Here is a 144,179-nt window from a genome sequence, read left to right on the forward strand (position 1 = left end):
AGGCAGAAGTGCTCACCACTGAGCCACCGTGCTGCAGTGGAGAATTTGAATAAACTGGCTTTAAATGCCCATCTTCTACTATGCATACTGGTAATACATATACCATACAAATAATACACTATATACTAGGAATAAATTACAAATGAGTGAAATTACCGAGATCATCAACATTATTTACAGCTCCTGACAACAATGATCTGGAGAAATAGTTTGCAATTGTTTCCTAGTTATTATTGAGTCATGTGTATTGTGTATGTCACACTATAAACTTTTTTTGTAACAAACTTTGCATAGTAAGAACCATACAGAGGATATTAAGTCACCAGATGAAAATAGAAGACAAACAGTTTCACCATCAGAATTGGGAGGAGTTCTTTACTGTAAAAGTGATTAAGGTGTGGAATACTTTACCACATGAGGAAGTGATTGTAAATTCACAAAGAGAGTTTAAATATGGATGTGAGGCCTTTCTTACAAGAAAGTATCTGTTGCTATAAGTACTAGAGAGTGTTATGGGGGTGAGTGATCCAGGGAATGGACACCATTGCTCTTTTTAGGGTCATTAACAAGTTGTTGTTTTTTTACCCTGTGAGGTTAAATTGGAAACTGTCTCATTGGCTTCCTCCGGATCAACACAACTGGAATTTATGACAGGTGGAACTTGATAGACATGTGTCTTATCTCAACATTATTAACGATGTATGTACAGGATGCTAAGCCCACGTACCTGAATGAATGTGGCCCGAGGGAGGCGATTACTAAGGAAAATTCTTCTTATGGATATGACAAATATAGTAATGATAATCATCACACTGAGCAAGAAAAACACCTTGAGGATGCAGGCTTTGAGAACATGAAATAAGTGCAGCTACAATGTATCAACCACTCAGCTTCTAGAATTTTGACCACTGGGGGCAGTGGTGCATTTGCAGTCTATAGATAACATGATTTTTCTCACTATGTACGGCAAATACCATTCAAATTAAGTTCATATATACTTTATAGTCTGTCTGCCCCGCTGTCACACCCTTCTGCTCCTCTGTCTGCCCCGCTGTCACACTCTTCTGCCCCTCTGTCACTCTTCTGCCCCGCTGTCACACTCCCTCCTCGGCTGCGAGCCAGCCATAGAAAAAAACAAAGAGCACATAAACTTACCAATCCGCGCGGCGCCGGGACCCAGCAGACTCCTCTCTCCCGCAGCTGTCACTGAATATCGACGTCAGTGACAGCTGCGAGATAGAGGAGTCTGCTGGGTCCCGGCGCCGCGCGGATTGGTAAGTTTATGTGCTCTTTGGTTTTTTCTATGGCTGGCTCACGGCACCCCTGGGAGCCGCGGCACACACTTTGGGAACCGCCGACCTAACCTAACATAGCTCTGAACTGGTGGTGCCCCAATCACGCAGCTGAATCAAATTTAGGAGACGGTAGTGACACTTGATGTACGTTCTTGGGTGCCCAGAGGCCTACTTCACAACTATTGAACCTCTCTCCTTGAAGTTCTTGATGATCCGATAAATGGTTGGTTTAGGTGCAATCTAACTAGCAGCAATATCCTTGCCTGTGAAGCCCTTTTTGTGCAAAGCAATGATGACTGCACATGTTTCCTTGCAGGTAACCATGGTTAACAGAGGAAGACTAATGATTTCAAGCACCACTCTCCTTTTAAAGCTTCCAATCTGTTATTCTAACTCAATCAGCATGACAGAGTGATCTCCAGCCTTGTCCTCGTCAACACTCTCACCTGTGTTAACGAGAGAATCGCTGAACTGATGTCAGCTGGACCTTTTGTGGCAAGGCTGAAATGCAGTGGAAATGTTGTTTTGGGGATAAAGTACATTTTCATGGCAAAGAGGGACTTTGAAATTAATTGCAATTCATCTGATGACTCTTCATAACATTCTGGAGTATATGCAATTTGCCATCATAAAAACTGAGGCAGCAGACTTTGTGAAAAATAATATTTGTGCGATTCTCAAAACTTTTGGCCATGACTGTAATCTCTGGTTATCCTGTGATATTGCTCCCAACTGCCGAAAGCGATTAGCATTTAATTTACTGTATTGTCAGTTAAGGTTTGGAAATCATTTATTTCCCCAACATTCATTGCACATCAAATCCTGGACGCTCTTTACTTCTACATACCTGATAAACCTTAGGAGAGAGGGCTGAACAGTAAAACAAATAATAAAATAATAATAAGCCACTACTGCCATCTGGTGGATTCTCTGTTGCAGGTACAGAGACAACCTCTGCTCTGATGAACAATTTTATTTCACCCGTTTTCATTGAAAAGTGCGTGGAGGTTTGTTGTTTGAATCAAAACAAAACAAAAAACAAACAAAAAACCTTAAACAACTCACCTACACTTTCACATCAATTAATTTATCCAGCCCAGATAATTGCAATATGGGAGTAAGTAGAAAATTGGAAGCAGACCATTTTGTACCGTCAAGCCAGCGACCGTATTCGTTTAAAATAATTTGACCTTATTTAGCAAACTATTCTAACACTTTGCAACCAGGAGCTGGAATCCATGGAAAATGTCAGCTTATCGTTACCTGAAAGCCGTTACTACCTGTGGGTAAATGTATCAAGCTGAGAGTTTTCCAGCAGGTTTGAAAAGTGGAGATGTTGCCTATAGCAACCAATCAGATTCTAGCTATTTTGTAGAATGTACTAAATAAATGATAGCTAGAATCTGATTGGTTTTTCAAATCCGCCGGAAACCTCTCAGCTTGATACATTTACCCCCTGGTCTGAGTACAGGTGGGGGAGCAGCTTGTTAAATACTATATTGCACCAGATTATCCATACACAAGTGTGTGTCCTTATTGTAATACAATACTTTACTATCTCTAGAATTTATCTCCTTTATATAATATATACATTATCAATGGCTGCTGTATCTGTGTGGCGGTGAATGCTCAACTCCACACGGGTTGTTGCAGCTGTGCCGATTAGAAACTGGAACCGGTTGCTCCAATTTCACAGTGACTGTTACGTTAATAACAATTTACCTATGTGAATGGATTTCGCAGACTAGCGCCAGTCTTTTATCGTTTTATAATATCCAGACAATTACACCAAAAAATCATGGCAGTAATTACTCTACTCTTGCATATGACCGTCAGCTATCACCCTTCTTATTTGTCTAGTATACCAAAGGAAATTCCAAATGTCATTTAAAAATATTTTCCGTCCCAGATCTACCTCTGACCTGCGCCTTGTCTCGTCTCTGGTAAGCCCCTCTCACTCCCGCCTACAAGACTTCTCCTGTGCTGCTCCCCACTTATGGATTTCCCTACCACGACCAATCAGACACTCCCAGAGCCTTAAAGTCTTCAGACGCTTTCTGAAAACTCATCTCTTACTCTACTAATAAATTGAATATGTGTAAACAGATATAGAGTTGGGAGGGGGGGGGTTTCCTAGATCAACTCTAAGTCGCAGTATGTGTGTGCTACATGCAAATTGCATTTGCACCCCTTGCATCGCATTATGGTCTGTTCAGTTATAAATGTACAGCATTTAGCCGGATTTGCTGATAAATGTAAATGAGACCCACCCACCATTATAGATTTATAATAATTTTGTGGTAATGGGAGTAAATAATAATTTGTAGTAATTCTACCTATGTCAAACGTCCTTAACAGGAAGCTATTTCATAGAATCGTTCTGAGCCTAAAATACATGACACTAGTGTGTAGTACGTCACATGGTTGCTTTTCTAACGCACTTTACGTATATTAAAATATGGGGGCGTTACCTGACCCCAAAAACTGGGACGTGCTGAATGGGGGAACACTAGGCCTTAAATATTCTAGATGGCCCCTCCCTGAACCCCTTTAATACCAAACAAGGCAGAATATTTACACATTATACATATATATCTATCTCTCACAATATAATATAAAAGAAAAGCTTCACAGTTATATTTTGTTCCATGACCGGTTCTGGAAGGATCATGTTGTCAAGTGTTTTTTTCTTTTAATGAGAACTTCAATAAGCGTTTAACACTGGCAAGAAGCAATCTGTCTTCTCCTCCCTCGGCCGCCCGAGAGGCAAAATCAATACAATGCGATAATCACATTCCAACAGAAGAAAAAATAAAAATAAAAAAATTGTTTGTATAATTTAATAGGTCTAGCGACCATTATTAATGTTCATAGCTTAGTCAGTGACCAGATAATGGGTTAGTAACTGTACATCTGTTCCTGTGAGTCTGTTTCCACGGTTTGCCCAGCGTGTGCTGGAGAAGACGGAGGTTCCTGCTCAGTCTGTTCCGAGGGAGGGTCTTCCTCTGTAGGAGGCGGAGTTTCACCGACCGGTACCGCTCTCCACGTCAGGGGTCCTTCGGTGGCGATCTGCCCTCCCAGGGGTGCTATGGAATTCACAAATGTGGTGAGGTTGATGAAGTGCGCCACGGGGTGAGACCCGGTGGCCTCCTGCGCGGAGGTTATGGCCAGCTCCGCTGGCCGGTTGTGAAGTACGGCACTGCCGCTAACCGCATCGAAGGTCACAGTCAGAATGGAGCTATCGAGCTGGAGCTGGCGGTCGGGAGCAGTCAAGTGACCCACGGCCACCGGCTGCAAGCTGGCGAATTGAGCTCCCGCTGTGGTAGTGATAGGCGTAACAGTTATATTGGTCAGTCCCACAGTACATGATGGGGCAGGTACATTACCGTCACTAATCGTCACCACAACCTGCGAGGAGGGAAAACACAAGGAAAGATTCACAAATTAGTAGGAGAAAAGACAAAAGAGTAGATCAAGTATTGGTAACCAGCATACCCCCCCCCACCCTGTACTACAGCCCTATTCTACAATTTTACACTGTTGCACAAGTGTATGTAGACATTTTATTCAGCTTATTTTTATATGTACATTGTTGATTAACTTATCAAGATTGAATTCTTGTAATCTGACATAAGGCCTTGTCCACACTGCTCAATTTTTTATCCCATGCAAGGTTTGTTCTTCCCACAATGCTGCACTATATTACATTTTACCTCTAGTGTCTAGGCTTCCCCAGAACTGAACTCCAGTGTATCAAGGACCTATTCCAATCATCCTCCCTTATTGCCAATGTCCAATCAAAATGTTACAGTCCAGCTCTCTAGTGTATCAAGGACATAGTCCTATGATCCTCCCTTATTTCCGCCTCTTAACCAAAGTATATTGCATGTAAGTGAAGCAATCTAAACACAGGATGATTGGTGGCTGTTTCGTATGTTCATGGTTTAGGTTATAGGTTTTCCCTCAAACACCCTGACTATGAATGAATGTAGTTCACTCTTCTACCACCTTTGCTGTTTTTACCATACAAAAGATCCATAAACTCATTGTTACTGTTACATTCTTGAGGATAAAGTTTATTGATTCAACAGGAACCATTGACATCACCCAGCCTATTACTTCACATCGGGACTCAGTGATGTCACTGGTTACTAATGAATGGCTAAGCTAGTTGTTCTCCCATAGACACAGGGTAAGGCTGTTCTGGGGGTGCTGACCTGCTGCAGGGTCTCCACCGCAGAGCCGTCTTCTCCAGTGCCGCTTGTGAATTCCACCTCTTTGCTGCTATAATGTGCAAACTCTGAATCCTCGTGGACCACTTCCTCCACCTCCCCGTCCTTGTCCTGCTCCACGCCGTCCAGTCGCAGCGGTTTACTGTGCTGTACCTCGTCGTCCTCCTCCGCATCCAACACCGGCTACAAGAGTGCACAATCATCCCAAATACATTACAGTCAGCAAGTGGAAGACTTAGAACACTGCATCTGCCTTTGAGACATACGGTTGTTGGATACAACCGTATCTGACAAACTTAAAATCACTAAAATATCAGAACTATCATTACTCTAAACAGATATGCCAAGGAGCTTATCCAAAGGAAGATACTTCAGTATAAGCAGGATTTTATACATTCTCTATCTATTGAAGGTTACCGCAGGGATTGTGATAATGAAGCTACACATTGAGCCATATCACAGCCGACATCGGGCTACTGCCCAGATAGTGACGCGTGGATGGCCATATTGGGCCAATAATCAGGCATGTTAGTAGAAGATAACCTCTATAGGTCGGAGTGCGCAGCCGTCTTCTGACCGCCCAGGCGCCAGAAATGCCAGAAAATATTCACCTGCTTTACCCATGTGCTTATTGACCAGATCTCCTCGCATTTGGTCAGATTTCAATGCGATCTGTAACAAGAAGCCTTTCTGAAGCACCATTGTTGTCTTTCTGAATTCATCTATTTTGATTCCATGACGTGAATAAAAATAAAAAATGTGAAAAACACCAAAGGGTGTGAATAATTCTCACTGTAGTAAAACACCCTAATAACTGTAAGGACTAATGGAAGTGAGGGAGTCTGAGATCTGTCCTGCACATCACACATCCAAGAAGTAACCATAACTACACAATAGGCAAAACAGAATATGTATGTTCTGGATGATGTCAGATATTGGCTAATATGGGCTTTAGCCAAGCACTGTTGGGCAGCTCGGAATTAATCAGGGTGCCTGCGATCTTCGAATCCAGGTTAATTGCAGCAGGAGGTAATTAATTGGTAGGATCATCGCTGCCACTTAACATTACCAACAGGCGTCATATTTCAATGGTTGCAAGAAAAAGGACCAACCGCCCCCCATAGTTGGACCACTCGTGTCACTTCTGATTAACAGCAAAATCCATCTGTGAACCTGTCACCTACACCTAGTGGTGGATGGGCTTATTCAATGTTTGACTATTACCCATGTGCCAATATGACTTTACTAAGCTCTAGTGGTGTTACCATGTCTTACAGAGCAGACTATGGCACAGTCCACCCAATGCCCGCCTCCACTGTTTGTAGGCGACAGATTCACTCTATGGCAACAAAACATTATGACTTTACTGGCAGCTATTGACGGAAACGGTAGATGGTATGTAATATACCGGTGGGCACAAGGCCCAGTGGTTGGTTACCTGGATGATTCCTATTGATGTTACGTCAATGACCGTCTGTTCTTGTAGATCACTCAAATCTTCTATCATCACAGAAAGAACCTAATGTAGATTGGTTTATCTTGTTTAATCTTTTACTTGGAAGCTTTAATGTTAAGTGCAGAGTAACAGTGCATTCATGTTCTATGTGCCACCTAAACCAGAGGCAACCACTGAATAGACCATCCATCATCTGTTGTATGTGAAAAGTAAGGTTCCTATCTCCAACTAAACTCAAGAACACAGGGTTTGAAGACCAGAATCTTCTCATGAAATCCATGGAAAGATTTATACTGTTGGGAATATGACTTCATGAGGAAAGAGCTACCTCTCTACAATTTGAGTTGCCTAAGAAATTCAGTACATGGTTGGGGCCTGTAGAACCACTTTAGCTCTTCTGGGGAAAGAGATTAGAACTCGTTAGAGTGGACATTTCCTGTGTCTTAGGTGCAAAGTAGGATAATTGTGGCTCACAGAAACTGGGACAATAGCATAAGTGACCACATAAGTTGACAGACATAACATCTATCTTATGGGAGGATCTATAAATGGTTTGCAAGTGGCATATAATGTACTGGAGACAACGTGTTCTTGGATAGTTGGTTGAGAAAGCAGGAGCTGATTGGATAGAATTCCCATCACCGTTAACCAACAGGACATGCACAAGAAGTTGGACAATCCTCCACCACTAGAAAGCACTTTCAGCTTTCTAAACTAACCTCAGGGTGCTTTCGCCTCAAGTGTCGGCTCATGGAGGCTCGTGTGGAGACCTTTGTTCCACAGAGGTGGCAGCTCTGTGCCTCCACCTTGTCGTGCGTGAGCTGGACGTGTTTCTGGAGCATGTATTCCGTGACGTACTTCTTATCGCACACCGAGCAGGTCCATTGCTTCCCCACTTCATTTGGAGCCAAAAACAAAAACAGAGAAAAGCGACAGAGCAAATTCAAAACACACACATCACATAAACGGACAGGTACTCAGCATAAAGGAATAGCTCTGTGCCCACCTCCTACGCAGGACACCCGTAAAAGAACAGAGGAGAAGAGGGGATACAGTGGGGTTTTAAGGAGGCGGAGGAGATTGTTTTTGTCATAGCCCACTACATTATGAAGACAAACAAGTGTGTTTAGTACCACAAGCTTTTTGCACCAGTTTGACCATCTGTGCTGTCGGAGGACCCTGCTCCTTCCACCATATAAAGCTCATCCGCAGAAGACACCACTGCGCAATGCAAAAGCCGTAAATGGAGATGTATGACGTAGCCGCAGCTCTTTTACACTGCGCCTATGGCGCCAAAATTGCCAGGGCATCTAAAACACTAAATTAACTACATGATCTCTCTGGGGCACCCCTACCTTAGGTAATGGGGTGGAGGTGATTTAATTATTTAAAATAATTTGAACATGCCCTGAACGCTTCCTACCCTGTGCCTCATCTGCCTGCTCCACACAAGGTAAGCTGCGGTAATGGGGGGAGGCCTGGGGCACCCAGTAACCTTCCAAAAGTTAGAAACACTAAGGAATCACAGAAAAGCTGCAACTTACCAAAACTACACTACACATAAATGGACACCTGCTCAGAGTCCCTAACTCACTTACAGGACAAGAAAAACCAATGGCTACATCCTGTAGTAGGGTGTTTAGAGCTAGTAGGAGCCAGGTTCAGGCTTTAAGGCTGTGGATTGTGCTGCCACCCGGTGGTGAAGGAACAGATGTCCCACTTGTCTGCCAGTGCCTAGCATAAGTAAATGTTACGGGCTACACACAAATACTCACTGAGAGCAGATAATAAGATATATTTACCAGTGTGAACCAGTTTATGGGTCTCCATTGTGTTCTTTTCGCTGAAAGTTTTCCCACACAGCTCGCACATGAAGTCCTTGATACCTGTATGAAAATGGGAATGTCCCAGAGAGAAAACTTAGTAAAAATTGGGAGGTGAGGCTATGTAGTCTGATGTTATAGCGATACAACAGGGCGCTGCAAGGTGAGCTCTGCAGAGGGTGCTGTTGGGGCATGTGGAAACAAGAAGCAAACTTATAGACCAGACGTTCAACCATGTGTAGATGCAGCAGAGGAATTATTGATGGCTACTCAGAAACGGGTGGCCAGTGTACATAGGTTTTCATTGATCCGATACGCGTCCATAATTCCTCTGCTGAGCTCAGATAGTGCCGCTGAAACAGATAGCACTCATATGGGACTCGTAGTCTTGGTAAATGGATCTCGTATAAGTCAGGTGACCAACTGCATTATACTAGCTGTGCCGTCCTAACAGGATAAAATGTCTCTATCCATCACAGCCGCTGATGTCAGGAGAATTCAAGCTTCTAACGACCAATGTTGGGAATGGTGGGGTCTCAAAGGATAATTCTCACAGTTCTGGTAACTTAAGAGGAAGAAAAACATAACTATCAGAGACGCAGGAGGAGGAGCCTGGTGACGTGGGAGGGTTTAGAACCTTGTGATTTGATAGGATTCTCTAGTTCTTGCAGTAAATCTGAAAGTTCCGCAGCACATACAGCTGTGGTCACTGGGATGTTGCCACTAACAGCCTTCTATGCATGCTAACCACTGCCAATAACAAGGGACGGCCCACATATCCTTCTCTCACCTGTGTGCCTCTTGTAGTGCTTCAGCATATTGACCTTCTGGGCGAACTTCCGGTGACACTCTACACACTCATACTCTTTGATGCCTTTGTGCAGCTTCATATGATGGCGCAGGGCGTGTTTCGTCTTCATTCCTGAAGGAGAGAAGGGTTCATACCGTTCACACAGAGGTCCTATTTACAGATTTGTCATTTAAAAAGGACCTCACTAAATCAGCAAGAAAAAGCACCACAGCATTGGTGAATGTGTGCTGCAATCTGGTCACACTGTCCAATCGTGAAACCAGATCTGTCAGTGATTTAGCACTGACATGAAGGAGTTGCACAGATCCCATCATTCAGTCTCTGAAATACAATTTGGCCGTCACCTATATCAATTGTCCTTCCTTGATTAAGTCTGATCTGACTGTGATTGGCCCCATCCTACTTGGGTGAAAATTCAGTTTCATAGTCTGTTAATATGTTTGAAATTAACCAAACTCATCAACTAAATCTGGATAGGATTGGTCACTTTCAACACAAACACATACAAGACCCTTTGACTGTTTAAAAGTGACAGGTCTGCATAAATATTGTGTGTGTTGTCTCGGACCATAACCAATCACCCAAATCTTTCCAGAGCAGGTTACAATGGTGCAATGTTTTTATCAGAATGATCTGATTGGACTGTATGTGGGGCCAGACTTGTCGTGATTTTGTGAAGCAATGTTGTTCAGTTACTTCCTGGACAAACGTCCATCTACCAGCAATACAGCACAAGAATGATTAGAATCGGTTCCACTGTTGGCCAGGAACATGTCTGGATCATCCAGAGATCATTCAGTGCAGTTGGCCGATTAATCATCACTGCTTAGCTATTGATCAGCTAATCACCAATTTTTTTATTTACATTGCATTATAAAAATCTAAATCAGATGTTTATTGTTCTTGGTTATAGTTGCCGAGAGCCCAAACATGCCGATGGTCATTTAGGCTGTTTCCGACTAATTTGACTCCAAATTGTTACGTGTGACTACCCACAACTAAAACTGATCAAGTTCAACATCCGATGGAATTCTCCAGCAGTTTCTGTTAATATCTGATGGATACCAACCACCCAATGACTGCCAACTGTCCTGTCCTCCGCCAACCACCCAATGACTGCCAACTGTCCTGTCCTCCGCCAACCACCCAATGACTGCCAACTGGGCTGTCCTCAGACAACCACCCAATGACTGCCAACTGGGCTGTGCTCCGCCAACCACCCAATGACTGCCAACTGTCCTGTCCTCCGCCAACCACCCAATGACTGCCAACTGTCCTGTCCTCCGCCAACCACCCAATGACTGCCAACTGTCCTGTCCTCCGCCAACCACCCAATGACTGCCAACTGTCCTGTCCTCCGCCAACCACCCAATGACTGCCAACTGTCCTGTCCTCCGCCAACCACCCAATGACTGCCAACTGGGCTGTCCTCAGACAACCACCCAATGACTGCCAACTGTCCTGTCCTCCGCCAACCACCCAATGACTGCCAACTGTCCTGTCCTCCGCCAACCACCCAATGACTGCCAACTGTCCTGTCCTCCGCCAACCACCCAATGACTGCCAACTGTCCTGTCCTCCGCCAACCACCCAATGACTGCCAACTGTCCTGTCCTCGGCCAACCACCCAATGACTGCCAACTGTCCTGTCCTCCGCCAACCACCCAATGACTGCCAACTGGGCTGTCCTCAGACAACCACCCAATGACTGCCAACTGTCCTGTCCTCCGCCAACCACCCAATGACTGCCAACTGTCCTGTCCTCCGCCAACCACCCAATGACTGCCAAATGAGTTGTCCTCAGCCAACCACCCAAATTTCGGAGCATAAGGGCAGCCCATGGTCAAGTTCTATTTGTCAGATTGCTGTAACAGATTGACAGTCTGATACGATTGCCACACATGGGTCGATTACGCAGCTCGGCTCGAGCACCAAGCAACAGAATCGCTTTCCAGTCTGGCCATACGTCGTATTCTGTGCTCGGGGTGACTAGTCAGATTCCACATAGCGGCAGGTAGAGAGCATCCTCTGACTACATTTACAAAAATGTCCGTTAATTACATGATTGATTGCAAGTTGGATCTTTACAGGCATTCATAATGCAAACCAGACGATCTGGCTAGTTATATACACCCACACCAGTCTGAAATGTGGCCGATCAAAATAGCCCAAAAGTCATTGGGGGACTTTTATGGAGTGACTTTTTTTTTTGAGAATTCCAAACTCCCAATTTTTGCAATCTCAAATAACTCTGCTTTTCTTAGCTTCACGTTATATACATATTTACCCATATTGTGTGTGGAGAAAAGTGATCGATCTGATTTTTCAGTCTGGTCTTTTGCTTCCTTTAGATGAAGAATAAAAACTAGGCTAGTTTTTGAAACATAAGCCCCCAACCCGCCGATTGTCTCGTCACTCAAACATCTTGTAGAACATCCCTAACCGGACACATCCCTACATTCTGATGTATTGGTTAATTCTACCAGTACTGTAATACAGATATAATACCCCTCATACAGAATAAGATGCAGTCTGAGTTAGCCTATCACGACTCAGGGCCCTGCCCCCTGTGGACTGCGCCTAGCCCAGTATGGAATGTCCGTACACAATACCTTTCCCGCACTCTGCACATAAATATTCTCGGATGTTGTCGTGAACTCTCATATGTTCTTTTAGCATGTCCTTCCGGGCAAATGATTTGCCGCACTGTTCACAACCGTGGCTCTTCACTCCTGGAGCAAGACAGAAGGGAGAAATAATTATCAGTACTTTATAAGAAACGTACCACACCCTAAACCCCCTACCGAGAGTTCACAGCCATCTTGGGGAGGGGGGGGGGGGGGGTTATTGTCTTTATTGCTAGCATCTGTATTTATTCACAGGTACATAATAAAGGCTGCCTGAGGCGGTGTATCACACATGTAAACAGTCTTCTTAGAGACCACCACAAATCACACCACTGCCAGGACAGACTAAAATGGTTCAGAAATTCATGATTAGATTCTAATACCAGATTCAGGAACAGGGAAATAAAACTATATTTCCCATTAGCTTCAGAGAACAGAACATTAGATATTTAGAAATTAACAAATTAGGGACATTGGCATATGGCTATGAAAGTTGTAGCATAGGTTGAACAATGAGAACCATATTTTGAAGCTTGCTCAAGGCTTCCTGCTGTCAGTTCACTGCACAGTGTCACATGATTTACATGTCACAGTCACATGATCATTTGAATAAATTCTGAAATAGTTAATGGACTAATGCGAGGTGGTACGGTGGGATTCCCTACAGGCTGCAGAGGATTTTGTAGGTTACCTGAGTGTATGAGTTTATGTCTCTCCAGGTTTCCTATGCTGTTGAAAATCCTGCCACAAACTTCACACGGGTGAATGTACCTGCAGAGAAATGTCCATGTTTTTTGTTATTCGCCAAAAGTCAAGTTTTGGAGAGAAAAGCAAAAAAAAAAAAAAAAAGAGGAAGAGAGAGGAAGAGAGAGGAAGAGAGAGGAAGAGAGAGGAAGAGAGAGGAAGAGAGAGGAAGAGAGAGGAAGAGAGAGGAAGAGAGAGGAAGAGAGAGGAAGAGAGAGGAAGAGGTAGGAAGAGGTAGGAAGAGAGAGGAAGAGAGAGGAAGAGGTAGGAAGAGGTAGGAAGAGAGAGGAAGAGAGAGGAAGAGAGAGGAAGAGAGAGGAAGAGAGAGGAAGAGAGAGGAAAAGAGAGGAAAAGAGAGGAAAAGAGAGGAGGGAGAGGAGGGAGAGATTGTACTTGAGATGGAGCAGGGAAGGAGGCAGATTGTAGTGTACATAGATAAGAGGAGGTAAAGGACTTTAGAAGAAAGTAGCGCACACTGGAGAAAGCAGGTGTCCGGATAGAGGTAGTGATGCAGAGAGAACAGTGCACCTGGGTGAGAGAAAGAGTAGTGCACATTGGAGAGAAGCAGAAAGGCAGAGATAACAGGACAGAGAGTAGGGTACATGGGAAAGAGCAGGAAATATAACATGACACAGTGAGACAGGGTAACACACACACAAACTTACTTCTGCACCTCTGGATCGGGCAGATTCTCGCGGTGGATTACCATGTGCGCATGGTAGGTTGCCTTGAGCGCGAAGCGGCGGTGACAGATGCTGCAATCGTAGCCATTCTCAGCGTGAACGTCCATAATGTGCTTCAGGTACTCCTTCCCCCGGGCAAACGAGATCTGGGACAGAGGGCATCACAAAGATCAGAACTGGGCCTGGAGTTTATCAGAGTGACTGACATTTAAAGTTAAAGTATTGAGAGTAATGAACACATGGATGTATGATTTACAATACAAAATAAAATAAATACATATATTATATGTACCATAAAAAACATAATTTCTTTTCAGCATAAAAGGGGACGCAGAGCAAGGAACAGCACCATTTTAAAAGTAAAGTATGTAGAAATAAAATGGGCTCAAAATGAGGGAACTGGATATCATATAATTAGGTTCAAGTCCCATGAAGGAACCAGATCTCTGATGGCAATGAGAACATGACCTGCACCCTGAAGAAACACCTGGAGTTCCAGGTTGGTGTGATGTTCCAGACACTTTCTAGGTCAACAGACTCTATCTTTAAAAGGAGGTCATCAAGAAAGGGGATAATCATTATCCCAGGAAACTGCAAGAGAGCCGCTATGATCTTGGTGAAGACATAAGGGGTAGAAGATAATCATACCAACCATATTGGGCCACACAGAAACCTGTGACTGAAGAGTATGGCTTGAAACTATTCAAGTACTCCTGAGACTCTGGGCAAATGGGAAATGTATAAATTCCAAATATCAGACCCAGTCCCAAGTTTTGATTTTTCAACCTCAATGATATCATCCAAAATATCATCCAGAATTGTTCTGTTAGTAGATAGGCATCCAAAGCCTTCAGGTCAAGAGGACCTGCCCAATCTGAAATCGCTTCCTCTGCTCTGTGAAAATGGAGAAACCAGGCTCCCAAATCCTCGTACAGGCGACAGGATTGCCTCTACACGTATTAGCCCTAATCTATAGAGATTTTTCTTTTACATTATTTTTTGTCTACCAATGGTAGCTGAGGGAGATTATAGAGTCCTCTATGATGCTGAAGGAAAAAATAGTCCTTGTATACTTAAGTAATCCCCACCTAAAAACCATACTGATCTAAAACACTTGGAGCCTGATTCATTAAGGAAAGTTAAGCAAAAGTTAGTAAGGCAAAGCCATGTTGCATTGGAGGGGGAGGTAAATTTAAAATGTGATGGCAGATTTATAGTTGGGGTAGGACATGTCCTAGATCATCTTTGAATTTAAGTGTACAAATAAAGCTATCAAGTATTTGCGTCCTACATGAAAAAACAGGCCGTATTTTCCTTACGTGCAAAATAAATCAAACTAAATTGCGCCCCTTGCATTGCAACATGGTTTTGTCCAGAACACTTGAGCAAGAAAACTTACTCAACTTTTTGCCTAACTCTCCCTAATGAATCAGGCCCTTGGTCGCTAAGGATTATTTTAGCTACAGGAATATTCAAACTGGTTTATTTTCTGTGTGCGCTTGGAGTTTAAACCCCAGTACTACTGTATAGGACATGGCTGACTACCCCGTATACTAATACACCAGTATTTAAAGTGGTTACCCTTGGCTTGAGAAAACACTGAAGAGAGTCCGATATTAGATACACAATCAGAAAGTGCATCATCTACAGTGAAGGGATTAAGCACAGATATATAGGTGCTGTGACAGGATGGACTGCCTATGCCACCCTGTCTGTTGTTGCTGGGAATCGGCTGGGCTCACTTTGCCACAGTTCCCTTTCATTATCCAAAATGCGCCCTCTCACCGCAGTAGGAGGAGCTTACAAATGCTGCCACCACTGGACTCCTTACTGACATCCAGTTTCTTCTGGGTAACTGACGCTGCTAGTGTACCCAGTTACTGGTGTACCTGGGCTGTTACCCCTGACCTCTTCATATGGATCAGGGTTGCTGTGGATAGTTCCCCACTGGCCTATCACACTGGCGAGAGCTGCTGGGTAGCGGGCAGAGCGGTGGTACCGGAAAACTGAGTCCAAACCTCAGAACACCCCGGAACGTATTAGAGTTGGATCTAATCTGTAGGTCACAGGAGAGAGAAGTTTTCCAAGCAGGTTTTTGAAGCAAGTGATGTTTAATTGCTCACCCTAGTTGAAGGTACCAGTGAGCAAGTCAGATAAAACAACAATTTTCAAAACAAAACAGTGCTTTTTTTATACAGATTTAGACACAGCCTCACAAGGTAAGCCACCCCCTGAGGTCTGAGCTATTTTTAGTATCAGGATGCAATTTGTTTACCCAAAAATGGATTTACATGCAATGCAAAGCTAACAATATTTACACTTATCTGTGATATCCTAAAACTTGCTGTGATTTCCTGCATCTTGTTTTAGATACAGAGGAAATCTAACGGCAAGTGATATGTATAAACTCCTGTACATAATAGGTCTCTAAACTGCAAGTTCTGATGTCATCACTTCAATATTTTTCAGGAAACATGTGCAGTATGTTATACAGAATATTAGACGCCACCTCAGATTTCCGTGACCTGTATATTAGCACTCACCCTACAGCCTCATGTTTTTATATGGTCACGCAAGTACTCAGTGACTTCCAACATCAATCTAATTTACAGTGGGGGTTATATTGTTATAAACTATGTATTGCGAGCATGTCGTCGCAGGCCAACTCCTACCTGGCACCTCTTACAGCTGTACTTGTGGGGCTCAGAGTCCGCGCTCCCATCCGAGTTGTCGTCGTTGTCCTCAGAAGAGATGCCGATCTTCCCTATGAACTCTTCCCGCTGCTGGTCGTTCATCAAGGCAATGTCCTAAACATACACCACCATTATAAGGACTGCTCAGTGCCTGCAGCGAGTACAGGGGATAGCCCTCCAAAGAGAACGGATACCTTGAAATGGATGTGGATGTGATCTCGGAGAACGTCCACCCTAAAGAATTTGCGGCCACAGATTTCGCAGGTGTACTTCTTGTCTCCGTGTGTGAGGAGGTGCTTGTTCATATTGCTCCGGCAGGAGAACATCTGTAGGAGCAGGACACAATTAACACAAACCACAGGAATGACCTTACTTCTATGCACTCTACGGTGTGACACCAGGTCACAGTATGGATGGACTTTCTGAATTGGCATTGACAATCTATTTAAACCAAAAATCCTAGGCGCAAAAAAAACCAAAACAGGAAATAGTGAAATAGTATAGTATCACACTATATCAACAGGTCCTTTTCACTCTTACATTTATCCCTGAGGAAGCCCATAGACCCGCTGGGCGAAATGCATTGGTATTTTGGACCATATTTACATTACGCGCGCGTTTGTCAGGCTGGAGTGAATACATCTCAACTTTACACTATAGCTGGGTCCCGAGAAGCTTCAAACGCGTGCGCAAGAACTAGACTCTATTAAGACTCCGATGGCACGGACACAAGCCGCCCCGCGCATTCAAGAAGGGGAGTTAAGAAAAAGTCTAGGACACCATCCTGCTCTGCATGTTAAGTCCCGTTTCTATTAATGACTTTCAATTGGATTTGAATGCCTTTCCCTTCCTTCGCTTCAAGGATTGATTATATGGATTGTGGCTGAATGGTACAGCCATTTGAATGACTATATCGTTCTCTACTCCTATTGGCTAAGGACTGTTCTTTAGAATTTTAGGGTGTTTTTTCTGATAATTCAAACCCAGACTGTTTATGATGCGATTGTTCTGGCCAGAACTTTATTCTTGATTTATTAACTTGTACTATGTCACTATTTCCTGTTTTTTTCTGCACCTAGGATTTTTGGTTTAGATTGAATTTTTTTTGTTGGATTTGAGGTTCCCTATTTTTCTGTGGCAGCATAACTTTGTCAATGTAAAGAGAGATCTAACCTGCGCTTCCCCTTAATGTAAAAGAACAATCTATTGCCTATAGGCATCTCATACACAAAGAACAAGTTCTCTTGCCTCAGCCTCACCCCTCCCCATTAGATTGTAAGCTCTGACGAGCAGGGTCCTCTCTCTGCTCCTGTCTTCTTGTCTGTTCCAACATAGTCTATTATACAGGATTAAGTTTAATTTCTTACATGTATGCTTCAGGAATGTCCTGTATTTTGCCTTTGCTTGTTTTGTATTGTCTATTGTTACTCTACATCTTTGTACTATGCTCTACTTCCCCACTGTATAGGGCTGCTGGATTTCATGCCACTATATAAAAACAAATGATAATTCCACTCAGAGGTGCATTTAACACTACAATCTGTTTGATAGAAGCCTCACTTCACTATTCCGATGCTCCGTTTGGTTACATTTTGGTCTAACCATCTCCTGCTTCAAACCCGTCTACACTTGGACTTGTAGGGGTTGGGGGAGCCGAAATACTCTCTGCTGCTCTCGACAGTCTACTGAACTTGTTCTATCTCTGGACACTTCCTCTCCTGCATATCCACGTGTCCAGAAAAATGAATACATTAGGGAGGTATGACCATTGTCAAATGCACCAAAATCTAAAGAGATGTCATATGGGGGAAGGGTCTATTTTGTGACCCAGAGCCTATATGGGTGAGCGTACATGGGAAACCATATGGCAATAATAGAAAGTGATACAAGGTTACTCAGAATCTTACATGAGACTTGGGTTTGCTCAACTACAGTAGACAAGGGAGAGCCAGAATGTGACCTGTGACTAATGGGGGAAGGAACCAGCATTAATATAATGAAAGGACTCACTTTCCCACAGACAGGACAGGCGGAGGGCTCCTTCTTGTACTTGATGGAGTTATCTGTTGCCTGCTGGATGGACTCCCGTTTTACTCTTCTCACTCCTGTAGGTGGCGCCATCAGCGACCCAGAAACAAAACGAGCATATGACAAACATTCCATTTATTTTATTTTTACAAACTCAAAGAGTTCAGCGCAACGACACGCGTTTCTCCTCCAGGCATTTAAAAACAATTCTCTCAGTAGACTTCTAAGGGTCTAATTGTCAGGTTTGTACGGTAATATTCCATCTCAAAGAAATCATTTTTCTTTTAATTGGTTACTAAAAAAAATACTCAAACCAGAGATACAGCAGCACAGTCTAGAATGGTCTCTGGTTCCCACCCTCTGTAGGCTACACGGTTTTCCACCACATGCAATTGCCGTCATTGGCTTAAAATTAGTTTCCGAGCAAACGCAGAGCTATTTCATACGGAAATGGACTTACGGTCGGACATGAATCAGGCCCATAATGTAGAATATGACGACTCTGAAAGTGTTTCCAGAGCTCACACTGATAGGTTGCTATTTGTCTCCTCCCACAGCCCTCCTGTCAATCTTATTCATGTGCGATAATCCCCTCATGCTACAATAACTCGTGAGTGCAGCCTAGTGGCATGATATAAGTCACAATGTTATTGGAGAGCATGTCTAGGTCTGGGGCTAGTAAATGTTGTGGTGATATTATACTCATGCATGCACATTATCTTCCATGTACCTCTTTATAGCTCTACACAAGAGAGAAGAGGAACGTTACCTTCCAGATGTCTCCGGTGGTGTTCCAGCATGACGTCCCTCCTGTAGAACAGCTTATTACAGATCTCACAGGCAAATTTCTTCTCTCCGTGTTTCTTCTTGTGCTTGGAGAGGTTGCTGTTGGTGGAGAAGAACCTGTAGCACATTTCACACTGGAAGGACTTGTCATCTGTCATAGGAACAGGGAACAAGGTCATGGAACAGAACACTGAAGGACAGATCACAACAGCCTGGCGTTACTGTAGACCAGCGGTCTTCTGCTCTACCCAGCCCCCTGTATGGGTCAAAGAAACCAAACTGCCACTTTACAACCAAACCTTTAGCGAACTTCTTCCCTGCCAACACCAGCATCTTGCTTGGTAAACCAACGTGCTTCAATAGAGATCTAGGTGCACTAGCACAAACAGAGGTGCATTGTGGGTCCAAAGCCGCTTTTGCATGGCATAGGAGACATTTGCAAATGGCCTCCAAGAGAGGTAGCGCGCTTTTTTTTTTTTAATAGTCTGAAGCGAATAGATAACAAGCACTGTGAATAAACTCCCAGCGCCCCGCTATTAATGAGACATCATCCAGCGATACACACATTGCTTGGTGGAGTCCAAAGGGTCACATGACATCTCACATGATGCAGCTCCCACCTGTTCTGCAGTTGTGAAACTCCAGGAATCCCTCCACCCTGAAGGTCTTTTCACACGTAGCACAGCGGTATCTGTAATCTGCTTCAACCTGGAGATTATAAAGAGGCAGGTTATTAAAATAGTTATTATTTTGTAAGAACAGTTCGGTGTAAGACATCACCCTGGCAGCGAAGGGGTGACATGAATATTACATGTACAATAGATGAACGGACCCAGCTCACCTCGTTCCTGCTGTGCTTGTAGGAGACGTGCTGCTTCAGGCTCTCTTTACGGCTGAAGAGTTTAGAACATTCCTCACATTTAAAGAGCTTGTCACCTAGGAGAGAAAAGCCACAGCGCCCTCTACAGTTCATCACTGGATCGACACTAATGTATATATTATGTGACCATATCTGATGGTTAGCGCCCCCTACAGGTCATCATCAGATCAATAGTAATGTTTATTTTATGCGACCAGATCTGATGGTTAGGGGGCAAAAATAAAATAAAAAAATAAAAGAGCAACTGCCCATCACCATGATTAAATAATTATTTTGTTAATATATCATGTTGTATAGATCACCTGAAAGCTCACTCGCCTGGAGGATTCGATCCATCCAGTCCTCTTTAACAGAGTTCTGCAGAGTTATACAATACCCTGTGTGCTACAGTATTGCTGCAGCGACAATGAGCCAAACGCAAATTGATGGGAGAATTACATGGGCAAAGGGCTGGTTATATTAAGGATGGGGGTTGACAGAAGTGGACAACTCCTTTAAATAAAGTATTTAATGACTTCTATAAGCTGATCTGCTGTGAAAATGGCAGTCAACAAAGACATTAATTATTTCGTACAGGGGGCATGGAGAGGAGGAGCGGGCAGACAAGCCTTTACTTGCAGTACTGTCTTGCTCCCAGAACAGCTCCCTCTATTCCCCCCATGGTAGGCAGTGTCCCCCAAATGGCATGAACGAGAAATATTCCAACCATTTAAAAATTAGTAACAAATCCCAGTGCCCTACATGCTGAAATATTGATTAATCTAAATGTAATCATCTAATCTCATAGTCTCCCTTTACAAGATAACAGCAGATCTTCCTCTCTGCTCTACTACAGTTTCCTCTGGATGACAGGGGAAACAGTCTGCTGTAACCCAACTACAATCTAATGCATATTCATAACTGCCAGTCACAGGTAATATCGCTAGGACTGTCAATCACAATGACAGGGCAGGAATTATCTCACACTGCCTGGCTCATTGTAGACCATTGCTCCTGTTATAGAAACAACACATCCAGGCTACAGAGAGGGAACATGCTGGGAGACAGGTAAGCAATTAGATCGGGATATATTAGGCAAAGGGGGTGTGGGCATCTCATTTTGAACTAACATTTACTACTACCAGCTCCCCCCTTTTCCTTCTCCCAATAACAAACAGGAGTCTATGCAGCCCTGTTGAAAAGGAATGGATGGGCTTAGTCTATGAGCTGTGTAAGCCGGTGTCCTGGCTTCAGGTAAGTGGAAGGGAGGTCTCCGGGCAGGGGGGGGGGGGCAATAGCTGCAATATTAAAAAAACCTTGAGACATGTACTATCGGGGGAAGCTGGGAACACACATGGCACGGAGATAATCTTAACTAAGTTTAGTTCCATTTCTAGACGAAAGAGAATGATTTAGCCAGTGGTCCTATCGTCCTACCGTGGGAACGGACGTGGCGGCTCAGGTTGCTGCTGTTTCGGAAAACCTTGGTACAAATGTTGCACTGAAAGACGCGCTTGTGGTCACCAAGCTGGCGCACAAATTTCCTTCTCATACTGTGCCGGGCACCGGAAAGGAGCATGCCCCTCTTCATGGAGCTGTTCCCCTGGTGAAAAGAGAACCTGCAGGGGACAAGCACACCAGTCATATAGGGAATTATGGATCATAAGAGGTTTATATTATCAAGATATTAGAAGTCATCTCAGAGAGACCCATGATCTGTGTGAAGATGGGCTATGTGCCATTATATGGTCATAGAACTTCTCAATGACGCTATGAATTCTAGTACACAACATAGGTGTTCATACATTACAGCTGGGTCCTCCCAATCTACAGAAGTGGGATATTAGTTAATCGTATAGAAGCAACACAATATGTTCTTAAGTTTTCATGCTCAAGCCAAGTTTCAACTGCTCCACATATTAACAAACTAGTATTTAAGCCAAAGCAACAGTTTTAAAATATTTTTGTTTGCATATAACTGATCCAAAGTATAGAGCACAGCTGATCTACATCGTATCCAATGTCAATGAAATGATAAACTTTGCCAGATGACACAGAGGATTTAGTGAAAAACACACAAGGAAGATAAAGATTAAGCAATGTATTTAGTAAAAGTTGCAGTAGTGCGTTAGTATTAACTAACCAATTACAGTAAGCCCAACTAATTAAATTAAAGTTGTCTTAAGGTGAAAACCCCCTTTAAACCCTCTGTAAGAAACATTAGCTGCCTCTGTTGGGATAAGGGGTCACTTACTTAGAGATAGGCGTCAGATTAGTGTTGGCAGCAGGAAGTTTTCCCAACATCAACTCCATGAACTTGTCGTCGGAGTCGTGAGGCAGCGGAACGTCATCGGGAGGGATTTCGGTGATAATTTCAGCCACGCGATCCGAGGAGAAGACTGGACTGTAGAGGATTGGATGGTGGGCTGGAAGGGGGGAGAAAAGGACAAGTTCAGAGCAGCTGAGAGCAAGTTATAAATCATGGCTAATTTGCTTAGTTTGGAGACAGGACTCTTGTCAAAGACTACTGATGGGAAGTTTTCATTTGCATAAATGAAAAGTCCACAGGGGCGGAGCCCTGACAACCCTGGCGTTGTCAACCCAAGTAGAAGAGAGGATCTCCTGGTTGAGCCTTTAAGACACCTCATTTGCTATCTCACTTAAACCCAACCAAAACTATTGTTTTATATTTCTAGGTGAAATTAGACTTTGAAACAATAAATTTTAAATTTACATTACACTGAAGAAAGAGGACAATGTTTCCTCACCTGGTGGGCTGTCATCTTCCACTATCACCAAGGGGATATTCGGCTTTATGGTTTTTGACTTGCGCCCCCTCTTCTGCTTCTTCTTCAGCACCAGATTACCAGCGGTGGCGCTGCAGACCACGGGCTGCTCAGTGACCCCACCCACGGCGTCGCCCTCCACGTATGGCGGCTCACAGGCTTCAGTGGGGGAAATCCCTTTGGCTTGTTCCAGGTGACTTAACAAATGTTCTGGGGTTGTGCGACAACAGCGCAGTTACATAAACACCAAATAGCTAATTATAGACAAATGTTTTATTTACGTCAATTTAGCTAAAATATAGAATATATAATAAAGAAGTGACGTGAATCGATTTCTAAACTTCTGATAATAATAGCTGTATAAACGCTGAATTCTGATGTCACCATTTCAGTCTCTATTCAGAAAATTTGAGTATTATAATGGAACACCTCACTGTAAATTATGGATTTCAAAAGACACCTTGGAGAGATCTGTGACCATATAGAGGAATGATGCCACAGGCTGCTGAGTGACTTATAATATCCTTATAAAGAGGGGTACAATAACCAATATGTATGTGTATATCCAGGCACTGTGTACTAGTAATGACTGATATGTTACAGCAATGTGTTATCAATGTAGAAAAGTTCATATTGTCCTGAGAACTATTAAACATTCCTATTCATTGTCTCAGACTGGAAGAGAGCAACAGGCGTATACCACATGACATTACTCCACCAATCACAAACCACAGATTGACACCACTGTGCTAGAACGAGCTATAGTATTCCTGGTGCGTACCTGTCAGCAGATTGGGTTCTATGAAGGTCGTGTTACACACTTTACACACCCACTCGCAGGTTTCCACGTGGATGATGTCACTGTTGTCCTGGCAGGTTACTGGGGAAAATAAATACAAAGGTCAGTCACTACTGGAGAAAGCCTTGTGATAAAGGGAGACAGACAGGAGTACCCGGAGAGGACGCTTTCCACATTCAAAATGATAAAAAGGAACCATAATAACCAAATTATTGCCAACTCAATGCAAGCAGGTGAGCTGCACATTGTGTACTTTTGCAGAAAACATAGTCCCTATACTTAAGTTTAACTAACTCCACGATCACAACAATATGCATCTAAAGATGATCTGACCTTGGGTTAAATATATTTTATGGACATGTGTTTTATTTACACATGAGAAACGCATTTCGCTATGGTGTAAAGCTTTTGCATAGATTGTGAAATGCGTCTTATACTGCAGACTCTACTTGCACAGCATAGCCAATAAAATAGAATTATTATTTAATGGGGCGGAGGGTAATCCATCGGTAGGACCGCATTATATCACCTTTTGTTGGTTAGATACTCTGCCTATTAGAATGTATCTAGTGGCTCCTCTCTCCTTACTTATTTAGAAAACAAAATATTACTGTGTGGCGAGTGGAGTGTATGAGTCCTGGCTACCACATATATCAACGGAGTCTCAAACACTCAGCAACAATAGCTATCCAGAAAACATGACATGCTCAGTTGCTAAATCAGCGAAGGTGGATGTGATGAAACTATAAATATCCCCCATAACATGCCACCATTGTCTATAATGACATAATGGAGAGGTTTCAGGACTTTATAGATAATTACCTGAAGTGTATGCTGCCGGGGGACGGACAATTTTAATTTTTTTTGAGGTCATAGAGGCAAGTTGGCTGGATTTTGAAGACGTTGGGCTGACTTCTTTTTCAGGTTCCGCTGTCAAATATCCCACCTCTGCGGAGAAGGCAAAACAAAAACAAAACAATTTAGATGTATGATCTTGGTTATTGTATTGAGCGGCCACCATTTCTCATTTTTCAAGCACCAGTTTGAGACGAGCCTCACATCACTACTCTGTGCTGCTGGGAGACCCTGCTCCTTCCACTATATAACTCTCAGTCTGTGGCTTCCTGCTGCCTCCATTCCCCTCCTCACATCATGTCACAGTCCCTGCCCTTGCTTACATAATCACACATGTGGACGGGTTATTAGCTTCCAGCATATTCATCTCATGCTACTGCAAATATTCTGATCTTATTGGCTAGTCTGTGGACATTCTGATGTTCTGATTGGCTACAGGTTCTTCTATCCCAGCCCACTTAAAATCTGCATTCAAAGTTCATCTGCTGGTCGCCCGAGATGTCCTCAATCAAGTGCTATTCTACTAGAACCCCAAGAAGAGGAACCTCAAATGTCAGTACAATGTTTCACTGGAATCCCAAAGAGAGACAGTTCCTAACAGAACATATTACATAAGTGACAATCGGAAACAGATTCTGCGGCCAACCAGGATCCCAACACACATGATATGCCCCCCTGATTTATACAACGAAATAAACGTCAGCTCACAAACCTGTATTTTTAAAATCGTTTCAATGGAAGAAACGGACACTAGCTAATCAAATGCAGCACTGGCCCGCCTGTATGTTTACTATATTATAAAATAGAATATATTAATTTTGTATTACAGCACTTAAAGAGAATGAAAAATAATTAGCTGACTCTTGTGCTACTTGTCCCCTTAATGAACACCAGTTATTTTATATATGAATGATCTATATGCCCCCAAACATGACCCAACACGTGAAACACCTGGTCAACCGGAACTTAGAAGATTCTACAGTAGGCGTTTTTAGCCATGGGCTAATTTGCATAATTAAACTTGAATAAAATAAATATACGTAACCTATAGCCAACAGGATTAAAGGAAACATATGACTAATTAAAGGATGAATGGCTGAACAGATGTTCGATTTCCAGGCAGAAGACAGCTACCATTATGAGATGGCATAGGAGGCTTCAACAGAGGCTTCTCCATCTTCCTTGCATAGAAAGCCGCGTACCACACTCGCAGCTCTGTGCCCGCCGCTATGTCCCGGGAGGTAGTGAAATAGATCTCGCTGCCATGCTGGAATGCCGTCAGGTTCTGATGGGTGAAGTCCATGGCCGGTCTCACCAGCATCATCCAGTTACACTCATCTTCGCTGAATGTATCGAACAGTATGACCAGCCCATCCTTCTGGAACACCTGGAAGGAGAGGGGACATAGGATGACAGCCAAGAAAGCATTTCAACACCAACATGACAATTTGGCCACTAGAGGTACTATGGTCGAACAGGTGCCGGCTGGCAAATTTTAGTCTATGGGGCAAGAATCGTCTCAGCAGCGCATTTGGAACATTTGAAAGGAAAAAAATGCAGGTAGTCCAGTGAACCAGCCCAGGGTAGCCCCCCTATGGGAGCTGTCCAGATGCCCCCCTGCCCAGCCAGCCCCTGTGGCCGATTCTACTCCGTAAAAGCGGCATGGAATGCCCAACACATGCCATATACAGAGAGTGGGTCCATTATGTAGACTAAACCATGCTTTTGGAGGCTGCCGACCACGTGTAGTTAGGCTGTGGCAAAACGAAAAGGCAACGGATGGAGAGAACAGATGACGGGTGTCCTTCAGCTAGATTTCATGTTGGCCGCTAAGGTTGGGTTTAACATAGCGCCTAAAACAGCCATTTGTGGAAGGAAGGTCAACCCCACCAAGGTTGGGCAGATTAATTGGCTGTTCCGCTGTAAGAGTCGACGTTTGCAGACACCACAATATCAGGTACCGGTTAGATACACTCTGCCAGAGACTATATAAAATTCACTGGCACGGACGAAGACAAAGTTATATTGATTTGAATCAACACAGCGCAAAATGTGAAGAAGCGAAAACCCTGGAGTCTTGAAGTGGCTAAAGACAGGTTAGGGATAATATTTACAAATAACGTATTCTATATTATAACCAATGAAGAACATCTACAGTGTCTGCTTAAATCTGGCGAAAATAATGGAAATACATTTTCTTTTATTATATTTATAGCAGCTTTTGTGCGTTTTCTCCCAATGCTTGCGCTGGAGTTTAGTTTGTGACGTGAAAGGTCGGCGTGGCTAAACTAGAGGTATAAGGATAATGAAACATCAACTCTGCATAAAGTTATGGTATGAATACACCGAGATAAACACCGCCCCCTCCTACTGCAAAAAGGGTCCTGATGCCGAATTATTGACCTCTCCCCGGGCACTTCCTACGCAGTGTTCAAAAACCTCCCGCTTTGCATCTGTATATAAAGACAAGCGGTGCAATCATAGTTATAGCATATAGGCTATAGCTCCTGTTGGGATGCTTTAATAAACATTAAGTAATAAATCATGTAAATACGTTAAAGAAAATGACATTTAATGGAAGGCTGCACTGTACCACTCGTTTTTCGCTGCGCAGCAATTTTAATATAGGTCATGTGAAATAGTAGAGACGAGGTTATGGACATTATTTCAAGTCAACAAAGAAGCAACTGCACAAAAACAATCGTGTTTAATTCATATCCTATATGACAATATGAACAATTGCAAACATTTAAAAATCACCAGCTTCCTTGTGCAGGACCACAGAGCACAGTAACATTGTGTATATCCTGCCCAGTTCTAATGTAGGTAATAGAGAAGGGAGGGGTATGGGAGAGCCCAGACTTCTTCCATATCAATCTCACTCCATACACGTTGGCTGAAAGTCCCCAGCACACTAATAAGTAGGTTAAAACAACCAAACCGATGGTCTATTTCTCCAGAGGAAATGCTTGCTTCAATAATTTGCAAATCAGTGATATATTGTAATATAGGTGTGGGAACGGTTATTCGGCAACTGGTCACAAAGAAAATGCCGAACGCCGGAAAGATAAAAAAATAAATAAATTGCGGCCACTACTACTTACCGTGGGCCTGACAATCCATCTGATTTGTAAAGCCCCCCTCCCCCAATGTCTGCTGGGGTCCGGGGGAGAATGTTCTCGCTCCTGCTGGCAGTGATTGGTGGATGGACAACATGCTGCCTGTATAACAGAAGCCGGCCTTGGCGTGAGTAAGTAGAACACCCTCAGGGGTACTCTCCTAGCTCTGGCGGAGGAAGGCTATCATCATAACGCCAGCATGTTGTCCGGACTTCTATAAAGCCCCAAGTGTTCCAGATAATACATCCAACAGCTGGATTTAATAAGCTTCTTACAATTATACATTTGTGACATCAGTAGTAAGAAATACAAACACCCTTCATATTCTAGTAGCGATAGCAGAACAAGCTTTACCTTGAGTGGAAAAACAGGTTCTTTGTCTAGTTTGGCAACTCTCTTACATTCAAATGGGCCAAATTGAGTGCGCTTGACAAGCGGCGTTACAGCAAATACCCCTTCTGTGCCATCCCCGATGTGCTTGATCTCCAGGTTGGCGGGGAGAGAGGATCTGGAAAGGGAACAAGCCATCAGCAACCAGCTACATCGGACAAATACAAATAAACTAGAATAGATTCCCTAATAACATACATGTGGCGCTATTACGTACTAGCCGCTCCCTCCCACAGTAAGGTGCACATTGTAACAACGTTGCAGTGGGACATGAGTGTAACACTGGAAAAATGGTGTCTAACTTAATGTTTCATATCTGAATTGCCATTTGGGTTTTAACGGTCATTTAAACGGAACGTTAGACCTCAATAAATATTTGATACTGCAAATGTTTTGTTTGAACAAGTCTGTTTGATCAGAAAGTAATTTCATCTCCTTCCCACTTCTCACTATCAGAATTGGCACACAGCGCAGCAGCTACGTTATCCAAACAGCACACAACTCACATTAAATGAACATACTGAGGGACATTTAGAAAACAATGAAAAAATTGGGCAGAAGCGGAGCAACTTTTTTCTTTGATCGGTGATAGAATTATTGCAACATTTGCATGTTGTTGTTTTATTAGTGTGCGATGCTTGAGATGGTTCTATAAAGAGTCTAACAATAAGCATTCTGTTGTCATGGAAACGGCTTTCACCAGACAGCGAGTAAAGAAAAGATACAGCTCAGTCTGGAAAAGGAGGATCATCCTGAGAGGAAGAGGAAGGCAAATTACTGGGTGTGAGCCTAGCATGTGATGACTTCTCTGGTTCATCAGATGTGATCATTGGACTTAATGTTTGGACCATCAGATCTGCGGACAATACGGCCAAATTGCCCAGATTCCATCATTTGACTAGATCACTAAATAAATGCAGCATTTCCCCATCTCCTAGTCAGGAAGATGGACTCCCCAAATGCATTGTAAAAAAAAGCAGTGTAATACAGACTGTAGGGTAGTAAGGACTCGAGCTCTCAAACTACAGACTAAGATGAGAGACAAGGGGGAACAATAAAAAAAAACAAGTATCCCCAAAAATTCTATATTATACATATATTTCCTATGATATCCTAAACAAAATAAACACATCTGCAATCGCCAAAACAACTATCTACATACAGCGGAGGCAGAAATTTTGGGGGAGGCAAGCAAAGTGCCTCATTGAGGTGAAAGGACAGACTGCATTCTTAACATATTGGTTCAGCTTTCACCTCTGTGTTACAGTGCTAATACGGTAAATGATCCTCTTCCATTAACAGACCCATAATCTAAGTAATCAATATGCAACTATGCCGAGGGGGCCCTTAAAAGGCACAGCGGTACGTTATTAGCCTCACCCGTGATATCTCACCCCCCCTTCCACACTCACCTGGCTCTGCTCAGCACAAAGGAGTCCTGAACAGTCACCACGGGACCCAGTTCAGGACATTCCGAATCATGATACTGAGCGCAGTCCTCACACCCTGCAAAACAAACACAAATTATTACTATTACTATTATTACTAAATGCAACAGAACATAACATTGATAGAATTATATAGACAAGAGAAACTTCTGTGAGATTAAAATGCATTTATAACATTACGGACATAATTGTGACCGACGTATATTTATCGTTGCTTTTCAAATTATTGCCAGACTTCTCGTAGGTCGAGATTTGTAAATTGCAAGAGGAGATGCCTCAAAGGGAAGAAGCTGACGGCTCACCCTTAAAGTTGAATGGGCGGTCTTGGGTATAATGTGCATTTGGTACCAGGTTGTGTAAATGTAAATTATCTAACAGATGACCCCCAAGAATGATCAGTGGAAGTTTGGGGAGGGGGACTTAGCAGAAGTGGTGGGCACAGATCACTTAACCACTAGTCTCATTATTACACTTTTCCAAAATGAGTTATCTAAATGGCGAATAAAGAAATAAATTTTTACACACAGGTTTACTCTGCAACAAGTCCAGCTGCCTGTGTTGAAAGAAATAGGAATAGTTAAAATCAGTACAGGAAGAAGTGGAGTGTAAATAACCAAGTCAAAGTCATCAGATAGGTAATCAAACAGACATAATCCGAGGCAATGGGCCAGTAACACAGAACCCAGGTTCAGCTTCTATTTCTCAAAGGACGTCCTTTAGATGACAAGTTTCCAGCTGGTTTTATAAAGAGTCTAACAACAAGCATTCCGTTGTCATGGTAACGGCTTTCACCAGCCAGAGATAAGGTTAATGGAATAAATGAACCAATCTTGAAGCATGGGCATTTTTTTAAGGCTCCCAAGACCTCTGCTTTGGACTGTAACCCACCAAATTGTACCAAATACTGTAACTTACTGGTTCAGGTGCAGGATTTGAGGGCCCAGGAAATGGATTCTCTCAGAAGGTTATCAATAGAGCAACAAAAACATAATAAAAACAAAATAAAATAAATCACTGGGTTTTATTTGCATTGAGATCTCAAGAAGGGCCCAATAAACCTCTGACCCGATTAGGAAGAGGGAGCTTTAATTTCATGTTCACTGTAGACAGTCAAACCTTACCCCCTACATGGTGATCACAGCTCTGCTGTGTCTGGCAGAGTTCTATCTGAGCTTCTTGGAGTAACGTATGAAGTAGATATTGATTTTTTTGTAAGGCTCTAAGTTTGTGACAGCTGGAATAGTAGTGGTAATGGGAAAACCAGGAATGATATCCATAATTTGTGGAGTGGAACCATGTTGAGCATTATTATAAGCAATCTGTAGATACGAGGTCCATATAGTCATCCTGTAGATAAGCAATAAAGCACTGGAGATATTGTTTCAAAGTTTGGCTGGTGATTAATTTGCCTGTTAGATTAAAGGCTGAAGATGAATATAAGGAGAAAAAAAAAAAACAACCAGAAACCATATTTTCCTTTTTCTTCTGGAATTTGGCAGTTTAACAATGAAATCCATGGCGATGGACCCACAAGGTTGTGAATCTATAAGCGGTAGATGATGCAGACCCATCTGAGGCGCACAATGGGGGGAATTCAATTCCCCCCTAACACAACACCATGCTAAGTCTATTACCGTTAATACGGTAATTATTATTATTATTATTATTATTAATATTTATTTATAAGGCGCCACAAGGCGTCCGCAGCGCCGTACAGAGACAAACAAAATCACAATACAAATGGAGACAGCACAGTACAGTAAACACAGCAACTCAGTACGCTCAATGCACAGCTAGAGAGGGCGGGGAAGGGGGAGGGAGGATCCGCAAACGACGGGGCCCAAGAAGGAGGGCGCGGAAGACAGGGAGACCCCCAGGGGGGAGGAGGGAGCGAGAGTGGACGTGGGGTGGAGGACCCTCGAGGAGGAGGGCTAAGTAGCTGGAGAGCAGAGTTAGAAGTGGTGGAAACAGGAGGAGAGATGGCCCTGCTCAGAGGAGCGTACAATCTAAGGGGAGGGGTAATAATATTAATAATTGTAGCACAGATTTCTGCTCGCAGCTCGCTGAGCAAAAAGTCAGCATTGAAATTACCATACTAACGGTATTTATGGTATTTATGGGCACTATTAACGTAATATCGGTAATAGTGCACAGACGTTACTTTTGACAGCAACGGGGCCAATTGAATCCCCCTAATCACATAGTTGAGGACATCTGGGTAGAATTTAGTCCACCGAAAGGAAGACAGAAGTCCCTTCTAGATATTACAGAGGCATGTTCAGATTCATGAACCAAGCGAATTACCACTCACAGATTCAAAAAAGATCAAATGAAAAGTCAATGTTCATAGGTCCAGTAATTTAAGGTTAGGTGCTGGTTTTTTGGGGGTTTTTTTTTTTTTATGAATTTCCTAAAAAGTTGTTTTCTGGAGGAATCAGTGTCTGGAGAAGAGTTTACAAATATCTTCAAGAGGGCATCAGGACCGTAGCTGATATGCAATAAGGAATAGTCCACCTTCCATGTCTAGCTGCCAATCTCCTGGCTGATCTGGTGAACTCCAAGTTTCCATGATCTGTTAGAACTGTTGGGCCAGGTACACATTACTGTGTTTTCAGCCGATCATTGGGCCATTCAGATGATATCACAGTAGTGTGTACTCTGGAACGACGAACAATTATAGTTCCAAAGCACATGAAATCGTAGATCGAGATTTTCAAACGGAACTGAAAATCTCGTTCAGCAATGGAAAGAAGTCGTTCCAATTCTGCAGTGTAGGCACTCACGATCAGGAGCTCCATAGAGTTTACAGAGTCACCATCTTTTCAGCCGATGGTTACGACAGATGAAGAGCAAAGATCTGAAGGTAAATCTTGTAAAACGTGTATAGTGTGTACACAAGCATATGCATGCTGATCGGGACTTTTTTTTATTATTATTATCAGTCGTTGGTAGACTCGTACTAGATAACACATTGGGAGAAAATTTCTGTAGTGTGTACCCAGCCTTACTGGACGATGAGCTCCTTCGATATGATACCTTCATTTAGAGATGGCAAATTTTACAGCCAATAATTCTGTTTCGTATGTCATTTTCTTTCCAATGACATCAGGCAGGAATAGTAGGCACAAGGATGTATCATTGTTTAAGGGACATGGGAAATAAGGAAATCACCCTTTAGCAGATTCAAATGCATCCACAACAAATAGCAATCCTTGATTAGGATGGATGACAATTGGAGCCAAGGTAGAGACAGTTTTCAGGTGCAAAATTGCAGCTTTCAGACCATTTAAACATCTTTCTGACTGAGCGGGGGCGATAGAGGCATTAATTCTAGGGACACTTGAAAAGAAAAATTCTGTAGAGCTTTGGGACCCTACAAATATAAGGGTTTCTTTCTCAATTTTCTAGGATGGTTAGACATGTGGGAGGCATTATATACCCAAGAAATGTATATTTTCTGACAATGTTCAAGAACATCAGGATTGCGATCAAGGTAGGTCACCACAAACTGGACCCAAAAATTCCAAAGGACATGGTTAATAAAATGATGAAACGAGGAAGGGGTATTACAGAGGCCAAGAGGCATCACCAGGCTGCTTTCCAGACCTGTTATGGGCACAGTCGTCCACTGAACTCCTGATGGAAAAATACATGAAGTTATAGGACCCCATAATAAAACCTTTTTGTAAAGATCTTTGCAATAACTGAAGGATCAGCGGGAGAGGATATTGTTTTTGTCAGTTTTACATTTTCAGCAGTTAATCCAGGGATATAATGTCCAGTCTTTTTTCTCCACAAAAAAATAAGGCTGCTCCAGCCAGAATGGTTGAAGGTGGAATAAACGCCTTCAAGTACTCCTCGAGAAATTAACTCCAGTCCAGAGAGAGAATGAATATGACAAAACGATATAGCAGCTCCTGACAGAAGTTGAATGGGACACACATTAGATTCAAGCGTAGACAGTAGATCAGCATTCTTCCAATAGCTTGCACCTCAAAATTCATGAGCCCAAGAAGGCAGTTTATCAATTTCCGCAAATATAAAACCCTTTAAACCTACAAGAGCATCAAGGGAATGTCTTACAATGGTTATGGTGGCAATATTCAAAAGAAAAGGTCAAAACCCTTGTACTTCAATCAATGAAGGAATGAAGCCAAGAAAATCCAAGAATATCTGGAAACTTTGGGGAAGATTTTGGATGAAAAAAGATGGTTTTACAGTGACTGAGCTCAACTGAAAACACCAGTGGTTCCGACTCATGGGTAACAAGTTCAGAGATTAATCATCCACGGTATCCATCATCATAGGCGATGGTTTGTACCAGGCTAGGATGTGGTTGTCTCTGGCAAAATTAATGTTCATAAAATTGTCTCCAGCACTAGAAATACTAATTATTATTGCTGTGGTCCTTAAATATTACTGGCAGCAACAGATGGAAAGGAATAATGGCCAGTTTATTATCTTCTTGAGATGTAGAGAGAGGATGTTGTGAGAATTAATTACATCGATATACAGATCCCTGAAAGTGTGTATTCTTCTGTCATTTTCTATAAATGTTGTCCTCTTAGGACAATTACTTACATAGTGCCAATACATACAGAGCCTATCTCTCAGATGTCCTTAGATTATATCTACCACCACTGGTGCAGGGAAACCCAAGTAGAATAAGTTTTACAGAACTTTAAAACATTGTAAAACATTGATTTGACCTGTATAGTTGTGGACCGGCCAGTAGGATCCTGGACCCGATTTTGGAGAACGTGTATAACCTGGATCCGAGGCTGCAGGTTTTGAGTCAAAGTCATTAATTGTTGGGTCCAAGCAGAATCTGCTCACATGGACTCAAAAGGTTGAGCCCCAATTATTCTGCCACTGATCTGGTATCAGAGAAAGACTCCAAGGGGTAAATGTATCAAGCTGAGAGTTTTCCGGCGGGTTTGAAAAACAGATTCTAGCTATCATTTATTTAGTACATTCTACAAAATGATAGCTAGAATCTGATTGGTTGCTATAAGCAACATCTCCACTTTTCAAACTAGCCAGAAAACTCTCAGCTTGATACATTTACCTCCAAATGCCACAGTGGAAGGAATCAGGAACAAACCAAGGTCGGTGCTGGCAGAAGTGGAGTGGAGTTAAAGTCAATACAAATCAAGCAAACACGTAGCTAAGGACAAGGCCACTATGGTACAATTATCAAGCAACACAGAAGCAGAGTTTGAGTTCCTAACATTGCCCATTAATACAAGTTTATTATAAGCAATCATTATTAAGGGGACTTGCAGCAAAATTAATCTGGGTTCATATGAAAACATATTCTCAAAGTAAGGGGATAAATAGAGTTACCATTTCAACTCGCATTTTTTTTTTAAAAAAAAAAATAACAATTTTGTATCCAAATTTAATATGTTGGTATTCTAATCAAAATATGATCACTGTTTGTTCTGATTGTATACAGAGCCTAGAAGACTCGAGACGTAAAGAGGCAAGACAACTCATAACCAGATAGCCGATTAGGTGATACTTTCTCCTCCCCCCACGTCCCTAGTTGTTTGAATGCGCCCTGCTGCACAAGTTCTACAAAAATTAAATCTGGAGACCGCCAGACTGTGTATATAGTTTGTGAAAGCTTCCTCCGGTTTCCTCCCACACTCCAAAAACGTGTGTGCGTGTGTGTGCGTGTGTGTCAGCGCTGCGGAATTGGTGGTGCTATATAAAATAAATGGTGACGATGATGATGGGATTTACCCAAGAACCCCTTTTAAGAATATAGAACATTTGTAAAAGTTGACTGTGGAAGTCATAACATTCTTATGACACAACATGAAGTGCTAATGGGGTTTGCCATCTCGTGCACTGTGACTTTACAAGTACACCTTTAATAATTCAGGTCAGGCAGAAGTAAAATAGCGACATTTACTTATTAAACTTACATATAAATACAGACTCATCCATTCCTTCTTGAGTCATTGTGCACACCTAGAATGAAATAAAAACAATATATTTGAGAATACATATATAAAAGGTAATATTGTTAAACAATATAATAAATAAAAAGTCAGCATCCCGACATCCTCATTCCTAAATACCTCAGTCAGCTTGGAAAAGGCAATTTATGGTCTTACGGTGGGACGTTATGCAAAAATATAATTTAGCATGAAAAACTCAAGTAGATGTTCTGTTCCCAGTAGAGACCAAAATGATGCAATATTAATAAATCATCATCATCATATTGCCCTAATCTACAGATCCATCAACTCAAAATAAAAGCTTGGACTCGTTTTTCACAAGGGCGCCTCATGAAAGCAGTGTAAAATGTACAATTAGGGCTCGTTCATCCCAATGCTTCACCAAACATATGTGTAAGGAAACACAGCGGCTTTTGGAGTAGGAATCCATTTTATTGTAGGAATGGAGAAACGCATATTAACAGGCGGACACTGCAACATTTATTTTTAGACACGCTGCAGCTGTTCTGCACTTCGATCCATAGGTGTGAGCGAGCTCTGTTAACAACAAATGTACTTTAATGTAAGGCTGTTAACTAGCACACACAACCGGATCACAATCACCTTGTGTGAATGAGTCCTAAAGGATATTTTAGTTCAGATTTGCGCCGTTGAGCAATGTTAGCAAGAGACACTCAATGAGTGGTGACCGTATTGGGAAACACGGCTAGTTTAGTACTGTATGCTACCATTACATCTGGCATTCCGGACTGCCAGAATAGTAGGCATCATCCCAGACTGTGATTGAGGTGGAGCTTAATGACGCAATTTTGCTTCATTAAGCCCCACCCCTGCTATGAAATGCCATGATTTTCTGGCGTTTCCGGGGTGAGGTTTTAAATGAACTAATCCATCTTGGAAGACTTCTCGCCAACTCAAACTCAATCTTTCAAAAACTGAATTAATAATATTCCCACCCAAAAACAGAAGCTTCCTGCCTGATATTTCTATTTCTGTTGATAACATAAATCCCACCCCGCAAGCTCGCTGCCTAGGTGTAATCCTTGACTCACAACTATCATTTATTCCCCACATCGACTCTATATCTAAGGCATGTTACATACATCTAAAGAACATTTCCAGAATAAGTACATATCTGACACAAGACACCACAAAAACCTTAATTCATGCACTCATCATCTCCTGCATCTACTATTGCAATTCCCTCCTTACTGGTCTTCCCAAAGTCAGACTTGAACCCCTACAATCTATTATGCACGCAGCGCCTAGATTGATTTTCCTTACTAAACGTTCTTCCTCTGCTGAGCCACTCTGTCAGTCTCTACATTGGTTGCCTGTATTTCAACGAATCCAACATAATCCAATATAAAAAAAAACAGCTCTTCAGGCAAGCTTATAAAATTCCTCAACCACACTCTTAATCTCCCTAGGTTACCCTATTACCACCCTCTATACAGCTAACACAAGACAACAACTCTCTGGCCAACACTGCTGTGTGATTGATCACACAGCCCACTCAATACTTTTACCTTTGCATCCTAGCTGGTCCATTGTGCAATATGATGTAGCACGTGCCCTTGTGTTTCACACTCCCATTGTCCTATAGATATGTATGTATTACCCAGTATTGTTTTATTAATGTTTGCTGCCAATTTTAAAGCGCTACAGAATTTGCTGGAGCTATATAAATATATGTTGATGATGATGATGTTGATGATTTTGTAGCAAGAAACAGTATACAGCTTGTCAACTCGCTGGGAACCAGAGTGACATCACTGAGTTACGGGCTAATATTCACGAGGCCAGATCCGCGTTTATGAGGTACTGGTTCTAGTGAATTAATAGGCTTAGTTTTCAATTATCAGTGACTGGTACATTTTAACTTATACATACCGACAAACTTTTTCAAAAAGAAAATTAGGACTAAATAAGCCCCTCCTACTTTCTGCACAAACCACACCCAGGTCCACCAAAACCACACCCACATTGCAAGGAGGACATTGAATTGGATACCACACAAACCAGTGTCCCTGCTGTAGCGGGTGGTTCATTCTCACAAGACTACACGTTTTAATTCAGAAAACAGATCACGCAGCATTTTTGTTGCCGTTAACTTCACAATTTACATTGGAACGATCTTATTGCCACAGATCAATGATACCTGGGACATACAGTCCACACGTTAAGTGAACACGCGCACTCACAGGCTGCAAATGTGCTACAATGACAAGTATGAACATTGCCTGATTAGTACGGGCATAAAGCAGGATAAAGCAAGAAAACAGAAATAAAGAGACGTAAGCAGAGATTGCCAGCTTTGTGTGGAAGATACAATACAAGACCATTTACACAGAACGCAGAATAGTAATGTGAATTTGCAGCTACAAAGATTGCCTGGATTTGGGTAATTAGAGGCAGAAACATTTCTAATAAAAACACATTTTTCATTCAATCCAAATCCAGACCACAGAAGCTGTTTTCTCCATACAGAGGAAGGAAGAATTGGTGCTATGGGCCAAATAGGTTTCACATGAACCATCTGACACAATGCAGACATTCCTTCAAAGTATATATTATATGTTGTCAAATTGTCAGTTGTGCACTTTTATTATACCATAACCCTTGGGCAGAACTAAACTGCTCATTTCCATATCAGATCCCCAAAATCAGGGCACACCCTTCGAATGTAAACACCAGAAAGCCAAATAATTATTTATTAAACCTACCCCAATTATTATGTATTTTCATACATATCACTAGGACTCTGCTGCGAGTGACATGCCACTAGCCATTAACAAGAGGGTAGTGTAGCCCATTCATTGGCACAGAATGTGTTGAAATGCACCACTAATCATAATAGGTATTAATTTACTTTTCAAAGCACAATTTTTTTTTCCCCCTGTACATATAGGGGGATACTTTGGTAACTGAGGACAACGTTTGGAGACTGAAGCAATATTATTATTATTATTTGTAAAGCAGGACGGTGATGCCCAGGGCTGGGTGACGGGGGTACAGCATTGGAATGCAGAGTAACAGCTGAATTAGGGTGGTCAGAGGCAGGTCAGAGTGGGCGACAGAGCGTCTATTTGGAGATGAGGGTTGAGATGCAGGAAGTGGTGGTGTTGTTGAGGGATTTGTAGGAGGCCGTGGAGGGTTTTGCAAAGCAGAGTGGCAGGAGAGGAACAGGAGTCTTCTCACTTAGGATGAAGTGGGAACAGACATTTGAGGGGAATGCTACTTAGAAGACGTTTGCAATAGATGCATCTGGAGCAGTGCAGGATGATGAGCAACGATTGGCTGGTTACAGTGAAAATCTTATTATTACACAGAATTACAACAGAGAAACATTACACAAGGTCGGAACTTCTCATATTTTTAAACCAGCGCTCCAAATAATGCAATTAAATCACCAGCATTGCTCTGGAACCAGTGGGTGATGGAGGAACCATAGACTACCAGAGGATGATGGTCAACCAGCCTGATCCAGCCTGATCTACTGTAATCAATAGTGCGTTCAGCAGTGTAAAATACATGTATCAGCTTCATGTCACAGGGATAGAGATGTAACAACGGGTATGGATCTAGCCCGCTAATAACTGGCACAATTAGACAGATACTGTATGTTTACCATACAAGCCTAGATTTATGACTGAATTGCAGCCATTGTGGTAGATTTACATGAGAATGGGACATGTATTAAGTCAGTCCACTTATGCATCAGACATGTATACTTTACACAGGACCCAAGTGTGGGAGGACAAACACGCACATCAGACACTACAATGACGCTATGACTATGTAGACGTATGATTCATACATCATTCTACCACCAGAAACTGCAAGAGCACCACAATAATATAAATAAGTCACCCATACTGTTACAATCATTTATTACTTTAAGATCCACATTTATAATATGGATTTCTAAACCCCAAATCCCTGCAAACACAATCTCAGTTCATCCAATGACAGGACCCTGCATGTAAAACACATGGACATAACATGTGCAGGCTACATGTGTGCATGACATATGAAGTATTACACCAACCCTATCTATCTGGTATCATCCAAATAACTCCCAACTAATTATCATTATTTTAGAACATGCACAGTCACCTAACGTCTTTTACATTTACTTCCATATTAACCTGTTGAAATAGGTTAAATTTATTCTAAAATAGGTCGGTTAGGTAGGATCCAATTAAGAAAAAAATATCTTATTTGCTGGAAAGCAAAGAATTGAAGCATGAAGCTGCTCTTTCTGCTGTATTTTCCTATACCTTATTAAGTGTGTAGTAGGTGGCCACTAAAATATATATAATATAAATATATATATATATATATATATATATATATATATATATATATATATATATACACACACACACACATATATATATATATATATATATATATATATATATTATATATATATATACACATATTACACACACACACGTTTTCAATGCTATGCCCTCATTAATCATATGTGCATACACACTTACATGGTCTTTAATGCCATCATACATACATATGTCTGTATTTAATGTTATTCCCCACAGTAATGACACATGGCAGACACACACATGTGCTATGGGGGTCAGTACATGTATGACACACATAGGACATGCATGCAGGGGCCCATCCCCGGGGGCCACACGCTGGTGACTGGCCGGGGACGCGGCTCCGGGATCGGCAGGCACAGCCGGGTTTTAACTGCGATCCCCGAGCTGAGGGGAGGCCGCCCCCGGCTGCAACAAAGAACAATCGGCCTGGCAGCTGGAGCGGGGGGAGCCGGACCCCGGCCAGCCCTCAGCCGCCTGTCCCCGGCCCACAGCCCGCTACACCCAGCCGGGCCGCCCGCTCTCTCCTCCCTCCAGCCCGCCCGGTACCTACTGCGGGGGGGAGACCCGCGGGGAACCGAATCCGGACTCCGGGTTCCGATCCGCTCCGGAAATCACGCAGGACCGGAAGCGGCGCTCAGCGCACGCAAGGCCTGCCGGGAAATGTAGTTTATGTAGCCTCAGAGCACCTGAAGCTAGGGAGAGCTTTAATTATCATTATCATTATCATTATCATTATATCATTATCATTATCATTATTGTATGTCCTGCTCAGCTGGCCAGGGATCTGTGACTAGCCAAAGTACAATATAATGTGACATAGTGATCTGTGGCCATCCTATAATACACTATAATGTGACATAGGGATCCTATAATACACTATAATGTGACATAGGGATCCTATAATACACTATAATGTGACATAGTGATCTGTAACCTCCCTATAATACACTATAATGTGACATAGGGATCCTATAATACACTATAATGTGACATAGTGATCTGTAACCTCCCTATAATACACTATAATGTGACATAGTGATCTGTAACCTCCCTATAATACACTATAATGTGACATAGGGATCCTATAATACATTATAATGTGACATAGTGATCTGTGACCTCCCTATAATACACTATAATGTGACATAGGGATCCTATAATACACTATAATGTGACATAGGGATCCTATAATACACTATAATGTGACATAGGGATCCTATAATACACTATAATGTGACATAGGGATCCTATAATACACTATAATGTGACATAGTGATCTGTGACCTCCCTATAATACACTATAATGTGACATAGTGATCTGTAACCTCCCTATAATACACTATAATGTGACATAGGGATCCTATAATACACTATAATGTGACATAGGGATCTGTGACCTCCCTATAATACACTATAATGTGATATAGGGATCCTATAATACACTATAATGTGACATAGTGATCCTATAATACACTATAATGTGACATAGTGATCCTATAATACACTATAATGTGACATAGGGATCCTATAATACACTATAATGTGACATAGGGATCCTATAATACACTATAATGTGACATAGGGATCCTATAATACACTATAATGTGAGATAATGAGATGTTCTCTTGTGTATGGTCACTGACTGCTTCATGTTGTTATAATCTGAACGCCACCAATGGTTTATTTCTACTAAATTCACTTTATGGTAATGTGACACTTTCCCCTTGCAGACCCAAATACCTTCATCACAATGGTATGATTATTATTATTATTTCAATTGTGAATAAATTCCCACAATAAATAATATACCCCCCAACACTAATGTGGTTGCCCAATGTGCACCATACATTGTGCGCAGAGAGTTGTATCTCTTTGGGGCTATGTATCAGGCCTCACACCATACATTGTGCGCAGAGAGTTGTATCTCTTTGGGGCTATGTATCAGGCCTCACACCATACATTGTGCGCAGAGAGTTGTATCTCTTTGGGGCTATGTATCAGGCCTCACACCATACATTGTGCGCAGAGAGTTTTATCTCTTTGGGGCTATGTATCAGGCCTCACACCATACATTGTGCGCAGAGAGTTGTATCTCTTTGGGGCTATGTATCAGGCCTCACACCATACATTGTGCGCAGAGAGTTGTATCTCTTTGGGGCTATGTATCAGGCCTCACACCATACATTGTGCGCAGAGAGTTTTATCTCTTTGGGGCTATGTATCAGGCCTCACACCATACATTGTGCGCAGAGAGTTGTATCTCTTTGGGGCTATGTATCAGGCCTCACACCATACATTGTGCGCAGAGAGTTGTATCTCTTTGGGGCTATGTATCAGGCCTCACACCATACATTGTGCGCAGAGAGTTGTATCTCTTTGGGGCTATGTATCAGGCCTCACACCATACATTGTGCGCAGAGAGTTGTATCTCTTTGGGGCTATGTATCATCCCTCACACCATACATTGTGCGCAGAGAGTTGTATCTCTTTGGGGCTATGTATCAGGCCTCACACCATACATTGTGCGCAGAGAGTTGTATCTCTTTGGGGCTATGTATCAGGCCTCACACCATACATTGTGCGCAGAGAGTTGTATCTCTTTGGGGCTATGTATCAGGCCTCACACCATACATTGTGCGCAGAGAGTTGTATCTCTTTGGGGCTATGTATCAGGCCTCACACCATACATTGTGCGCAGAGAGTTTTATCTCTTTGGGGCTATGTATCAGGCCTCACACCATACATTGTGCGCAGAGAGTTTTATCTCTTTGGGGCTATGTATCAGGCCTCACACCATACATTGTGTGCAGAGAGTTGTATCTCTTTGGGGCTATGTATCAGGCCTCACACCATACATTGTGCGCAGAGAGTTGTATCTCTTTGGGGCTATGTATCAGGCCTCACACCATACATTGTGCGCAGAGAGTTTTATCTCTTTGGGGCTATGTATCAGGCCTCACACCATACATTGTGCGCAGAGAGTTGTATCTCTTTGGGGCTATGTATCAGGCCTCACACCATACATTGTGGGCAGAGAGTTGTATCTCTTTGGGGCTATGTATCAGGCCTCACACCATACATTGTGCACAGAGAGTTTTATCTCTTTGGGGCTATGTATCAGGCCTCACACCATACATTATGCGCAGAGAGTTTTATCTCTTTGGGGCTATGTATCAGGCCTCACACCATACATTGTGCGCAGAGAGTTTTATCTCTTTGGGGCTATGTATCAGGCCTCACACCATACGGAAATGGCTTTTTCTGCATGGTTTAGACATGTTTAAGATTATCAACAATTTAACTAAAGCCTTACACAAGAAATATGAGAGATGTCTCCTGCATTAGGCAAAATGCAGCACAATACTGCAGTCCCTGTAATTGTCAACGGGGACTACGGTCCGGGCAAATTTATCAAGCTCTGACAAGCTAAGCTTATTGGAATTTGCTCAAGCTCAGTAAAGACTCTGGGTCAGAACCAGGAGTTTTCAATAGAACAGAGTTATCTCTGGGTCAATCTCTTATCGGATGAACTGTCCCGACAACTTTAATAGTAAATTGCTCTGTTAAGTCATCTGTCAGCACTACGATGACAGTTGATATTTAACAGGGCAAAATTGCGAATCATGTTAAATAGGCCCCTAAATCTTATTAATTTGTTTTATACAGCATTCAGGAAAATAAAGGTATAAAATTATAGTTAAAAATAATTGCAGTTCAATAGCACCAGTGGCTATCCCAATCCAAATTCTCTCAATACTGCCAGCGAGAGCTCTGTGGTATATTTGATTGCATCTGGCCCGTTCACTCTCATTGGTTCTGCATTAATGAGTAAGCGATGAGATTCTCCAGTTTATAGGGTTCATTGGACCATGTAAGACTTCACCAAGGGCTCTTCAGATGACTGTTTAGTCATCTCAATATTATATCAGTCATGAAGTCAAAAAGCTGCTAATTCGACCAATGGCAGCAAGAATAGAAGTGCCGAACGAAACATGACATGAGCAGATTCGAGCAATGATTATAATGATTTGGAGTATTATATAGAGTATTATAAAATTGTCAACAGGGTTAATGTTCAAGAATGAGAAAACTAAAAGACTGTATTTTCTATTTGCACGTAGCACTGCCCACAGTGGCCCTAAACCAGTAACTATATTTTTGTATTTTTTGAATAGGGTAAATTCTACTGTTTTTTGAACTTTACTAACTAAGAGAATTATCGAGAAGTTGCTCTCATTAAACACTGACATTTTTCCCTCATAAGTTTGTCCTACATCTCCAGTTACTGACTAGAATTAATAAATAAACTGTACTGTTTGCTGCAACACTTGCTACATATCAGGCATGATGTCTGCAATCCTTGTTTACGTTTGTTTTAATACCTTAAAAAGTGCACCTGTGGATCCATATCTGTCTCTATAAGGCCTGCTCAACTCAAGGTGCTGTATATTCATTTATGTGAACTCCTGCCTCAATTCGGCAAGTATGTTTCTTTCAGCACATCTGAAGCACTTGTATGAGTTCTAATAAGATCCTATAATGCCCCTCTGTTCAGTTTAATAGAATTCTAAAAACAGAAAAACCTCAAACACTTCTGAGCAATGGTTTTGTAGACCACCCTAGATACATGCAAACAGGTATGGAAATTAAGGACCTCCATTTATTCCGTGCTCCAGGACATGGCTTGAGGTAAAAAATAAGGCCAATGGGTTTCTAAAAAGTTAACTAAAGAATCTGCTTAGTTATATCCAAATATACTGCAGAAAGCTCCATCTATGGGCGAGATGTCTCCGGTGTCGAAAGCTGGTAATGGGATGGTGCTGTAACTATCATCAACCAATCGCCACGTTCATCTCCTTTCAAATTTCTACTGCAAAACCTGCTACATTTACTAGAGGTAGCTGGGTAACTCCTTTAAACTACTTTGGTTAACGTATTCTACTAACAGCCTATTTCTAAATGGCCGCATATCATCATCATCACCATTTATTTATATAGCGCCACCAATTCCGTAGCGCTGTACAGAGAATTCACTCACATCAGTCCCTGCCCCATTGGAGCTTACAGTCTAAATTCCCTAACAGACAGACAGACAGACACACACAGACAGACAGACAGACAGACAGAGACTAGGGTCAATTTTGATAGCAGCCAATTAACCTACCAGTATGTTTTTGGATTGTGGGAGCAAACTGGAGCACCCGGAGGAAACCCACGCAAACACGGGGAGAACATACAAACTCTTCACAGATAAGGCCATGGTCGGGAATTGAACTCATGACCCCAGTGCTGTAAGGCAGAAGTGCTAACCACTTACCCACCGTGTATGCCCCCTGTTTAATATCATCCCTTATCGCAATGATAAGGGATGGTATTTTGTGGCCATTTATTAAAAAACCATGCTGGGTCAGCACACCCAAAGATGCCCATTCTGCAATGCTCTCCCATTAGGGCAGAATGACTAACACCATTGGGGTCGGGCTCCCAAAAGCTGGAGCTTGTTAAATTGGACCAGACCGTAGTCTCCATTGAAAATTATGGGGACTGCGGCTTTATGTGGAACTTAGCCTAATGCAGAAGATATCTACGATATCACCTGCTTTAGGGTTTTGTCAGGGGGAGATTCAATTCGGCACAAGGTGTCTCCGGACCGTCCATGATGGAGACACACTGCACCAATGCTACGGCAGGAATCTCCGCTCACTTTTCTTGCACCTGATGGAGGTGGGCAGAAAATGAGCGGAGATTCATACTGTAACGACTGGCACTATGCTCAGTCCGCACACCACATCGCCAGCAATTGAATCTTCCCTTTAGATAGAGGTGTTCCTTAAAAATGCCTAAACCATGCAGAAAAAGATCCAACCATAATCACTGGGTGGCGGCCTCCTGCACCGCAGCCCTGGAGATCCCACCTCCCTTCCCCCAGCTTCACACAAGGACCACCCACAATGGTGGTGGTGTACACTTCACTCGCAACTTTAAAGTGGGTGTCCTCATTAATGTCCGGAGGCGCCAGACAAAACAGTGCTTGCTGTGACCATATTCATTCCTATTGGTTCCCTAATGCTATTCCCCACCCACTGCTAAGAATGCTATCCATACTACATTGCTGCAATCGAGGATGTTGCTCCCACCCTTGACTTCTCATTCTTCCAGTTTAATCAACTCTGTTTTCTTTTTGTTTACAACAACTGGTCCTGAGAGATGAGGGAGAGAGCCGTCACCGAATCCTGTGGAAGACAATCAGGGACTGTGTGCTCGTCCGGCTGAAGTCCTCCTAGGAGTTTGTGCATCATTAGGTTACAAGCTTTGGACCCATCTGGCTGGATTTGTGCGTTTTGTAACCTAGTGGCGGCTGTACTGGGCGCCGCCGGATTGGTACGTTTTGGGGGTTTTTTTCTCCCTGGCGGTGGCACCTTTGGGAGCCTCGGCGCACACTTTGGGAACCGCTGAACTACAATGTAACACTGCCCCTGGTGGCCAAGTCATCAAATAACATTTTTTGCTTGGATTTGATATCCATATCCTTTCAACAATGTCATTCCCAGACCTAGGAATAGTTCCTGTTATTTGTTTTAAAGACACCACTATAATGTTGCTATAACTAAAGGGCACATTTGTTAAAATCTCCAGCAGTTATTTTACATCCATACATATTGAGCATGACTAAGAAAGTAGAGACCAGAACAAGTTCATAAAACTTTTATTAAGTTTTATTAAAGTCATTTGTTCATTGAAAACAAAAGGAAATACATTTGATTTCTAAAGCACGATACAAATGTCAAGTCTTCCTAACATCAATAAGTTATTTGATGCTTTTACAGTCCTTATATTTTATGGTCAGTTCAAAAAGAAAGAATATAAAACTATGCTTCAAGTGTAAAGTATTGGTGAATGTGTCAATTTACAATAATAATAATAATAATAATAATAAACAAAACACCAACAACAAGGGAATGTAAATTTTGGGATGGATGCAAAGCAAAAGTATGGAACATGAGGCTCTCCATCTGCAGTGGAACTACAAGTCCCAGCATCCTCTTTGAGCATGGTCACAGCAGCTGAACCACAGTTTCCCTGCCTCACCGTAGACTAATTGTTTTAACTGAATTTTTTTGAAAGAAAGATAAGTTCGAAAAAAATAAATCAATATAATATTGCATATAACGTGTCATTAGGTTTCTCACTGAAAGAATGAACATATGCCATAGAATAGAGATTTACAGTACATGTGACATTGTTGTGATGCAGTATACCAGTTACATACATTGTAAATGCATGGAGTGTGGACTGGTGGATGTATAGGCGACGGATTGATCATTAGGACACCCGTTATGCAGAAGGTTCAAAAACCATGAAAGTGAAAATAGCAAATAATTGCTGCAGTCTCTCAGAGTCTCTAAATAAAATGAAGTTAAGGCTCCCTGCAGGGCACAAACATATTTGTCCACATTTTAATACAAAGTCACTATTTATTTGCACATTTTACAAGATTGGAAAAAAAAAAAAAAAAGTTAAAAAAAAACCTCAAAAAAATAAAATAAAAGTGTCACGTGGAAAAGTTTGGGCACCCCTCCAGAAGGTTCATTAACTTTTTTTTTTTTAAAGGCCTTAAAATATACTCACTAGGTTTAAATAAAGCCAGCAGCAGACAATTCCAGCTTTGAATAAATACTTTGACCCTTGTAACCTCTCAGGATATTGGACTTGGTCTCAATTTAGGCTCCTCTATGCAGGAAAGAAAAAAAAAAAAAAAGATGCAAACATTTTCAGTTTGGAATTTCCACTCACAGAAACACCAATAAGTGTTAAGAGGAACTCAAGTCATAGGGGTCTATTTACTAAACTGCGGGTTTGAAAAAGTGGAGTTGTTGCTTATAGCATCCAATCAGATTCTAGTTATTTATATAGCACATTCTACAAAATGATAACTAGAATCTGATTGGTTGCTATAGGCAACACCTCCACTTTTCCAAACCCACAGTTTAGTAAATATACCCCATAGTCTGGAAAATAAATCTGATAAAACGAATTGTAAACTGGACAGATATGCAAAGCAGGACCCGCATATCACCATCAAGGACCTGCAGAAAGTTTTAGCCAATATCGGAGTTGAGATACACAGTATGTTGTTGCTTGCACAAAAATAACCTGCAAGAAAGATTTGTTAGAACTAAGCATTTGCTAAGACCTTATAAAAAAAAAAAAAAGTCGAAGTCTACAATATGTGCAATAATGCGGTGGGGACTGATGAAGCAAAAAAAATTACATTTAGGACACTACAAGACCTGAACAATTCTTAGCTGGGTGCAAGAAATGTTCAGATGCGGCGAGTTCTGAAAAATGAGCTGTTACTAAGTACTGACCAACAGGGTGACCAAACATTTGCACAAGCCCCATTCAGTGTTTTTTTTTATTTTTTGTTTAGTTAATAAATAATAATTGTGCATTCAACTGTGCAGAAATATGACAGGTTTAAGTTCTGTAGCGTGAACAAGTTGTGTTTGAGATTTTATATATATATATATATATATATATATATATATATATATATATATATATATATATATATATATATTATACTTCTACCTGGCCACTCTGTCAGATAATATATTTTATTGCATCAACAATCTCAACCAGCTATGAATACGTTGTAGATTTGCTACACAACAACATCCAAACACTTTTAAATAAGCATATAGAAAGCACATTGGTCAACGCGACCAATTCAATTGACCAGAAGAGTACATTTAGCAATGAAAAGTCTTAGGGGGAAAATCAGTTCCAGGTGAAGTCCGTCAGATTCTCGTGTGATGAAACTCGAGAGAGAAAAGGGATTAAAAAAATAAATAAATCAGCAATGTTTTAGGTACCTTAATACTTGGAAATAGGCGCAGCGGGAGCACGTGCTGAATTGAATCGCCTTGTGTGCAGAGTTCATTCAATGCAATACAGATCAGTAAACTCCACATAACTAAACAGTTCACACTAGTCTAAATGGCCAGCATTGCATAGTGGTTACTATACATACACTGTATCTGCACAAACAATTATAGCCATATGTGAACCTACACACCAGCTGAAAAAGAACATAACAGCATCCAGTGTTGTAACTGGCTAAAAGACAAAGCGCCAGGACATTTAAACAGGGGGTGGCAGTCTAACTCTAGTTACAGCACAGGTGTGCTTACAGCCTACACACAGCGGGTCTATCAGGGGTCTTCTACTGGGGCCTGCAAGTGTGGTCACTAGATTAGTCCACACACAGGCAGACACTGGTCATCTGTGATCATTTTCGCATGCCCAATTACCACTGTATTACAATCAGACTTTGTGGCCATTTTTGGATGACACATATTGTAATATCACAGCATGCTGGTCGGTATTAGTCCATACTTGCCAACTCTCCCGGAATGTCTGGGAGACTCCCGAAATTCGGGTCAATCTCCCGGGACAGCTGGCAAATCTCCCGCATCCCGCTGCAGCCACCGCTAAATGACACGATTCAGCCAGAATCGCGGCATTTTGGCCCAGCCCCCCGTGACAAAACGTAATTTTCGTCGCGGGGGACGGGGCTAAAATGACGCGATTTGTCTTGCCCTGCCCCCTCCCGCCCTCCAGTCACGCCCATTTCCCAGAATCAGAATACAGAAAGTAGGTAAGTATGTATTAGTCTGAGGAGCACAGGGTAACACCAGGGATAGTAACTAGAAATGTAATGGTTTAATGTAATTTATATTTTAGGTAAGGAGCTGCACATTATGGAAAAAAAGTTCGGAAAACATTAAGTCCCAAACATTGTGGATAATAGATCTCACAACCATACTTTCAGCAAAGTAAAGAAAAAAAACAACTATTATTACAGATACATACTCTGCATAGACAACCACTGCAAATTAACTGTCGTTTGGGTATTCCGCTGTGATACACATTATATATTTGATGAATTTCAGAAATATGCAAATGTTTGCATTAAAGAATACAAATTGACACAGAAAAAATTACCTAGGACCTTACAAATTGCGAAAGTTGGATTCCTCTCACTGTACTTTTTCCAGTTTTCAAAATCTTCACCATGGACGTAAGAAATACAGGTGTAGATCTGATGCACGTTTTCCTGTGATGTAGATCCATAAGTGTTACATATTTGGTGAAGTTAGCTACAAATTGTAATAACAATGTGCCAATGGAGACAGTCACCCTGAAAATGCACCTCGCTAGGATTTAGTGACATAATTGAGGCCGTCATTTTTACCGGGTAATGCAGCATGTGTAGAGGAGTATCTCCCATTAGCTTGTATAGCCCCTGGGGCAAGTGTACGATTTTGGTAAGGAGGTTCCTAAACTGAAAGGTGTAGCAGAGTGTGCAAATTCTACCCTATTTTTCAAAAGCTACATCACATTTCTTGCTATATGTATACCATAGATATACAGTCATGGCCAAAAGTTTTGAGAATAACACAAATATTATTTTTCACAAAGTCTGCAGGGAATGTCACTCATCTGAGCACTCTTCATTGCAATTAATTTCAACGTCCCTTTTGCCATGACAATGAACTTTATCCCAAAAACAACATTTCCACTGCATTTCATCCCTGCCACAAAAGGACCAGCTAACATCAGGTCAGTGATTCTCTCGTTAACACAGGCGAGAGTGATGATGAGGACAAGGCTGGAGATCACTCTGCCATGCTGAGTGAGTTAGAATTACAGACTAGAAGCTTTAAAAGCAGGGTGGTGCTTGAAATAATTGTTCTTCCTCTGTTAACCATGGATGCCTGCAAGGAAACACCTGCAGTCATCATTGCTTTTCACAAAAAGGGTTTCACAGGCAAGGATATTGCAGCTAGTAAGATTGCACCTAAATCAACCATTTATCAGATCATCAAGAATTTCAAGGAGAGCGGTTCAAGAGTTGTGAAGAAGGCTTCTGGACGCCCAAGATTGTCCAGCAAGCGCCAGGTCCGTCTCCTAACGTTGATTCAGATGTGGGACCGGGGCACCAGCAGTGCAGAGCTTGCTCAGGAATGGCAGCAGGCAGGTGTGAGTGCATCTGCACGTACAGTGAGGTGAAGACTTTTGGAGGATGGTCTGGTGTCAAGAAGGCCAGCAAAGAAGCCATTTCTCGCCAGGAAAAATATCAGGTATGATATTCTGCAAAAGTTGCAGGGATTGGACTGCTGAGGACTGAGGTAAAGTCATTTTCTCTGATGAATCCCCTTTCAGATTGTTTGGGGCATCTGGAAAAACGCTTGTCCGGAGAAGGAAAGGTGAGCGCTACCATCAGTCCTGTATCATGCCAACAGTAGAGCATCCTGAGATCATTCATGTGTGGGGTTACTTCTCAGTCAAGGGAGTGGGCTCACTCACAATTTTGCCTAAGAACACAGCCATGAATAAAGAATGGTGCCATAACATCCCCCAAGAGCAACTTCTCCCGACCATCCAAGAACAGTTTGGTGACGAACAATGTCTTTTCCAGCATGATGGAGCACCTTGACATTAGGCAAAAGCGATAACCAAGTGGCTCGGGGATCAAAACATCAAAATTTTGGGTCCATGGCCAGGAAACTCCCCAGACCTTAATCCCATTGAGAACTTGTGGTCAATCCTCAACAGGCAGGTGGACAAACAAAAATCCACAAATTCTGACAAACACCAAGCATTGATTAGGCAAGAATGGGCGGCCATCAGTCAGTATGAGGCCCAGAAGCTGATTGACAGCATGCCAGGGCGAATTGCAGAGGTCTTCAAACAGAAGGGTCAACACTGCAAATGTTGACTCTCTGCATAAACTTAATGTAATTGTCAATAAAAGCCTTTGACACTTATGAAATGCTTGTCATTTTACTTCAGTATACCATAGCAACATCTGACAAAAAGGTCTAATAACACTGAAGCAGCAGTTTGTGAAAACAGATACTTGAATCATTCTCAAAACTTTTGGCCATGACTGTATTTAGCACACAAGTACTATATCCTGTATATGAATTCTGCCTTACCATAGTCTATAAACTACACTGTAAAAAGATATATATGGTTTGAACGTAAGTGCTTAGCATCACCAAGTGGTCATAAGAGGTACTGCACTTCCATTGAGGTCAGTGTGAGAAGAGATCAATAAACTACTAAAATAACACAGCTCCTGATAAGTATGTACTGTCCCATTATTAAAGGAAATAGATTAACTCCACTCTGAAAATAAAGGAATGAATACTGAGTTGGCTGCAATTGCTCCCCAAATCGCTGGCGCAATTTCATTAATTACAAAAACTGCAATTGTGACCAAATGCAAAACCGATACTATGCTAAGATGTGTGCTTATGTGCAGGTGCATAGGAGTCTTTGTCCCGGTCTGCATATGTTCACAATTGTGTGCACACGCTGTACTCGGTCTATGTTACAATGTCTCCGCCCCTAGCCAGGCGCAAGTGGCAGAATCAAGCAAACCGGCATGGGTGCCTATGCTTGCGCTCACTTTTCTAGGCACGCTCACTGCTTTTTCATACAAGTTACGTTATGTTAACTGGCGTAGAACTCACTCTGCATCAGACCCAGAGAGCCTATGTCCAATATAGAAGCTTAGCGAGAATACACACTGAAGGGCGGCCATCTCCACACACAGATTTATGAATGCAACAAATGTTCAGAGAATGCAGCCAATCAAATCACTAGGAGCCGGTGACATCACTGAGGAACTTTAGATTAACATAGTAACATACTTAGTAACATAGTTGATGAGGTTGAAAAAAGACACCAGTCCATCAAGTTCAACCTATTTTGGATCTCCTGCGATCCTGTATTTATATTTGAAATTGATCCAGATTAAGCAACCGCCAGTTTCAATTGTGAAAATCCTCCCAGACCCAATATTGTAGCCCTATGTTTACCCTATATCCACTACTACCCTTCATATTAATTAACGGTCGTATCCCTGGATACACTTTTCCGCTAAAAATTTGTCTAATCCTTTCTTAAACATATCTATTGTATCTGCCATCACAACCTTCCCTGGCAATGAATTCCATATCTTGACTGCCCTTACTGTAAAGAACCCCTTCCTTTGCTGGTTGTGACATTTCCTCTGTTCTAGCCTTTGGTGGTGACCGCGTGTCCTGTGTAGTCCTTGGGGTAAAAAGTTCCCACGAAAGTTCTCTGTATTGACCCTTAATGTATTTGTACATAGTAATCATATCTCCCCTTAGACGCCTCTTTTCTAAAAGTAAACATGCCTAAACTGGCTAACCTTTCCTCATAACTTAATGACTCCATACCCTTTATCAATTTTGTCACCCTTCTCTGAACCCTTCCAAGTTCCAAATTATCTTTTTTATAGAGTGGTGCCCAGAACTGTACTGCATATTCAAGATGAGATCTTACCAACCATTTATACAGTGGCAAAATTACACTGTCTTCCCTTGCATCTATGCCCCTTTTTATGCATGCCAATACTTTATTGGCCCTTGCAGCTGCTGCTTGACATTGAGCACTATTGCTAAGTCTACTATCTACGAGCACTCCCAAATCCTTTTCCATTATAGTATCTCCTAAATTAATTCCATTTAATATATAGATTGCGTTCTTGTTTTTGATCCCTAAATGCATAACCTTACATTTATCTATGTTAAACCTCATATTCCATTTGGCCGCCCAATGCTCCAGTTTATTCAAGTCCCTCTGTAGAGAAACCAGCATGTATTTGTTCATAGTAATCATATCTCCTCTAATACCACTTTCATACTGCCGCCCCGGCAATATCCCGGGTAGTATAGATAACAAGATTCCCGGGTCGGGCGGGTTCATACTGCATCTGCCCGACCCGGGTTTTAGAAAAAAAAAAGTGTTAAAAAAGATTTTAATTAAAAAAAATACATAACAAATGTTTACTTAACTTATTTTCAGCCAGCGGTGTCTCCGGTGCGTTGCCGGCTGTCAGGGGGACCTCTGGGTACTAAAATGACGTCATTTCTAATGGACTAGAAAATGACGTCATTTTAGTACCCAGAGGTCCCCCTGACAGCCGGCAACGCACCAGAGACACCGCTGGCTGAAAATAAGTTAAGTAAACATTTGTTATGTATTTTTTATTAATTAAAATCTTTTTTTTACTTCACAATTTTTTTTTTTTTACAGTATGAATGGCGAGACCCGGGAATTACACGGGTTGCACCATTCATACTGCAGGCGAGCGGGGTCCAACACGGGAATTACCCCTCGCAAAATCCCGGGTCTAAGTCCCGGGATTTTAGACCCGGGATTTTGTGGTTGGACTATTCATACTGCACCAAGACCCGGGTCGTTTCAGCTCGACCCAGGAAACACCTGGGATTTTGGTGCAGTATGAATGGGGTATTAGACTCCTCTTTTCTAAAGTAAACATCATTAAGTCGGCACACAATTTGCTGCTGCCGATACTAAAATACTGGTTTATATTGTTACCAGTAATCTGTACTCAGGAAAATAATGTGTTTGAAATATTAAGCATTTTAGATTAATCTTAGACAACATAATGAATCTTAAATTTAGAATATAATAATTTTCATTAATTGACTGCCAATGAAACGCAGCAAAATACCACAACAGCAACCAATTATATCCCAATCAACTTTAAATGGCCGACGTTAGGTCGCCACTTAATTTCCTGTCAGCTAAGTCAACTCTGGTAGCACGGTGTGGAATATGGTCTTCTGAAACCTGTTTTATAGAGAGACTTCTGAGGAGATGTGTGTTATCTCTTCCATCTGGCTAAATGAAACTTAAAGCTCAGTTTCATTAAGTAAAACAAAAAAAAACTTCTTGTGTGTGGTAAGCCTATGCAAAGAGAAGCAAATGAAGGTTTTACATTCATTGACACAAAATTAAACAACACAGGAGAAGGCCCCCGCACCGATAAATAGGATTTTATTTAATTTTTTGGAACAATAAAAGGGCTTCTCTTTGCATGTGCTAAACTATATTTGGACCTTATAATGGGTAACACCAGAAATGTCCACGTTTTGGAACACAAAAACACCTTTACCAATTACAGAGTGTTGACCACAGGAGAAGCAGCCATTTTGAACCAATATTCAGCCCATTAAATCACTACTAGTGAATTCATGTACTGCATTTTCATGAAAATGGCTGCCTCCACAGTGAACAGACCTCAGGTGTATTTCAAATGGTACTTTTAGTCACTGGCAAAACGCCTATTAAAAAAAATAAAAATAAAAATAAATCACAGAACAGATTGCTAACCATGCTATGTGAGATTACACAAGAACAAGGACAAGAGAGAGATTAGTTTATCATCGGTCATGTAACGGTAAAAAGTTGAAGCTTTTTAATACAGAACATGTACAATTTTCTCATTTTAATCATTTTGGATTGAATTTTAAAGTTATAAATTTCTGTTACACACAAAAAAAAAGTATTCCTTTCACCAGCTGTTCAAGTGTTAACTTAAAAAAAAACAAACACAAAAGAACAGAATATTCCTATATTATATTTATACGGCATTAAATAGTATTTTATAAAGTACATCATTTGCATAATTAATCATTTAATATGGCTATTAACACTACCTCAGCAATAAATTTATACAGCAGGATAGTTTAACCCCTCGGTCTACTACAGAGGTCCACCGAATTCAATTTTCTCAAAAAAAAAACCACAGAGCGGGTGGCAACCAATGGGGGTTAATCAGTGTTTCGTTTCCAGAAGTCGATACCCGCTTTTCTGAGCATATATTACCCACTCCACTCAACAGTTCACTCACGCTTCACTCAGGTATATTACAAATGCAGCAGGCCGTCCTACAAAAAGTGTATTCACAATTAAAAAAAATAAATCAAAAAAACTAAAAAATATACGGATGTAATGATTTGTTATAAAGCAGCGTTTCTGTCTCCGCTTTACACAAACCTTTCTTTAGGTGTTCCATCACCTACACAGTGGTGGAGGAAGCCATTTTGTAGGCACAGGTCATGTTCTCGCGCACATTGCTTCACAGCACAAAATGGTCGCCTCCACGTTGTGTAGGCAACGCACAAGATGACAAGTCTTTTTGCATGGAGTGTGTGCAGACTGTCGTCACCAGTTCATGATGTAAAGCAGCCATTTTAAAGTGCAGGCAGTATAGTGGGTGGACTCTAGCCCAAATGGCAGGCGGCCAGTGTGATACTGATGGAAGCCTTTTTTTGTTTGTTGTTTAAAACCTTAATGAATTGGCTAAAACTACATGTCATACTAGACCACTACCTCACTGGTTATCCAGGGTTATTTTACATTTCTAAAACAGAAAAATCAGATGTCTCTACATGCCAGGTCTGCAACATAGATAAAAATAAAATTATGCACCTATTTTGAACGTTTAGTTATTACATGTCAAAAGAACAGCTACATGTTTTTTTTCCCCTCAATCTGACTGAAAGGTAGCAAAAAGATAGCGTTAAATCAATACGTAGTATGTTAAAGGGACAGTGAGCCTTCAGGTGACTTTAATTAATTGGCTTGTCTGTGCCCTCCTGTAATTTTGACTAGATGCAATGCATTATTTTATCAGGCAGAGTAATATTTGTTACCCTGGGGAGATAGCACAAAGCTGCTTTATATACAAGGCAGAGAGCACAGCGGTCCAATTGCATCGATCCATTTATTAAGTCCCGGTTAATTCAGGCAGAAAAACAGAGCAGCAGGGCTCCCGTTACCTGGGTGTCTTATAACGCTGTACTTTTCCCAAGCTGGACAGTAAACGCTGTTTCCCTGACACAGGGAAGTGCTGACTGCAGCGTTCTACAGCTGATGCGTTTCCCAGTTGACAGGAAACAGTGTTACCCACTCACTGCTCGCTGTCACCCTAGGACCGCAGGAGAGGCACAGCATTTTACCATCATGTGATCCAAGGTCTCCCAAACACAATGCGTGATGTTGGCGTGTCTGTTAGCCTGGCATTGCCAATCAGCTTACAGCGCAATTTGCATTTTTTCTGTCAGAATAAAACACTAAAAATGTTCTTCAGGGCAACATTGAATTATTTTTTTTTGAATAAGTTCCCCATGCCTACTCATGTCCCCAATGGTTAGCACTACGATAACCAAATGCTGTAAAGTACATTATGACGGGGGCTATACAAAAGCCTCCTTTAAAATCTTCACCAAGAATATTAAACCACCTGGTGGCTGCCATTTTGGTTAAATATCTTGATTTTATAAGTTAATTTATCCATTTACATAAAATGGTTTTAGGAGATAACCAAGTAAAAAAAGAGGGATATTCCCTAATATTGCCTTTAGGTGAAGATTTGCACTAAACTAGAGCAACCAATCAGCGGTTAGCTTTCATCTGCCTAATGCAAGTTATACAGTGGAAGCAAACGTCTCATTGGTTGCTATGGTTAAGGGCAAACTTGCACAAAAAAAAAAATGTTTATAAATATCCCTCTTAGGGGGGAATTCAATTGGCCACGTTACTCATGAAAGTAACGCAGCCCGAACTCTATTACCGTTCGTACGGTAATTTTAACGCGGATTTCTGCATGCGGCTCAGAGCTGCGAACAAAAATCAGCGTTGAAGTTACCGTAGTAAATGTAATAATGCGCCGCCCACATTACTTTCACGAGTAACGCGCCCAATTGAATCCCCCCCTCAGAGTCCATCGATGACCGTGACCGCTGCGCCCAGGACAGCCATGGATCCGTAAAGGCCGAGAACACCGACAGCAGCCACTGGCTGCAGGAAGACAGCACTGAAGGGGTTACTACAACAAATTTGTATATTTTATTTCGGGGGAACGTCTTCTATTCTTGTCCATAAATACTTTTTTTTCTAAGCAGATATAAAGCGCTCTTTTTCAGAAATGCTAACAGAAAAAAAAAAAAAAAAAAAAGATAGATACTCGTGTGTTCAGTAAGGCTAAATATGAAAGCAGTTTCATATTTTGAATCAGGTTATATATTTTTTTTTTACATGTGTTCTATGAGATAAACTCTTAGAGTTATCCCTGCTTATATATATATATATATATATATATATATATATATATATATATATATATATATATATATATATATATATATATATATATATATATACCAATATACACATATATGGTACATGTCACAAGTTGTTTTTCACATTTTAAACCTATATGGCCCAGAGTAATTTTGTGCATGTGTATCGCTTGTTGCGTTGACGAGACCCGATACTGCGCCAATCTATAGATAAAGCTCTCCCCTCTGCCCAGTATTTACATTATTAGTGTTCAGGATAGACTGCTGCTTCACAACGTAGGAGCTCCCCCGCTGAGGGGTATTATGGGTAAAAGCTTTCCCTCTCTGAGTAAACACCAGATCACAACCAATGCATATATTGCTATAAACCTGTGCCAAATTACCATACGTGTCCTGTTGTTAACATGTACCTGTCACCGACACAGATCCGTGGCAGCCATTTTGTGGACTGAACAAATATTCCTGAGAATACGGCCTACTCATTCACTATGAACCATTTGACACCATAGTGGATGGATAAATGCTGGATTCAGTCCACAAAATGGCAGCCTCCACTTTTGTGCCTCAGCAATGCCACAGCTTCCCACAAAATGGCTGCTTCCATTGTGGGTGCAAGGGACAGGCACAATTCCACAAGCTCCTAAAATCTCACAGTGTTGAGCTAGAAGAGGAAAACAGATTTTTAAAAGTTCACTCGGTCCATGAGGGGTGATAATATAGGCCGCCACGTTGGCCTCCTGCCGTGTTCCATACAGGGGGGTTTCCTCATGCACAAGTGCCCGGTCCTGTTCCGCCTCTTGCCCTGGCTGGTCATTCATTTTCCGCCTCAGGAGGTTTGCTCTGCAGTTTGTTTTTGTTTTTAGATTTTGAGAGACGCTTCTTGTTCAGGAGTCGGGACAGCGTGGCCCCCTTCTTGCGAGGCAGCGCCGACTCCGGCTCTTGCAGGTAAACCAGATCATTGTGAGACTGGCTCATGCTAGGGTCCTTGTGTTGGTGCCTCCGGCGGAAAAATAGCTTCGCTCCTCTGCGTAAAAGTCCACCTGCGGAGGAGGAGGAGTGGAGGTTAATCTCAGAGGAATAATGGTACTTTGTATTTCACAGCCCATCATTATTGCTTACTTGTAAGGTGCCACAAACCTCTGCAGCATCGGACAGTCCCAATCAATTCAATAGGAACTAGCGGCATCACTGGAGCCCGAAACGGATACACTGCGCTCATATTAATATTGGCTTAGCTCAGAAAAGCGCGTCAGTGATGTCACTCAATCCTAGTGAATATATTGTCTGCCTTCACAGAATGGCTCCATAGACTACATATCTATGTCCGGTAAGTACTCTTTACAGAATCTTTAAAGCACTATATATGAAAAATGCAAGTTGCTATATATAAAAGAGAGGTAGATACATACACACACATATGGACATAAGCAGTAAAGGTGGAATCACACTCCCCACTGTTATAATAGAAAATAAGTTAATTTAATTGTTAAACTGATTGTTCAGTTACAGACAGCCTACCGTTATCAAGCATATCCAAGAGCCTATATATCTTTTTTAAACGCAATGTAGAGGAGTTTGCAAACATTTTAAAGCAAACCTGCGCCCATTCTGTGGGATGAATGAATATTTGTGAGAATGTGGCCTCCCTAGGAACTAGAGATGCTTAGACCAGCTGTGTGTCATTTCTTGAACCAGTTCATCCAATTAGTACAAAAAATAAATAAATAATTTTTTGAAAAATCAATCATTTTTGTTGTTGTTGCAAAATCAAGTCGAACAGCCCTGCAGGAGAGCTGGTTTGCACGTGATCAAGCTGAAATTGTTACATGTTGATGGTTTTTAACTGTGCACTTCAAGTTTTGAACACAATCGTGTTTAAAGCTTGAATTAAAAAAAAAAAAAAAAAAAAGTTAATATATTGTTATTATTTAAAAAAAAATAAAAATAATTAAAACCCCTAATTTGAATGCAAGCTTCAAATGGCGAATCTCTAACGTGCACTGGAAACGCAAGCTGAAACTCTCAAACTACAACTTTGAAACGGTGTTAATTAGCGAATGTAATGTAATGACAGGTCTGCAGGCACCGTGCCTTATGGAGGTCAATGGTTCCTAGTGAATCTGTAGGCTACATTTTCGCGAACACCAATTCAGTTCTAAAAAAAATAAATGTCTGCCTCCCCCGTTTATGGTAATTGCACTTTCATAACAAAATTCAGGGAAATACCCCTTCTATAATACCACGTACACAAAAATTGTATACGTTTCTAAGAGATTTGTATATACTCAGGTCTGATGACTGATGAAACGCTGCTACAATCGGAAATATAGGTTAAGAAACGTACACTTTCATATAAATATAAGTGACATAAATAATATAAGATCAACACCTAACACAAAACAAAATTAAAACCACTGCAACAAACATAGATGACAAATAAGCACTACTACAATGTAAACACTAACTAGCTAGGACAACGATATTAAGAACAGCGCCAACATTTAAAATGAAGTGTAACCAGTATGAACAAATCAGATGTTAGCTTTCATTATTACAGCTTGCAATAGATGAATGAAAGTACCCGATTGGCTGTTCTGGGTTATGGCGCGTACAGATGTGTTCTAACCTACAGCGGTGTCAAAAAAGTACAAACACCTTAAGTTAAGGCAGCGATGGACAACCTGATACACATCGGGGGCCTCATGGGCGGCTCTCAGACCTTCAAAAGGGCCACACATCACCCTTCATCTCAGTAATAAGGTAAAACAATAGATTTAATCAGAGAAACAGACACCTGTCTGTAACATATCAGCAGGTATTTTAAATAAGTGTTATAAGCTCCAACAGATAAATCTGACAGTCACGTAGGGAGGAGCTGAGGCTCGCCCGTTGCCCATCACTGCATTAAGTTATCACAAGCCAGTACTCTGTCGGGCATGCAATACTGAGTTCAAACAGCAGGTGGCGATTATGTAAAACTGCGTTGAACACGATGTGTATCTTCTGTATGGAAACAGTCATGAGCTCTGTAAAGCTTATGATGTAATCTGTATATACTGTACATACAGTACACAAAGTACATACCATGCAATAATAAAGGGGCGCTTTATAGTGGTCCGCTACGGGGAGCAGCGCACGTCTGACCGGTCGCTACGGGGAGCAGCGCACGCCTGACTGGTCGCTATAGGTCACACAGAGGCGTGGCCAACCTGTGGCTCTCCAGGTGTTGTGAAACCACAAGCCCCAGCATGCTTTGCCAGTAGATAACCAGCCAACAGCTGGCAGGGCATGCTGGGACTTGTAGTTTCACAACATCCCGGACAGCCACGGGCTGACCAGGCCTAGGTTACAATTTGGTTTTTTTTATGTGAACAAATAAGGCTATAGCTATTCCATAATAAGTAATGGAAATCCATCCACTTACTGTGTAATCAATTAATTCGAGTTGGTGACAAGATCCTCTTAAGGTTACAGGACAAATGGCAAGAAAGATGATGAGAGAGAAAGGAACATTTAAATGAAGGATGAGAGATGACTGGACAGACAACATTGACATTCTCTCTGAATATAAAAGCACGTCGGGCACATAGACACAGACAGGAGTACAGAGCATGCAGTTTTCACTTCTATTTTTTGCCCCAACACTTTCCACAGCAACCTGCAGTCAAAGCAGAAAAAAAAGAACATGACTGTATGCAAGCGGCTGGTTAGACTGAACACTCATCATCATACAGAGCGGTCGTTCTATTCCACAGACACTGACAATATGAGGTAACTGAACGTATAAGACAGTTATACATCTACATTGTTTGTGTAGTAGGTGAATTATGACAAGGGAGGTACTCCCAAAGATGAGCGCCCTTTCCTTTTGGTTCTAGATGAGATCCTAGTCTGGCAATCAGCATTGTGGTGTGTTCTGGTATTCTTTTCACGGTGGTTTCAGGCTGCCACGGCCTCCGTGAATAGGATACCGGAAAGTTGGACTTTTATTGGACTTTGAGAACCATGAATAGGTACCGTAGCGGCATCTGTCAGCCATGATGGGGTCACAGTGGCAAAGTAGAGGCAGAAGACAGGAACTTGGGAGGCAAGGGAATGCTTATTATCTTTATTTATACCAATCTGTCCCCTTACACTTTAAATTGATTTTACATCTCTGTACTTTCTCCAATAGTTAGGCCAACCTCTTGCTGTGTATCCCTTTCATGCGGTGGTAATCGTTATCGTTATCACGATTACCACTTTTAATTTAGAGCAGCAACGTCGGGTTAAGCGTTTAAACACTTAACTTGCGGGGTCCTGACATTGCCGCTTTAAATTAAAAGTGATACAGGTCGCAATGACGTGAAAATCTACTGACGGACACCTGACTAGTCGGAATAACTTCGAGTCACCATTCTGCTGCGATCGGAGATCTACAGCGTTGGTTTGGAGTTAAGTCTGCTTATATTACAATCATTTTTTACCACATTCGGAATGTAAGTGTAGTATTTCTTGGTGTCAGATTTAGCCACACCGTTAAATGGTATCCAACCCCTTTCATGAGAGTCCCCCTATAAGAAGGCTTCTGCAATTATCAGATTACATTTGACCACTGCCAGTGCCGACTCTGGGAGCGGGCACTGAGAACTGCGTGGGGGATTTCAAACATTCACTTAGTATATAACCAGTGAATTGTATCCTTATCTTATAATAGCCAAGGCTGATCTATTCAGGATTCTAGGAACCGCTTTAACAAACAGCCCCTTCAATAGGTTGGGTCCAACAACGATGACTGTCTCCACTCCCGCATGTCAACACATGAAACGCGTGGCTACAATGTATTACGAGTCTAGAGGAGAGGGAACCCCCACCACAGGGATAATGGGAAGGAAGTGTGCTTAGCTAGCAAGGGTTGTACAAAGGTGCACAATCCTCAAACTGAAATACGATTTTTATTTCTCTAAATAAGTTTATTGTTGACAATAATGCCGCAGGGTTGTGATTCCATATGCAGACCAGTGACCTGCTAGAGAATGATGTTCAGTCTAGTACAGTCTGCAGACCAAGCCATGCTAACCGCACAGCCCTGTGTCACATGCTCCGGTTAGTAGGTTAGAGGTATTATCCTGATTAGTTCACACAGAGCACATTCCAACGTCAAAACACCGTTACTGACTACCTTAGGGAGCTTGTTCAGACAACAGCCACAGATTTTAAATACCTACGTTTAGAAATAAACAAAGTGCGTCATTTTGGTAGAAAAAAACTGAAACTATAAAAGTCTGTCATATATGTGTAAATAGCTCCTAAAATATCTTTCTACCTAAGAGAAACAAATGTATTGCTTGATAAAAGTATAGAAATGTTAGTGCTTATCACCAGGTAAGAAGTAATGAAAATTAAATGGGATTATATTACAAAACACTATTAAAAACTGCTGTAAAGAACAAGAGATACTGATTAATATATTCTAACATTGTATATAAGAATGCAAATTCAATAGGATTTATAATATAATCTCATTTTATTTTTATTTACTACTTCCCACCTGACAATAAGTGGACTTGTATACTTTTAACTGAAAGATGTTTTTCTTTTAATTCCAAAATGCAAAAGCGGGACACAAATAAGCCCCTCCTGCAATCTGCCAGAACCACGCCCACATTATTGTGAAGCCACACCCCTTTCTGGGATCAGCGAATCAGCACATTCCCTCCAATATTGGGGCTGCTGGGAGGTTTGTCCCAGGTAAGCTGTGCGTGTCGGACAGTAGGTCTACATAGAACAGGTGACTGTTTGTTTATACTTTATTTATTTATTTTCTTACATACTATTCATTGCTCAATCTGTTGATTCCATAAGGAAAAAATTTAATTCTTAGTACTGAAAAGTTAAACCAAACTATTGATAAAGCAAAAAGTATCGTTCGGGCTCCCAGTGCTTAGATGAATAAAATCCACACATTTCCTAAGCATAGCGGGAAAAAGCAGCACAGGATTGAGGCCACAAATTGTCCCTCCGCACTTTGCATAGGTGAAGAGAACACTCTAAAAGGACCTTGAACCAAAGAGGTTAAATAAAAAACCTCTGTAAGAGTTTAGAATAATTATTATAGTATTTATATTACAGACAGACTCCAGCTTCCCGGGACTCCGGGCTGCCAGTTATCAGCTCATTAGTCACATGATAATTAGATGCGGTTTTGTGCTAGCGAGCGGTATCAGATTATCACTACACAGCACATTAGCTTCAGCTCGTTATAAATAATTACTGTTCAACACAGTAGGTGCAGCGACAAGCACAGACCTTTTGATTTCCTCACGCTCCCGGTTTCCGAGATGCTCAGGTTACTAACGGAGACAGCTTCGGAATCTGGGTCCTCCACGCCGTTACCCGTCCACTCCCCCGGCTGGCTGCCTTGTTCCCAGGCCTCCTGGAGCTCGTCGTCGGAGCTCCCGGCTCCCACCCGGAGACGTTTCTCGTCCGTCGTCTGAGTAGCGACATCGTCATCGGTGAAACGAGAGTCATTCCTAGTCGACATGTCCATAGAGGCAGCGTAATCCAACATGGTCGTGGCTTCGTCATCCTGAGTGAGCACAGTCTGCGGAAAAACAGTTTATTGTACATTATAATTTACTGTCACTCTGCAATACCTGTGGCTCCATTACACATTAATGGGTTTTAAATATGGTGCATTCTAATTTCTGCAATTCAGTTGCTCTCGAGAAAGCCCTAGATATACCTATCAGTAAGTGCAATTATACCATAAGCTCCAATTATCCATTCAGTTACACGCTATAGTCCTGCGCGCTGTCTGCCTATAGCCGCTATTGGATAAGGGATAATACCAATTGGCTTTTGTTGGTGGAATAAGGATAAGTGGCAGACCGCCGAGTGAGAGATGTAACTGTACAAAAATAGCTGCTACTCTAATAATAGAGACAGTAATACAGGGTTTTATAAAATCTTACACTATAACTATATGCTTCTAAAGGTCACGTTTATACGCCAAAAGTAAATCATACAATCGGATGCAACCACCTTGCAATAGTTCTGCTCATAAATCCACCCTCCGTCTTCTGTGCTGTGGTCTATTGCTGTAACATATAAGTCTCCTGCTAGCAGTCATTGTTAGTGCAACAGTACATGTGAGTTTCCAAAATAAAAAAAGGTATTGGGTATCGTTATAATGGACTAATTGTAGAACGTACGCGTTGAAACCTGCCTGAAACTCAGTTTGCGTGGTAGTTACTCAAAGGCATGAAAGGAGTCAATGGTTGCTCTGTGCAAGTTTAAGAATAGTATTTATAATTATTATTGTCATTGATTTGTAAGGCGACACAGTGCTGCTTAGTGGCAGACAATGGAGAAAAGAGGACATAAGTAAAACAGGGATATAGTAAGTAGGCAAAATATGAAAGACTTGGGGAAAAAAATGGGTAGGAAGGGCCCTGGTCATGAGAACTGACAATCTAGTGTGGCTCAGAGAAGAGAATGGGACAGAAGCAACAGGGTACACAGTGTGAGTAGTACTGGCGGGAGGATAGGGGCTAATAAAGAGGTGGAGAGCATTTAAAGATTTGAAGGCTGTAGGAAAAGTCTGGTTGAACGTGGGAGGGAATCCTATAACTGAGCCGCAGCACGGGAGAAGTCTTGTAGGCGGGAGTGAGAGTTGGTTACCAGAGACAAAGTGAACATTGTATGATTCTCATCCTCAAAGAGGACGTAATTGAGAGTATTTCGAGGTGAGGCTTGAGATGTATGAAAGGGTGGTGTTTTTGAGGGCTTTGTGGGTAAGGGTAAGTCAGTTGAACTGGATTCAGGAGGACATGGGGAAACAGTCATCATCATCATCTATTTATATAGCGCCACTGATTCCGCAGCGCTGTACAGAGAACTCACTCGCATCAGTCCCTGCCCCATTGGGGCTTACAGTCTAAATTCCCTAACACACAGACACACACACACACACACACACAGACAGACAGACTAGGGTCAATTTGTTAGCAGCCAATTAATCTACCAGTATATTTTTGGAGTGTGAGAGGAAACCGGAGCACCCGGAGGAAACCCACGCACACACGGGGAGAACATACAAACTCCTCACAGATAAGGCCATGGTCGGGAATTGAACTCATGACCCCAGTGTTGTAAGGCAGAAGTGCTAACCACGTAGCCACTGTGCTGCTGGAGAGTTTCGGAGCGGTCGGTCAGAGAGGATGATCAGACTTGCCGTGGTATATCCCATAGATTGTAAGCTTGTGAGCAGGGGCTTCTCACCTCTTTGTCTATATTACCCAGTATTGTCTATTACTATGTTTGCCCCTATTTGTAAAGCGCTACAGAATTTGCTGGCGCTATATAAATAAATGCTGATGATGATGATGGACTAAAGCAGAACATATGGGTGACGGCAGGGCAGACAGGAGGAGGTTGCAGTGGTTAAGGCAGTAGAACAACGAGAGGATAGATTAGAGTTTTGGTTGCATGTTGGGTGAGTTTATCTATTCTAGTAATATTGTGAAGTTGGAGGCGACATGACTGCGAGAGAGACTGGATGTGAGGAGTACAGCGGAGGACAGACAAAGGGTGATACAAAGGTAGTGGGCTTGGGAGAATGAGAACATTATGGTGAGGGAGATTTGAGGGAAGATAGTGACTCTGGGAAGAATAAAGATGATCAGCAATATTTTGGGGATGTTGAGCTTATATTAGGAACATCCATGTGAAGATATGGCAGGGAGACAGTTGGTCACAAGGTAGTGGAGAATTGAAGAGGTGTGGGGGGTGGGGGGAGGGGGGAGAATTTGGGTCTCATCCACAAAGGTACTGAAGACCAACTGAGTGGATGTAGGAAAGTATTTTAGGGAAGGCGACATGCCTATCGTCTACACAGCTCTTGCACTGAAAATCAAAACACGGTCAGGTCTGTTGGCTGTGAGAAGACTTAGGGCTAGATTTACTAAGCTGCGGGTTTGAAAAAGTGGGGATGTTGCCTATAGCAACCAATCAGATTCTAGCTATCATTTTGTAGAAGGTACTAAATAAATGAAAGCTAGAATCTGATTGGTTGCTATAGGCAACATCTCCACTTTTTCAAACCCGCAGCTTAGTAAATCTAGCCCTTAATCTGCATCAGACTCTGCACCAGGGATGGTGATATTGAGCAGATGACCCAATACTGCAGCCTGTGTCCCCGTAGTGTGATACCGGACAGTGATCACAAATCTGACCCATCTACAATACAGAACTTGGACACTCGCCTTTGAAATTCCTGATATGATGATCGTGCTCTTCCGGGGAGATTTTAGCGACTGCTTAGAAGACTCTCTGAGTTGTCTTATGGCGACTTCTGCGACCGGGTCGGAGCCGTTCAGCATCAAGAGCTCTGATCCCAAAACAAGAAATATTCAGAGAACATAAGAAAACATATTCCACCATACATCAAGCAAACAAACAAGAATACCAAACCCTGAGTGGTTTACCCGTGTCCGAAGAGGAGAGTGCCTTACTGACCACTGCGCTTTGGGAAGGGATGGCCTGTACCGAGAAGTCCCTCTCAATCACCTTTATTTTAGGGGGGGTATTCGATGGCGAGTCTGTAGGGTGAAGGATGTAACAACAGGGTAACTGGCTCATTATAACTTCATATTAATATCAACCGGGCATTTGATTCACAATTACAGAACGACGCTCATCTCCGCAAAACTGGTTTTAATGAATTATATGTAAATAAATACAATAAGTGGAAAGCAAAAATAAAATGACTTGGGGTTTACCTACTTATTGCATGTAGTGTAGATCTGAGTTGCTTTGTTAATACTATAAATCAATTGGAATGCAAACATCTACACTATGCTCAGCGCTCCAACAGTTGTGGAACTACAGGTCCCAGCAAGCTAGAACTTTATTTTTAGCCACAACAGCTGGCACGCTATAAGTGATCTATCTACCTTTGAACTAGACTAAAAGGTTCCAAGTACTGCGATCAACAGGTCATAAAGACGAGGGAAGAGAGTCAATATTTGCTCAATCTTCTATACTGCACAGACAGTGTTTCTATACCGGCTATCTATCCAGGAAGAGAAACACTATCTAAATTACGGGCGTGTACAGTACTAAGAATGTGTATAGCACAGCAGTAAAGCTAACAATCACTTTCCATATCATAAGCTGAGCATAGAGATAATAAGAAGCCATTATCAGCTATATACAAGTGACCTTTAAGTGGCGAAGTGTAGATAAAAGTGAGGATAAACCTCTCTCTATAAAGAGTATAACTTGGATGCAGACATCCATAGGCAAACCAAAGGGGGGGGGGGGGGGGGGGATTCTAGTGCCTGGAAACCCTCACCCCCAAGTCTGGGGCACTATATAATTGAGGTGGCTGGACTCTGCCCCCGCTTCACACGACTCTGCTTGAAAAGCTGTGTGTACCTAACAGTAGTGCATGCAGCATTGCCCATGTATATTATGGGGATAGGAAGAGTTGGAGAGCAGCCAAGCACTGTCTAATATTATAGCCACGCCCCCATGCATGCCTGTCACGCCCACTGGCGGCGTGGTGTGGAAATCCCCCTCTACAAATCCTGCGATTGCCCTGAACTCATAAACCCCACTTAATAGAAGAACAAGACCATCTCCAACATCTGTAATGGTCCTATGTCACTTTCTTCTCTGTTACTTCTCTGCCTAGTTCATGGAGACGAGGCATCAACAACCAATCAGCAGTGAGAAGAGAGTGGTGAGGAATCATTACAGGTATTTGAGACTGCAGCAGAGCAAGTGAAAGGTACATTCACAATAAGTAACCATTTCGTTTTCTATTTTATTCCATCATATTCCACCCCAAAACTACACTTTGACCGAGCAATTTTGAAGGGGAAGTTCATGTGGGAGGGGCATTGACAACCAATCTGCCTGTTTTAAACCAGCAGATGGCAAGAGGATGACCAGAATAAAAAGTAGCTTTACAGATATATTCAGCGGATAGTGCATGGAAAGAAACTAAAAATGTTTTTTTAAATTTTGACCAATTGAACTCCACCCCAAGTCTAGTCTTACTTTTGCGCCGGAGTTATCCTTTAAATGTGACATTAAACATTACTAGACCCACCATCTAGAAGACACAAGTGTAGACTATTGTGCAAGAATATCAACATTTCATACATTTATTCTCAACACTTTCCAATTGCCTGGGAGAAGGCGCTCATGGCAGGACAAGCGCTGGCTCTGGCCAGCGGGAACGCTCCCGATGCGATCATCATTGTTTAACCTACCGGCTGTCTTCTCGATACAGCTGGCAGTGGGGCTCTTCCCTTCCGCTCGCGGCTTTGACGTCACTGAGGTAACGGTGGTGACGACTGTCCCACAAGGCATGACCGTACGGTCCTTCTCTACTTTCTTGGCGGGGACTGGGACCGGAACCACCCAGGATTTCACTTCATTCGGTTCCACGAATAAGAACTTGGGTAAATACACAATAAATGTCACTCGCACTGTTACAATAATAGTAAACTCAATTTCTGCCCGAACGACATTTCACAGTCAGGCGCCACAATGGTTTCTCCGAGAAACAGCGGGGCTTCCTTACATGAAATCACAGTGGTTTCATTGGCTAAAACCAGAGGTGATGTCATCCGATGAAAGCCCCAAAATGCTACTGGATAAATGCATGAGATTTTCCTTTCAATTGGCTCGCAGGAGAGAAATGTACCTGCAGTACTGGAGACTGCAGGGCTTCCATTCTTCCTGGGAAGTCTGCAGAGATTACCGAGCACCAATGAAAACCAGGAAAAAATGCAGATATCAAAGTGAAACGGAATGATTAAGTTTATGAAACACAACAATGTGCGTTTAAATGTTTTAATATAGTGTTGTATTTAATGGTTGTTCATTATAGTACCAAAAGCGACCTTTATTTTTAAAAAATAAATTAAAGACTGGCTTTTACAATCAGGGAAGGAACGGGTAAGGAAACTACAAAATTCAATTAAATTCAGTGGCATTTAGGATATAGATAGTCAGAGTTGTGTATTGACGGCACAGTATTACTCCATTGTTCTGTACATTAGAGGTAACCCGCTAGTTTCATATTATGCACTAGCCTTATTCTGCATGTTTGGAGAATGCACAGTACCACTTCTCCTGTACTGTATGGTTGTTGCGTTTCACTATATCTGGTATAATTCAGTAGTCAAGGAAGCTGCACAGTATCATTTCTCTTGCCGTTAACAATAAATTTAAGTACATGTATCAGATATCGGATACCAGTAGCTGATCTCACGTGGTATTCTGTTTCACTTGATCGGTCATTGTTAGTATCAATCTCTTTTCTCTGTGTATTGAGACCTGCATAGTAAAACTCTGTATGCTTCAGTAGGGAACAAAGTATTTTTGCAGCATGGGAATGACAGTGCGTTTTTCCACATAGCAAGGAAAGCCTCGAAAAACACGTCTAACCCGCACTTTTATCACATTTTAATAACCTTGTGCCGTAAAATTAAATTAGGTCTTTGCACATCACCACAGAACTATCCCCACCGCTGTACCTGCTCCAAAGTCATGTTACTCCGCAAGTCCATACTTTTTAGCAGTAAACTACGCAAATTGAGGTGCTCTGCGCCAACAAAGAAGATTCTGCACTGCTTTGTTAATGAGGCCCGTTGTGTGTCCGCAACAGGTACGTTATAAAGAGGCTATTTTACCGTATGACGGTTGAACTGATCATTGCATTCCATAAAACTAGTGAAAAGAACATAGGTACCTACCTGAGCACTGATTGATCCAGACACAGGACTTCCGGGCACACAGCTTAGTGCATAGTTTTGCCTCCCTGAGGGGTTCTTCCTGAATAGATCCAAGGACACGGTTGCCCAGGCCAAAGGGAGACCTTCAATAACAAGAAAGACACCATTTATAGGCCACTGCGCGTGGAAGACATCCCAGGCTGGACGGTCTATTACCTTACAAACCGTCATTAGCTCATACGTTTTAGTGAGGAAATGTTATCCTTTTTTTGTCAAGTTTGTCAAAACTCAGATCAGCAGTAAAGCAAAATAAAGGTCTGCTCACTGTCTATTTCAGAAACTTTAGTGGTAGATTTCAGTATCTTTAGTGGTAGATATCTGAGGATTGTACTGACCACATTAAAAAAAAGAATTATTGCAGGAGAAATATTTAAATAGTCAGCCAGACTAGATTATATCCTTTGAGTGAGACTTCTCCTCAGCTAAAAGACCATTAAACGTAAAATACAAGTATGCTAAAACAACAAACATAGCTACTGCTATGTACACATATAAACACATATTATAAACACACACATGTACACACACAAAAACTGTGTTTGTGGAGGAAGAAATCTTTCCTAGGCACAACCAATTTCCTGCCAGTAAGGACACTGAAGCCAGTCTGACATAGTTTTGCAGACAGAACAATAGCTTAGGGTGGGTATCCACTACATGGTTTTCAGCCAATCACACGATAAACGACTATTTGGCCCGATATCGCATTAGTGTGTACGCTCCAACATTGAACGGTTATCGCTCCAAAGCCCATCGTATCGTTTCATTTGATTTTTAAACCGGACTAAAAATCTCGTTAAAATTTGGAACAATGTCGTTCCAATCCTGCAGTGTGTACGCACTCACAAACAGATCTCCATAGAATTACAGAGTCTCGATCTCTTAAGCTGATGGTTCTGAACAGATGAAGAGCACAGACCTGATGGTAAATCGTGTTTAGTGTGTACACACGAACCAACAGAACGATCGGGACTTTTTTTTTTAGTCGTTGGTAAAATCATTAAGGAAATCGCATTGCAAGAAATTTTGTGTAGTGTGTACCCAGCCTCACACTCAAGAGCAAAGTAAGTTTTCAAGTTATGTCAAGGTATAGAAACTTTTACTTGCAGATTTGTGAATCTTAGAATAGCTCTTTTATATAGGAATCTTGTAGTCTTTGTTTAGCGGCCACTGAACATTCTACAGGAGGAGTCTGACACATCATTTATAATGAGGACTTAGCTTGGAAAATCATGGAGACTAATCGGAACCAATATAGATGTCTCTAACCAGAAGCCGATGAATGAACGCTCACAGCAATGAAAGAAAGTGATAATTACAGGCTGTAGAGTGAAGGCTTATGAAAGGAAATTGCTAGGTGTGTGGGATTATTGTCACATTTAGCGAGATTTCAGCTCTCTATTGTTGTGAAATGTTTCTATACACGTATCTGTCATTTGTGAAAGAACTGATATGACAGCTGCTGTGACTGAACATTCTTATATTACAGTATCAGAAACAATCTGAGACAATGAGCGCCAGATATCAGCCAGGTAAAGGTGTCGTCGGTCTCCGTGGATATTCAATAATACTAAATATTTCTAATTTAAAATTCACTGCAGTTGATCCAGGCCATAACCAGAATAGGCCCAACCTATCACAGATATGCCCCGACCAAACAAAATGTGGATTCAATGGACCACATCACCTAAACAACAAGTTATATTAAAGATCTACGAGTAACATTAACAAACAAACTAGTTTCAGAATGATCAAAACGGAAGATTTCTGAGATATGGATGTAATTAGCTTTTATTGTCTAACCAGCCCTAGAGATAAAAGTCTATTCCAGGTCCATTCTGTCTTTTATGATCATGCACTTAGCCTTGTACAGATAATACTATAAATACTCACTCTCTGCAGGTTTCCCGGCATCCGTAATCTGAAGCAGTAACTCCCTGGACTTTGCATTCAATTCACTAGAAGAAGAAAAAAAAAAAAGAAATGTACAATTTAATGGTTTGTAATCAGGCTCTGATGTAACACTGTGGTCTATTTGTAAATGTGCAGCCAAAATGCAATTCACCTCTAAGTATTTTGGATTTTTTTTTTTAGGCTACATTTCTGAAAGTGGCCATTTGAAAATGACACCACACAACAGCCGCAGGAAGAGCGTTTAAGGTGTATACGGTATTTTGCATCCTGTGGGCGACACTAAACTCTAAGGTAATAAAATCAGAGCAAGATGTAGCTTCTCTACAGAGGGACTTAAATAAACTGGAGGATTGGGCGGCCAAATGGAATATGAGGTTTAACACAGATAAATGTAAGGTTGTTCATTTAGGGATCAAAAACAAGAACGCAATCTATAAATTAAATGGAATTAATTTAGCAGAATCTTTAATGGAAAAGGATTTGGGAGTGCTCGTAGACAGTAGACTTAGCAATAGTGCTCAATGTCAAGCAGCAGCTACAAGGGCAAACAAAGTATTGGCATGCATAAAAAGGGGCATAGATACAAGGGAAGACAGTGTAATTTTGCCACTGTATAAATCGTTGGTAAGACCTCATCTTGAATATGCAGTACAGTTCTGGGCACCACTCTATAAAAAAGATATTCTGGAACTAGAAAGGGTTCAGAGAAGGGCGACAAAATTGATAAAGGGTATGGAGTCATTAAGTTATGAGGAAAGGTTAGCTAGTTTAGGCATGTTTACTTTAGAAAAGAGGCGTCTAAGAGGAGATATGATTACTATGTACAAATACATTAAGGGTCAGTAGAGAGAACTTTCATGGGAACTTTTTACCCCAAGGACCATACACAGGACACGTGGTCACCCCCAAAGGCTAGAGCAGAGGAAATGTCAAAACCAGCAAAGGAAGGGGTTCTTTACAGTAAGGGCAGTCAAGATATGGAATTCATTGCCAGGGAAGGTTGTGATGGCAGATACAATAGATATGTTTAAGAAAGGGTTAGAGCCACACGTTGCCTTAGCCTAATATAGACCCTTTTCTTTAATAGTATAGCTCACCCCGTTGGCTCAACTGCAGTTTCCCTTATATTATTATTATTTTTTACATATAAGGCACCAACATATTACGTAGCGTTGTACTTCTGTAAAGTTAAGCAGTCTATTCCACAGGCTAATTCATTTCAATGGTCGTTCCTTTGCAGGAGTAGCAGATAACCTCTCTCTTACTAGTTTGCGGTGCACTACAACTGGAGAGAAGTGACCCAATTATGTGAAATTAAGGATATAAGTCAGCGTCTAGAATGCTGCAGTGTCCTATTTGTTGGCAACGCACAGCGGGTAGACAGTGCAGACAATAACCGCCATTGTGATACTGAGCACACTGAGTACACATCTACCGGCTGTGGGATAATGGTATACTCGTGCCAGGAAGTGTCAGAGAACGCACTGATGTATCTCACTGTAAAATACATATCATGTAAAGCTCCCCAGAGGTATCATGAATAGATATTTCAGCTGTTGTGTAATAATGAAAGAGTGGAAATTCCTTGTATGATTTACCGTGACAGAAGGAATACAAGAGCTATTGTCTTTGGAAAAGAATTACCTACAAGGTCGTGAGTAACCCTTTGCTAACATCCTGTACATCAGCCGGTAATCTCATCACACACCATGTCTATTATAAGGAGCCTGCTATTAACCCTTACACTGCCAGGGGTCGATGCAACGTTTGTAGCGTAAGAAGCCCCCCCTTATATTTAAAAATTTCACGTTATGGTTCCCCCCAGGACTAATCTGTTCATTATTTACTCTACCCAAGAACAGTCATATTACTCTCTCAGGGCAGATATTACATTTGTTACCGTAAATATCTTTTCAACTGCACTTTTGTGATACTACTTTTAGGAAGTGTTATTGTACCCACAAAATACACCTCTGTATATGTTTTGTGACTTCTAGTGTTTACTACTAGGATACCACTGAGATACCAATTATGTTTACTTTATTAGATTTTGGGCCATAATAAAATGTATATATAATATCTATTGGTGTGTGAAGGTAGAATAGCTTTTTTTTATTATTTTTAAATAGAAAGATAAAATTAATAAAAACATATATATATTTTTTTATGGCATGTGTTCCTGTGGAAAACCAAAAGCTGGAATGTCATAGACTCAAATAATCTCTGAGCACCAATATAACAGATAGGTATAGAGATCTCTATGAAATCTCTATATAACAGCAATGAGATTAGGTGGCGCATACACCGCACAGTTCCCCTCTGCAAACACATGGCCAGATTAACCCGAGGTCGACTGGGCTACAGCCCAGGGGCATTGGGCATCCAGGGGGCCCTTGACAGTGCTCAGCAGCATTAATTATCGGTGCGGGAGCGCCCCCGGCCCGATCAATGCTGATGAGCACGGTCACTGTAGTCCTTCTGCAGCGCTCAGTAGTCTCCTTACTGAAATCTAGCGAGTCTCACTCTCACAAGATCTCCTCAGTAATGAGCTTACAGTGCGCCGCAGAAGGACTACAGTGACAGGAGACAGAAAGAGGTAAGCGCTTGGGGAGGGGGCCTCACGGGCCTGACTGGCCACACCCCCTCCAGCAGCATGCTATTTACTAGGCTCCCTCTTTCCTCAGCGGCCCCTTCGCACCCTACTCCGAGTCTGTGTATAATGTACTTACAAGATGAACTCTTCCTCCCAGGAGGGGCTCAGGCTGTGTTTTATGGCTGTAGTAGTGTATCTCTGGACAGGGTCGTTAAGCTGTGCTGAGCACACTGCCAGACCTGAGGACAGATAGATTTATTCTTTATTAAAACACTTCAAGTAGAACCACTCACCAAAGCAAAATAAACTGTAATTTTAGTGGACTTCTTAACCTAAAATACGAGTTGCTTAATATAAAATTGCTACTAACCCACAAATAAAAGTTCAACCCATAAAAGTCATGATATCTGGCAGGTATGCATGGTGTCGTGAGGGCAAAGGAGGCAGCAGGAAGAGACTAACACAGACTGAGAGTTATATAGTGGAAGGAGCAGGGTCCCCCATCAGCACAGAATATATGAGATGAGTAATATGTTAGTGAGGACAGGGCTGCATGTGACAGGGGCAGTGACATGATGTGAGGTAGGGAATGGAGGCAACAGGAAGCCACAGACTGAGAGTTATATAGTGGAAGGAGCAGGGTCCCCCATCAGCACAGAATATATGAGGAGATGAGTAATATGTTAGTGAGGACAGGGCTGCATGTGACAGGGGCAGTGACATGATGTGAGGAGGGGAATGGAGGCAGCAGGAGGCCACAGACTGAGACATATAGTGGAAGGAGCATGATCCACACATTTAACTTGTCTGTGTTGTTTCAGTGTAATATACATTTTCTTTAGCCCAGATTGTCTGCTCCTGGATAGAAATGGAAGCAGTCAGGTCACACTCTACCTGAGGGGTCCACAGTTCCTGCCAGTGTTGCTTTGATATTGCGGACTTGAAGTTTCAGCTCATGAGCCCGAGGGGGTTTTGGGGGGCAGACCACTGAAGAATGGACCCCAGGTATGTTCTGGAAAAGTACAAAGAGCAAGTTATATATATTACATTTTGTTGTATAGTCTATAAAAACGTACTTTATAGAAAACCTATATAATAGTACAACACATTCTATTGGAAAGTCTTTATATATAACCATCTATAATTTAGGTCACTCGTTAGACTACATTTTGGATATGGGACACAGTTTTGAACACTTCACAATAAAAGAGGACACAGGAAAACACGAGAGGGCGCAGAGTCAGCCAACTCATTAATCAAGGCCAAGGAAGGGTGACATTATAAAGAGTTAGGTTTATTTATATTGGGAAAAAGGCTCCCAGAAGGAGCCCTAATTAATATGTATTAATATATCCAAGGTCAGTACAAAGACTTGTGTAATGAAAGTGTTCTTTATTATCGTGGTAGATCCTCACCGCAAGACGGGAAATGGTAAATTCACCAAATTAAATAAAAAATTGACTGCTGCTGTTCTTAGAAGAAATGGTATCTGTAGTTATAGTTAGTAAATGACATTAGGAGGGTGGTTAATCCAGGGAATTTATTCAGTTTGGAGGTCAGGAAGCAACTGTATGTCCTGCGGGACTATATAACCAGACAGAATTAATCATCATCATCATCATGTACCCATAGAGTCCTTAAATTTGATACACTTATAATGTTGCGTGACAAAGAACCCATAACAGACTTCACTTGGCTTATTTATTTTCATGTTAAATAACTATTGGCAAAATGCGAAAAGCCGTTTGTGAAAAAGTAACTACACCCTTACTGCTCTCAAATCAATGACGTAGGTAATTTGAGCCAGGAGCTGGTAATTAAGTTCCAGTCATTTACTGGCCATCAGAACATGTCACCACCCCTGACATTTGGCAGTTTGGTCTGAAGCATTCATGCCAGGGAGAGAAGACATCATCATCATCATTGTTTATTTATATAGCGCCACTAATTCCGCAACGCTGTACAGAGAACTCACTCACATCAGTCCCTGCCCCATTGGGGCTTACAGTCTCAATTCCCTAATATACACACAGACAGAGAGACAGAGAGACTAGGGTCAATTTGATAGCAGTCAATTAAGCTACCAGTATGTTTTTGGAGTGTGGGAGGAAGCCGGAGCACCCGGAGGAAACTCACGCAAACACGGGGAGAACATACAAACTCCACACAGATTAGGCCTTGGTTGGGAATTGAACTCATGACTCCAGTGATGTGAGGCAGAAGTGCTAACCACTTAGCCGCCGTGCTACAATAATCTCAGAGAAGCACTCAATACTGCTCATGAGCCTGGAAAATGGTACAAGCCATCGCCAAACAACATGAAGTCCATTATTCTACAGGGAGAACTGTTTGATGACAAATCTAGAACGTTGGAGAGGAGAGGATGTCCCAGCAAGATCACCCAAAGATCAGACTGGAAGATGCTGTAACAAACCCAAACGCTAGATGGGCAGCCAGGGAAAGGTCCCAAAACACAACAACATGGCAGTATGGCTTAGATCTGCATCTCAACTAAGCACGTGACTTTTGGTGCAATGTCCTCTAGACAGACGAGACCAAAGTGGAGCTGTCTGGTTTTAATGCATGACTCCCTGTTTGGTGAAAACAGAACATTTCACGCAAGTAACCTGATGCCAACAACCAAGCGCGTTCCGATCAAGTTACAAAACTTCTTCCAAAGAGAGATAGATTGATGAACGCAACCCATAGATACCTGATAATCCTTCATATCTGTAGGTTTGCTGCTCAAATATACAGACGGTCGGACGCATCCCATGAGGTTTTTCAGTATATCCTCCAGAGTTTCCACAATGGCATTCGATCCAGGGGTCTGCCGACAAGACACATAACATGTGAGGAAGTCAAACCAATATAGACACATTACTTGAAAGTGGTTTATAAAGACTCAGATGTAGAGTGACCTGATCACCTAATGATTGGATATGTGGCCTCACGGGGGACCACATTGGACAGACCTGTCTTTTTGGTGGTCAGAAAGTACAACAAGACCATATGGGGCCCAATGGGGTGGACCATAACCTCACATATAAACTGCCATCATCAGCCAATAGTTATTTTCCACTATATAAAAACCTGGTTGGTCACGTGGGGATTTTTGGAATCCCACATACACCGGTTTGTAAGTTTTAATTTCTAACATACTTATTTAGCGAAACTAAAACTTGCCTAAATGTGCCATATAACTATGGCACATTTATGAATGGGTATCTCACGCCTACACCCAGAAGCAACATCCATTTTGTGGTTCGAACCACCATTTAGCTTAGCGATTGGCTCAGAACTAGTGACCTCACTGAGTTAGTGATGTCACTGGTTCCTAGTGAATAGACCGACTGCATTCTCATGAACAATGGTCCACAACATGGCGGCTCCCGCGCTACACCACTAGTTTATAAAAAGAGTAAGTGGGGGAAAAAAAACAGAAGAGTCTGCTTTGGCGTAGTTGACTCAACGGACCCGATTTCTCACCGGTGCTTTATTTTGTTACATGGTTAACACCCAACATAGAGAAAACAGAAGATTAAGCAGCACAACTTACTCACTGACCTCCAGCTTAGTTTTTGACTGAATGTGAAGATCGAGATCAGTAAAGTTCCCCATGGACCACAAGACTTCGATATTGCCTCCATTCCCCTCCTTCACACGAAGCTCCAGCTAGAGGCACAGAAAGGGGTTAGAGCCTGGTTATGATGATCCGAAAACCAGGCATAAAGCAGAATTAACTTTAAATATCATCCTGGTCACATACACTTATTAGAAGTTTTATTAAATCTACCCTTAAGGAAGAGTGAGTGTCGCCCATAGCAACCAATCAGATTCTAGCTATCATTTTCTAGACTGTATTAGATAAATGATAGCTAGAATCTGATTGGTTGCTGTGGGCAACACCTCTAGTCCGTTTTTTAGAGGGTTCAGTAAATTGATATCTGCCCCTAAGTATTATTTAGCGGCGAAGATCAAAATGCGAACGTTCAAATTTTGTTTTGGGTTTCTATTTGAAGAATTTTCATTGGGTGGGAATTGACTAGATTAATACCTCAACCCAATAAATTAAGCCTTCTATTCACCTCCTAGATATAAGAATGGGGAAACTCCCATTGAAAGGGTTTAATGGCTCTTTTAGAGATCTGTAATTAAAGACCACACCTACTTGTGTCACATGACTCATTTGGAAACTTTGACAACGGTGAATGAATAGGAAACCGAAAAACCCAAAGCAGATAGGTGGTCGCCTCATACGGACAACATTTTAGTTTTACTTTTGTAAGCAATTAAATTGTATAAGTCACTGACAGAGCGATTGCAAAAGTGGACTTTCCACTTTTATGAATGTTCCACATTTTGCAGCAATAGGGGTTTAAATGCAAGAAGAGACATTCAAGAGACATCTGTACATACAGTCACACAAACATCGCATTCCTAACTAGAACTTTAGACCAGATAATCCAATATATACATCACGTCTGTAGCTGGACATATTAAAGGAACTCTGAAATCTCCAAACCTCCAGCAATAGAAATGAAGTAGCGCAGAGATGTCCCGTTTCAGGGCAGACTTACATTTAGGTGTAGCGGTGTGACGCGGACACTGTACAGCTGACACGCGGAGTTCGCTGGGAGAGTGCGGGTGACACGCACAGCAAACTGTATAAAGTCTCCCAATACACTGCATAGTACAACCTGAAAATAAACCACAGGCACATTAGTGTGTGTGGAGGGAAAACAGGGGGATTATATGTGGTCAAGTCTACACTGCATCTGTGTCTATATACTTATCTACGCTGTGAGTGCTTTGTGTGAGTAGCCCGACTACAACAGTCTAAGTTGTAACAAATAAAGGGATGGGGACATTTTATCCAGAAAATTAAAAAAAGAGTAAAAATTTGCTGCTGTTCAGTGATAATGTCACACACACAGACAGAATCACCAATCTCTTCCTCCTGCAGTCACTGTGAGGAGCACTGCTAAACCAGTACATAATGAGGAGGATGTCATACAAACAGACAGGATCTCCAAGCGCTTCCTCCTGCAGTCACTGTGAGGAGCACTGCTAAATCATTACATGAGGAGGATGTCATACACACAGACAGAATCACCACTCTCGTCCTCCTGCAGTCACTCTGGGGAGCACTGCTAAACCAGTACATAATGAGGAGGACGTCATACAAACAGGCAGGATCTCCAAGCGCTTCCTCCTGCAGTCACTGTGAGGAACACTGCTAAACTGTTACATAATGAGGAGGACGTCATATGCACAGACAGAATCACCACTCTCTTCCTCCTGCAGTCACTGTGGGGAGCACTGCTAAACCAGTACATAATGAGGAGGACGTCATACAAACAGGCAGGATCTCCAAGCACTTCCTCCTGCAGTCACTGTGAGGAACACTGCTAAACCGTTACATAATGAGGAGGACGTCATATGCACAGACAGAATCACCACTCTCTTTCTCCTGCAGTCACTGTTGGGAGCACTGCTAAACCATTACATAATGAGGAGGACGTCATATGCACAGACAGTATGTCCAAGCTCTTCCTCCTGCAGTCACTGTGAGGAGCACTGCTAAACCATTACATAATGAGGAGGATGTCATACACACAGACAGGATCCCCAATCAAGGAGGAGGGGGGATTGCTTCCAGAACACACTCCACAACAACGCAACATCGCAGTATTTTCCCTGCACCCCATAGAGGTACACACCTCTATTTATCCTACGGTCACTGTGAGGAGCACTGCTAGACAATTAAGTCATATACACAGACATGATTACCAACCTCTTCTTCCTACAGACTGACTGATTCAATATAAAGCTATAACCTGCACTACTATGATGGAAAATAAACACAATCTTCCCTTCCCAGCAGCCATTTGACCAGCTCTCATTACAGACCAAGAATACACCACATTACACATCCAAGCCCCTATTTAGGGCCATCGAACGTTCCGTGCGAAGGAGCTTCTCTCTGTTGCCACGGTAACGTAAGGTTTGATAATCACGCTCTGTCCCTGTGACAGCAATTTTTTTGGCGTCCTCGGCAAGACTCCGTTCGCCCATCTGTGGGCTCCATCTGAAAAGGCTCTTATTGATTCTTCTCTGGCTTTACCCCATTACCAACAAATACTGTTTTACTACCATTTAATCTGTGTCTATTCATTCAAAAGACAGAGCAGATGTTGTAACCGCTCATCGGAGAACTCCTGAAGTCACTTGTGACTGTCACAGTCCATAAATCTCCCAGAGGTCATGAGAATCATTTTCAGGACTCTACAAAGAGTATAACATTGTGTCCAGATAATATTTCCACATTACAACACCGTCACACAGAGAAGCGGATTCATTTCCGTTTACTAATAAAAATGTTTTAAATTAAGCATACTGTAGCATGCATTGCTGTAGACCATGCAGGGTGCACCGAGATCTGTAAATGCGTTATTTATTGGAGTGTAGTAGCTGCTATTTACTTGCTATGATTATAAAACCAATGGTAATATGCTTTTACACATTATAACAAAATAATTTGATATTAGTGTCTATTTATTGAAGTTATAGGTAAGGCTGGGTACACACTACAGCGTTATCAGCTGATTATCGGGCAAATCGGACGATAAACGATGGATTGGCCCAATATCAAAGTAGTGTGTGTACGTTGGAACAATGATTCCAAATCGCATAATATCGTTGAGCGAGATTGTTCAAGTGAACCGAAAATCACGTTCAACGATGGAACAAAGTCGCTCCAATTCTGCAGTGTGTACGCACTCTAACCTTTGATACAAATATGTCTATTATATATGATAACCATCATTACACAAGGATACACCAGGGTAAACAGACTGGAGAAGAGGAGTGTAAACTAGAAAATTTAAAACGGTTGGATGTAAGCCGATTCGTCGATTGTGCTCTGTTTAATGGATTGTTAGTGGAAGAGAGTCCCCAAGTGTAAGTCACCTTACGAAACATTAGCAGTAGCTGGGGAACGGAAGGATCTAATGCACTGTTTGGCTACAGATCGAAGTCGGGGTGACTAAAACCAAAACTATATACGGCCATCCAAGAGAGGAAAAGAAATATCAATAGAATGAGTTTTCTGTACATCGCTGCGGAATTAGTGGCGCTATATAAATAACTGATGATGATGATGATGATGATGATGATGATGATGATGATGAATGGTCGCTCACACACTAATGAAACACAATAATGACACAAATTGCAATATTAGATTATTAAACATTGTAAACACAGACATCAATATTAATGGAATAATTAGCTTATAATTCTCCTGGATCTCTCTGCTGCATTTGACACTGATGACCACTTTCTCCTCATACAAACGCTACAATCCCTAGGTCTTCAGGACACTGTCCTATCCTGGGTCTCATCCTACCTATCTAATTGCCGTTTCAGTGTTAATTTCTCTGGATCCACCTCTGCTCCGCTCCCTTTATCAGTTGGAGTAACCACAAGGCTCAGTCCTAGGTCCTCTGCTATTCTCTTTCTATACCATTTCTCTTGGAAAACTAATAAGCTCCTTTGGATTTCAGTATCATCTCTATGTGGATGATACACAAATTTATCTATCCTCTCCGGATCTTTCACCATCTGTGTTGTCCCGTGTAACTGACGGTCTTTCTACCAGGTCATCTTGGATGTCCTCAAACTCAGTCTTTCAAAAACACAGCTAATTATATTACCACCCACCAACAGAAGTTACCTACCTGACATTTCTATTTCTGTCCATGACACAACAATGAGCCATAGCTCTCGAGCTCACTGCCATCCTGGACTCAGAACTATCCTTTGATCTCCCACATCCAATCTGTATCCCAATGACACATCTCCAGAATATACATATATCTCACACAGGATACTGCAAACACATATCTACAGACACATGCACTCATTATCTGCTGCATTAACTATTGCAATTCTCTCCTAACTGGTCTTCCCCTAACCAGACATTCACCACTACAATCTATTGTGAATGCAGCAGCTAGATTCATTTTCCTTGCAAACTGTTTTCCACCTGCCGTTCCGCTCTGTCAGTCCCTATATCGGTTGCCTATATTTTACCGAATCCAATATAGAATACATTTAATAACATACAAAGCCAATAAGAAAACTGCACCTACAGCTCTTTCCTTGTCACTAAAAACTTCCCAACACTGCACCCACTCTGTGGAATTCCCTCCCTTGTGCAACAAGACTTTCATCTAACCTTCAGCCATTTCCTGACAGCTCACCTATTTAAGCAATCTTATCAAATTCCCCAGCCATCATCTTAACCTACTTATGCTATTCTCCCAGATTACCGCCCCTCTACAAGACGAACTCATAACTTACATTTTTTTTTTCTTCTTTACTCAAACAATCCTCTGAGTCCAAACCAACATTGCTGGGTGATTAGATCACATATCGATGCTGACTACCCCGACAAGACTTCATCATCATCATTTATTTATATAGCGCCGCTAATTCCGCAGCGCTGTACGGAGAATTCATTCACATCAGTCCCTGCCCCATTGGGGCTTACAGTGTAAATTCCCTAGGATTGACACACACTCACACACAGGCACAGACAGACAGAGAGGGAGAGTCTAGGGTCAATTTTGATTGCAGCCAATTAACCTACCAGTGTGTTTTTTGGAGTGTGGGAGGAAACTGGAGCACCCGGAGGAAACCCACGCAAACACGGGGAGAACATACAAACTCCACACAGATAAGGCCATGGTCGGGAATCGAACTTAATGCTGTGAGGCAGAAGTGCTAACCACTAGGCCACTGTGCTGTCCCAAGACTTACCCCGACGTCTTCACACCAAAGGGCTCCTTCTCGACGAGGCTCCAGGATGACTGATGTGCCAAGAGACTGGAACAAATCGCGATGAACGAAGAAGCCTCCGCGGCTTGATGACGTCACTGCCAATCGGGACGCCGTTATCGGTGCGGTTAAGGGGGTAATGCAAGTATACGGCCATGGACAACGTACAACGCTTAACAGCACCGATAACAGGGTCCCGATTGGCAGTGACGTCATCAAGTCGTGACGGCTTCTACGTTCATCACGATTACTTCCAGTCGCTCGGTCGTCACATCAGTCGTCCTGGAGCCTCGTTGGAAAGGAGCCCTTCGGTGTGAAGACGTCGGGGGAAGTCTTGTCGGAACAATCAGCATCATTATTCCGTACCCCACCCTCACATATAGCCCCCACTTCTTCTATTGTTATGTGACTGGACCAATACGCGCTATGTGACACTTACTATCATGTATCAAACGCCTACTACCCTATAGATTGTAAGCTGCGCCCTCTTACCCAGTATTGTTTTATTACCGTGTTTGTTTATAACGGTAAAGAGCCGTGAAGTAAGTTGGCGCTACATAAAACAATAATGTCAATATTTTATTAAATCTTTAGTATGTTTTTTTTATTATCACTTACAGCATAATACGGAATAGAATTAATATTAACAATATTTTTTAAACATGTTAACAATTGTAAATAACAACATGAAAGGTGATTAAGGGAAACGATTAAGGGAAACGATTAGGGCGATAAGACACGTTACACTGAAACGCGGCTGATGATGTTAGTCTATGATACAGGATTGCTGGCAGGAGATTCCTGGCACACAGTCTGCTCAGTGTATAACAACATATGTCTATGTGTGAATCTGCAATGAAAACAAGTCTATATACTGCAGATTAGAAGAAATAAAAAGGAAGGAAATGGAAGCTGTGGATTTTGCTCGCAGGGCGTACACTAGAAGCGCTAACATGCAGCATTCTCCATCGCGACGATAACCTGTAGGTCATATATGCGCTGGTTAAAATTAGAGATGCTCACTGACCGCCGTGAACTGGTTTTGGTTTTGGATCTGGATTAGCTTCGTGTTTTGGTTTTGACAAAACCGCCCTCATGTGTTTTGGTTTTTTTAGGAAAAATCCTAAAATATGCTAAAATCCCCTATTTTTGCTCTTTTTTTGTTCCTACCTTATCATTAACCTCAATAACACTAATTTCAAGTCATATGCAGTCAATTTTGACCACCGCACAGGTCACAATATTATTTTCATACACTTTCGGACAAATACTGCAGCGACCTGGCTGGATGGTAAGCGACAGAGCAATGACACAAACACACGGCAGTTCCTAGCACATCTAGGACACATTGGCACACAGCAGTGGCAGAAGAGAAAAATGGTGCAAGATGGAATTGTCCTTGGGCGTGCCCTCCACACCCACCGTTATGTTGGATCTTAAAAAGGAATCCAAAAATCGAGAGATCCGACGACGTAACAATGACGTTTTGCCTCGTTTTCGATTCAGAGGGTGAGCGACAGTACCGAGCCGGCTCGGTACTCGGATCCCCTAAGTTTGGGTATGTTCGGTTCTCCAGGAACCGAGCCTGAGCATCTCTAGTTAAAACGGGGGAAAAAACTAAACAAAACATACAAGCTAATGCACGTTTTAGTTTTCATTGTGATTTTACAGTACAAAATAATCTATTGTACTGGCAGTATGCGTTACTATAGGGCGTGCTGGGTTCTAAAACGCGGCATTAACGTTTCGGAACGCAATGGAGGAAACAGCTCCATTGACTTCTGTCCTATATTTACTGCACCAATCATGCGTTTGTTAATTATTATTTTGTATTATTAATTATAATGTATGTAAATAGTGGAAATCCTATTACACAGCTCTGTACAGACAGAATATTTAATCAATCATTCACAGAACTCCCTGCCCCATTGGAGCTTACAATCTAAATTCCCTTAAAGTCAGAACGCCAAGAATGTTTATTGGGTTTTATTTTTTGGGAGATGCCCCAGATATTGTCAATCATGAACACAAACATTGTAAGAAGAAGTAGAACAGGAAAGACTGCATGTTCCCTGCCCCTGTGTGTTACTGGGAACAGTCAGATCTAGTTTCTGTTGTATAAAAACAGATCATTTAAAAAAAAAAAAAAAAAAAAGACTGTTCTGACAATGGCAAGTAAGAAACAAGATTTGTATTTCAGTATCTTATATTAAAACATGTTTACAATGTGGTAAGATTGTTTGCTACCAGTTCAGAAAAGATCTGTTAACTTAAAAAATAATTCTTCAGTTGCTCACAGCATATTGCCATTATTCCAGGAAAGTCCACTGCAAACATGCACCAAAGTCACTGACTTGGATCCATAAACAAATTGCCCCAATAGCTGTGATATAAGCTACAGCAGACTATTATTCTGCTCCCTGTATGTATTTGCTTATCTTTTAAAAAAACAACAGACAAAGATAAATGTTTCTATTACCACAGAATTCTATTCGCTTTCAGGAGATGGATCCCAGCATCTCCCAATCAAATTGGCCAACCACACTGCGGCCATAATGCCTTGCGTCACTGCTCGTGTACTCCCAACATGTTTGCAATGCCCGATTATAATCCAATCCCAATATATCCGATTATTATCAAGCATGCTGTGAAATGCGGCTGAAAGATGACAACACGCATAGACCGTTAGCGGATTTGTAAATTGCCCTAATGGACTCCGGGATATGGTGGGGAAACAGCCAGTTGTAGCTGTTCAGGGCTCTGACAAAACATTTTATTCAAGTTGGCCACCTAGGTTTGTATCCAAACTGGACAATGATCACAACATTCTCTACTTGGGTCGTGTGTGGTGCCATCTTAAATTCATATAAAAATCTAAACTTTGTAATCAATTCCAAATTAGAATGTAAAGAAATCAAGTTCAATATATCAGTGAGGTGGACCCAATGACGTAGATAATAGTTTACTCTTTTAAACAGATTGGTCACCTGTAAATCATATACACCCTGTCGACTACGCCAATTGTGTTTTTCAGGAAGGATGGAGCATTGAGGACCATAACCACACACCACCAATACTGTGACAACTAACTGTGAAGACGTTTGTAATCCCTCTCTGCTAACCTCATTCTGTAGATCATACGTATAGAAAATACACAACAACAGCAAAGAGGGGATAATGAACTAATAATGGAACTAAAAAACTGAAAGTGATAACAACTTATGTGCAGCAAAATATAAAGAAAAATAAACTAATGAGGGACTATAGGTAATTAGGGTTAATAGGATTTTTTTTTGCAAAATCTTCTGGCGTTCCTGAAACACCACGTAATCCACTTATGAGGGTCTGACGGATGGGCATTTACATGTCAGGAACAGATGGGAGATTACAGCGCGGGGGGAGAGCCTCAGCACTCTGCGATGTAGTGAGCGAGTACTGGCACAGTGCCAAGCACACCGCATTATGCCCTCACAACACGCACATGCACACACGTGTGTCACACTCCTAAGCAGCTCATTCTCTGTCTTTTTTTCTTCTTTTTGCTTTTCAAATATATGTTTGTACTAAAAGTAATATAAGCCTGTTCCCTTTGTCCTTTGTTGGGGGAACAGTAGTCAAGGACAGGGGTCAGGGAACTTTTTTTTACCTTTTACCCCAAAATATATTTAGATACGCCGACGTTACCCCCTTGATTTGAAAGGAAGGAAATCATATATTATTAATTATTGGAATTCAAAATTTTATTGAATCTATTCAACATTTCTTTGAAAGCTTCAACTTCAAAACTTCAGGTTTTGGAGAAATGATGTTGATACATTTTTGATACGAGCGCATCAATATTGGGGCATTTTGATGTCAGAGCAATTTGGATACAGTCTTCAGCGTCCAATCGATTTCTCTGCTTTGTTTTTATGTTCGTTAGAGTGGAAAATCCTTGTTGGCAAAGGTAGGTTGTGGCAAAAGGCAGCAACTTTTTGACTGCCTCCTCATGTGCAATTTTGATGCCTTTGCAGCTGTTGACATCCAAAAATATGACAGATCTGCTTTGTTTTCAAATGTAATACCTGCTTCATTATTGCATCAAAGCTCAAGAAGTGCCTCTGCCAACCCTTGAGGCTCTTCTGGTACAACAGCAATTTCACATTTAAAGGGGTCTACAATTCAACTGACAGCATGTGACTCGTCAGCATTACCCCCAGGAATTTCATTTTTACCCCATTTGGGGTAATTTCTCCCTGTTCCCTGACCACTGGTCTAGGAGGAACCACTCCATGGATAAGGACACCGGCTAAGAAAAATAGGAGAAACATTGTAGTGAAATGTTAAAAAAAATAAAAAAAAAAAAGGTAAATGAGGGATACCAAGCATATTGAAATCAAGGGCTTCCACAGGGATGAGGCCCATGCTTTAAGTAAGCAAATATCATCCGAGATTGGCCAGGGTCATGTATAAGACCGCTGGACTGCTCTGGCTTCCTATAATTATGGGTAGAATGGCTGCTAAAGGGGACTCTGGCGACTTTACAAGAGGGGCGAATGTTGCGGGGCATTTGGAAAGCGCTTCAGTGACCTGGACAGCTCAACTAATTAATGTTTCACCACCCTGAACTCGAACAGTGTTCAGCATGGAACTCAGAGGAGAAATCATCACCAGCAAAGGGCAATAGTGGGTGAAAGCGTTTATGCCAGGAACGCCATATTTGTTGTTCCAGCGCAAGGCAAAACTGGTGGGCAGACCGAGTGATCATCTCCACGCCCAGCATGACAGTGCCTCCATCCACACACATGGCATGGTGGTAACACAATGCTTTGATGAGTAGGACACTGTAAAGGCCAAGACATATAGATTACATCAGTCACTAGATCTGAACCTAATCGAGCATTTGTAGGAATGACGCCCAAGACAGTGGATTCAACCATCATCAGCCAGTACATTGAATGACTTTCTCCTATACAAATGCAGACACAGCCTTGTGTCGCTGGGTATACAGACCGCTCAGAGAGGGACGGAGCAATAGCCGCTATGGCCACAGCCAGCTTTACTGTAAGTTCAAACATTTAGCCTTCACGTCGTCACTGGTCCTTCACCCGATAGGCTGCGTTACTCATCAACATTTGTACAGCCCATCATGTGGCTGCTCGTTCATCTCACCCACTCGATATACAGATTTGTTTTATCCTCTTGTCCTCCTGGGACTACATTGTATTCATGAAACTCTTGTATAACAAAGTTTGAAAATAAATCCTGTTTATTTTATCCTCAGCTCAGTTCAGAAACTTGTTAAGCGGGAAGATATAGGTTTTTATATATTACTTCCCAATCTGATCATGAAAGACGCCCAGGGTCAATTTTGGAAGATTAATAAATGAATAATAAAAATTTGTTTGCACTCTTCTCAGTACTTTGAGTGGTCTGAGCATTCACACAGCTAAGGGCAGGGGGCGTGTAGCTGATCAGGTGATCGCAGTACCCATCCAATCAGGTGGAAGGTTCACTTACACACCTCCCACGCAGAGCGGTCCCCAGTCTCTCCAGTCCTCCCACACTCTGCTTACATAGTAGATAGCCTATATCAGTGTTTCTGCCCAATCACGCTAATGGGATGTAGCTCACCTTGACATTATCTGACTTCACAACGCTCTCCACTTGTTTCACAGACAGCTCTAGAGGGTGTTGTCCGTTGTCATCTTCAAACGCCAGCCGCAGAGACCCCTACGGAGACAGAAGGTGAATCGAGAAGCGTTACACAGAGCACGTCACTGCATACATGTGTCCTGGTTATTCTAAGCTCAAAACGCAACATCAGGAGTGGCTTAAATCCAAATTATTTAAATAGATACTTATCTTATCACAGACAATATAGAACCAGCAACTTCCCAATTTGTATCAACCACCAAATGAATAATATACACTTGTTTCATTGAAGGATAATGAGAGAATGAACGGTCCCAGCGTGGCTGCAGTTCCCCCTAGTATCTGGTAACTGGGCATGAGCACCGAACATCCTGAGTCTAGACAACGCATGTGGCAAGACTGGAATAATATCCTAAGGTTCGGCGCTCAGGCCTAGTAGAGGGATAAGCACACGTCTAACCACTTTAGTCTTCATTTGCATCCTATGCACACAGCAGATTATCTGTGAGTCCATCAATTAGCACTACAAAGCTACAATGACTCAGAACAGAAGACAATAGCTTGAACAGAAGACAATAGCTTGAACTGAACTACAATTCATTTCCAGCATCTGTCTTGGTATGGAAACCTTGACATAGAAATTTGCAAACGGTCACCCAGGTTGATGTAGCTGTGGCTTTGAAGCCTTCCGTCAATGCCGTGAAAAGAAAATGCTCATAGAAAGTTAATAAATACAGTGAACGATCGCAGCTTTCTGGGTTGACTTGACATGTATTTGGCTGCAAAACAGAGATGCAAAAGAGAACATTTGTCTGCCAAATGTAAATACCAAATACAGAGATTTTGTAATGTATATTTACATGGTGTGAAAAACACACTGCAATTTCCAGAAGTAACACATATGGCAAACAGTGGTGTAGTAAGTGCCCATAGATTGCCCTCTGACCTGTGATCTGTGTTTGTTCCCAACTGTAAAGCGCTATGAAATTTTCTGGCGCTATATAAATAAATATTGATGATGATGTTTGCCCCTAGGAACTAGCATTCTAGAGGAGCTGAAATCATGTTGATAATTTGTGTTTTGAAAGTCAGAGTTGTTAAAGCAGATGGAGTCTATCACTCCGAAATATTATGCAGCTTTGTCTATGATATTACACTGCTCTACTAGGCAGCTTTACCTACGATATTACACTGCTCTACTAGGCAGCTTTACCAAGGATATTACACTGCTCTACTAGGCAGCTTCATCTATGATATTACACTGCACTACTAGGCAGCTTCATCTATGATATTACACTGCTCTACTAGGCAGCTTCATCTATGATATTACACTGCACTACTAGGCAGCTTCATCTATGATATTACACTGCTCTACTAGGCAGCTTCATCTACGATATTACACTGCTCTACTAGGCAGCTTTACCTACGATATTACACTGCTCTACTAGGCAGCTTCATCTATGATATTAGACTACTCTATTAGGCAGCTTCATCTATGATATTACACTGCTCTACTAGGCAGCTTCATCTATGATATTACACTGCTCTACTAGGCAGCTTTACCAAGGATATTACACTGCTCTACTAGGCAGCTTTACCTACGATATTACACTGCTCTACTAGGCAGCTTTACCTACGATATTACACTGCTCTACTAAGCAGCTTTACCTACGATATTATACTGCTCTACTAGGCAGCTTTACCAAGGATATTACACTGCTCTACTAGGCAGCTTTACCAAGGATATTACACTGCTCTACTAGGCAGCTTTACCAAGGATATTACACTGCTCTACTAGGCAGCTTTACCAAGGATATTACACTGCTCTACTAGGCAGCTTCATCAAGGATATTACAAGTCACCCAGACTCATGCCAAAAGTAGAGATTATAGACTATAAAGTGCCTCTTGTGACAACTATATACTCCTGTCATTTACTGAAAGCAGAGGCGGCCATATTGAGGTCAATACAGTGCACTGTTCTCCAACACACTGGAAGTGCTGCCAGGGATATGACCCTCTACCCTGCTGGGCCAATACAGCTCTCAGGACAGAAGCACATGGTATTAAGTCTGGGCATAACAAGAGTGCGGGGCATCTATCGGGGCAAGAGTGGACGTCAACGCTGGACACAAGAGCTTAATAAATGGGAAGGAAGATCCCAGATAGGATTTTGCGGCTATAAATTACAGATCTATTTAATTGAAGCCAAGTATGAGGACAGCATTGCAGGAGCCGCACGAGACAAAACAATCCTTACTGGGAATATCAGCACAATATCTTAGCAGAGCAGCAAGCCCTGGGAGAGGGTTGACCTAATTCAAATAAGACACGCTGCTGATGGAGGACGTGCTCTCCCCTCCTCTATAAACCGGTCAGATGATAATAGGGATTATTTTGTACTCTCTCTATTCAGATAACATTTTTATACGTACATTACTGTTCAGCTCAGCTGCTGTAGTACTGTAGGGTTTAAAAAAAATAAAAAAAAAAACAGAAATTAAACATAACAAGGAATCTACATTAGGTAGGATGGTAAATGAAGCATATTACTATATAAAACATTGGATTAAAGCGAAAATAAACCACTGGTTCTGGCGTGGGTAAGCACTGCTGAAGGAGACCGGGTGGGAATAATGGCAGAGGTTGGGAGTTCCAGAGGTAAGGAGTGAAAACGAGGGAAGTTTGAATACATCATCATCATCATTTATTTACATAGCGCCACTAATTCCGCAGCGCTGTACAGAGAACTCACTCACATCAGTCCCTGCCCCATTGGAGCTTACAGTCTAAATTCCCTAACACACACACACAGACAGACTATTTCTTTAATAGAGTAATTGAGAAATCCATGTATCTTATAATATCCGAATGGCATTCCAATTGTAGATGTGTGGCCAAACAAGGCGTTCAAAAGCACTGGTACTTTTTTTTTTATTTATTTTTTTACTATGACTAGATAAGAGGCACTTTCCCTGTGTGTCTTTCTAAACGTTGCCCTCTTATCAAACCCTTCCTTCAGTTCCTCCCCTCATTCACACTCGTCAGTAAAAATACTGACACTACCGATTGGCACAGCAACTGTTTTTTTGGATCAGAGTATAGTTAAGAGCCTATTCTATATAACTCCCTTACCCTTTGGGTCAAATACATTTTGACAAGTTTTAAAATTAGTTAAGGTGTTAGTAAAAATGTTGGATGTCAGTATATTTATTTAAATGTGCGATAAAGAATGTCCTCAGAATTAGCATCACATCATCATCATCATCATCATTTATTTATTTATATAGCGCCACCAATTCCGCAGCGCTGTACAGAGAACTCACTCACATCGGTCCCTGCCCCATTGGAGCTTACACTCTAAATTCCCTAACACACACACAGACAGACAGACTAGGGTTCATTTTATCAGCAGCCAATTAACCAATTAATGTTAGGGAGAACATACAAACTCCACACAGCTCTGGTCTGGAATTTAATTCATGACCTCAGCTAAGATCCCAACACAGATATCAAGATCTGGTAACTTGTTTTACTAGACTTCCAGACAATGAAGGCAATATGGAGAGCTTGGAAGAAACCTGCGATGGCCTAATGGGACTTACAGACTAACAGACCCAGCTGAACTGGTCACACACAGTGCAATCCAGTCCTTCAATCTCATTGCCGAGCAGGTGGACAAACCTGCAGGTCTGAGACCAGATTTTTGATTATGAAATAATGATTAAACACAATGTAGATGTTCTGTAGATTCAGGGAGGAAACTGTACGGCTGCAGCATATGAGAGAGTTGTGGAACAAACGTATTATATACTGGTCTGACTGCCGGGATCACTTGTATAAACACACAGCCAGCTACCCACACACCCTTACAGTAAATCCCCACCAGCCCACACAGCCAGTGTCAGGTAACGTCAGCGTTTCCATCTACTCAATGCTGAAACTTTTTATTCCAATGCAGAACAATTTAACCCCTGCATTGGAAGATATAGGCGCTCCTATACAAGAAACTAATTGCTTCAAAATTTGCATAAGTTATAGTAAAACACTTATGTGTCTGAAGGAGAGAAAGGGCGAGACACAGAGCGCGAGACACAGAGCGCGAGGAACAGAGCGCGAGGAACAGAGCGCGAGGGCAGCAGAGGGTGTGATTATAAATGCATTTTTATTAAACACATTGGGGGGTATTCAATTGTCAGCGAGTTGGTTTTTTTTTGACCGCTTATCTTATCATTTTCAAGCGGGTTAACTTTACCCACTATTCAATTCCATGTTTAACGCTACTTTTTTTTCCCCCTGAAACGGTAGTTAAAAGCTATTCAATTGTTTTTTAACGCGGCGCCTTAAACAGGAAAAAATATGCTGTCTTATCTCGCACCTCTTTGGGGTGTGTTAAAAATAAAAAAAACCTCTCAAAAGTATTTAAATAATGTAATAATGATAAAAAAAAAAGTTAAAAACTTATGTTTATCACTAATGCCTAACATGTGTAAGTTGATTTTCTTGTGAAAAAATAATGAAATAAAACATATAAAATTAATAATAATAAAATCACTAATTAATTATATTTATGTATGTTTTTGGTACAAATATGAATGTAGTAATGTGTTTTGACATGGTATAGATGATTGTATGGTAAAAAATAGTTCAATTAAAAAAATATGCCAAAGAAAGTTCTGTAATGTAGATATTATCAATGTGTAATGCAATCTAATGTATGGAAATGTATGCAAAACCTTTTTTTTGCATTATACATGACTGCGTTAAAACTCCCCCTCACTCCCCTAAAATCTCGCAAACACAATTTTTAACGCACGGGGGCAGCGTCACCTCTTTTTCAATTGAATTGCACGAGTTTTCCCGCTGTGCTAACTCAAAACAATCGCTTTTGCCGGCAAAAACCCACGGGAGATTTTTTTTTTGTCTTTAACGCTGCGGGGAAAAAACAAAACAAAATCGCTGACAATTGAATACCCCCATTCAGTCATTCTTAAGTGCTATGTTTAAAAAATAAACAACGTTTCGGAGTACAGTATATTTCTTTAGTATTAGCTGTGTTGCTGCATGTAATGTATAAATGAAATGTCTGACTTATGTTGTGCATTTCTAGTGGAAGATCAAATATACATCATCTGGGGATTCTACTCCTTAGAAACACTTTTTACTGACCAGGTCATTAAAACTTCCTGACGGCTAGCACTCTGTAACTTACATGTAATGCTTTGGGATAAAATAAAATTGAAAGTCAAAACCTTGTATATATACAGCATGTGTTTCTACATAGACTGACACATACAAACACGTGGCAATGAGACACCAACACGACAGGGTCAGAAGAGGAAAATGTGTTTGATAATTCATTTTTTTAGAGGGCAGCACGGTGGCTCAGTGGTTAGCACTTCTGCCTTACAGCACTGAGGTCATGAGTTCAATTCCCGACCATGGCCTTATCTGTGTGGAGTTTGTATGTTCTCCCTGTGTTTGCGTGGGTTTCCTCCGGGTGCTCCGGTTTCCTTGCACACTCCAAAAACATACTAGTAGGTTAATTGGCTGCTATCAAAATTGTCCCTAGTCTCTCTCTCTGTCTGTATGTGTTAGGGAAGTTAGACTGTAAGCTCCAATGGGGCAGGGACTGATGAGAATGAGTTCTCTGTACAGCGCTGCGGAATCAGTGGCGCTATATAAATGACTGATGATGATTTTTATATATACCCACATTACCAGTAATTGCTATACACAGTATATTATATATACACATTACGAGTGATGCCCAGAGAGTGGAAACACATTACATGAACACGGAGCGGACAAGCACAGCTGTTTGGAGCGAGCGCTTGGCTGAACAGCTGCGCGGTGAAACGTCCGCACTCCACAATACATCGCTCACTCTGTACCAAAGCCAAGTTATCCCTGGGGGGGAAAAAAAACCTCTGCTATGGATTTCTGTTCTCTCTATCTTAATACCGTATTTTCTCTTATATATGCTATTCATCCGGACAGCTGATCAATCCCTCTTTCCTCTATCCCGGCCACCGACTCCTCCTTCCCCCAGGCTAGCATTTTGTGGATGCACAGTAAAGTCAGGCTGGAACACTTACCAGGCTTTTAAAAAAAAACGCTCCACATAAATCAAGCTGGATCTCAGCCGCTGTTAAATTTAATCTGACACACGATCACTGCTCTTAAGTAAAAGCCTTTAAAAGCCCCATAAAAGCAGCAATGACAATACATTATGTGTTTTTTCATTATTATAGACTACCAAGCCACACCGGGACATGGTCTACACACTGCACTCGGCAGAGAGACAGCCTCTAAGGGGTTAAATCTCATTACTACAACTTTAGATTTAAAATTAATAAGAACTCTGTTAAAAACTTTAATGATAATTGTTTACTTGTTTCAGATCTCTAGGACCTCATCCTTCTACAGAACAAGCACCATCTTTTGCAGACTTTCAGACAGCGGGATGCACACGGTGGCTCAGTGGTTAGCACTTCTGCCTCATAGCACTGGGGTCATGAGTTCAATTCCCGCCCATGGCCTTATCTGTGTGGAGTTTGTATGTTCTCCCCGTGTTTGCGTGGGTTTCCTCCGGGTGCTCTGGTTTCCTCTTACACTCCAAACACATATTGGTAGATTAATTGGCTGCTATTAAATTGACCCTAGTCTGTGTGTGTGTGTGTGTGTGTGTTAGGGAATTTAGACTGTAAGCTCCAATGGGGCAGAGACTGATGTGTATTCTCTGTACAGCGCTGTGGATTTAGTGACGCTATATAAATAGCTACTGCTGATGATGATGATGATGATGATGGTACCCATCTAGGGTATGGTACCTGTGTGTTTTGATAGTTCATAATTAATATAACAAAAGTACAAGGCTTGATGCCTTTATCAAATGCTTCAGTTGACGTCAATACGTTGAATGGATGGAAAAAAAAAAAAAATACGAGTAAACACAACAAAAGGGCATCTGCGCTGACGGCTACATACTTACAGCCTTGTCAATAAAGATAATAGTTTTGTAAGGGAAGGTTGGAAGATGAGAGACGGATTTAGAAGAAGGGGGGACGTTGTTACCGTTCTCAAACAAGTCTACTATAGTGTTAGAGATTGGAAAAAGGATGACTTATGATTCAGAGAAATAAGTATCGGACACGGGAAGGAAGTTTGCAGATGCTTTTAACCAAGAGCATGGAGATATTTGAAGAATTTGGAGGAAATATTGGCTCCTTTTCAAACAATGAAAGTAGTGTTCTATATAGACCGCCTATTACTGTCAAATAATATGCTCAGAATGTAAAAATTATAGTTACCAACTGTCAGCAACATAACACTGAGTTTCACAGTCAAGCAAGGCGGGCAAAACATTAATTATGACTTCAATGGGCAAGTGGTGGCTCAGTGGTTAGCACTTCTGCCTCACAGCACTGGGGTCATGAGTTCAATTCCCGACCATGACCTGATCTGTGTGGAGTTTGTATGTTCTCCCCGTGTTTGCGTGGGTTCCCTCCGGGTGCTCCGGTTTCCTCCCACACTCCAAAAACATACTGGTAGGTTAATTGGCTGCTATCAAATTGACCCTAGTCTGTGTTCGTGTTCGTGTGTGTGTGTGTGTGGTGTGTGTGTGGTGTGTGTGTGGTGTGTGTGTGGTGTGTGTGTGGTGTGTGTGTGGTGTGTGTGTTGTGTGTGTGTTGTGTGTGTGTTGTGTGTGTGTTGTGTGTGTGTTGTGTGTGTGTTAGGGAATTTAGACTGTAAGCCCCAATGGGGCAGGGACTGATGTGAATGAGTTCTTTGTACAGCGCTGCGGAATCAGTGGCGCTATATAAATAAATGGCGATGATGATGATGATAGCGTACATGCTGCATAACCCCAGCAAGAGAATCTATACGGAGTACAGCATGTCCAGTTTACCAGGAAATACAGCAGCTATGTTCCTACAACGACAGAGCTCATCCCTGATAAAACAGGAGTTGTAAACGCATTTCACTCACTATAGCAACTGAGCAGCTGAGTGTGGGCTGGTCTTACTCACTGTCATATCAGTGAGTGGGAGTGGAGGATGGACAGGAGCCACTCAAGAAATAGCATGGCAGATTCACCCTATAACACAACACAGATTATTATCATCTGCCTTCAGATATTCCTAACTATTAACTAACGGGGAGGGCAGGACAAGGGGCATCTATCAAACACTGGTGCACAGGATACTGAACAATAGTTGATGCATAGGAGCCAACATGGCTGCTGAGACAATGCTTATAAACATGATAAGGTCTCGGAGGACCTTGGAGAACTACAATTCCCATTATGTCATGTTTTTACAATACATATTAACTACTGAAGTCAAAAGAGTAAAGGATAGACGGTAAGAATGCTATCCAACATGCAGAGAAAAGTTAGTTTCATTGTGCACTTGGTCAATACTGGAAAAATAGGGATATTTCCATACCTCTCACTGTCCCAATTTATGCAGGACAGTCCAACTGGATTTTTACAGGACAGTTTGAAGATGTGTCGCGCTAACTTCATCATCATCATTATTTATATAGCGCCACTAGTTCCGCAGGGCTGTACAGAGAACTCACATCAGTCCCTGCCCCATTGGAGCTTACAATCTAAATCCCCTAATATACACACACGCAGACAGACAGACAGAGAGAGACTAAGGTCAATTTGTTAGCAGTCAATTAAGCTACCAGTATGTTTTTGGAGTGTGGGAGGAAACCGGAGCACCTGTAGGAAACCCACGCAAACACGGGGAGAACATACAAATGCCTCACAGATAAGGCAATGATCTATTCTATTTCTGCAATGATCTGGAATTGAACTAAGGACCCCAGTGCTGTGAGGCAGAAGTGCTAACCACTGAGCCACTGTGTTGCCCAAGGTGAAATGCATACCTGCTGCTGGTACATGGGGCGTTGAAAAGGGAGGTGAAAGGGTTGGTGGTGGCTCAGTGCCTGCACCCCCCCCCCACCCCTTAGGGGTACATGAAACAACCCAAGATGACATGGCGCCGCCCCCTTCTCGTGCACGCAACACTCACACAGCGTCCCGATTTGAACGGTCTAAAAGATTGGCAGATGCATTTCCATAGACATAAATCTTTAAAATTTGGGAATGTCCCTGGGAAATGAGGGATATTAGCAACTATGGTGCTGTAACCAATAGCAACCAATCAGCTTGCACAGGTCGTTTCTACAGGTTACTGGTTGCCATGGGTTACAGCCTGATATAAAATTACCTGTTCACCATGTTTCATGAACGTCCTATTCCCGTCTCTGTCTTTTGCTCATACATATTTGTCAGTAACAACATTATAGCATAGAACACGTTCAAGCGCTTATAAATGCTGACTCAGACCGACACAAACAACGGCAGGCCTGTGCCCTGGATATATCTATTCTAGTAACACTCACAAGACGTAGAGTCTCATACTAAGGTAGTGGGAGATGCGAGAGGCTTCATACTGCAATTGTGTGCTTATGCTGACTGAGAGCTGGCATCTCCAGCCAGCCCAGACGCCAAGACTGCAATGTCCTTCAAGAAACGTATCACTGTCAAACACAGCGGTCATCCAGACTGATCAATAAAATCTGTGGCCAATTTGGCAATGTATACCGAGGGCCAGATTGCGCAGATCTAATAACTCAGCAATCACGCAGATCAGAGAAGATTGCCTGGGGGTATCGGCTAACACAATGGGTCAGGATTGGGGTGGACAGGTTGGTGTCCTAAATTGTAGCAGTTTTGGCCAGGAAGACTTATGCATAGAGAAAAAGGTTCACCCACAACCAAGGCTTTCTAGAGAACCAATCCCCTTCTTACGTTGAGGCGTGTGTAACTTGCATAGAGCACCCTCTGTTTTCATCATCATCATTTATGTATATAGCGCCACTAATCCCGCAGCGCTGTACAGAGAACTCACCCACATCAGTCCTTGCCCCATTGGAGCTTACAGTCTAAATTCCCTAACATATACACACACACACACACACACACACACACACACACACACAGACAGACAGACAGACAGAGAGGGAGACAGACAGACAGAGAGGGAGGGAGACAGACAGAGAGGGAGGGAGACAGACAGAGAGGGAGGGAGAGACTAGGGTCAATTTTGATAGCAGCCAATTAACCTACCAGTATGTTTTTGGAGTGTGGGAGGAAACCAGAGCACCCAGAGGAAACCCACGCAAACACAGGGAGAACAAACAAACTCCACACAGATAAGGCCATGGTCGGGAATCGAACTCATGACCCCAGTGCTGCGAGGCACAAGTGCAAACCACTAGGCCACTGTGCTGCCATGTTTTGTTAAGCTCTCTCTTGGCAAAGGGGACATAGAGATTAGACAGACTCTGTGTATTCTTATTTTTATGCGTGTATAGAGCTCAAGCACAAAGTAAAGAAGCGATTTTACAAAAGGTTTCATTTAACTTGGTTATTTCTCCTTATATCCTAAAACTCGTCCAAAACAAATAAACAGACAGAAGAAGGTAGCGTGGGTGAAGAGTTTTTTGTTTTCTTTATAGTGAACAAAACTCTATTTGAAGCTTATTGATTTAAACACTGTGTAATCTGAAAATACAGAGAAATAAGGAGGATTTTCAACACTACCGTATCACAAACCAGCAGACAAGAAACCTTTTATTGCAGTTCCATCCGCTGATCACATTCAGTAGATATGTAGGCAGGCGTGTACGACACATTCAAACACTTGTCAGATTTTCTTGGCTTGAAACTAACTTGGGCCTCTCACCATGTTAATGATTCTTTTTTTTTTCCTTTTTAACATGTTGAATGTTTGAGATCATGTTTTTAATAAAATGACTCCCATTTAAGCCACCCAGACATATAGCGATCGGGCTGTTTAGCGCCACCACAACACAACCAGGTCAGTGAGGGTACTACACCGGAGAGACAAATTACAGGATAGAATATGTACGTTTGCTCCTAACTTCCTGACTGAACCCTGACCCCACACAAGCAGCGAGTTAGACCCTCTCCTGTCTTTGTTCCCCATCCATTTTATGAAAATTACTGTGTGCATTCTAATGCGTTCCTTCACAAGAATAGGTGTGTGGGCAGCACGGTGGCTCAGTGGTTAGCACTTCTGCCTAACAGCACTGGGGTCATGAGTTTAATTCCCGACCATGGCCTTATCTGTGTGGAGTTTGTATGTTCTCCCTGTGTTTGCGTGGGTTTCCTCGGGGTGCTCCGGTTTCCTCCCACACTCCAAAAACATACTGGTAGGTTAATTGGCTGCTATCAAATTGATCCTAGTCTGTGCCTGTGTATGTTAGGGGATTTAGATTGTAAGCTCCAATGGGGCAGGGACTGATGTGAGTGAGTTCTCTGTACAGCGCTACGGAATTAGTGGCGCTATATAAATAAATGATGATACCTCCTTCTCTTCTGTGGCTCCACTTAACGAACCAGAGTTAAGTTGGGAGTTAGGGCAAGTAGTTAGGAGTTGTAAATATTGCAATCAAAATCTTTTGAGCCAGGCAAATACTTCGAGCTGGAGGCACGGACATTGGCAGTGATTACACGCCAACCTGTAGCCCCACAGATTACATGCCAGCCTGCGTTCCCTGTACCTGTACCCCAACACACGCCTGACTGGTTGCTATGGGCAACAGCACACACCTGACTGGTCGCTATGGGTAAACAGGCCTGGACAACCCGTCGTGCGCCAGGTGTTGAGAAACTACAAGTACCATAATACCCTGCCAGCTATTGGCTGGTAAAGCATTGCTGGGGATTGTAGTTTTACAACCTATAGAAAGCAACAGAATAACACCCAACATTTAGAGTCACGAAATTGGGACAACCTAAGCCCCGCCCCCTTCCACACAGCATTTTAGCACTTCGGGACACAGCAGTAAACATTATAATCCGCTAACACTATTTACCATAGCAGGAGCGGCTTTCACTCCACTTGGAAACCCTGCGTGTAATGTCACAGAGTTTCCGACCAGAGCAGCATTAAACGCTGTAATGACATGATCCATTCGCAAAGCTGGGCCCTTTAGCTATAAACGCCAAGTGTTGGAACCTTTAGAATCGGTACCTGGCATTTAGCGCTTACAGATACAGCTCTAACACACAGGAGAAGGGGACGCTGTCCGGAGCTAGCCGCACAGAACCAGGACTTCCTCTGGTCGCCAGGCCACCATGTTTAGTCGCCATGGTGACCCAGTAACAGGGATTTTCCATCTTTGAGTGTGGAGGACTGAGAACATGACAGCGCAGACAGAGGTAGCACCCAAATCTTTAAGTTTGCTCTTAGCCTACAGAGAGGGATAACCCCGGACTAGGCACAATAAACTAAGAACCTATTGGGGCATATTCAATTAAGCCACAACATCATGGCTGCGCATTTTATTGCTATTATGGTACTGCAACATCGCGGATTTCCCTTCGCAACCCCATGGAGTGCAAACGGCAGCCCGGGGTGTTGCAGTAACGCAAAGTGCTTTTGGGTCTGTCCGATGGACACTTATTAATATTAATTCACAGCGACAAGAGAAAAGTGATTTTATTAACGACACTTACCCCTCTTTTCCCAGCCTCTTCATTGAGCGCACTAATCCACGCCTTCAGCCACTGGTTCCTCCAGCTACTCAGAGACAAAATCCAGGACAGGAGAGAATCCGCCTCACCCAGCGAGTTCGAACGCGTGGATTTTACTTTCCGTCTCCACAAACCGCCCACACCGTACTGGAACAGATAGACGCCAAGCGTGACAAGAGCGGCAATCAAGAGGGTCCCCAGGCATAGGGACTGAGCTTCTTCCATCAACGACATGGCTTAGTGCAGTCACAACATCTAGGACGCTCCCAAAAAGAGGTCACCGGAGAAGATTTATTAAAAGCAGCTGTATTCCTGTAGATGCTCCCAATTCCCCACAGGGATAGCTCATAAAGGTAAAAAATAAAAGAAAAAGAACCACCGTGCACATTGCATGACTAACGACCCTGCAGAGGAACGGGTGAGGTAGGGTCACCAGGCTGGCAGCATCCCAAGGTGAAGGTGAGAGGACAATCCCTGGTCTGAGCAGGTGACAGAAGTTAGTCCAAGTGCAGTATGTATTAGACTCTCTCTCAGCATCACTGGTCCTCGCAGCTAGAGGAGGGGGTGGCAAGCTGGCATGGACACGATAAAAAGAAAGTCCCTGGCTTCAAACCTGCTGGAGGAACGTCGTCATCTCTCGTCTCCGCGTTGCAGCTTGAGGGGGGAGGTCGGCAACAAACACGATCATTCTCTTCTCTCCCAGGACACCTCGGAGTGTCGGTAGCAGCGATGGGGCATTTAGGATATCCGGGAACTATCTGCCTTCTTACTGGAACAGCGCAGTTTCCCTGCAGGGAGCAGTAAAGGAGTATTAAAGGCACAGCAGAACCCAGAGGCCGTCACTAGAGAAGAGAGTGGACGTTAAATAAAGCATTAGGTAAACTTCACTTATAAAATCTATGTTGGCAGAAGCATCATCTTGCTGTACACAGCCAGAAAGCCAAGGAAAACAATACTAACAGCTTAATATGACAACGTTGTCGTGACTGGTTTATAAACATAGTGCTAAAGAGGAGACAAACTCATTTTATTCATCGATACAATTTTGCACACAAGTCTCCACATTTACTTTTTGGAAGCTGCCACTGTTATCCTTGTAACTTTTATCCCTCAGCCTCAGCGACTTGTCACTTATTGCTATGATGTAAAACAATAGGTAGCCGCACTGCCACAGGTACAGGTCACTACCGGCAACTCTTGTCAATAGCCTAGGTAGCCTGAGTTGTGCTACCTGAATGAATGCATCTGCGCTATTACCAAAGAGACCAAGCTGCTGTGTAAGGCTCTTGTGGGGTCCTGTACACAGAGCAATTCCTGATCAGTAAAACAGAGTGGAAACACATTAATCCTCTTTTATTTTTGCAACAGTTCATTACTGTAAAAAGACACAAAAAAGCATTTTATTCCACGTCCCTTAAACTATCAAGGAGAAATGATTTCCAGACATCCAAAAGTTAATATTCCGGCACCACCATACAATGCACTGTGAAGCTTTTGTTTATTCAGCCGTGTTCTATTTATAGAAAAATACATATTTGTAAAGTATATACATCCTGTTACCACGGCAACTGACATAAACCTCAAAGGTTGTTTAAACCTCACTTTAAAAGAATATATATTGTCATGCATTATAAACTGTTATCTTAAAGTGGAATTACAATCAATAACTTCCGATTCAAAAGTACTTAAAATTGCTTTATCGATCCCATTCTACGTCTTTGGTGCCCGGCCGATCTATTGCCGGTGGAACTCTATGCAAATGAGGGGGGAGGAGTCAAACGCAGCAGAAATGTAGTAATTCAGTATCTTCCACAAACAAACTCTTTTTATATACTTTAAAATGTCAGAAAAGATGTTCACTCTGATAATTTATTGTGTCTCACTAAGGGTCATTTGTGAGCTTCAAAAAAATAAAACAGAGGGGTGCACTGCTTTTTAATGGTGCAAATACATCAGAAAGAGACTAGGGACAATTTGGTAGCAGCCAATTAACCTACCAGTATGTTTTTGGAGTGTGGGAGGAAACCCACACAAACACGGGGAGAACATACAAACTCCACACACATAAGGCCATGGGCGGGAATTGAACTCATGACCCCAGTGCTGTGCGGCAGAAGTGCTAACCACTGAGCCACCGTGCAGCCCATGTTTGAAAACCTCTCAGCTTTACCCATTCATCCTACTGAAATTAATGGGAAAAGCTCCACCTACAAGACATTTGGGGGTAGATTTACTAATGCTTCTAAAAAGCAAAAGTGGAGGTGTTGCCCAATAGCAACCAATCAGATTCTACCTACCATTTTCTAGAATGTCCAAGATAAATAATATCTAGAGTCTGATTGGTTGCTATTGGCAACTGCACCATTTTTTTCTTTTTAGAAGCATTAGTAAATCTACTCCTTGGACACTATGCTGGAAGTGTAGGGACCTACAGTTTTTGTGTTTCCATGTGCCTGGATTCCCCAGCAGTGTTAATCAGTTTATTATGCTAAAAGAAATTCAGAAGTCTTTAATTGAGTGGTAAATAATTTGTTAACGCTGTGTGGTTGCGCTGAATGTTGAAAGCTACCACTGCAAAGCTTTCAATATTGAGCAGAATGAAAGTGATAACAAATGCAGTCACCAAGTAACTATGCTCTGAGAACACAGAACCACAATTACATAATCAAAAAAATAATAATAAAAATGCAGGATCTCTTGGAATACCTCCAGCATTGTGTCCAAATGTCAGCTTTCCTTAACTATCCATTTGGCTAGTGAAGGTAAATGCAACAGAGGTTTTCTTATTCATTTTAGTGTGTCCACTCATTTCAGTGGGGTTAGTAGAGTGCCGGTGGGAACGCCATTGAAATGAATGGGCCCATTCATTACAAAGCATATAGGAGTTTTTTTCCATCACTCTTGTTATGTACTTATCTCAAGTTTCTAAAACCAATGAAATTTTTTTGGGCAGTTTTCAAGTTTGACTTACTATCATAAATTCACCTGTTCTACATTTATCAAGGAGAAATCATTATTTCAGAGATTTTTTTCTTTATTTTGGGGGGGGGTCTGAATTATAGGACAACTTGCCTTTAACAGTCTCATGATAAGGAAAATTACCCAAAAAGCTCTTAAAAAAAAATATATATACATATATTTCTTCAAGGTGACCTTTAGTGGATGACCCCATATGTGCGTGTGTCTGGAATTGTATGTAAATGTTTATAAAACCACTGCACTGACAAATATAGCTTTCCTCGCACTTTCCCGTGTACGTATAACAATGCAACTAATTCTTAAGTTCCTGTTCTTTTTTTCAAAACATATTTTCCAAGTCAAATTATATAGAATCCCCTTAGCTGGAAATTGTCTGTTATTCAAATGTATCCGACAAACTCAAAGCTGGGAGGAAGTTAGGGAAGAGCAGACAATGAGAACTGGGTCAGTACAAGGACTTCTTTAGAATATTCACTATTCCACATGTTGTTTAGAACCCAGCACTTAGTCATTTGCTTCTCACCCGATGGAAACATTTATAAACATTGTTATTTAAAATTTGGCCCCATACGTACAACAATAAAGTGAGTTAAAGAGCTACGCGTCTACCCCATTCAGGTGATCATCATCATCACCATTTATTTATATAGCGCCACTGATTCCGCAGCGCTGTACAGAGAACTCATTCACATCAGTCCCTGCTGCATTGGAGTTTACAGTCAAAATTCCCTAACATACACAAAGACAGACTAGGGTCAATTTTGATAGCAGCCAATTAACCTACCAATATGTTTTTGGAGTGTGAGAGGAAACCGGAGCACCTGGAGGAAATCCACGCAAACACGGGGAGAACACACAAACTCCACACAGATAAGGCCATGGTCGGGAATTGAACTCATGACCCCAGCACTGTGAGGCAGAAGTGCTAACCACTGAGCCAACGTGCTGCCCATAAATTGAATAAATTGGCTTTTAAATGCCTTACTGCAAATATTGACTGAATACACGGCTTAATCTACCTGTGTTTTTAAACAACAACTTTATATCACTCAGTAACATTTATTTACATTGTCCTGAGATATACTTTCTTTTATTTATGATTGTTTACATACTGCCAATAATATTGCACAGGGCTGAATAAAGAATATGTAATTGTTCAGATCAGTCCCTTCCCTATTGGAGCTTACAATCTAAATTCCCTACCGGATATACACACAGACTAGGGTCCATTTTGTCAGAAGAAAATTAACTTACCAGTATGTTTTTGGACTGTGGGGGGGGGAAACCTACACACACACCGGGAGAGCATACAAACTCCACACAGATAAGACCCCAGCGCTGTGGGGAAGCAATACTAACTATCGCGTCACTGTTATATACATAACTTCACTCTGCACATCATTGCATCCCATGCAGAGAGTAGAGCAGATCTGCGTGGTATCCAATGGCAACAGAAATAAGCCAGATGGCATGTAGACATTATTGAAAAGCACAGAAGGACGCCAAAACTATAAAGCAATAGATTTACAAAAAAATTACAAATCAAGCTATAGCAAATTAAAGCAAAAGTTACAAGCCAAACCTAAGCAAACTAAAGTCATCTTTATCTGTCACTGTCTGGACACTTTTAACTACAACTTAAAATGTCACAAAATTACACAGAACAACTTTCTAGAGTTTTTCTCATTTTTTTCCCCCCGGAGCTGTGAACTGTCGCTTTCCAGCCTTAATAGTGCATAAATGAAAATGGCAATAACCTGTCCTTGGGGTTTTAATATGACCAATTAATTGTGCAGAACTATGAGATGCTTGATCAGGGACACTACTGCAGTAAAAGGTTGGAAAGAGAAGATTAAATAAGAATGTATTGTTCAATATAGTTTTACAAGTGCTGACAACCCTTCCTAGTAAATGACTATATGGAACTATAGGAGTTAACCCATTCAGATACAAACTTATATAACACTACCGGATAATGTATGCTAGAGGGTTTAGACAAAATGTGATGATCATCATCTCTATAAAAGAGAAATAGATGTCACATTCCGCTCTACACCTATTCATTAGCCAACCACAATGAAAGTTATATTACAATCAGCCCTAAATGATCTCCTGACTAATTTCCTTCCTAAGTAGGATCCTAGCAATAAAATCACTTCTTCCACTTCAAGGCACCATAATTAAGTGAGAAATAATAGGCACCATTAAAAACAAAAAGAGATACTGCAGGTGTGCAATGGAGTAAAACAATAAGACATACCCTGGGTCTGAAAAGGACAGAGGAAAACAAAAAGACATCTTAAATATTACAACTGTTTACATTGATGGCAGACAGGGGGGGGGAAACATCTTCCCTGGAGGTTATTTTATAGGGTCAATCTTATGCAACATAAAACAAAGTGACAATAAGTGACAGAGACCTACACAGGAACACAGGAGGGGGCACCAATAAGTGACAGAGTTCTACAGAAGAACACAGGAGGGGGCACCAATAAGTGACAGAGTTCTACAGAAGAACACAGGAGGGGGCACCAATAAGTGACAGAGTTCTACACAGGAACACAGGAGGGGGCAGTGAAGTGTTAAACCCTGTGATCTTTTGTTACTTCCTGGTGAAACAAACAGGAACTGAACTCTCATTGTTGAGAATGGGGCAATGAAAAGTCACACAGACACATTGTATCAATAGTTTCCAGAATGCGCTCAGATCACAGCAGCCAGAGCAGAGAGATCCCACTAACACCCCAACCCAGAGTCTCCCAGCATTGCACAGAGAGGGTCCCTGCTGATCCCTATACCAAGGAGGTGTTATAGGGTGATATAGTCTAGCCCCCTGCTGCAGCCCCCTCCCCTCCCCTCCAGAGCCCACAGCACAGCCTGGCACTGCACAGCTCCCACTGAGCCATCAGACTGGATCTGCCTCCTGTGCCCATGCCAGGGGCTGCTGTGACTCAGTCATCTGCCCTCTGGATGCCACAGACCACCGTTCCTGCACTCAGTTCCTACCTGGATCATGTGACTCAGCAGTCCCCCAGCTGCCAGGCCTTGTGATCTCAGCACTGCAGGAGCTCCAGCACCGGCTGCCGGCCAGAGGGAAGCCGAATACCTGGAGGCGTGGCCAGGGGATAGCACGATTTGCATAACCACCCCCTCCCCTTAGTGTGATTGGAGGAGGCTGCAGTGGGCGGTGCCGGCACAGTACACACACATTCAGCGCAGGCTGACGGGCGGGGTTAACTCATTAGGTGCTGGAGGGGCAGCCTCTGGCTGGCTGGGGAGGGCAGGAGTCACCAGGGGGCATCACCCACAGCTCCCCGGGGGCTCCTGAGCTGTCAGTCAGGTGTCAGAGGACAGCCATCAGGATGTGCACACTCCTCCCAGTCACCAGCAGAGTCCAGTCCTGGTCATCACACCTCCTGCTGTCTCTTTTGTGGGGGTGGACTACAAATCCCATGATGCAATAGTCAGGGGAGCTCTTAAGTCAGTAGGACCAGGCTGCAGTGTAATGAGACTTCAAGGACGGTTACTGAATGAATGAATCATCCACAACAATAATAATTAAAAATAATAATTAAAAAAAATAATGATAATGCAAAAGATGACTCAATGTGAAGCGAGAGCAGTTCACAGCAGATTGCTTCTAGCAGGAGTATGTCGTAGGTTATCAATGTGATGCAATTATATAACATAGCAAATTATGCTGCAAATGATGCAGAATATATTAGAAGTTCCACAGAGTTGAGCTAATATTTATGAACAGGAAGGGTCTGATTTATTAAAGAAGGTAAAGCAAAAAAATGAGTAACTTTGAACCTTGGCAAAACCATGTTAAAATACAAGGGGTGCAAATGAGTTTATTATTTTGCACATAAGGAACATACTGGCTGTTTTTTCATGTAGCACACACATACTTGATAGCTTTATTATTACACTGACAGTAAAGGTTGATCTAGGACATGCCCTACCCCAACTAAAAATCTGTCCTCACTTTTTATATTTACCTCCCCCTCCAATGTAACATGGTTTTGCCCAGGTGCAAAGTTACTTTTTTTTTAGCTTTACTTTCCTTAATGAATCAGGCCCATTGTGTTTAGCTTTGTTTTCTGTATACCTTGGGTAAAAAACAGTGGTTGATTTTCTATAAAGAATCTGCAGAACATTTCCTCCGGGTGCTCCGGTTTTCTCCCACACTTCAAAAAACAAACAAACCATACTGGTAGGTTAATCGGCTGATAACAAATTGACCCTAGTCTGTGTTTGTAATTGTGTCTGTCTCTGTCTGTGTGTGTATGTTAGGGAATTTAGACTGTAAGCCCCAATGGGGCAGGGACTGATGTGAGTTCTCTGTACAGCGCTGCGGAACTAGTGGCGCTATATAAACTGAAATTCTTTTTAAAATGTAAGAGACTAGTTCTCCAAAGTAAAAAGAAAACATTTTAATCTTGATGTATTCCCGTGGTAAAGGCTGAAGACAATGAGTCATCTTGGGTGGGCATTTAAGTAAAAATAAGTAGGAGAGACAAGAATGGCGATAAGCGCAGGTGTGACCAGGGCCGCCATCAGGCGGGTACGGGGGGTCCTTTTTTACCGGGCCCGGGCTCACCAGGGGGCCCGACGGCACACACTTACCAGGGGCCCCGCTGCCCTTTCCTCCAGTCCCCGACGTCTCCGCCGCTGTCTCAGCCTGGCTGACACCGTGACAGCCAGGCAGCAGAATGCGATCGCAGGGGCGGAGCAATCATTCCCCTGCGATCATGTGATCTGTCTGTGACAGACAGGCAGCTGTCAATCGTGATCGCCCCTGCGATCATGTGATTCTCCCTGACGATGAGTGATGGTTTGGTGTGACCTGACGTCACATGATGTTCCCTCCGCTGCTGTAAGAAGGAGCAGCAGCTACATCATCTGGGTAAGTATATTTTAAAGATATTTTATTATCACCTTTTTTTTTACCCCAAATTTTGTAGGAGATTAGGTTTACAAGTATGATAACGGGTTACGCTGTATTTCTTGAGGGATAATAGTTATCTTCTCCCTTAATGTCATAAATGAAGGTGTTCTTTTTGGGGGGGTGTTCGCACATTTCACACATTTAAAAAATAGTTCAGTTAAATAATTAAAAACCCAAACCCTCCTTCAGTAATTTATTGATACAAAAATAAATTATTTTTAATCCAACGCAATCTTAATTTAGAATCCAAGGAAAACTGTAATCCAAACCAGATCTTTATTTAATCCTAAAAAAATTGTACTCCAAGCTAAATAAGTGACTCTGACCACAGCTCTCTGAGCCTTGAAGTGGATGGGCTACAGCAGCCGTGGACCACAACAGATTCCCCTTCTGTCAGCTAAGAACAGGAAACCGAGGATGCAGTGGGCACAGGATCACCAAAACTGGTCAGCCGTAGATTGGAAACACGTCACCTGGTCTGACGAAACTCGATTTCTGCTGCGACAGGCAGATGGTAGGGTCAAAATTTGGCGTAAACAACATGAATCCATCCTGCCGTGAAACAAAGGGGCAGCCTGGTGCTGTTATGTTGTGTGGAATGTTTTCTTGGCACAAATTAGGCCCATTATTATCAACTGAGCATCATTTAAACGTCACAGCCTACCTGAGTATTGTTGCTGACCATGTGCATGGGGCAGCACGGTGGCTCAGTGGTTAGCACCTCTGCCTCACAGCGCTGGGGTCATGAGTTTGATTCCCGATCATGGCCTTATCTGTGAGGAGTTTGTATGTTCTCCCCGTGTTTGCATGGGTTTCCTCCAGGTGCTCCGGTTTCCTCCCACACTCCAAAAACATACTGGTAGGTTAATTGGCTGCTATCAAAATTTACCCTAGTCTGTCTGTGTCTGTGTGTGTGTCTATATTAGGGAATTTAGACTGTAAGCTCCAATGGGGCAGGGACTGATGTGAATGAGTTCTCTGTACAGCGCTGCGGAATTAGTGGCGCTATATAAATAAATAATGATCCCTTTATGGTCAAAGTCTACCCATCATCTAATGGGTACTTCCATCAGGATAACACGCCATGTCACAAATCCACATCATCTCAAGCTGGTTTCATGACAATGAGTTGAGTGTACCCCACAGTCACCAGATCTTCATCCAATAGAACACCTTTGGGATGTGGTGGAACAGGAGATTTGCAGCATGAATATGCAGCTGACAAATCTGCAGCAACAGAGTGATGTGGTCATGTCACCGTGGACCAGAACCTTACGTTCTCAATGGCAGTTTGCATTCCATATCTCTTATTTATTAACAACAGTGTGCTTCACAGCGCTTTACATTTGGGAACAACAATATAACAGTCAGGGGTGTATATTTATTAAACTGCGGGTTTGAAAAAGTGGAGATGTTGCCAATTAGATTCTAGCTGTCATTTTGTAGAATGCACTAAATAAATGACAGCTAGAATCTGATTGGTTGCTATAGGCAACATCTCCACTTTTCCAAACCCGCAGTTTAGTAAATCTAGCCCAGGGTATTAACAAATAACAGGTAGAAGACCCTGCTCGCAAGTTAAGGTCTATAGAAAAATGGGAGATTGACACATGAGACTTTGTGCCGCAGATTGCATGTTGGTAAAGTCAGATTGTAATAATGAACTAGAGATGCTCAGGCTCGGTTCCCCGAGAACCGAACATACCCAAACTTAGTAGATCTGAGTACCGAGCAGAGCTGTCGCACGCCCTCAGACTTGAAAACAAGGCAAAACTTGATCGTTACATTGTTGGATCTCGCAAGTTTTGGAATCCTTTTTAAGATCTTCTCTGCCACTGCTGTGTGCCAATGTGTCCTAGATGTGCTCGGAACTGCCGTGTGTTTGTGTCGTTGCTCTGTCGCTTACCATCCAGCCAGGTCGCTGCAGTATTTGTCCGAAAGTGTATGAAAATAATATTGTGACCTGTGCGGTAGTCAAAATTGACTGCAAATTACTTGAAATTAGTGTTATTGAGGTTAATAATAATGTAGGGACAAAAAAAAGAGCAAAATTATGTGATTTTAGCATATTTTAGGATTTTTTCTAAAACATCCAAAACCAAAACACACAAGGGCAGTTTTGCCAAAACCAAAACCAAAACACGAAGGTAATCCAGATCCAAAACCAAAACCAGTTCACGGGGGTCAGTGAGCGTCTCTATCATAAACCAATCTTTGTGGGTGTGATGAAACAAGGTATTAATATAACGTGAACCAGTCTGCACGTCGTTTCTTACAAAGTGTGGGCTATAAAATCATATACTTTCTCCGTATTTGCCAATCATATTTATTTATTGTATTTTTAAGTGGTAATATCTCAGGTAGCAAGGTTTTCTTATTTTGTGTATACATGCTGACTAGTCCATTGTTTCAGCCCAGACAAAAGGATTATTGTCCACCTTTTCTGTATGAATGTACATCTCATTAGAGGGTATCATGTGTTAGTGGAAAGGCCCACAGATAGAGCACTTTGTTTAATTACAGAGGACTACATTGTGTATTTAAATGTAATGTCTCTGCATTGTGACCTCTTCTGTTTAAACAAACTCTGCTGTGTAGCCATAGAACAATACCTGTCCCTAATTGTATCAAGAGCAAATCATCTGCTATCCCATAAAAAGTAAATTCAGAAAAGGACCAATCAGGCAGGTCCTGGGACTCCCCAGAACAGCAAATAGGCATTCACTACCCAGTGACAGCTGAAGTCAGGCTGGCATGGAGGCTTAGGTCTCTGCCTGGTGCCCGGGAAGGGGCAATCGGTCCCTGGAGTACTGCCTTTGTCCTGATCTACCTCTCCAGGTTTTGGGGAGCTGTGTGTCCGCCAAAAGCGGAGTGACGGTGACCCAGAGATGCTGCCTTGCTGGTAGCCTTAAAGGAAAGAGGATCTGCATCCCAAGAGACGTTTAGCATTCCCCAAGAGGCTAGGATACTGGTGAGGTGGTTGTATTATACCCTGCATGTTGTCTGTCCCAGAATGTAGTGTTATGTGTTACAGGTTATTATTTGAATATTATTATTGCTGTTTGGTGCTACCATTTGTTTAATAAATCTATTTATATTATTTCAGATATTTGCCTGGGTGATTTTTGAAAGTAGCCACCAGGCCGTACGGTCCACACAGTGGGGCTATAGGATACAGTCACAAAACAATGTAGGTGTCTTGCTTGAGTAAAGAAAAGTAATAAATGCAAGACTTGCATAAACTAAGTAGAGGGGTGGTAACCAGGCACAATATTTTAGGTAGGTTAAGAAGGTGGTTCGGAAATTTGATAAGTTTGTCAAGAGAGGAGTGTTCCCACAGTTGAAGGTTTATAGGTCATGGTGTACAAGACAGGGAATTCCAGAGAGTGGATCTAAAAAAGGGTCCTGTCTCCCGGAACAGGGGCAAGTAATGAGAGAGAAGATGAGAGACGCAAATTTTAGACAGAGGGGTCGAACTGAGAGATATTTTGAGACGGGTAAAGAGTTGTACAGATAGTGGACAAAAATTGGAAACAGTTGAGTGTTGTACCACCCCATGCAGCCAGTAGGGCCTGCAGGCACTCTGGCATTGTCTACAATATATGGAATTGCACCGTTCCTGCACAAGAAAGTCAACTGACGCCTGATCGATACTAGTGGGAAACACTGTCTTATGTATCATTGCAGAATATCCCATAAATACATAATTGGGTTCAGATAGGTAACTGAAAAAGCCACGATATACAGATAACATTGGTGTCATGCTCATCAAATCGTTGGGCAGCCACACATGTTCTGTGGATGGTGACATTGTAATCTTGGAAGACACCCCTCAGTACCATTAAGTATCAGTTAGCATTGACCTTGTCTTCTAAGGGAACGATTGCATTCAAACTATGCTAGGAAAATGCCTGCCACAACATTACAGAGCCACAAGAACCCTTCTGACCTGATGACACGGGAATGATGAATGTACTCCTGCTAGCAGTTGATGTAACTGGGCAAAGAGGCGTGGACTCTAACACGTCCCTGGTTCACCAGGGACGTCCGCAAGGAAGCTTTCTTGAAGGTTGTGTCCCATTGCCTAACAGCAGGACACATTCTATGTCCGGGCCGGCCGTAAACTTGTTCTGCTGGCAAAGGGCCGTGTACTACCGGAAGTCAGGTGTCTATCCCCGCTGTGAGAGGAGAGAGCGAAGATGGCGCCTGGCAACAGTAATTGGTCTTTTATCATACATTCGCACAAACACGCATACTTATAAAATAGTAACATTAATGGTAGTTGCAACACATAGTCAGTTATGTCGAAATATAGTAGTATTTATATGTTATATCAGAGTTACATACATATTAGTGAAATACACGGAACAGGTTGAAGGAATAACATCATGAGTGGTATCATAATAAACCTCTTAACATTTCCTACTGTTTGGTTCACTCTGCGAGGGAATCGCAGAGTGCATACACAAGTTATGAATGATAGGGAATTATGAACTACTTAAGACTAAGCAATCTTGGCGGGAAGAGCAGAGCATACCCCCTGGAGAGGTGACTCCCTCCTTTGGATTCCTTAGGATGAACCAGCCAATGATTGACAACCCCTTGGACATTCCTGAGACCTGGACCAATAGATGCAAGCTATACCATCTTCATTGTATTACTGTATTTCTGTGTGTATATAAGCAGCAGCTTCACATCTAGTGTTCAGACATCTTGTCCCCAGACTTCAGGATTGAATGACTGCACACTGGATCCAGAGCGCCTGCGATAAGTAACGGCTGTATTTATTATCACTTCGCTTGAACATATTATTCTACTATTTGCGAATAAATCTTTGTGCGTTGGAAACACAAATCGAGGTTCGACAATCGTTATTGGTTAGCGACAAAACGCACATAACACTATTCAAAAGCCATTACTGTACTATTTAGTAGAGTAACGGAAAGGTTGCATCTCAAATATGTGATACATTGCAGAGTGGTTTGTGCCCACATGGTCACAGTAAGGAGATTGTGGCTTCCTATTGGTCCTGCTGCTTACACCACGTTCCACAGCCAGGAAACAAGTGGTGACTCTTAAAGATTTGTAGGTGCTCTACTGAAATAGTGGAACCCCAGGGCAACACCAAAAGAAAATGAGCGAGCCAAATTTAGTGAGTAAGCGGGAATGGGGATTTAATGTATAACAATGACAGTTTTAGCATGATAAACCTATCATAAGAAGTTACAGTTATTCATATTTTGTATATGGATCAGATGTTAATATCTTGGAATAGAAATACCATTGACGAAGTCAGATAATTGGATGTAGTCATTTCAATTAATATCTAACAACTTGAATGACTTTGTCTGAAGTTATGCGAATGGCACGCTACGGCGTGGAGGAGCGTAACTAACCGCAACGCGTGGCAAACACTTATACACACATTAGCTCATATTAAATGTAGTTGCAACACATAGTTATTTATGTAGAAATGTAGCAGAGTTTATGTTTGATATTATAAAGTTATATACACATCAGTGAGATCTAAGGTTCAGGTCACAGGAAACATATCATGTCTGGTATCATTCTAATCCCCAATTTATTTGCAGACGTCCGGTTCAATCGCCAAACGTATCGCACCTTGCGTACTGTAGTTACAGATTGTAGGGAATAAATTATTAGAATGATATTGTCTGTGTAATGTAAATAGACTAGTTAAACCAGTTCTTAACGGGAAGATTGGAATGCATCTCAAGGAGAACTGACCCCCACCCTTGGATATTATCGTTTGAACTGGCCAATGACCTGCATTGTACTGGACCTTCCTGAAGCCTGAACCTATGGAAGCAAGCCACATCATCTGCATTGTTTTCACTGTATCACTGACTGTATATAAGTGGGGGCTCTGGGACCAGTATTCAGTCTCTTTGACCACAGCCTTCAGACCTGAATGACTGTACACTGGATCCAGAGCGCCTGTTAAAAGTAACGGCTGTACTTGTTTTATTCTGACTTGTTACACTGATACTTTTGGCTCTTAAATCACATTGTGCTTTGGAACCACATCACTGGAAGTGGACAATCGTTATTGGACAGCAACTAGACGCTCATAACAATGGACCAATCATGTTTATGTTTTATAGGAAAGACATTATTGTCACAGTGCTGGTTACTCCCAGGAGAGAACCACTTGGCTACAGTAGCTATCAGAGACACAACCCTATCCACCGAGCCGCCTAATCTTGAGGAGACGGGTTGTGAGAGACAAAGCTCAAGTTTGATAGGTTGGAGAAGGTATTGCGGGCAGGGCCCTCTTACTTCTTTCTGTATGTATTACCCAGTATTGTTTTATTACTGTTTGTTCACAATTGTAAAGAGCTACGGAACCTGCCGGCGCTATATAAATAAATGTTGATGATGATGTTGAGATAGGTAGAAACTTGAGGGCCGAAGTCAATAAACAGGCAAAAAAGACTCTTGAAGCACCAGCAGAGAAACTAGCTTTCAAGATTTGCAGGAGTGTGGTCGTGACCTTTAACGATGTGCTGATTGCAGTAAGTGAAAAATAATGTACAGTTGTCAGTGTTGATGGCGCCACCTGTTGTCTGTAGCAGGTATTGTGGCTAAAATGAAGTTCAGTATGTAGTAGTCTATCGCTTCTCGGCCTTTTGGCTAAGATCAGGTGCAGTTGTGGCAGAGCTGCATTTGGTCCCCTGACCATGGGCCGGGTGTGCTGCTCTGAAAGCCTGGGACAATTGTGCCTCCAGAGTGGTGACCCGGGGGTCTTGCGACGAAGGGGGTCCCCTAAGAGACCTTTTGGCTCCAGGAGTCGGGGTACTAGGGTCCATACTCTATAGAGGAGGGCCATGTGCACTTTTTTATGGTTTTGCACCTTTTTTGGGCACTTTTTATATGCAAAAGTGATGAAAATCTCATATAGGTAGTTGGTGGAACAAGATATCAGTATCTGCAGTGTTGCCTTTGCTGGTTTTGGAAGTGGTAATAACTGAGCACACCAGATTTGTTCCAATTGGTCTTTTTTCTTCAAACTCTAGATTTCTATTTAACTTTGTTAAAAATCTATCTTGACAACTCACCCCCCCCCCCCCCCTCCAGAAATGTCACACACAACTGCTCTAAACCAACTCACATGCCAAAAATGTTGCTGGACTGTGTTAAACCTTTTGTCTTCCATATTGCAGAGTGCTTGACTGCTGCATAACTGCATGTGTTAGTGCTACATTTAATCCAATACCCGGTTAAAATCTATATATTTTTTGTAAGCTGTTTAATTTTGTAACTTGTGTGAAAGGTGAGCAATAGGCTGAATAGTGAAAAGTGCTTAGCACTTTGCAGCCACATAAAATTGAGTATGCAGTAAGTGTATAGGACAGTGACCAGTATAAAATGTAGCTCCATAAGACAATATATTTATATATATATTGTGGCACGTGCACCCTTAGGCGATTCATAGATGGACAACTTGCTTGAAATAAACGGTACTTTTATTGTTCCATCACAATAAACAGGACGACACCAGGCAACCTAACACTGGCTAGCCGCAGTTTCCCAGTCCGGTCACCAGTCACTAGCTGGCATTGGTCGCAATGCATAGTAGCAGAGAACAGCCTTAGCTTGATGGACAGGTGACACTCCCACCTGTCCTTTAGAAGAAGGTCTCTTCAGGTGCTCTGTAGTTTCTCATTACAAAAGATACACCCCCTCAACTTTGATTTTGCTGTGGAAAAGATACTTTCAAAGCATGTAAGTTAAATCAGACTTTATACTTTTAGTTTGTCACACGTCTTACACCTGTATATCTCTGAACATAAGTGCACCGCTATACCTGTCTGTACCCCGGTCTGCAGCATTTACCTGCAGACTGTCAGTTGAATGGCTGGTTTTTAGGCAAGTGGAAGGATCTGAGTGACTTTGGCACAGGCCAAATTTTGATGGCTAGACAACTGGGTCAGAGCATCTCCAAAATGGCAGGTCTTGTGGGGTGCTCCCAGTGTGCAGTGGTTAGTACCTACCAAAAGTGGTCCAAGGAAGGACAATCAATGAACTGGTGACAGGGTCATGGAAAAACCAAGGCTCATTGATTTTCGTGGTAAGCGAAGGGTAGCCAGTCTGGTCCAATCCCCCAGAAGATCTACTGTGGAGTAAATTGCTGAAAAAGTTAATGCTGGTTATGACAGAAAGGTGTCAGAACACACAGTGCATCGCAGACCGGTCAGAGTTCCCATGCTGATCCCTGTCCACAACTGGACCATAGAGCAATGATAGAAGGTGGCCTGGTTTGATGAATCACGTTTTATTTTACATCATGTGAACGGCTGAGTGCATGTGTGTCATTTACCTGGGGAAGAGATGGCACCAGGATGCACTATGGGAAGAAGGCAAGTGGGTGGAGGCGATGTTCTTGCAGACCAAGTACACCCCTTCATAGCAACGATATTCCCTGATGTCAGTGGCCTCTTTCAGCAGGATAATGCGCCCGGACACACTGCAAAAATTGTTCAGGAATGGTCAGAGGAACAATACAAAGAGTTTAGTGTTAACTTAGCCTCTAAATTCCCCAGATCTGAACCCGATTGAGCATCTGTAGGATGTGCTGGAAAAACAAGTCTGAGCCATGGAGGTCCCACCTGCATCTTACTGAACCTAAAGGATCTGTTGCTAATGTCTTAGAGCCAGATACCACAGGACACCTTCAGAGGTCATGTGGCGTCTATGCCTCGACAGGTCAGAGCTGTTTTGGCGGCACGAGGGGGACCTACACAATATTAAGCAGGTGGTTTTAATGCTGTGTCTGATCGGTGTACGTGTATATATTACTCTCCCGTTTTCTATTCTACTTTTAACATAATATCCATCTGTGAGAATAATGAATTGTTATTTTGTGTCTCTTCTTTATACTCTCTGTCCCTGTCCCAAGTACAAACCTGAGCAGTCTCACAGAATTCCCAGTCAGTAGTCCAGTGCCTCCCACTCACAATGTAGTCAGAGTCATTGATTCCCAGTGGCAAAGAGCAGCTCCCAGCAACCACTCAGGTAGTAGTGTCAGACCTAGGTGCACAGAAGGGCGTCACTACTCTGCAGCCTGGCACTGTAATGCATACGCCATCTACCTTCTACACCTGTAAACCAAACAAGTCACTGCCACCTTTACCCACAGGCTGCTGTTGCTTTCCACAGACAGCTGCAAAGATGGAAATAACGTAGCTCTGTCTGTATGGGGGCTGGTACTGATAACTGGAGTGGGCACCAGAACAGCAACACTCATGAGTTATCACATATAACGGGCTTTAAAAACCTAACTCTTCTTAAAAGCCTTTCAGTCATCCACCTAACTACCCACCTGTCGGCTACCTCTCCCTCTCTCCCCTTCCTCCTTCTAGCTCCATTCGACCCTGTCCCCATTTCACTTCCCCTTAGATTGTAAGCTCCTCTGAGCAGGGTCCTCTATCCTCCTGTTTCCACCACTTTTACTCTGCTCTACAGCTACTCTTCCCACCTCCTTCTTTAGCCTCCAGCCCACCGATTCCGCTCCTGCTTTTCACTGCTTTTTTTCTAAAAGCTCTTAACCTGTTGCTGTGCCCACACTCCTGGGCACACCAGGTTTCCCGCTGTCCTGACTTTCCCTCACCCTTTCCTTAGCTGTGCTCTGAGCTTCCTGAGTTCTTGTGCTGCTCGTTTATTGTGCGGTAATGTTATACCTTGTACTGTCCTATTGTTCTTTCCTGTATGGCGCTGCGGACACATTGTGGCGCCTTACAAATAAAAATTAATAATAATAATAATAACATTACATGTATCAAGATTAATCCATCACCCAAATAACATCCTGTCTACAGTTGTAAAATGATCGGAACACCAACTGTAGGTAAAAGAGTTCTAGGGATCTCGAAAGTACTTGTGGTGGCAAGAGGTAATAAAACGCACTTGTCGTACTGTGTAAAGGACGGGTTATGGCACATGACGGCTCAAAAGGATTCCACTTGGCACTGAAAAGCGAGAAGGTACAGGTGGAGTTAGTGAAAAAAAACAATAGACATGGAAGACTTCTACTGATGAATCCTGGTTCCTGACGTTTCACACGGATGAGAAGACCAGGATGCAGCAAAAACTAAAATTAGTCCATAGGTCTTTTCTGATGGGTGTCGCTCGGTGGCTGCAGTGTAAAGGGGTGAGGTGCGTTTATGTCACCCACTTAGTACCTTGACAGAGGTAGAGCAGTATTTGAATGTCACAGGGTATCTAATCGCTCGTCGGGTGGATATTTTCAAAGCAGCAGTGATGCCATCTGCAATTGGAGTTTTCAGTAAGAGAATGATCCATGACAAGTCCTATAATGGAGCTGAAATTTGCCTGCAAATTCAGTTTACTATCCCATGCACTAGACTACCATCAAATATAATGTTGTAGATGAGATGAAGCACCTTGTTGATGTCCCTATAAATTCAACCTAAGAGGGCAAATGCATAGTCACCAAAATTTTTTAAATAATCTCCTGAGACACATTTCTTTTGCACAGGTGCATCTTACTACAAAACACTGTACTGTCTAGGTGAATAATGCTGTGCTAAAACTTCCATATTGATGCATTTACTGAACTAAATGAGCAAGTATTTTTTTTGCATTTGAAATAGCCCAATGCAATATTCACCTATAGAGTCTAGAAAATAGGCACGGATCATGAGAAATGCATTCAGCATAGAGTAAAACTGGATTTTTACAGTGAAGTAGGTCAAATTTGAACAATAGCCAGAGAGAAATCCTTCAAACCCGGGATAGTCGCTGAAAATTAGTACATCTGGTAACTGCACTGGAGCCCGGAGGATTAAAGATGCCCTTCCCTGACATATTATGTTACCAAACACTCAATGCCACAATGCTTTCAGCATAAGAGTAGTCGGTTTCTAAATGTGTGCAGCAATGACCAATTAGGAAGTTGGTGGCGAGTCCCCTTAGGTCTTGTCTCGTGACACTGAACACAGCCAGGGAAACGCTTCAATTTACAGGCTGGAGTAGATGACAGCAATGGCAAAGAACGAGGTGGTAACAAGTAAATGTTTATTTTGCTGGACTTTCCTGCTATTGCTGTGCATATTACTAATGTTTCAACAATCTTGCTAGAAAATAAAATTGCATGGAGGTGTATACATTGTGTTTTCAAAGCATGACAAAAGCAACACCGTAGACACCATAGACAGAATTCCCACCTATAGCTAGACTGTATCTCTCTTCTTGGGACTCGTCAGTGTAGGACAGGGTTTTCTACTAAGCAACAAATCGAATGGCATGATATTCTGCCCATCTTTCTTCAATGTTTTAATGAGGTTGTCTTTGCAGAACTTTTGCCTTCTGGGGAACAATAGAATTAAGTACAAACCATGCTGGATCCCATTTTCTTCAGACACGATTACCGGAATAGGCACTTCTCAGACGTGGACAAACAAATTCAAAAGACACATTCACAAATTCAAAAGAAAAAGTGTAAATTTATTAGATTCAACATTTGTTGGTCAACAGCTACGTAAAGAAAAAAAAAAAAACAGTAGAAAAAATTACAAAGAAACAATAGATTAACATTACATGACAGGTTAACAATTCTGTCTAAATTAGGAGTTATCAGTTCTGACAAAAGTAAAAACCTATTTATACTCAGACTCACTGATATACTGTGCTAAGAGCAGAATACACGGGCTACACGGTGCAGCGTTGTAAAACAGACCACTGATTTATCTTCCAAAAGCAGCGATTGCAGACTAAGAGGTATATTTACTAAATTGCGGGTTTGAAAAAGTGGAGATGTTGCCCATAGCAACCAATAAGATTCTAGCTGTCATTTTGTAGAATGTACTAAATAAATAACTAGAATCTGGTTGCTATAGGCAACCTCTACACTTTTTTAAACCCACAGTTTAGTAAATCCAGCCCTTAGAATAGGTACTCCGTTTTAGATCCATCTTTGACGACGGGGTTGCCCTGTGGTGGGATCAGCAAATCATCTTCACAGATTGATTTTTTTGTAAAAATAGGACCGAAAAGTCACTAGGATAAAAGCTTTAAACGGTGCTCATGGTATTGTGACACTGGCAGAACCATGAATGCTGGTTCCTGTAGTTTTAATCCTTCTGGCATTTGCTAAAACTACAGGGAGTATTGTTAAGGCATCAATCTGTGGAGATAAACACACTGCAGGGCAACATAGGAGGATGTAACCCTGCTGTCTATACGAACCCCCCGGGGGGAGCAGAATTCTCAGAATTATCAACGGAAAATAAATATGAACGACGCTTCCACTAATCTGAGAAAACTAAACAGATTGCAGAATTTACTAGACATAGATAAGCAGTATAGGTAGGTTTGGATAATTACACTCAGGAAAACTGCAGCTAAAATTCTTACCACTGATGCAATGAATTTAATTATATGCTGACCATATAAATAAATAATAATAAAAAAATAATTATTGTGTGTAAAGTATATATATCTCCCTGGAACTAAAGACATGCCACGTATAGTTCTATAGTACTGAACATAAAGAAGAGATATAAATCCGATGCACGTTAAGGTCATATTATGGAACACGTCTGCTATGTTATAATATAGCATAGGAAAATGGCGTAAAAAAAATAACATCAGTATTTGTCAAATACTCCGCTAATTTGTTTTAAATATTTTCTATTCTATAGCGTTCTCGTTCTGCACTGTTCTGTCAAGAATTATGATTTCAGGAAAGAAAAAAAAATGTAAAAACATAATTAAAAAAAAGTAGTGTGCAAACAAGATTTAAAGTACAGTGTGCAAAAAAAAATAATAATACCTAAACACATATATTTTTTATTTCTTAAACTGTTTATTTTATGCTATCACCTGATAGAAAAAAAATAAATCACTTTAAAAGTAATCTCCAAGTACTCGAATGAGAGCGGGCGTTCCGTTTTAACACCAGTTTGAGTTTAACGTAAATAGCACTTTGTTTCGGCCAGAAAGGAGAGCTTAGTTTATAGAACTATGCAGCTTGAATTGCTACCACTCCTTTCGTTCCCAATCGTTGCATTTCAAATGGAAAGTGCCAGAATTATTACAAATCTATTTTATTTCTAAAAAGTTAATAGATTATTTATTTGCATCTAGATGGGCTTGAATCAGCTAATTGTGTTATTGGCTTCTTAAATATTTTCAAATACTTATTAGAAAGCTTTGTTAAGGTAACAGACTAAGGGCTAAATCTGCCACTATCGTCTTATTTCTCTGCTGAACGGTTTTTATTAAATCCAACTGGAACTTCCTTGTAGGTGTGCAGCCAAAGTGAAATATTATGGAAAATCAGTAGAATTACAATATATCTTGAACTTCATATCTATCAGATTATTTATTGAAAAGTATAAACTCTAAATAATGGGTCTCATTTAGAGTCCGGAGCAAAGCAAACAATTTATTTATTTTTTAAAAATGGAGCAATTTTGCTTCTAAACAGAACAAGTTGCAAATGCATTTTTTTATGCAGATAAAATACTGTCTGCTTTTGTATTTAGCACACGAATACTGGGCAACTCGATTTTTACACTGCAATTTAGAGTTGAGCTAGAGTTGAGCCCTCTCTCAGCTCTAAATCTGTCCGTACATTTTAATTCCCTTGCAGAGCAGCATAGTTTTGTCAAAGTGCAAATGGGCTCCTTTTTCTGCATTGCTCTCAACCCTAAATGAGACCCGGTAAGTATAGTTTTTAAATAATGTGTCTTTAGAGTGTTCTTTTTAAGAACACTTTGAAACATTCACAATTATACATGTAAATATTTTGACATTTGTTTCAGATACATGGGTGACAGGTCGAAAGCAATTTTCCAAATCAAATTCAGTCAAGGTGCTTAATATCAAATTCACTTTTACATGTCAGAATAAGAAAACATATCAGTTTCCATCTGCCGTTACACAACAATCATCCTTAAATTAAAAGAAAATAATATTTAAGTAAATGTATCCTTCATGACACAAAGCAGGCCTTAGAATATATTACAATTATATATTGTTAAAAATAAAACTATTTAGATGGTAATGTGCAAAGTGCAATTAATCACTGCAATCATTTCACTTTGTAAAATGTTGAAAAATAGGATATTGTCTCCATAATCAGACCAGCCCTGTAATATTACCCTATAACAATTACCTGAATAAGTACTGTGGAACCTGGATAAACTTGTGCATGGTTTAAGATAGCAAGGGGTAAATAACAATTTTCTTTCATTCTGGGCAATACAATTTTTGTTTTATTATTTCGACACCTATAAAATAATAGTGTATTTTGATTATTTAGTTGTATTGGGTATAAGAACAGATAATTGGGGTTTAAAACCTATTCCATTCAAGTCATGTATAATTTGAGACTTTCATATTTCTTTTTTTTTGCAGAAAAAGTTTTCAGTTGCAATTGTACAAAACAAATTTCTACATCATATTACTATTAAACACTATATCCAGGGGCTTCATTTTTTGAACATATAGGGGTACATGTAGCAAGCTGAGATTTTTCCTGCGGGTTTGAAAAGCCAATCAGATTCTAGCTATCATTTATTTAGTGCATTCTACACAATGAAAGCTAGATCTGATTGGTTGCTATAAGCAACATCTCCACTTTTCAAACCCACCAGAAACTCTCAGCTTGATACACTTACCCCATAGTTTTACTTATCCAATATCTGTTTTTGTGAAAGAGCGAACACTTATTAACATGAAAGTAGGATATTTTTGGCTGGATGTTTACAGCGAACGCTGGCAGATTTGATTGTCACTGATGTTCCTAAGAACATGGCGGATGCACTTTTTTCAGTTACTATTGTAAAAAGTAACGCTGACTTTTGTCCGCACTTCTATGGGGCCATAGTAAAAATCAGTGTTACGTCTGTCAAAAACTATCCGTGCGAGGGGTCTATGCGGCCGTTTCGGAGGCATTTTGCGCGGATATTTAGGGAATTGAATCTGCCCCGTAGGCTTCATGAACCAATATACCAGAAAACAGCAGACTTCGTAGACTTTACTGATACATACAACACAGGTGTGACACCAGCCATAAGATCTTCAATACTTCACTTGAAATAAGAAAAGAAAAATAATAATAATCATTTTTCAGACAAAAAAAAAACACGGGCAAAAACTAGTTTGAGATTCAGTGAACATCATAACAGGTTGTATGTGACAAAGTAATAATTTATGCCGTAAAGGATAGGTCATGTACCCATACACAATGAGTTTCTGATGACCGATTAAGCCGTTTTAGACCTAATTTGCCACAAATCACAGTGCACAAGGGACCGAAGAGACAGCAGATCCCCATCAACATCTAATTGTGTTCTCTGAAATGTTGGACAGAACAGATGGTATCTATGATCAGACAAGGGCTGACTACACTAATGGTGCCCTGTTGGATCTTTCTGATTTGACAACATGTTCAGGTACGTACATTGCCAAGCAAAACAAAACCAGATTATTTATTTCTGTACTTTCTTCTTTTTTAAAATAGAGAATTTGTGGGCATTGACTTTCACTTGTAGCACATTAAAATTGCTGTTATCTTTCTTTTCATAGGTGAGTCTTTTCTGTAAACAGCACTAATACTTATTCACACCTACGAGTTATTCATGTGTTTTTGAACAAAAATATATATATATATATATATATATATATATATATATATATATATATAAAAAAAAAATACAAGACTAATTTTTATGGTCCTGACAGTATAGCGCAGACCTCAAGCACTGTACGCTGCAGTTAAGGACTGTTACCATTCAGTCAACTGAACGGAGCCTTTACCAAAGGGTAAAAAAAAAAAAATCCATCTTTATTTTTAAGTGTTTTTCGAGTGCTCACTTGAAAAAACAAATGAATCATGTAGTGAGTACTGAATTGCTGCCATTGGCTGATGGAGACAGCTGTTGTTGCTTCCCAATGGGCCAGTAGTATGAGAGAAGTAGCTAAATGTGACATTAGATTAAACACCAAATTATTTGTTTTCACTTTGAGGTAGATTTATAAAACCTTCCTTCTAAAGGAGAAGTGGAGCTGTTGCCCATAGGAACCTATCAGATTCTAGCTATCGTGTTCTAGAATTTCCAAGTTAAATATCAACCTATCAGATTCTAGCTATTGTGTTCTAGAATGTACTAGATAAATGATAGCAACCAGTTTACAGCTAGCATTGAACACAGAGTAATGGGAGTTTTATTAAATGACCAGTTATGGGCAATCCTATAATACTGTACTTTGTAGAGATCTGTGTAATATAAAACAATTTATTAAACTTGTGCTTGAATTTATTCTTGTTAGTTTTCAAGGCAAGAAAGAACTTATCTGCACATAGGTAGAGAAAAACGGCTTTCTCCACACTTTCTACAATTAGAATGAGGGGTTAACAAATAATACACCTAGGTCTGGGCATAGGGTATAATTGTACTCACACACAGTAGATTGGTTGTACCTAAAGCTAACGGAAACAAACTTGTCTGAAAGGCAGGTGGACTTTCCATATAAACCAGTGAAAGGAAACGGGCAGCCCAAAGGCCACATGCAGCCCTCTGTGTCTTTACCTACAGGTCCCAGGTCCTTCGGTCTCTGCTTTATACCCCGCCGAGGTTCACCCTGTTGCTGGGGCCATGGGGGGAGCCCCAGCTGATCTTATTCATCACGTGACCTAGAGGTCACCCAGCTCCAGGAGCGCAGAGGAGCAGGGACGTGGAGACTGCACCACATGGTCTCCCTCCTTCCTCTGTGGGAAAGGCCTGGGAGAGTCCCGCTTACTGCATTTAAGCAAGGTAAGGAGTCTTTAGGCAGGGCATTATACATTATTAGATTATTAGTGGGGGATTACCGATACTGGGCATGTGGATATCAGGAGTAAGGGTGGGGATTTTAGTATACTGTTAAAATTAAATTAGTGTTTCTTTAGGGAGGTAAGAGAGGATTTTTAGCATAAATGGAGCTTTAATGGGCGTTTGGGGGCATTTTGGATGCATGAGTGTTGTGTGTGGGGGGGTTTGAATGACATGATTAAATCTATAAGGTGCTTTTTGGTATATATACTAAGGGCACATGGTGTTGTTGTTTGATTAAATGTATTATTTATATTTATCACTGGTTTAGGGTAATGTACGGCTCTTTAGAAGGTTAGAGGGCCGCCCATGGAGCCATTGAATTATTTCAAGTTGACCATCTCTGTTTTAAACCAATTACATGCAAATTGCAGGGAAGATTAACAAAAAAAAACAATAAAACAAAGATACACAGGCGAGACATACTTTCCATTTACATTGAACTGTAGAGAGTATATTTGCTTCATAATTGTGCAACTGCAAAATTGGTAAGTGATGTTCAACTGAAAATACCCGGCCGACCCATCAAAACAAAAAGACAGTTTTACAAAACAATGGATCCAATAATTGGGAGTATTCATTTACACAGGTCGTAAAATGCATACATGGTAGACTTTGTACTACTGAGAAAATAAATGTTCAGAATTTAAGGCTCCTACTTAATGAGAACACTTACATATTGTTGTTAGGACGCGGATTTGTTATAAACTACTTAAATGTCATTCACCAATTTCGGAAAAATTCTGTGCAAAACGTAGCGAAGTCAACTTTTCCTGCAGATAAACCTTAGGGAGTATATTTACTAAACTGCGGGTTTGAAAAAGTGGAGATGTTGCCTATAGCAACCAATCAGATTCTAGCTGTCATTTTGTAGAATGTACTAAATAAATAACTAGAATCTGGTTGGCTGCTATAGGCAAATATCTACACTTTGTCAAACCCGCAGTTTAGTAAATATACCCCCAGGACTTCAAGGAATAAAAAGTATAGTGGCCTTACAATTGCTATGTCTTCTGGGCACAATACATTTCCATAACATAACGGGTTAAGCTGTTATATTGTGAAATGTACTTTCATTAGATTTGTCGTCACTTTGGGGTGTTATATAAAAGGTAAAAGATTGGAACAACAGCACTATTTAGGATTTGTGCCAAAATACTGCTTTTAAGTGCAGTAGTCCGAAAATAAATATATGCGCTATCTTGGCCATTGGCCATGTCCCCAATATACAAACAATGACAGCAGAACACTGAAATAATCTAAAAGTTCAGAGACAACTTGCATTGATGTAGAACTAGTTAACCAATAAATGAATTAAAGAATGCATAACTCTCTATGCAGCTTACAACTCTATCCACATACAGATTTGAGAAGTGTTCCGTAGAGTAGGATTTAAAAAAAAAACAAAAAAAAAAAAAAACATTTAAACCTTCTTTTAAACTCTCCGTATGCAATGATTTAACACAAACCAGTATGCATAAATTCTTACCGAATACAGAAATGTGCAACATCTGTCTTTTCATGCAATTCTATCACATATTACACCTAGGCACCTACTGTATAATATCAAACTGGTGTAATCAGACAGAACTTTAGTAACCCAGAAATAAGGTGTGTTTTTAACTATTTACTGTTGTCATTTAACTAGTACAGCATAACATCTGAAACAGTTAAAAATGTGCTTCAGTTCTCAGTATTCAAATTACAGAGAAAATGGAATTCCAGTTGAAACAAAAGATTCTAAATTGTGCTATTGACAACAATGCAGACAGCAGCTTGTATGTCTCAATGCACTGAAAACGCTGTTAATCTGTAAACAGATATAGACGTGGGGCATTTCAATATTATATGTAGACAAATAAAATCTACACTGTTTAGATGCAAAGGACTGTTGGAGATGTCCGTTTGTACACGGAACAAAACTTAGTAAAAAGTAGAATCTAATTTTTTTTTTCACAAAAAAACAGATCACTTGAATAAAAGTTGTCAGTTATAATGACATATGGTTCAACTTAAATTATATAACCATTTTTTAATCAATTCTTATCTACTTAGCACAGTATCAATCCTCCTCTTGTCTAGTCGATAACAAAAATTTACCAAAAGTACGTGTCATGTTAAGTTGAGGTTCTTATATTGATTATTGCTAAAAGGTAACTAAAATACAAAATCACGTCATCATTCACTGTAAGCAGTTAGTCAATCTATTTTAGTCCCATTAAATTATAGATGTGAGGGGGTTTCCAAGAACTTCAAACAAGATCTTTGCACACCACCAACAAAAAGAGGGTGGAACTTAAACTTTCTATGTGACTGGGGAGGTAAACATGCATACTGAACAGGTTATCCAAGTCAAAAGGTGGATTAAGGGTTTCATTGACTAATAAAATTCAGGCCATGTTACTGCACACAGTTTAAAGTCTTCTCGCGACACCAATAGAAGGGGCAAGGCCCCGTTTTCTTTAGAGGTCTTCCACTTTGCATTTCTTGATTGGAATTGTCGGCACAATAAAGAGAGATATTTTAATCTAGCACCAAGGATTCAGTTGTGCGTCTGCTCGTGACTCCACAAACTAAATGCAGTTTTAAATGTTCTGTGACACAGTTTACACATGAACTGCCGTTTAAAGGTAATGGCTGAGAGCGGCGGGGCGTGGTAGAAGAGGGTATCCGACTCTTGAGGAGCGTATGATTTTTCTGTTGCATTTGATTTCTCTGGAAAAACTGTGCCACGATCTGGTTCTACGGGCTGTATTTTAGGAAGAGGGGGAGGAGGAGGTGGTGGTGGCGGCGGCGGAGGTGGCGGTGGGGATGGGGAGCTCACAGGAGCGCATGCTTCTGGTTCTTTGAAAGAGTCTTCCCCTTGTGCCATATGTGATTGAAAGTGACTCCAAAGGCGAAAGTTCGTCCGGAACGCTTTGTTGCATACGTGACAAATGAAAGGTTTGACCGAGCACAAAAGTTCCTGATGACGCTCTAGCTGCTTGAAAACTGTAAAGATTTTCCCACATTTTTCACAAGACCACATGCCGCGCTCCGAGCCAGACATGTCTTCCTTAGGACCATAGTGAGCGTCAGAACTGTCGTCCATATCATCAACAGGCTCTTCCTTGATCTTAACGCTGAATTGTTTTGAAATGCTAAGATCTTCAGGGAGACAGTTCGAGTCCTCCGAATCAAAGTTCATGTGTTCTGAAGAATCACTGTACACGCCATCATCTTTCGACGTAAGAAAGTTAATTCCCTTGCTAGATTCAGATAACGACTGAAGCCTTGATGGATTACCAATCTCTCCATTGTGATCAATCAAAGGCAAGGAAAAATTCTCTGTTGGAGTCATTGTGTTTTGGTTGTGGACTTCAACTTGATGGCGCCAAATACTGAAAGAAGATTTAAATGTCCGCATGCACTCAAGGCATGTAAGCTTCTTATATTCACACTTTGGTTCATGTTCGTTCTTAAGTTCTGGAGTAGAAAACCGTAGACTACAATACGGGCATAATGTTGCATTTCTACACATCCGTTCGTGGTTTCCCTGTTCGACAAACGAGGACAACTTTACATTGCAGAGTCGGCAGTTAATCGTATCCTTGCTTTCCACTGGGCTCTTTGGAGGTGAAGGTACTTTCGGCCTAATGGTCTTGTTGCCATATGCACATTTTTCCCCTGGATGCATTTTGCAGTGTTGTTTAAACTGAGACAAGAAACGGTAAGACTTTCCACAATGGTTGCACGTAAAGGCAGCTTTGGTTCTTGACCGTAAGCTTCTTTTCAGTGCTTGTGCTTGGCTACTTGCCGTTCCTGGAAAGCCCGTTTTGCCTCGTCGCAACTTAAACATAAGGGCTTTTTTAATTTCCCGTTCTCTGACAATGTCTATCAATTTCCTTTGGAATTTTTCATCCAAAATTGCTTGGGCACTTGATGCGGGCGATGGATTCTTCACTATACCGTGTTGTGTCTGACAATGTGTCCACACTTTAAAGTTTGTGTGGAATCTTTTGTAGCAAATGTCACAAGAATATGGTTTCTCAGGGTTATGGTACATGTTTACATGACGATGAAGACCAGCAGTCGATCGAAAAATTTTAAGGCAGTGTTTACATTTAAATTTTTTGTTTTGCCTGATTTCTGATGTAGTTTCAACTCCTATCTCCTTGCTGTCATCAGAATCTGAGAAATCAGCAAGGGCTGTAGCGTCTTCTCCAAAGTTACAATCGGATTCGGGGAACTGCTTGATTTCATCTTTACTCTTCTCGGCAGCATTCTTCTATCGGCTTGAAATCTTCTTTTCGCGGGCAGCCTACTTAAAGGAGTCCCATGTTCAGGATTAAGATGAAACGTTCTATTCTTTGCTTGGGCAGCATCTCCCACGGTTACCCTAATTATTTCTGATGGTTCTGAAGCAGGACTACTGGGCTCAGCCTTTATACACAGACCCGTTTCAAGAAGGGTATCTGTAGAGGTTGACTGCGACATTGTAAAGGGTCTTATGAGATCTACAGTGTTTTCTTGACCCTTATCTCGAACGCTTGCTTTATCCACAGCTCCTTTTAATGTGTGCCTGTAAGACGTCCCACAAGGCACATCTACTTTTGAGTGGTCTTTTAGGCATGACGTTCCTTGAAGAGACTGCAAGTCAACAGCTTGTGAGTATGCAGGAACCTGACTATCCATAGATAGTGATCTTCGAAGAAGACTTTTAACAAGTGGACCACTACGATCAATATGTTGACTTGACGATCTGGCAGAAGGAACTGTAAGTCCTATCTGGGAGTAATACATCAAGTTTCTCTCTTCTTCTTTAATCTGTGGACTATTTCTTTCTGCATCCTGTGTTGAATATGACGGTGTTTTTGAGCACAGTAATGAGGGCACCATTTTTTTCTTGTATATCTCAGATGTATTTCCTCTTAATATTGACCCACTAGCAGAAGGGTGATCATCATCTTCATCATCATTATCACAATCTTCAGATGTCTTTCTTTTCAACCAACCACTTACAGTTCGTTCACCTGAGGAGTTAGAGGAACCATGCCACTTCCTTTCAGAATGTAAGAAACTGGAAAGTGAATCTGATCGCATATAATGTTTAGCAGAACTTGCCTTCCCAATAGAAGAGGAGGGCTTTGAAGCCTGGCTTTTGTCCTGTTGTAAATGACAGATGTTCCTGTTTTGCGCCTCATTTCTGCTTTGACAGACTATAACACTTCTTTGTTGAGACCCACTTTCATCCTCCTCTTGGAAACCAGACTTTTTACTTGGACATGAAGAAAATGGTGCTTGAGGCGTTTTGGAAAGTATATTCGTTAGAAAACTGATACCTAGGCTGTAACCTAGTTCCTGCACAGCCGCAAGGCTCTCTTTCTCGGCAAACAAAGAGGAGGAGTATATGTAGTTCAAGACATTGTCAAATGCATCTGCTTCACAGAAGTCCAGCTGAAAGACGGTTTGAGACTCGTTGTTTTTATCCATAAACAAGCTGTGGAAATATTCGCTGCTTGCAGCCAACACATTTTTGTGTGCTCGAAACTTCTGGTCCCCAACTATCAGAAGAACATCACAAAGTTGACCTTTTAGACGCTCCTCATTTAAAGAGCTCAACATAGAAATTGCATGAGCTGGATTTATGTAATGTAGAAGTCCATCCATTGTTATGATTGATCTATAAGGGTAAAACAGAAAAAAAAGGAAAAACATATGTAGATATATATATATTTATCTGCAACTTTTAATTTTGTTCAATTTGTAATGCTGTGCATTTTTATTAAAGACCCATATAACAGCCAGGTGTCATGGCGATAGGTCTTGTTAATTCACTCAACAGGGCTCACTTACGAACACTAAATTTAGGTATAAAATGTGCACTAAACTATAGCCATACTTCCAAAGATTGTAAATAGGAACACATAAAATTCACATGTAAATCCACACCTTCTGTAAAAATATGAAAAACCGGAGACAAAATGCCCCCCAGTACTCCCAAAGGTCATGCCCCTGTATTGATCATAACCCCCCCTGAGTTTCTTGCCTCCCAGATTAAGGCTGACCAACCTATTTATCCCTCCCATTTGATTCTTCCGGAGATCATAAAACTCCAAAATCAACACCCCCATCCCCCTCCTCAAATCACAGCTGATCCTCAGTCACGGCAGAGCTCCCTCCCTTGATTCCACCCAAAATACTTCTCCCCCAGATGATGACTACCCCCTGCCTAATTGATCCACACATACATCCATGGTCCTTACCTGTGGCCAGGAGCCTCCCAGGCAGCAAAACAAGATTGTTCTTAGACAATAAGGTATCACAGCAGTAAAAGCTCAGTTTCGCAAAGGATTTGGATGCCCAACTAAGTCTTACGACTCTGATCATGTCTCACTCATGAGATTAAAAGCTCCGACCACTACACTTCATGACGGAAGGTCTAGCAGTGGATCAGAGTGCAACCAAAACATTCCTGTTCACTAGACAACTACATCATCGATGGCCCTGACGAATGGCTGTGTGCCTTCGCCCCCATAGTGAGTCCTTGGGGAATGCAGGCTGGACACAAGGGAAAGCCAGAGATACAAAAGCGGGACAGTACCACTGAAGGCAGAAGGCTTGGGAACCATGCATACCAATCACATACTTCTTTTTACTGTCTATCATGCACTATATACTGTAGATAAAAGCTATTTGCAAATGTTCAGTGCAAATATCCACCTAATTGCAATGTTAGTAAATGAGCCCTATCGACATACAGTCAACGCTATCTGCAAATTATTCAGAATACAGCTGCGTTATTGCAATGAAAAGTTACAAGCCATTGCACCAAAAAAAGTCTAACAGTAGTATGTGGAGATATTTACTCCAACAATAAAACTGAATACCTGAAAAAACTTCAAGTAAATTCAACAATTAAGCCCAAACTAGAATTTTTCAGATTATATTTTATACTGCCCCAAAGTGGTCCAACGTATACCAGGGCAACACTGTTCAGCCACACACAAGGTTTTGCTTACTTTTTAAACATAAAAAGCATGACTTGCAAGATAGCGGTATCCCATACACTTTGCAGAACAAGATTAACTTTACAGAGAAGACAGATAATATCTGATCCAATCTATGGCACTTAACCTGTAAAAGCACTACTTGGCAATCCATTTCTACTATTATGTACTAAAAGTGACAGGACACCTTGGAGCATTAGGTTGTTTATGTTTTTTGAGACACGTGGGATCCAACTTGGCATAAAATAATGCCAACGTTTGGTATAGCCAAACAGAATGTCATAAGCTAATATTCTCTAATATAGAACTATTTTACTTTTCTTGCTGCCCTAGCACTTAGTGGTTAGCACTTCTGCTTCACAGCACTGGGGTCATGAGTTCTATTCCCGACCATGGCCTTATCTGTGTGGAGTTTATATGTTCTCCCTGTGTTTGCGTGGGTTTCCTCCGGGTGCTCCACACCACAATCCAAAAACATACTAACACAGTGGTTCCCAAACTTTTGCAGTTCGCGGCACCCTTAGAGTCTCCATAATTTTTTTAAGGCACCCCTCCAAAATAATTACAGAGCAGTCCTGTTTTAGAAGTAGTTGGGTCAAAAAATTGTAATAAGTATTTAGGTCAGGACAGAAATGCTTATTTAGTTGTATGCAAAAATGCCCCCTCTGCATCCAGACACTCTGCCCTCTCTCACGCTGCCCCCTCTCACGATGTCCCCCCTTCTCTGCCCTGTCACCCCTCCTCTGCCCTCTGTCACGCTGTCCCAGCTCCTCTGCCATGCTGTCCCCCCGTCACGCTGACCCTCTCCTCTGTCCCCCTCCTGTCACGCGGTCACTCTCCTCTGTCCCCCTCCTGTCACGCTGTCCCTCTCCTCTGTCCTCCTCCTGTCACGCTGTCACTCTCCTCTGTCCCCCTCCTGTCACTCTCCTGTCACGCTGTCACTCTCCTCTGTCCCCCTCCTGTCACTCTCCTCTCACGCTGTCACTCTCCTCTGTCCCCTCCTGTGACGCTGTCACTCTCCTCTGTCCCCTCCTGTGACGCTGTCACTCTCCTCTGTCCCCTCCTGTGATGCTGTCACTCTCCTCTGTCCCCCTCCTGTCACTCTCCTCTGTCCACTCCTGTCACTCTCCTCTGTCCCCCTCCTGTCACGCTGTCCCTCTCCTGTCACTCTCCTCTGTCCCCTCCTGTCACTCTCCTCTGTCCACCTCCTGTCACGCTGTCACTCTCCTCTGTCCCCTCCTGTCACTCTCCTCTGTCCCCCTCCTGTCACGCTGTCACTATCCTCTGTCCCCTCCTGTCACTCTCCTCTGTCCCCCTCCTGTCACGCTGTCCCTCTCCTCTGTCCCCCTCCTGTCACGCTGTCACTCTCCTCTGTCCCCTCCTGTCACTCTCCTCTGTCCCCCTCCTGTCACGCTGTCACTCTCCTCTGTCCCCTCCTGTCACTCTCCTCTGTCCCCCTCCTGTCACGCTGTCACTCTCCTCTGCCCTCTCTGCCGCCCGCCAGCCATAAAACAAACAAACGCTATGACAGCTGCGTGAGAGAGGAGGATGCTGGGTCCCGGCGCCCGGCGGATTGGTAAGTGTTTCTGTTTGGTTTTTTTTATGGCTGGCCCGCGGCACCCCTGAGACAGCGCCGCGGCACCCCTGGGAGCCGCGGCGCACAGTTTGGGAACCGCCGTACTAATAGGTTAATTGGATGCTATAAAATTGATTCTAGTCTGTGTTTCTGTCTGTGTGTGGAATATAGACTATAAGCTCCAATGGGGCAGGGACTGATGTGAGGACTGATGTGAGTGAGTTCTCTGTACAGTGCTGCAGAATTAGTGGCACTATATAAATAAATTATGATGATTTTAAACCAGGGAACCTGTGTAAAGTCTTCCCTACGGTGAATGTCGTCAGTGGGACCTAGACATAACTGTTATTGACATACCAAACCGTTAGATGCGGGAAGTATCTTTGAGTGCAACATGCAGGGAATATCTGAGACAGAACACCCACTCAGCAACAAGGGCTTCCCTACACTGGGGGAAATACCTGATCATGCCACAAAGTTTCCTGTGCAAAGTAAGACAGTCTAGGCTTCTTTACGGAGCTGTGCATAGAGTTTACTTTCGAACCTGAGGCTGTGGACTGAAAGGCATGGCTATCATTAATAAACAGAACCTCAGCACAAAGCCCATCTACCAGTGATGCATATTAACTGGTGGTGATCGGACACAAATGAAACAGTATAGCCATCAGAAAGCTAATTTGTAGGAGTTTGAGAACCAAAGTGCTTTACACAATTTAAATCCCCCCCCAAGACTTTGTCAAATGCAGGCATTGAAAATATTCTCAGATTTGTACCCAAATTAACAGCATGCTTTCAGCAGCCACATTTTCCACATGAATGCAGTCGGTGAGCCCCTCTCCACAAGACGCTGGGATAGATCTAGGCATAAACTGAACCATACATCGGTTGCATGCAGGACCATTGGGATTTTGCAGTCACGTTTAGACAAGTTTGCTAATACTCTCAACTTGTTCACCTCCCGAAATTGTATCCGGCTCCATCTACATCTGTGAAACACACTTTTTCCCAGTATGTCACTGCTTAGGTCAGATGTAAGCCAGGGCGGGGAATATAAAGGTGAAGCTTAGGAAAAGTTAGTGGGTTTTTGGGCTAACTCAAAGCAAACAGCTCAGCCTTTGCTTACATCACAGAATTTGTACTTCCAACTGTAAATTGTGTGCTATTGCTATCCAGTAATTATGGCTCCTTAGAGGAAAAGGCAATTGTTGTGTCAAAGGGATGACTACTACTTTGGGTATGGGGATGTAATATGATAATATTGTAGAGCTGTGTTATCTGGGCATTAGGACATTATGCTTTAACTGCAGTATATGGTGGGCACTGGACTGTACAGTATGTGCTGGATATGATGGCTATATAATATGCCAGAAAGTTGAGTCTGATGTGCACATAATCCCCCCTCCTCACCCTAGTTACATTTTTAACATTGCAAAAGTGCACTAAGCATACTTTTTACTTTAATATTAAATTTAACAGAACAATAAATATATCCATTTTTCGCTGTACCATGTATTTCATTTCTTGATGTTCTGTGTGCTGATCCTTTCTGACATAAAGGCTAACTGGCACTGCACGCTAGTGCAGCAATTTCTTCATAAAGCATTCTAAGCTAAGATGACAGGCAAGTTATTATTTCTACACTACCCATAGTCTATTGTTCCAAGTTTTCAAGTGTCTTTGTATCTAGCTCCTAATGGATTTATGTCATTCTTTCACGAACATGGGTTCAACCCCAAAATAGTGTGTGTGTGTGTGTGTGGAAAGAGCAAGGAGATTTGTCCTTTGACACTTTGATTGGCCGCCATGAAGAAGCTATTGCAAAAAAAACCAAAAACATTATGGCGTCTGTACGTTCTTCCCGTGTCAGCGTGGGCTTCATCTGGGTGCTCCGGTTTCCTCCCACACTCCAAAAACATACTGGTAGGTTAATTAGCTGCTATCAACTTGACCTTAGTCTCTCTGTATGTTAGGGAATTTAGACTGTAAGCCCCAATGGGGCAGGGACTGAAATGAGGTCTCTGTACAGCGCTGCAGAGTTAGTGGTGCTGTATAAACAGCTGATGAGAATTTCATTATTTTTTATTTTTAAATACATGTATCCTATGCATTTCAATGCACTAACAATTTATTAAAGGAGGAATGACAGAACACTTATTTTGGAATTCTAATAGTAAATAATAGGTCACCAAATACAAATTAAATATATGGTCTTTGGTACATATATTGGGCACTCTTTTACATCTCACCTACACCAAACCCTATATGTTAGGGACATGTCATATTAGACCTAAATAACAGGTTGACAACAATTTCCAATACAACGTGTTAGTCACGTAATTATGAAATAGCCGCCATTTTCCCGGAGACCACTACAATGGAAGAATGAGGTAACTGCTGGCACCGGAGACAAACACAAAGCGCACGCAGACTAAGGAGCATCGGCCAATAGGAGAGTAGCGCAGGTGTCACCTGACCAAACGCAAGACGGATACGCTGCGCATGCGCCGCTAACTGCCATTTCTGACAGTGGGAGAACGCTATCCAGCGCATGCGCGACAGCGGCTCCCTGTAGAGAAGGGTGTGGGGGGGAAGGAGGCAGGCGAGCTGACGGCTGATGCAGGAGGGCGGGGGGACCTGAAGCCGCTGGGGGGGGGGGGAAGAGGGAGCGAGGATATGGAGAAACCACCTCAGAGTTACGTCAGGGAGAGGACGGCCTGGATGACAGGAATGGCTCCTGCCGGGAGAGCAGCGTGCGGATACCCACCGTCAGCCCGCAGCCGGGGTACCGGTCTCTTGTTCCCCCTCCAATCCCCCAATCATCGGCGTGCGCCTGCCGTCGTGATTCCATCCATCTTGAATTTGACGTCATCCCACACCAGAGATGAGGTCATCGCACGAAGCGCTCGTCACGTGCGCGGCCTCCCCATTGGCCGGAGCGGCCAGGGGGGCGGGGGAGAAGGGGGCGGGGCCGGCGCGGGGACAAGGTGATGATGATAAATGTTGTAGCTCTGCATGACCCAAGCACTGTGCATGTGGCCAAGCCTGGGCTGCTGGGACTTGTAGTTCCACAGCAGTAGGGTATGGCATGCTCACAGTGTTGGTGTGATAGATATATATATATATATATATATATATATATAATATGGCTGAGCTATAGAAAATTATATTATCCTTTATTTGCAAAGTTTCAATTTGATGCACATTGCTGGAATAACATTATATATATATATATATATATATATATATAAAGGGACATGCAAGGTAGCAATGAAATCTGCAAGTGTGTGCAATGAGCGCACCCTGCTCTTAAGAGCTTACAATCTAGCGGAGATGGTATTAAAATTCAACAACAATTATCTATTCTGTAATCTGCATCTGATGCCACACATGAGGTTGCCATATTGTACCCCATAGGTTATAATTGACGTAAAAGGCATTCTTTTTTCTTTTTAGCAGCAAGTGTTCTGTCACCTGCATGGCCGAGACCTCTCGGGTATCGTACCAAGCTGTAAGTGAATGTTTATGCAGCAACTGAAATGAAAGATGTTTAGATTTGATCTCCTGCAACTGTCAGTCTTATGGTCAGCAGCTAAAATATTTTCCACATTGAGACACAAGATTTAACCTCACTGTTAGGGGCATATTCAATTACAATTCTGGTCCGCGGGATCGCACCGGAATAGGCCGCGAACTTAATCCACGTTACTGCAATAACGTAGATTTTCGTTCGCAGCCCATAGGGTTGCGTACGAAAATCTGCATTATTGCGGTACCGTAATGCCGGCAATAACGCGCACTTTCCGTTACCGCGAACCGGAACCCTAATTGAATATGCCCCTTAGAGTGAGGTTGAATCCTGAGTGATGTAGGACATGTACCTTTTATACCCAGAGAAAACAATCACATTTTTATTCATTGTAGCCCGGTGGATAAATAACCATGCCTGTTATCCATTTCGCCTGTCTCTCTGGTACTCAGCGGTGTCAGATTTTTATGTTAATTTGTTACACACTCGCAGCGTTTTATACCACCAATTTTTTAAAGATTGCTGATTTTATACATGTCCCTCATTGTGTGCTGGACTAATATTAATGAAAATGGAGCACACAAGGGCCCTCCACTCTTCGCTGTATTAGCATGTATACAGCAGGGACGTCTACCTGTCACTTTTGGTGTGCTCTGTTCTCTGTACTGTGGGAGTTTCAGTACAGTGGTCCTGATGCTGAGTTGTGCATAATTTACGTCCAAAAATGTCGCCTGTAATAATTGTGCAAAAAATGAGTTTGAAATGCACCCTCAAAATCCTGTAATATATGTACGATCAATGAAGAAAGAACCTATCAGATTAATTCTCAATCAGATGCGGCTAGCTGGTGCTGGCAACTGGCCTCAGGCACCTGCAGTTGATACAGCTTTGACAGATGTCTCTGCATCTACCAGCAGGTCTGCAACTGTTTGCAATTATGCAAACACTGTTACTGTGCTCGACTGGTGTTAGACTAACCCCTTCCCATGCCCCCCCCCCCCCCCCCCCCAACTTCTCCAGATACATGCAGGCATAAGTGTACATGCGTGTAACTCTCACTACTTGTGCAGTTTTTGTTGTGGGCATGCGCAGTACAAATATTGTGGATTTTGCGCTCCGCAAACAGGTGTTTATCCAACTCGGCATAATCTGAGAACTCAGACCATATAAAAGCATTCGTCCTATTTTTACTGCGATTTTAGGTGTTAGCGGTAGAATAACATATTAAGAGCGTACAGGTGTGAATGAGATCTAAATGTGGCGTATAAAAGTTTAGGCACCCTATCAGTCCGTACTTGGTAACACCTTCTTTGGCACACATAGATTCCAAATGTTTCTTGGATTAGGAATATTTTCCATTTTTTCCTGTAGAACTCTTCTTAGGCTGGGTACACACTACAGGGTTTTCAGACGATTGTCGGGCCAATCACCCACTAAACGACTCTTTGGCCCGATATCACATTAGTGTGTACTTTGCAACGATGAGCGATTGAATAGTTTCATTTGATTTTTAAACTGCGCTAAAAATCTTGCTCAATGATGGATTCCAATTCTGCACTCACTATCAGGATCTCCATAATGTTTACAGAGTCATGGGGGTATATATTTACTAAACTGTGGGTTTGAAAAAGTGGAATGGTTGCCTACAGCAACCAAACAGATTGTAGTTCGCATTTATTTAGTACATTCTACAAAATGACAGCTAGAATCTGATTGGTTGCTAAAGGCAATTTCTCCACTTTTTTAAACCTGCAGTTTAGTAAATATGCTCCATGATCTTTTTAGACGATGGTTATGACCAATGAAGAGCACAGATCTGAAGGTAAATCATGTAAAACGTGTACAGTGTGTACACATGAATCGCTGCTGATCGGGACTTTTTTTTTCCTTTTTTTTTTTATCGGTCGTTGATAAAATTGTTATAGATAACACATTGGGAGAAAACATCTGTATTGAGTACCTAGTCTTACACAGATAGGGCTACTTGCATGCACTGCATGGTTGAGATCTCACAGATTGTAAATAATATTCAAGTTTTGTGACAGTGAAGGCCAGTCTTGTACATTCATGTCATTAGTCCCCCAGCCAATAAAGATAACTATTGAGATGTGGATGGGGGTTGGACCAAAATTAATTTTAATGCTGCCTGTAAATTCACTACCGAATTCTCAGAAGCACAAGGCATTTTCTGACGTCACCAGTTCCTAGTGTATTAATAGGCTCCGCTCAAAAACAGGTGACCTACTTTGTGTTAGAAACTGGGACATTTAAAAACCATAGAATATAAAATAGTATTTTAGTTTGCCCCTGAATACACAGTTATGTTTAGTCATGAGCAGGGAGCTGTTATCTTTTAGAAGTAGAAAACACAGAATATCATTTGTCTCAGAATAATCTGTAATATACCAGCTTTCAGTTTTGTTTAACAACATACTTTGTATATTGGTCTAAACTCTGTGTAAGAAACCCGTGCATCTGTAATATGGAAAGTCTTCAGGAGTGATTCATACTGATTTCTTGTGGAAATTTGTCTTGCATGTCTGAAATGTATACGCTACTTTAGAATGTCGTTTAAAATATTGTAAAATGTGTAACAAAGCCGGTGTTATATATTGTATATGTTACATATAGGCCTTGATTCATCTTCAGACGCAAGTCTGTTTGCGTGTCGTATCGTGTGAAAAAGCTCTGCGCATACCCCAGAACGGAACATACACTAATGAACGCAAATGTATGCAATTCATGTCCAAGCAGGGGCGGATCTAAATGTTTATTTTAGGGGGTGGTGTTTATTGATGAAACTCGACTCCTCCTCCTCTCCAGTCCCGACCCCTGTAGACCCTGTGCCCTACAACACTATGTCTGACAAATTAATGTATTTTAGGATACAAGTCGGTCTTATTTATAGCTATAAAATCACAATAATGAGATCAACAAATGAGCGATATGCCTGCCCAATCATCACACTGCTGCCCCCTTCATCACGTTGTGCCCCATCATCACACTGCTGCCCCCTTCATCACGTTGTACCCCTTCATCACACTGCTGCCCCCTTCATCACACTGCTGCCCCCTTCATCACACTGCTGCCCCCTTCATCACGTTGTGCCCCATCATCACACTGCTGCCCCCTTCATCGCGTTGTACCCCTTCATCACACTGCTGCCCCCTTCATCACACTGCTGCCCCCTTCATCACGTTGTACCCCTTCATCACACTGCTGCCCCCTTCATCACGTTGTGCCCCATCATCACACTGCTGCCCCCTTCATCACACTGCTGCCCCCTTCATCACGTTGTGCCCCATCATCACACTGCTGCCCCCTTCATCACGTTGTACCCCATCATCACACTGCTGCCCCCTTCATCACACTGCTGCCCTCTTCATCACGTACCCCATCATCACACTGCTGCCCCCTTCATCACACTGCTGCTCCCTTCATCACATTGCTGCCCCCTTCACGTTGTACCCCATCATCACACTGCTGCCCCCTTCATCATGGCCTTCATCACGTACCCCATCATCACACTGCTGCCCCCTTCATCATGGCCTTCATCACGTACCCCATCATCACACTGCTGCCCCCTTCTTAATGGCCTTCATCACGTACCCCATCATCACACTGCTGCCCACTTTATCACATTGTGCCTTATCATCACACTGCTGCCCACTATCACATTGTGCCCCTTCATCACACTGTGCCTGTCCCTGTGTCCAAATGCAACTGACACAACTGCCTACGACTTAAAGGACCAAATGGGGGTGGGGAGGGGTTGCCGGACATAGGCAGTGTACAGTAAGTGCCTACACAGATGTGACTGATTCAAGTTCAGGTCATCTTGTACGTACGTGTTTTTTGGCTATAACATTTGCATAAGCTACAGGCCAGGTGTAAGTGATGACTACACGTATGCATGCAAAAACGTGTTTGCAAATAAGAGCAGCAAAAAGAAAATGCACTTTATCTACAGTACTCATTAAGAACATCCCGATTTATTTATTTAATGTTGATTTTTTTTTAAAAAAACATTTTTATTAATGATCATAGCATTATGAGTTGTAAATAAATTTTATTACATTTGTGTTTTGTTTTATGCATGCGTTCTAATGGGACTTCATGTTGCGCATATACATGTGCATAATCGTCAGCCAGCAGCTGTCTGCAGGGGACCAGTTAGGAAGGACATGCTGGGTGAGCAGCTACACTATTGATGCTCTTCTCTTAGCAGTTCACACTTCCTGCTCTGCTGACCTTAGTCACACGTCATCCATATGTACAGGACATGTGAGGATCACATGAGTGTGTGCTTGCAATTTGTAAACAGGAGGAGGTAGACTCATAAACAGTCATCCTCAGGAGCCTGGCACAGCGAGGGCATACCTCACCTACTGTAAGACATTTAGCTGCAGATTGCTAGCTCTCTGTTACTTGGATACCTAGATTCTAAGTTTAGGGCACTTGTGTGTGTTTTATACATTGAAAATTAAAATAGAAATATATCAATTGCTCAATTTCATTTTGTGGACTGGACCAATATTTATCCTACAATTCAGAAAGAACTCGTGCAGTGAATCCCAAACTTTCTCAGTTCGAGGCACCCTTAGGGTTCCCATCATTTTTTCAAGGCACCCCAAAGCCAAAATAATTACCAATTTGCCCCTGCCTGTCTACCACCAGCCCTAGCCTCGGAACCCCCGTTAGATTGCCATGGCACCCCAGGGAGCTGTGGCACTCAGTTTGGGAACCACTGAACTAGTGACATCTTTGAGGCACAAAGTGAACGGATAGGCAGCACTGTGGTTAGCACAGACTTGCCAACTCTCCCGAAATATCCGGGAGACTCCCGCATTTTGCGAGAGTCTCCCGGGCGAGTGTGGCAATCCCCCGCATCTGGATAATTCTGCCCACTTCCTAGTGAAGTGGGCAGAATTAAGTCCCAAACGCCGCGATTCCCGGTGAATCGCGGCGTTTGGCCCCGCCCCCCGCTGTCAAATGACGCATTTTGCGTCATCACGTCATGGGGGCAGGTCCAAAATGATGCCACTTGGAGCCCCGCCCCCCTGTTACGCCCACCTCCTCTGCAGGCTCCCGGATTTCACCAACAGAAAGTTGGTAAGTATGGGTTAGCATCATCAGTTATTTATATAGCATCACTAATTCTGCACTGTACAAAGAACCCACTCACATCAGTCCCTG

General features: G+C 42.0%; 3 protein-coding genes across 13 annotated transcripts; all 3 read right to left on the reverse strand.

The window, feature by feature from the left end:
- Window positions 1-3,967: 3,967 nt before the first annotated feature.
- PRDM15 (PR/SET domain 15) lies at window positions 3,968-40,370 on the reverse strand. Of its 5 annotated transcripts, none has more exons than XM_075197287.1 (25): window positions 40,303-40,370; window positions 35,368-35,413; window positions 29,399-29,492; window positions 27,951-28,104; window positions 25,612-25,864; window positions 24,445-24,570; window positions 23,605-23,703; window positions 22,806-23,033; window positions 22,292-22,463; window positions 21,475-21,656; window positions 20,020-20,114; window positions 19,799-19,886; window positions 19,162-19,329; window positions 18,375-18,469; window positions 16,559-16,690; window positions 16,344-16,478; window positions 13,654-13,817; window positions 12,936-13,015; window positions 12,230-12,349; window positions 9,597-9,728; window positions 8,786-8,869; window positions 7,703-7,881; window positions 6,966-7,046; window positions 5,513-5,710; window positions 3,968-4,703 (listed from the first exon to the last, which is right to left on the reverse strand). In XM_075197287.1, the coding sequence occupies exons 2-25, from the start codon at window positions 35,402-35,404 to the stop codon at window positions 4,194-4,196; spliced, it is 3,606 nt and encodes a 1,201-aa protein (XP_075053388.1). In that variant the 5' UTR covers window positions 35,405-35,413; window positions 40,303-40,370; the 3' UTR covers window positions 3,968-4,193. The 5 variants fall into 5 exon arrangements, with proteins under 5 accessions (XP_075053388.1, XP_075053386.1, XP_075053385.1 ...); XM_075197285.1 differs by lacking the exon at window positions 40,303-40,370 and adding an exon at window positions 39,912-39,930 and having other exon boundaries at window positions 7,703-7,878; XM_075197284.1 differs by lacking the exon at window positions 40,303-40,370 and adding an exon at window positions 39,912-39,930.
- Window positions 40,371-57,818: 17,448 nt separating this feature from the next.
- Window positions 57,819-114,163, reverse strand: C2CD2 (C2 calcium dependent domain containing 2). Of its 7 annotated transcripts, XM_075197294.1 has the most exons (16): window positions 108,086-108,173; window positions 102,083-102,888; window positions 89,498-89,596; window positions 79,621-79,740; window positions 78,608-78,715; window positions 77,754-77,870; window positions 75,935-76,052; window positions 75,177-75,279; window positions 72,427-72,491; window positions 70,498-70,619; window positions 69,007-69,193; window positions 67,213-67,326; window positions 66,991-67,115; window positions 64,034-64,328; window positions 61,170-61,206; window positions 58,721-58,785 (listed from the first exon to the last, which is right to left on the reverse strand). In XM_075197294.1, the coding sequence occupies exons 2-15, from the start codon at window positions 102,332-102,334 to the stop codon at window positions 61,181-61,183; spliced, it is 1,851 nt and encodes a 616-aa protein (XP_075053395.1). In that variant the 5' UTR covers window positions 102,335-102,888; window positions 108,086-108,173; the 3' UTR covers window positions 58,721-58,785; window positions 61,170-61,180. The 7 variants fall into 7 exon arrangements, with proteins under 7 accessions (XP_075053392.1, XP_075053390.1, XP_075053391.1 ...); XM_075197291.1 differs by lacking the exons at window positions 61,170-61,206; window positions 108,086-108,173 and adding an exon at window positions 113,980-114,163 and having other exon boundaries at window positions 57,819-58,785; XM_075197289.1 differs by lacking the exon at window positions 61,170-61,206 and having other exon boundaries at window positions 57,819-58,785.
- A 14,741-nt stretch (window positions 114,164-128,904) lies between these two features.
- ZBTB21 (zinc finger and BTB domain containing 21) lies at window positions 128,905-138,368 on the reverse strand. Its single transcript, XM_075197296.1, is given in 3 exon segments — window positions 128,905-131,113; window positions 131,116-132,554; window positions 138,222-138,368. Coding segments are annotated over 2 exon segments (3,105 nt in total). The 5' UTR covers window positions 132,542-132,554; window positions 138,222-138,368; the 3' UTR covers window positions 128,905-129,434.
- Window positions 138,369-144,179: the final 5,811 nt, after the last annotated feature.

Source organism: Mixophyes fleayi, chromosome 2 (genome assembly GCF_038048845.1).
Source record: "Mixophyes fleayi isolate aMixFle1 chromosome 2, aMixFle1.hap1, whole genome shotgun sequence".
Classification (NCBI taxonomy): domain Eukaryota; kingdom Metazoa; phylum Chordata; class Amphibia; order Anura; family Limnodynastidae; genus Mixophyes; species Mixophyes fleayi.

Coding starts and splice junctions, on each gene's coding strand:
- C2CD2 (XM_075197291.1), bottom strand. CDS start 102,334: ATGTCGTTGATGGAAGAAGCTCAGTCCCTATGCCTGGGGACCCTCTTG. Junction 89,597..102,082: donor AAGAGGCTGGGAAAAGAGGG/GTAAGTGTCGTT, acceptor CTGTCTCCGTAG/GGGTCTCTGCGGCTGGCGTT. Junction 70,620..72,426: donor TGCCGGGAAACCTGCAGAGA/GTGAGTATTTAT, acceptor TTGTTATTGAAG/GTCTCCCTTTGGCCTGGGCA.
- PRDM15 (XM_075197287.1), bottom strand. CDS start 35,404: ATGACTCAAGAAGGAATGGATGAGTCTGTATTTATAT. Junction 22,464..22,805: donor GGAAGATGACAGCCCACCAG/GTGAGGAAACAT, acceptor CCCCCCTTCCAG/CCCACCATCCAATCCTCTAC. Junction 7,882..8,785: donor CCATAAACTGGTTCACACTG/GTAAATATATCT, acceptor TGGCTCCAAATG/AAGTGGGGAAGCAATGGACC.